The sequence below is a fragment of the Psittacula echo genome (genome assembly GCF_963264785.1).
Source record: "Psittacula echo genome assembly, chromosome: 2".
Classification (NCBI taxonomy): domain Eukaryota; kingdom Metazoa; phylum Chordata; class Aves; order Psittaciformes; family Psittacidae; genus Psittacula; species Psittacula echo.
Window position 1 is genome coordinate 50,023,155 of NC_137737.1, and position 121,133 is coordinate 50,144,287.

At 38.8% G+C, this 121,133-nt stretch overlaps 1 protein-coding gene across 1 annotated transcript; it reads left to right on the plus strand.

Annotated features, from left to right (window-relative positions):
- Positions 1-11,616: 11,616 nt before the first annotated feature.
- VIPR2 (vasoactive intestinal peptide receptor 2) lies at positions 11,617-59,262 on the plus strand (the record flags this gene model as incomplete). Its single annotated transcript, XM_080611129.1, has 13 exons — positions 11,617-11,667; positions 14,752-14,854; positions 26,898-27,005; positions 30,704-30,801; positions 43,597-43,694; positions 46,248-46,389; positions 48,879-49,029; positions 49,965-50,025; positions 51,329-51,398; positions 54,400-54,491; positions 57,678-57,807; positions 57,894-57,935; positions 59,089-59,262. The coding sequence occupies 13 exons, from the start codon at positions 11,617-11,619 to the stop codon at positions 59,260-59,262; spliced, it is 1,320 nt and encodes a 439-aa protein (XP_080467255.1).
- Between the last annotated feature and the right edge of the window lie 61,871 nt (positions 59,263-121,133).

A 121,133-nucleotide genomic window follows, 5' to 3' on the forward strand; every position in this document is an offset into this window, starting at 1 on the left:
AGGTATTTACTACTGTGTATACACTTATGCAAAATGTGTGAAAATCCTAAGAGCAAATTAAAACTAATGTTAAAAAAAAGAAAGAACTAATAGGCGGAGTTTTGATGCTGCATGCCCTTTTCCTGTGCTTTGTTTCTTTATCTTTCAGTTTCTTCTTACACATTTTGGGTAGAGCTGTAAAGGATTTAAATAAATAGGGGTTGTTTCTTCATTTGTTCATCTCCCAGGGAATTGCTTCTACTCCAGATCCTGCACAACAGCAAGTTACTGAGAATGATTCTGGGGAAGGAATTTGCCCTTTTCCTGTTAACTACCTGCAGAAGAACCTCAAAGACACACACATTTATTAAAACTTCTGGAATGTAAAACTTAACACCATCAAGACTTTCATACTAATCCAATACCTTATCTCTGACAGCAGCAAATAACATGTAGAGAAGAGTGTAAAAACAGGACAAAGGCAGTTGGTCTTCAGTAAGTATTCCCGCAGAATCCAGCAACTTGCATTTAAAGCGTTTCCCAAAACAGCAGACATCTTTGTACGTAACCCTCTGAGGGGTTTTCTGCCATTGATTTGTTCAATGTTTAACGTGTATAAACTCTCAGGAACCCCAGCATCTTATGGATAAGTGTATGCATTGTCTGCACATTCTGTGAAAAAAAGTAGCTTGGTAGTTTAATTTTATGTCCTAGCTAGTCTTTGTTGAGAGAGAGTACCAGCAATCCTTAATTATTCATCCTTATGCCACCCACACATGTCCCCTGGAATACCACTTAAAAAATTGTACAATATAAACTCACTGCCAATCTTCTGCACCACAGATTTAAGTGAGAAATTGAACACTATTGTTAGCAGCTAAGTTCTTTCACTTGAGAATTCCTTTAGGATCCTTTCGGCATACAGTCAGATCTGGAAGTTACTGTTCTTGTTGTCATTTTGTTCCATAAGTTCTACCAAAATCCTCACTACAGAGAGATTTTTTTGAAACATTGCTTATAAGCAAGGCTCTGCCAAGGTGAGCTCTCTGGACTCCTTCACTGTGATCACAGGTGCAAAGAACCCACCTTGGTTTTCTTCTGTGGCTTAGCTTTTTTTAAAATGCTGAGGTACCTTGGTCCTCTATTGGTTGTACTGACACTCCAGTAGACTTGCTGCTTCTGACGTATTTGAGAAAGACTTTACTATTGGTGCTGGTGTCATTGGGAAGTGAATCTCCTGTCCTATTCTGCTTTTCCACATGTAGTATGTGGAGTTTTATGATTTTTCGGGTTTCCCTCATTGGGCACGTTTTCAGCTTTGGAAAGGTTCTTTCTTTCTTCTTATAATCTCCCTTACCCTTCTGTTCAGTCATGCTGGATTTCTTTTGTCTCTCTAAAATGAGATGCACTTGCCCTGAACTCCTACATGTTTTCTTTAAGTAGCTTCTTTGCTCCTTCCCAGAGCTTTACTCTTTGACAATGCCTTTTATTAAGCTTCCTCTTCTGTAATTCTTCTTTCTGAAAATAAGAGGAGTGGCTTCTTGTTTATGTATCTCCTATCACAATTGAAAATGACACCAGTATCTAGACCTTACACAAGGACATCACTTATCCTTTAACTCAAGAGGCTCAAGGGGTGTCATACTCCATAGAAAGTGGCAGACTATCAAGTATCATCTTACAGACCTTTCCATACCTCATTATTCCATGAGCATTTATTGAATTTTATTATTCCATGAGCAACCACCTATTTCTTTAACTTTGTGCTACCTCCTTGAATTTGATAATTCCCTTACGCATTCTTTCTGCAGTGCCACGTCTGCATCATTCTTCCCATCAGCATTAACATAATCAATGCACTCAGCCCTTGGCAGAATGCAAAGTCTTTTGTATTTCAGAGTAGCTACAAGAAAACAGGACAATATACCATTTATTTTTGGAAACACATAATTCTTCATAAAATAACAGAAAGGCATTTAGTTTTGAGTTCAGTCAGGTAAGTGGTCTCTATGAGCAATATACTAAAAATGAGGTAGTAATGAAGTTGCTGTGGGTACTGCGGTCAAAATCATAGCCTCTGGGTATTTTGAAATCCAGATATTGACCAAAAATTGCACTCCCCAGATAAGCTAACATTATGGATTGACAAGTGGGACTTGGCAAATGAACTTAAGAACCTCTTGAGAAAAACAAATGAAATTACTACCATATGCTATCAAGCGTCCAGCCAGTACAAGGTGGCTAGACAGCAGTTCAGAAAGGCCAGATGACAAAACAATAAACAGTGAGAACACGAGCAGATGACATTTTGAAACTGAGCCCTGTAATTCATCATTATACTACAACCAAAACACAAGTCAGCAGCATAGGGTGATGACTAGGACAAAAATGCAGCAAAGACTAACAGGATGTGTGAGCTGGGAGCTCTTTCAGTAATAGAGAAGAAGTAAATTAGTAACAGCAACATGGAAGTTTTGTATTGCATGAAATCTGGTGTTAGCATTTGATCTTACAATCTTTCATGTATTCCGGTACTACTGTGGACTGAGATACTTCTAGTGAGTATATGTGGCTAGTTCAAGCATAATGTAATCTGGAGGTCATTTACTTTAGAGCAGTCCATGCAATCAAAGCTCTGTGATGAAAGCTGTTTTCAGGCAAAGAACACAAACATTAAAGGTTAGTTACCAATTGGCATATGCAAATACATTAAGAAAAAGCAGGGAAAAGTGGAACAACTAGGAAGGGAAAGCATGCACTCTCTGCACACTCTTGTTGTGCTCTATTTGGATAGAACAACATTTCAATGCAGCAAAAAGAGAAAAAAGAAGAAGTAAACCTTAAAATCTCTGCAGATAATTCTCATAATCATCTTCTAGGACATTCTGAGCTTGTTCCTTTGTTCTGGGCTCCTGTCTTGTTTTAACTGCTTTGTGCCCTGTGTCATTGCTAACTGTGGAAGGAATATGCAAAATACCATCAAATTTGGAAAAATTGACATTACATCCACTCCAGTCATTTTGCTCCAGAGTAAATCACTACATAAGATGCAAGATAATAAAGACTGAGGATCATTGTATTTCCGTAGCCTGACCTTAATATTAAATCCTATGACTGGTGAGTCAGTTTCTGTCTGGTATTTTGACATTTGCCTCTCACTAATCATTCTGCACAATTACATTAAAACCAGTATATATTAAAGCAGTGAAATCACATCTCTTATGATTAATTTCTAAGTTTCCAACCCCAAAAAAACATTGCAACTGGGATAAAGCTGAACTGGTATTTCTGTTAGGGAGACTTGGCTAACCAATTGGTGGCATATGTAGTTAGTGCATATCATTCCTCAATATGTGAGATTCCCCACACCATAACTTGAAAAAGGAGGAGTCTGTGCCATTGTTTTCCTGATTATCAGAAACCCAGCCAGCTATTTTAGGTATGAGCAGTATTTATGTGGTTTCACAGCCAAGTGCTTGTTGTATTCCCAGCTGAAGCCAATGGGATTGTTGTCATTGATCTCAAGGTGAACAGGATTGGGCCACAAATGCAGGACTAAGGCTGACAAAGCAATTTAGTTTCTCTTGAGGGTTCAATGATTTCAGTCTGAGCTTCCTCAATATTCACTTCAGCTACACAAACCCAATGACTCTCAACAACTCTAGAGAATCAGAGCAAGAGGGTTCAGAGTTAGATTCTCAAGGCTTAGCTGGCACTTGTAAAAGAATGATTCTGGAAATATGGAGCAAGATCCAACTCACAGACATATATTTTCCCAGAAAAATGTAAGCATCTAGGACCTACAGGCACTTTATTACAGCTATTGAAAGCCATAGTTGGTAATACCCATATTTTGTGTAATACCACAAGAATAAATGCACTTTCCCAGGAAGTGGGAACAGTGGGTTCCCAGGGCCACATTAGTCTGAGAGGGTTTGTACAACTGGCTGTAAAATCTGCCAGAATCTGCTCAACCATTTCTGCTCAAACGCATCCTCCATGTGTCCTCTTCAAGCTGAGCCATCATGCAGCCACGAATCTGGCTGTCATTTCCTATCCATCTATTTCTAACAACTTTCAAACCAGGTAGCTCATCTCAACCAAAAAGACAGTATCAAAGACGTTATCTCTAGAGAAAAATAAAGCACACATCTGCTCCTTTTATTTCCTTTTGTAGACAAGATGCCTGCTGACCCGAATGACTGTCTTTCCTCGTCGACTAACACTGACAGCCTGTGTTACAACTGCCCTGACTTTTCCTACTTTTTAGATGTTTTCTGTTTAACTTGAGCACCTGAAGTGGGTGGTACTGATCCTGCCTATGGAACATTCCTGTGGATTACAGTGACTTGTTTTGTCAACATGTATTTCTTTCACCCTCCTGTTACAAGGGTAATACATGTTACAAGCTTTAATAATCCGTCTCTGATTAGTGTCATTCAGATCACATTACACTAGACAATTAGGTTTCACTTACTACCTTATGCAGTTGAATTTTTCTCTTAATGGAGAGAGCAATTTTAGAGTTTTTAAAAGTTCAATTACACTGAAGTTTCTCCTTTCACATCTCCTTGGTAGACTTGAGCTAAGCAATAGAATTCAAGCCCCATATGATAACTACTCTGAAATCTCATCTTTCTTTCTAAAATTCTTCCCTTATGTAAATCCCATTAGGCTGACGGCTATTCAAAGTTTTGACAGAACAATGTTCTGAATTTCTAAAGTATGCTGAGGTTCAGTCTTCTCCCTGCAGTGTTGAAAAAAACCCCATGGTGCAAACAACATTCTAGCCTAAAGACAGAAAAATTTAACAATCAAAACAACCTCAAGCTGTAACTTAGTGTGTGACTAAGAATTCATAATATATGTACTTGGTTCTATTCCAAGATATTAAATAATGCAAAATTAGTGTTCAATCTTTTGACTATATTAATGCAATATCTCCCCCCTCTCCCTTTACCAAGAGTAGGTACTCTTTCATTTATTTCTTTATCATCCCTTAGTGCAAGCCTTAATGTTTCATTTCCCCCTGTCTCTGGAGAAGAGCCCAGTACAGGGTTCCTAATACAAATACTCCTAGATTAATAAAAAAATGAAGATCCAGGTCCAGTTTTGTAACTTGGACTAAAATCTGCTTTGTACCAAGAAAAGGTTGGACTGAACAAAAAAAATCTTCAGGAAGTAGAGCCTAGTAGTGACTTTTTTTTCCTCCTTCAGCAAAATTTACGGTTGTTTTGAAAAGCCCAAACGAAAAATTTTATCCGAAAGCTAAATATTTGTCTTTCTTCCAAAATAGTAATATTTTGAAGGAAAATAGAAATTTTTCCACAAAGATGTGCGCTTTGTATAGAAAACTACTTTTTTGTGCATAAAAAGACAAAATAACTAGCAACCAATTTTCTGTAGATCAGTGATTTTGATGGAAAAGTTTGGAAAGCCACTATTAACCACAAAGTAGGATAAGGACTTGGAAAAGACCTCTAGAAAAGCCTGGTGTAGTGTTTGCACAGAGACACAGTACAAAATCCTTTTCACTGGATGATCAAGTTCTATCTTAAAAAGCAATTTTTTTTCTTTGTCCTTACTGTTGAAATATTTGTCTGGAACATCTTCCTGATATCAGTCTACTCATTTACTTTCACTTAGCTTAATCCACCTGTTTTTCTGCCAAATTCCTTTTGTCTACGTAGTTTTTTCCTGATTATGTATTTCATCTCAGTTTACATTTTAGCAGGCTATTCAACCAAGCATTCTCTAAAATCCTTAGGTCTTCATTTATTTGCTCTGGACCTGCTGAATTCATCTTTCTTGACTGCAGACAGATAAATTTATATGCAACACTCTAGATAAGATCTGACGAGTCCTTTGCGTGTTACCTAGCCTCATTACTCTTGTAACTCTACAGCAAGTATCTCTCAGACACGTCCTAAGATCACATTTGTTTTTCACAGCTGTGTCACATTAATACTCATATTCACCACACACTGACTTGTACCCATCCCGCTATCGCCCTTTAGCTTATGCTGGAAACACTTGTTTGTTGCTCTTTAGCACATGACTTTGCACTTTGCTTTATTAAATTTTCAACTTTTTTCTAGGACTTCATTTTCAGTTGATCCAGTTCTGTAGGATATCCAGATACTGATTACTGTTGGCAACACCTTGACTCATTAGCAAATTTTGTTTTGTCAGTAATGAAAATAATTACTAAAAATAAAAAAATAGGATCCCAACCTGATTTCTGAGGAACTCTACTGCTATTTCTTTTTATCCTTGTATTTACACATCAGCATTATTTGTCAGGGTTCATTCAACCATATGTTTGCCAAACAGATTTTTCATTAAGCTCCATCATTTCAATTTTAACTAGCAATTTCTATGGCACTGTATCAAATGCTTTACTGACAGCTACCTAGAATAAATCTAATGTCTGTGCAAAAAATATTTTCTTACTTTTTCTTAGTGAAATATTGGATTAAGCTGGTATGGACTCCTCTTGATAAATACTACTTGTATTTTGGGTTTAATTTGTCTTCCATTCTGCACTTACTCTTCTCTCCTTTTCTAAAGCATTTCCTGCCATTCTATCAGTTCATTTTTTCTGCAGTTTTTGAGTTTTTCCTCTTGAGTTTTGTGGTAAAGTCTATCTTTTAAATTGTACAACCCCACTCTGCATCATCGTAACTAAACATTATAAAAACCCCTAAAACTAATGGGGAAAATTTTCTTCTCATTGTATCAGAATAAAAAATACTACACATTTTCACAATAAAAGATTTGATTTCTTCATGGCCAATAAAAGAATCAAGAATCACAAATCAAACCTGGAGCTTTGTAGCAAATCAGAGCTAAAATTACATTAGTCAAGCATTTTCCATTATGCCAGATACCCAAGTGGTTTATTTTATATCTAATTTATAAATTTAAAAGATCAGATTCTACTTCACTTATGAATAGAATGCCTATTCACTTAATGTGTTAAATAAGTATTAATGAAAGGACCTGACTATAACGGAAATAGGAAAAACAGAATACGCTGGCCAAGAAATTTGAAAGGTTTATTATACTGCAGGGGGCATCTCTCGCTGTTTTGAAATCACGAAGGAGAGAGCAGTCTTACAAATTTGAGAAAGAAAGGACAAAATTGTGTCCTTTACACTAACCTTTACAGATTACACTCTGTGTCTTTGGTGAACAACGTCCCTGTGCACATCCTGACTGACTGAAGACTTTGCAGTTACAGACATATCCTTAAACAAGCCATCTAAAAGTCCTGAGTTTAACATACCAAAAAGAAAAGTATCTTTGTTTTCATTATATTATTTTGTCTTTCTAATCTGCAGAAACATATTTTTGATCAGCCAGGCTACTTTCACATTACTGAAAGACCGCTCTGAAGAGGCTTTCATATCACTGTATTGTTGGTTAGGCATATGTGCCGTTTGGATGCATTTGGTATGCTGCTGTTGGTAAACTGACATTTCACAGACCCCTGCAACAAAAAAGTTTGTGGAGCAGTTTGAGTATCGTCACTAGAAGATATGCTCTCAGCTAAGGCGTGAAGCTACTCTTTGTGTCTAGAGATAGGAGGGCACTGTAGAGGATGCTGAAATGGAAGAGAATGAAAAAGCTGAGGTGACACTTAAGGCCAGCCTTTCCTTAGAAAACTCTCCTTCTGCATGGTATTGCTTTTTTTGTCTATAAAACAATCATCGAGTTCAAGAGGTCATATAGACATAAGACAACCCATAATGACAGCCAAAGTCTGAAATAAATAGAAGAACTTTCTGAACACCTGCTGGAGTTGCAGATAAAATACATTGATGAATTTCTTTTGTTTATTCAGAGAATCTGCATTTTACTTTCTCCTCTTACTGCAGCTACTACAACATTTGGTGCAGGAGGGTCAACCGTTGGACAGCAGCAACACTGCACTACTTCTCAAAGGACAGTGGTATAGCCGTACATCCACTGGAGCCTGTCGAAGGTCTGAATTCCCACGGTCATGAGCAGGCACATATTGTTTGCTCCACACAGGCCTGGCACCTTTCAGATTGTGCAGAAGAAAACAAAAAGCCTAACAAAATGTAGGATGAGAGTGGAGAGTGCCTCTGGGATATTTAGGAATATCTAATGAAGACTTTGTGTCTTCACTAGGTGTGAAGACTCAGGAAGAGCATCCCTTTTGGACTGAGAGTACAGCTTTTCACATACAGTGAAAGAAAAAATATCTCTGTGGTCTCAAAAGCAGGATTCCAAACATGTGAAATAGCTTGAGCAGCTCAAGAGATAGCCACCCTTTAAAGAGGCACATTGTCCAAGATGGCTTGTACACACACTTGGAGGGAAATCCTTTTAAGTTTTTCATGCAGTTCAGGTATTTCTGGCAACTGCATACTACACACTGTATAAACAATGATTGTTAGGTGACTGAACAAAGAAAGTCTCCTTTTAAACAAAGAAAGCAATGTTTTTTTAGTCTTTATACACATGACATGAAGATGATTTGTGGATAGAATACAAATTGTCAAAACATCTTGGACTCCACAAACAATTTAAATAAGGATTCAGCTCAAAGGAGATTGATGTCATTACTTCAGTATGGAAAGCCTGACCAAAATCACATCAGCTATTTTTTGCCAACAATGTGCATTAGAGGACTCTTAAAAGACAGATGGCCAGGCAGAAGGTACTTGTTCCTTATAACTCCACTGGCATTTACCTTTCCTTGGTAGGCACTCTTCCACCAGTAGAAATTGGAGCAAACCTTTTGACTCCTGCATGTGCTATGGGAGCAGACAGCTTGCAGTACCTTGGCATTGCATGCCACCATGTCCATTACCTACCGCCGAACTTCCAATTTCCATGTTTACTGCTCTCTCTGTAACAGCCAGACTCTGCTGATTCAAAATAATTTCTATTTCAATCAAAATGCATTTACTTATCTGCCACCTCTATTCTGTGAAAAGGATATGATTTTTTCTCTGTGATTGGACTTCATCTTTTTCCTCTGTGTCCATGGAGTTCTTCTGTACCTCACGGGTACCTCCACAAAATCTCTCTGTTCTTTCCTTCGGATCTGACAGACCATTCTTGGAAATGGCATCAAATCTATCCTAACTGTCTAAATGTATGTGACTCCTTGGTTCCTTCACAATGCTATCCATTCTTTGTTGCATAAGAGTATTAGTCTCATTCATATATACCTGTATGTATCAACAGTCATTTTCGCTTCATTCCTGTTCGTCTTTCCCCTCTTCATCTGCTATAAAAGGCCTCTGAACTGTGCTATGTTTAAGTTAAAAGAACTTGAACCATGTTTTCTGGGCTTCACCTACCAATAATTTGTATTCTTTTCAGCCAAAAAAACCTCTAAGAAAAAGTGTTACTATTTGATGCATCTCTCTCATCTGGTGCCTCTTTCACGTGAAAGAAGCATTGGGAATAGTGACAGAAGAAATAGTTGAGAAACATCTGATGGCTTTTCTTTTTGCCTAAAAAACTGATTCATCGAAAACAAAACATCACAAAAAACTGACCCTGGAAAATCTTCTGATAGAACATGCAAGTTGCAAAACTTCTTTGTCAGTTCTGGGGTATGCAGATTGCCTGCTACCCGAGATACCAGTCACTGTCATTCCACAGAAGGAATAATGATGACAGTTCCCCAGACTGTTTCTACACAGAACATTAACACTAATTTGTTAATTGGTTTCCCAGGCTACTCGGCTTCAACAGCCTAATGAATCATTTGCTCCAAGATTCAAACATTGGGTTTCGGTGTCTGGCAACTCTTCTGTCCTCAGCTGCTGGAGCAGACCAGCTGGTGGACAGTCTGCTGTTGTGTTTACTGCTGAGGTACCTGAAAAGCCTTGACATGTATAACTTTCACTCATGAGAATGGCTGCTCTCTGAACAGAACGCAAGTCATCACAAAGTGCAACAAATAACTTCCAAAGAGAGAGAAGACAGAAAGGGTTTTCCAAAGCCTTACAATGATAAGGCATCAGATTCCCATGAAAGATAAGATTAGAGAAATGGTTTTGAGACTGTTAGCTCGGAAAGACCTATAGCTCTTAAGAAATTGTGAGGAGCACCCCTAGACTGCATGTGTCAATAACCAGGAGTCCGAAGAGGAACCTCGGACACTGGTCTCAGGAACCAGGGTGGCTGCACTGTGCAATTCTTCGTTTCCAAGCAGTTTGACTTGAGAATCTGCCCAGGAATCTCAGAGCTAGTGGTACAGCCAGGTTCTTCTCCAACCCGGCTGTTTCAGGAGTAGGTGCAATTTGGCATTTCAGTCTACCTGCCACACACAGACTAAAGTCAATCCAAAGGGCTATTATTTTCTGAAAATATTTTTATTACTTGATCACATTCCATCCTGCAAGAATTTTTTCTTTCTACATTAAATGCTCCCCTCTGCTCTCAGCATGCAGGGTGTAACACTGCTCATTACGGTTTGTACTATTTCTTTTTAGAGATATCACATAGGTTATAAACAGGTCTTTTTTTCTCAATATCTGAAAAGAATTTCTGCAAATGCTTAAAAATATGAAAATTTTCTTGAGCTTTTTTCCTAGAAATGTCATTGGTTTGCTTACAGTTGGCTATTTGGGGTGTCATAAGGCTATTTAGGAGAGTTTAATAATGTCCACTCGGTCCCTTTTAACACATAGTACTTAAATGACAGCACGTATAAGACAGCGGAAAGACAATTCTAATTTATTCTCATTAGCATCTCAAAGCCAGCACCCTGCTTTATTTTATAACAAAAAGCATGGCTTAATATAAATGTCAATTATATATTTTATATGCCTTGTGAGGCAAAACCAAGATCCATGCCTGGTGTAAACTGCCAGGCAATAATATGGAATTTACTTAAACTGTTGGTCCTAAATCGAGACTGGGGAAAAAAGAACAGCTTGAGGGGAAGAAATATTTTGTAATACAGTTGTTGATCTACCCAGTGATTAGACTGACCCTGCCAGGAATCACTTCAATTACCCCACAGCTGTGTGTGGGTTTTCGTGTCTGCCTGGCTTGGGGGGACTGTGCTTGATCATCACAGTGCTGGCGCCGGTCCCCTGTCGGGATGGGCACTCAGGCTCCTCAGGATGTGTATACATGAGGAGAGGTGGCTTCTCCGGCACCTTGTGGCAGCCAAAGGAGGGAAAACGACCTTCTTACGCCGGGAATAGCCCGTGGCGGGAGAGCCGGGATGGGCGGGGGGCGCCCTGGACTGAGTCGTATCTCTTGGGGGGGGGGCAACCGCGCAGGGAGTGGAAGGAGGAGAATAGGACGCCGAGGAGAGGAGCTGAGGAGCGGGAGGGAAGGGAGCCGGTGTCTAGAGGAGGAGCTGAGCGCAGAGAGGCGGCGGCCGGCAGGGACTCAGTCGGGCCGGGAGCTGACGGCCGCCGGAGCGGATTGCAGGCGGCGGCCCGAGCAGGTGCGGGATCCACCTCCAGTCTCAGAGCGGCTGCTGCCGCGGGGCGGGGGTCTCGGCTCTGCGCCCCGGCAGCCGCCCCCGGGCCCTATGGTGCCGCAGAGAGACCTGGCTCCTGCTCGCTGCCTTCGGAAGGGGCCCGCCGAGCGGCGCGGGGCAGCGGAGCCCGCCAGCCCCGGCACTTGGCTGGCATGAGGAACCTGCCGGTGTTTCTCCTCTCCCTCTGCTGTAGCCTGGGGCGGGTAAGTCACGCCGCCCTTACCTCCAGCACCGGCCGCGCCGACGGGAGAAAAGTAACACGCGCCCCTTCAGACCGCGGACGGGGTGATCCTTTCGGCTCTTCCCACCGCTGAAGGTGTCAGTGCCGACCCCCCGGGTCCGGGCCGGCCGTTCCCTGACAGCTCTCCGTTACCCGGAGCGGGGTCTCAGCGGTAGCCGCAGCAGATGCGGAGACTTCGGCCTCCCCGCGCTCACTTCGGGGAGCAAGTGGCTGCTGCTGCTCGCCTCACCGGGTGTCCCGCACGGGATCTCGCTCGCGGGGAGATGGCTCCGCCGCGCCGCCGGGATTCCCAGCCCACCTCCCCTCCGGCGCTCTCGGGCGCCGGCTCCCCGGCCGCGCAGGCAGCGCCGGGCCGGACCGCAGGCGGTGGGGGTCACCGCCCCGCACCCCGGGCGATCCTCAGGGGCCGGGACGGCTCCGCCCCGGCGGGGCAACGCGGGCCGGATCCCATCCACATTCACGTACCCGGCGGAGTGGAACGGGAACGATACCGCGCTTTTCCTCGCCCAGTCACTTGTTCTCCGCAATTTCCCCCGCAGCCGGTGTCTAGCACTAGTTTGTGGAGTTTAGACAGAGCGCTGCCGCGGCACGGGCTAGAATGTCGCTGGCTACATGGCATGGGGAAAAACCCTGCGTGATTGATATATCTGTAGTGCATGCAACCGGGTAGCAACATGCAAAGCATTCAGAATATGAAAGTCTTCAAATTCAAGGCGTCTGCTTTTAACATCTTTGTATTTCTATGTGTTTCTTTAGTTGCTTGTAAAAGTATAACGTTGCTGGAAACATGGTTTATGAAAAACAAAACAGTTTGCTCTCTAAATCTTTCCAAATTTTTGTTCCTGTACATTTAAATTAACACATCATTTCTACCAAAAGCCGGGAAATGACGCTGAAGGTAAATGTAAGCAGCTTGTCAGAAGAAATGTTTTCCAGTCAAACTGCTGTTCTGGATGCCTTAAAAATTGTTAAGCTACTAAAAACACAGAGATTCCTCACTGTGTACCTTTACAGTGTGCAACACAGCACACACAGTTCTGTATTCGTTGGTTACAAAGGATTGCTTACCCTTGGTTAAGCATAGGGAAAGGTAGATGAACTCCAGCCCTGAAAGGTGTTGGCTGCCCTCAAAATCCATTTTTGGGTTCTTGATGTGTCTCAGAATGTGATCAGTGCCACATAGTCTTGAAGGCTAACTCTAGCTTGATGGAGTACATCGGCATGAGACAGGTGTATGTATTAACACAAAGTATGTTACGTTTTGGCATGAATCCCAGGTTTGAGAAGTAATGTTGTGTTATCTTAGAGTACCAACAAGTGTATGTTCTCAAAGTCACCTTTGCTGTCAGACCACTGATACTGGGAAACTTGAACTTCTTTTGGAACTATGAGAGAGAGAAGTCACTTGGCAGGCTTCTTTATTGCAGTAGCTACTTTGATCTATCCCTCATGTAGTTAACTTTTCTGTTTGCTGGACCCTACATTTCCAAGACCCAGTAATTATGATACTCTCTGATGAGGAAGAGACCTACTCTCAGTTACTAAATGTTTGCAATTTGAAAAAAAGTATTATGTGAAAGAAGAATGCAATTGAAAGCATTATGTGTACATGTGACTTGATTTTACGTGGGAGCTATCTGGAGCAGAGATAATATTTAGCAAAAATTATCGTCAGTGTAACACTGAACTTTCTATTACATGTGCTAGAAATCCTAATTGATGTTAAGGATCTGTACAAATTCACTTTTGTGAATTATAAAAATAAAAAAAAAAAAACAACCCTGAAAATACATATTTTGAATAGTCAATATAGACAAATGATGGGGGAAACGAAGGTTCTGATGCTGTAGATGAGAACGGAGAGATTTGGAGAAGAGACAGGTTTTCATGAGTTTTCATAACAGCTCCTGTTGTTACGCTTATGGCTATTACGCTGTGTTTCCAGAAGCTGCTCAAGTGGCTCCACAAGGAGTCTGCAGAATAACCAGGTCCTTGCACTAACTTTGGGTCCTGGTTAATTTTTAGTTAATTGTTACCATTTTGAAATATATTGTCTCATGAATCAGAGATTCCTAAAGAAAAGGTGAGAAAAAGTGTGAGAATCGTGGAGAGAGACCACCCTTTTCTTGGTAACTACCAGTGTGAGGATGACCAAAGTACTGCATATTCCCTGTTTTTTATTTCATTGCTAACCTCACTGTCCCTTTGGCTCCAGTGAAGTTTCCTGCTTTCCCATTTGTCATCTATTACAGTTGCTTCTCCCATGTAGTTTCTCACAGGCTGTGCATATTTCTCTTTTAGGCTTTGTTTGCCTCTCTGAATCCAGCAGACTTCAGTACAACTTCCCAGTGTGTTGTTTCTCTCCCCAATACTACTATATTTCTGTCTCTTCCTGTGGCCATAAATAAACCTTTCTGAAAACCAAAGAACTGGGGACAGGGCTATAAACAAGTAAAAGCAATAGTGCTTTCATTTTTGAAGGAGTGGGGTTTTCTTCTTGTGTAACACTTGCTTGAATCAAATAATCATGCTCTGGGGCCTTCAGGAGATAAAATATACATGGCAGAAAAGGGAAGAAAAGCAAAATTTACAATGCTAATGTGAATGCAGTTTGGTAATTTTTCATGTTCCGTGATTTGTATTAAACTTTCAGCTTCCTAACTTATTACAAAGGCAAAAAAAAAGCAAATGTATTTACTTTCCTGCTTCAGTTTAACCCAGTTTTTCTGTAGGAAAAAGTCTAAAGAAACAATACTGATGAATGTACTAGAAAGTTAAATATTTTTTTGTACGTGACAATTGGTCTTGAAATGCTACAGGAAGGAGCCAGTGAATGCTCCAGTAGGTTATTTTAACATTTTGTTTTGAAAAGTCTATGTGTGAGAAGCTAAAATGGGTAGTGACTGTATCCGTAAAACACCTAGCATATACTTGGGCAAAACCAGTGCCAGTTAAAGTTGTGGGTTTCATTACTGGTAGATGCATTCTTCATAAACCGTTTTATTTCATATTTCAAGACCCTGGCCTGTTTGTTAATTTGACACAGGTGAATGGTGTCCATCCGGAATGCAGATTTCAGCTGGAGATTCACAAGGAGGAAACAAGATGCATGGAACTTCTAAAGAATGCAAAGCCAGTAGACTACAAAGGTAAGAAAAGATAAACTGTAATGTAGAGAAGATTTTCTCCCTTGACCTTGTTTGCTGTTGCAGTTGCCATGTTTGTGCTTAGAATTTTATGTATTCTAGAATCTACGCAGGCTGTGCTTTAAACGTACATTTGGAGCAGGGGTGTCGTGAGAGGTGTGCCAGGCACTCTGCTCACACTGGGCAGAACACTACATGGGAGTATTCCCATGTTTAATCTGTTGCTGCTAGTATGTGTCCTGACTGGCACAGAGGTTGCAGGCTGGTGATGATAGGACCAGCAGAAAGAACAAGTCTGAGGAAAAGCTGAAAGACTTGGATCCAGGCATCTCTATCTGTGGTTGAAAGTAAAGGATTAGTGCTGTACTCTTGTAGTGCATTTGTTTTCATTTGTCTGAACTAGGTGATACACAGTGTATTTGTTTTTTCATGTTCAGTCTGTTTTGGATGCGCTCTGAAGATGACTATGGTACCTCAGGGACCTACCATCTGCAGTGCCCCTTGAGCATAAACATGAGTCCCAATTCACAATGCTTTCTCCACCTCTCTTCTTGATTTAAATATGTAACTCCCTCTTATGTATATTCTAATATCAATTAGTATACAGGAAAATAATGAAAAGGGTCATCAGCAGTTTGTATTTTACTATAATTTCTCTTCCTATTAATCCAGATAAGTAATCATAAAAATTATAACAGTGAATAAGTTACATGGATATCTCTCCAAGCAAAATCTTACTGGAATAAGTCAACTACATTTAGATTTTTTTATTTATGAGTGCTGAAGAGAGGCGACTGTTACATAAACAATACTAGTGTGAAGCCAGATGGAGAAATAATCGGTAGCTCAGCTTAATGAATTAAATCTTGAATTTATAAATTCACTATTTTCTATTACATGGCTTTGAAAGTCAAGCTTTCTTCAAGATCCACTTTTGTGATCCAGATGCTGAGTTCCAAGGCTATCCTTGTGATGCGCATCAGTTTTATTTTGGGTTCTCTAGAGGAAGAAAGACATTTGCTATCAATATTTTCTTCACAGCCTCTTTTCAGTGGAAGAGAGGTGCCTCCTGAAGGCAAACTGCTCTGGAAGAGCTTCATGTATTGGAAGGAGTCTGATGATGTTGATTCAGTCCTGTAGGTAGTGATAAAACAGCAGTGGAAAGATTTATACATGTAATTGAATGCCTGGCTAAAACTAAGGGTGTATTCCATTTTGTAGGATACTAGAATGAATCCCATGTGGTAATGAACCCTTAAAAACTGTGTGTTTAATCACAGAATCATAGAATAGTTAGGGTTGGAAAGGACCTTGAGATCATCTAGTTCCAACCCCCCTGCCATGGGCAGGGACACCGACACTAAACCATGTCACCCAAGGCCTCATCCAACCTGGCCTTGAACACCGCCAGGGATGGAGCATTCACAGCCTCCCTGGGCAACCCATTCCAGTGCCTCACCACCCTCTCAGTAAAGAATTTCTTCCTTATATCCAATCTAAACTTCCCCTGTTTAAGTTTGAACCCGTTACCCCTTGTGCTGTCACTGCAGTCCCTAATGAATAGTCCATCCCCAGCATCCTTGTAGGCCCCCTTCAGATGCTGGAAGACTGCTATGAGGTCTCCACGCAGCCTTCTCTTCTCCAGGCTGAACAGCCCCAACTTTCTCAGCCTGTCTCCATACGGGAGGTGCTCCAGTCCCCTGATCATCCTTGTGGCCCTCCTCTGGACTTGTTCCAACAGCTCCATGTCCTTTTTATGTTGAGGACACCAGAACTGCACACAATACTCCAAATGAGGTCTCACGAGAGCAGAGTAGAGGGGCAGGATCACCTCCTTCGACCTGCTGGTCACGCTCCTCTTGATGCAGTCCAGGATACGGTTGGCTTTCTGGGCTGCGAGCGCACACTGAAGCTGGCTCATGTTCATTTTTTCATCAACCAACACCCCCAAGTCCTTCTCCGCAGGGCTGCTCTGAATCTCTTCTCTGCCCAACCTGTAGCTGTGCCTGGGATTGCTCTAACCCAGGTGTAGGACCTTGCACTTGGCATGGTTAAACTCCATAAGGTTGGCATCGTTATAAAGGAATTCATCCTGTGCTTCACATTATAGGTACCTTTACCAAAAACCTGTTCAGAGGAGCCTATGTTAAATATATGCATCTGCATTTTCAAAAAATATGCTTTCTCTGTGTGTTCTGATTTTTCTAATAAACTTTGTATTCATACAAAGATGTAAGGAATATTTTGAACAGAGACTTGCAGATTATCACAGTGATACTCTAACTACTGATAAAGAATTACTAATGAAAATTGACAAGCTGGAGCCTAAAACTGTTAGTACATTTGAAACAATTAATTACAATAAATTCAAAAATCTTATTTCACTTTTTTCCTGTATGGGAAAGATATTATATAGCCCTTGTCATGCTTTTCTAACTTTAGTATGTTCTACCTGCCTTACAAAAGCTATTATGAAATCTAGCGACATTCCTGTCTAGCATTTGGAAATAAAGGTTTGCTGATTTTCCATTGGAGGCTTGAGCTTCTGTTATCAAAATCAGGGGAATTTTTTCATTAACTTCTTGAGCACCTGAGAAGCCTTCATTCCTCTATGTAACATACTCCAGAATTTGGCTGGCATGCACAGCTACTGAATTTTGGAGGGTCTAGGTTTTATGTAGTTTCCCCTGTGTCCTAGATGGCAATTATATATTGAATGCCTTAGGTAATACTTCTCAGCTCCCAGTTAGGGAGGCATAAAGGAAAGATTTAAAGGCAGTTGTGGTATTTTTAGTTTTATATAATAAAATGTTGCAGTTATCTTACCCGAGCTGCTTCATGACAAAGGTTGAAGAATCCCACTGAGTAGTGCACCTAAAATCACTGACTAGGAAGTCTATGAAGGATTTGCTTACTTCATAGCTTAATAAAGCAATAGTGTGTTTTGCAAGGAAACACTGTACAAATACTGTGCAACATCCTTTGAATAATGCTAAGGATATGGTAAAACCACAGACCCAGTTTGTGTAAATTCTGCTCATTTGCCAACACCAAACTGCCAGACATCTGGACCTCCTGCTTTGCACCCTTTGGGGGATTTTCAGGCATTAGCACATACTTTTCCATTAGTGAAGAGCATTACACTCCATTTAGGGAAGAAAGTCACTCTCCAAAGATCTGTGGCAGTGCCTTCCGCTCTAGTGCTCTCTAGCAAATCTAGTTGTTTATTTTATGAAGACTGCATTAGCTTCTATCTGCATTTGTTTTCTTCTTTCCTCCTATGACTTGACACCTGGGGTATGGATGCACCTTAGGTGGAAGCCTAGCTTGCTCATTTTGGGTGGCAGATTAATTTATTTCTAAATAGGTTATAATAGCTGTGGATTTTGAGGTCCATATGGAAAAATGCTAATTCATTTTTTATCTACTATCCGTGGTTCATCCTCTTATGTAAAACAGAAAGCTGCCAATAAAAGTGATAGAAAATATAAAAAATTGGCCCACTGCAAATTTCTGTCTTTATTCTGTGTTTAGAATTTTTCCTTATAAGGTAATTGACTCATTTCTGTGCACCTTTAATCTTAACGTGAAATGATATGGTAAAAAATTTCAAGACTCAGTGTACTTCACAACAGGGTTCTACAACAGAAAGTTTGAAAAATATTTAAGATAAAAAAAAGAAGTCTAGGGTTTTTTTTTTTCTTCATTTTGGCTGCACAGTTCAATCAGTCTTTTTGGCTTTTGTTTTCCAAAATGTGCTTTTGTGAGACTCATATGCCAGCTAACATTTTTAATTTTAGATGTGACATCTTAACTTTGCAGAAGGGATGTAGACGGAAAGAGAAATGGATTTGGAAAGAAGTTCATAAACCTCTCAAAGAGAGGCTTCATAATGCAGCTAGTAATGGGGAATTAAACAAGACAGGACTACTACTCATAAATTTAAAGCAAAAGGGACCAGTGTAGCTATATAGTCTGATCTCCTGAATTACACTGTAATACTGTAGTAGAATTTCATTGAGTTATTCTACCACTGAACTCACAATCTTGTGAATGAAACACAGCACATTTTCCTGTTCAGAACAGGAAGAATATTCCAATGTTGGACTCTTGGCAAGTTGTCCAAAAGTTAGTTTATCCAACTAACTTCTGCTATTAAGGTTATTTCTCCAGTAAGAAAGGTGTCTGTTTTGCATTTCCTCCCCTCCATCTCTGTGTCTCACAAAAAGACTGTGAATACAACAAAGCCAACCTGACAATCACTCTTTCCTCCATATCAGTAAATAGGAGACTTACAGAAAGCCAGATGAAGCCTTTCTTCTGCTACATAAAAGGGAATCTCCTTAAGGTTCCCCCTTTCTTAATCCTCCCAATCTCATCAGTGTCTTCCAACAGTTTTTGTTTGGTTTTGCAGCAATTTTCTCTGTAAAATGAGTCATTAGTTCAGACTACAGTGTTGCTTGAAGTTGTCTGAGGTAGCATTAAAGGTAGAATTAAATTACGTAGTGGGATCATGGAACTTCCTTTCATTCACCATCAGTAGCTCTTGACAGGTCAACTTTATCTTTCTTTTATCTGCATTGCTGCTTTTCTAGCTGTAATACAGACATTGCTACTGTTCAGATGCATTTTTATGAGGGGGCCTGAAGGGCCTGCTTTGGATGTTTGTTTATTTTTGCATCCATTAATGGAAGTGTCATTGTTAATGACACCACATAAAACTGATCATCTTTATGGTGCTGACAATGTCTGGGCTTTGTGGGAGCTATACTTGGATATTTGAGGGACAGAGGTGGAGCTGGCTCATCTTCTGAGGAGGCTGGGCACTAGGAGAGAAAGAACTGTGAGTGAAAGGAGTTGCCTACTGAAGAATAACCAACAGGAAATAAATGGTGAGGATGATCAGCCTCATTCAAAAATATCATATAATAAAGATTTCTAAGAGTGAAATAACAGAATTTTTTTAAAAGAAGCAAATTGTGGCCACAGATGCATTCTACAGTTTTGAAGGTCTGAAATTCCTACACCCTCCTTAAACATGAATAGAAATTCATCAGTATACATTAATAAGTAGCATTTAGAGCCCTGAAAAAGGAAAGTTCACAGCTGCAAGTGAATTTATTCTGGTTTTCATAAGATTCTGAAAAAAATACTGCCCTGCATAGTTTTGTGTTTGAGTACTGATAAAGACAGCTGTGGCAATGGCAGTCTACTCTCCATGACATCCAAAGTTCGAACACCACAGGGAAGCAGTTCTGAATACCAAAGCATGAAAAAACCTCCAGCTAATACAACAAAGAGCACATGGGTCAGGCATAATCTAAACTAACAGAAATATGTGGTCCCAAAACTTTATAGGGACTTCTAATATTTTGTGATAGGGATTATATGAACAGGGGATTGATGTTTATATTCTTTGAGAATGTGCAGCATGTCTAAATTAGGGCAACATGAAGATGAAGATAACTCTTATAGCTTTGACTATACATTCATTAATATCTGTTGAGTACGATAGAAATGGTGTTCTTATGGTAAGATTAGAGTGCTGTCTATACAAAACCAAATGCTTGTCTCCAAAGAACATTTTGAGTAGTTGGGAAGCAGGATTTACTTGATGCAAGATTTGGATGGATTTGGGTGTATTTTCTTTTTCAGAAGGTTTTTTCAAAGTTTTTAGACGGCAATGTCCATATTTCCTTACAGAACCCTAAAAATATCTAGTGGAAAGACATTAATCCCCTAGAAATCCCAGTAACAGTGTTTTTGCCATTCCTGGTAGTAGGACTGGCTTTTGAAAACCTATAAACTGCAAGCTGGCAGCTCCTTGTGGAAGGGCTTTGGGAGCCCCTGGGCAGGTAGGACAGGCAGGCAGAGCCCATCCCACCTGCAGCAAAGGCAGCCGGAGGGCAGCTATGGGCAGCCCTGGGCATGAGCACCTCCGTGGGTAGGGACAGCTGAGAACATCAGCCTGCAGGTGCAGGGAACCAGGGTCGGGCACATCCCTGGGATGGCCGGGCAGGGCCCCAGCAGTGGTTTGAGATGCAGACAGAAGCTGGCACAGGTACTGCTGTGACAAAGCGTGAAGTCAGGTGCACCCACCACATTGCTGAATGCCCAGACCTGAGCCCAAGTGGGATCCTGGGCAGGGGTGTGGGGCTGGTCAGGGCCATTAAGACCTATTAGTGCACTCAGGGCCCTGGCAAATGTAGGCAGCAAATAACTTCAGCAGTGCAGCTTGTAGCAACAGTATTTGTGCTACTTTCTTACTACCGCTTTAAGCAGTTCTGCTGTGTGCTTGCTTCGCTTCTCATTTGCTAGCTTGCTATCTCTCTAGCACCTCGTTTTCTGTTCTTTCTTTCTTACTACTTGTGTGAAAATGAAGAAAGACTTTCAGTCTGTATATATTCATAAATTCCCATGTGGTCTCAATTACATGCTGCAGCATTCAGACTTACATACAGTCTAGAAAACATTGCCCATAAGGGTTGAGATTGCTTCTGCTTTGTCAAGTTAAGTACACAAATCAAAACGTTTCCCTGTTTGAAAAATAAATGCTAGTCTGGCTGACAGCTTTCTGGCTGATTTTCGAAGCCCTCTCTATTTGTTTCACGTATCATGCATGCCCAGACAGTTTAAAAATGCTGAACCTCTTCTTCGAAGTGGCAACTTTTTGAATCCAAATGCAAAGTGCCACCTAGTGGTTAATATATGGATAAAATGTATATATAAACAAGACTTTCCAATCCAAACTCAGCGTTGCACATCTTTATAGATGAGGAAGCACATGTAGGTAAGCAAACTTGTTGCTCAAAGACTGGATATCAGATAGCAGGATGATGAATATGGTGGCAATACTTATGTAAGCTGAAAAATAGGAGAAACAGATGTCGTTTATGGTCTGTTGTGTTTTCTTTCGTTATGAAATATCTGCAAATAAATCACAAGAATTAAAGACCAAACATTCAAATAAAGTAAGTGATCTTATTGAAACTAGCTAAGAATAGTATCTGCAATATCATCTAGAGGAAAAGGAGGGAAGAGCAATTGAGGAGTGACACCATGGCCATACTTTGAACAAGTCGCTGAACAAAGGTTTTCTAGGAAGACTGATTGTTTCCCTGGATATGCTGTGAATGACACACCAGAGAAATAAATGATGCAAATTAAGAGATTGAAAAGTGATTGTTATATGTAAGGTGCAGGAGCATTCTTCTAGACGCCACATAAATAAGGATAAAGAACAAGGCTTTTTTGCCTTTGCTAGCTTTATTAGTAGGTAAAGAAGAAAGTAAAGAGTATAGTAGTAGAGATGTGCAGAAAAAGTTGAGGAGCTAACACAGATCAAGAGCTGGACTGGTTTTGTATATGTGCACATCAGAGTGAAAGGACAAAAACATTTAAGGCTTGAGAATTTATTTAAGAAAATGCAAACATAGAGACTAAATCCATTAATGAACATTAAAAAAAAAGGTACATTAAAATACGTTTAGGTCCTTAGAATATTTTTTTCTAATTATAAAGAAAATTGCAGATGTTCCATGAAATAGACATTGAAGTAATTAAGTTTTATTTAAAATGTGAGATATTTTCTGTATAATTATTGGTAAAATTATTACTAGAACTCAAAACCTTATTTAAAGCTAAAAATAAAACTGTTTTGTGTCTTACTTGATTAATATCCTTTGGAGGAAGTGGAAAACGGGTTTATATATGTGGGAGATGGGTAGAATTTCCAGAGAAAAAGAGCGTACATAATGATTTTATGGAATTCAGCCGTGGTGGATGACAGTCCAGAAATCCTAACACTGAATGAGTTAATGGCTGTCCAGACATTAGTAGAGGGTAAGTGAGTAGAGAGGAGAATATCAAACTTAATCAAGTTAGGTGTTCTATGTGGGGCATGAGACACATTTCACATAGCATTTATCACACTTTCATTTTCCAACAGTATAGGTACTTACAGCACTATTGGCTGCTCTGTAGACACTGGGGAGAAACAGGCAATTGTTGGGAGCAATTAATCTGGCCTGTTTTCATGTGAGGTGAATCATTCTCTGTCACACTGACAATATTGCATATGTCATTGTAAAAAGATACTATGGTGGGTAAAGAGCAGTATCTACTCGAAGACCTGTGAAACTCAACAAGGTTTCTGGTTATGCCACATGTTGAATTTCCAAGATCAGTAGAAAATTAGTTACTAGTTAAAATTAGTTACTAGTTAAAATTAGTTAAAATTTGCACAATTAAGCTCATGCTGTACAACAGAGATATGTTGCTGGGATGGAAGAGACAAATTGATGCAAGTGCATTGTATCCCACCTCTGCATAAGGGTATTTTTTGCGAAGAGAAGATGTGTAACTGCAATATTGTCAAAAATCTGTAGTAATAAGAGGAGGGTAAAATAAGGAAAGGTGTGATTTGAAAGTCCAGGAGAGCACTATTTTACTGTTCAAAAGTTGTACTTTTGACAGCCTCTAGCAGCACACCACTAACACCATCGTTTCAGCATTCAGCCCTAGACTGGTTTTCAAAAGCACACTGCAGTCATTCAGTGACTAAAAATGCCTCGAGGACATTTCAGCAGTTTTCTCAGATTTCCTGTGCCATAATAAATAAGCCTGTAAATATACATAAATTGAGGCTTAATGTTCTTCTTGAATTCTGATGACAGCCACTCAAGTTCACTGTCATGATTGTTGATGCATTCGAATGTAGTCTAGATGTAGGAAATGCATCTTTTGTATTATTTAATCTATTTGATTTAAGGAGTCTGAAAAATTATAATTCTTTCCTATGCTGTAGATGCCTGTAAAATCCTAAAATACTGAGGAAAAACTTGAGGTAAAAAAATGCATTTTTCAGAAAACACTAGTGACTTGTAATGTTTTGCATGTCAAAAACTTGTATACTGATTTCCATCTTGCAAGCTAGCTTTGAAATCTCATACTATTTATGTTGATTAATTTTAGTGGGAAAGGACTTGGACCTCAGTTTTTCTGTATATTATTTCCTGTAATCGAATCTTGAATAAGAGTTTTCTGGATTTTTTTGTAGAAAACATGCCAGTGGAGCTTTGAAGTCCATGTTGTTCAGCTGCCTTTTAGCAAAACATTAGCCCAGTCCATAGAGCAGTGTCGCAAAAATTTCTAAGGCCTGTGAAATAAAGGCCTTTTAGCTCTGACAGGCTGAGAAAGTTGGGACTGTTCATCCTGGAGAAGAGAAGACTGCATGGAGACCTCATAGCAGCCTTCCAGTGTCTGAAGGCGGCCTACAAGGACGCTGGAAAGGGACTCTTCATCAGGAACTATAGTGATAGGACAAGGGGTAATGGGGATAAACTTAAACAGGGGAAGTTTAGGTTAGATATGAGGAAGAAGTCCTTTACTGTGAGGGTGGTGAGGCGCTGGAACAGGTTACCCAAAGAAGTGGTAAATGCTCCATCCCTAGCAGTGTTGAAGGCCAGGTTGGACAGAGCCTTGGGTGACATGGTCTAGGGTGAGGAGTCCCTGCCCATGGCAGTGGGTTTGGAACCAGATGATCTTTTCAAGCCGTAACTATTCTATGATTCTATGAAATGTCTGCAGATTACTGTAGCAAATCCACCATTATACAGAGAGTATATCGAACAAAAGGGAAAATTTGTGAAAGTCATCAGCTTTCATGAGTGTCCATGAACACTTTCATGACTCATCTCTGCTCTACTTGTTACTGGAAATGGGCATGAACTAAAAAGGTCTGGAGTCACACGAGATGCTAATTATTCTTGTGTACTCTAGGGCTTGTTTATGCTGGCTCAGGCGGTACATCCATCAAAGCCAAAAGGGTTTCATTTTGTCACTAGTTCTGAGTGCTGGCAGATGAAGAAAATAGTTTCTTTTTCTTTCTGATGACACATATGTTACATTGTTGATGTTGTTTCTGGCTTAAAATCAGCTGGGAAGGAAGCGTGACCTGAATTGGCTGAGGTAAACATTCTTTTACTTTGCATAAGCCCTGGTATTTCATCATAGAGAGTTGAACTTGATTTTAATCCAGTACTGCAACTCAGGAAGCACCTAAACACTTTTAAATTCTGTTGACTTCAAAGGGTATGAAGATGACTTGCTCGAATTGCAAACCTCTCAAATTTATATGCAGATAACCAAGTAAACATCATCTGAGAAACATTGTTACCGATCATAAAAGAAAAGCTACAAGTGCTAGAAGGAAGTACAAGGCAGACATGTAAAATGGAGTGCAGATAAACTCATGAGTTAATTTGTAAATGTATGAACCATCTGTGGGGGCAGATACACTAGAAAGGATGAACTCCGCATGATCATCAGGGAAAATAGGAGTGTTTACGGATGTCAAATATATTACACTGAGTCAGTTGCTAAAAACACTCATTCAAGACATAAGTACCAGAAACCTGAAAGGAGTGAATTGTCAGTGGGAACAAGAACTTAGCCAGCTGTGGAATACAGCTAAAAAGAATGTCACTGTCACAGTTCCTTGTCCTGAGTAAGTCTCCCTTATCCTCAGGTAAGGACAAGGAACTTGCCTAGGAGGCAGAGTTACTAAAGGAACCAAGACAATTAGTCCTCTTCAGGTAACTGGAGAATTTGGCAAACTGAGGTTAGTCACAAAGCTATTGATCAAATAAGGATAGGACTGATTAAATACAAATAACAGAGTCTAGACTGTATAAAGAGGGCTCTGTGGAACTGGTTGTCGAATGCAGAATTTACCCCATAGTCCTCGTCTACTCTTCTGTTTTAATCTCCAAACCCTACTTTTTGTACAGCGCAGAGGCTGCCTCCCAGCTATTACACGTAGATGTCTTCCAAAGGAAAGCAAGGCCTATGGGAATGTTATGACACTGACTCTCCTCATGCTGCAGCCTGGACATACTCCCGGGGCAAATACAGTTGCTGGTCCTGTAATACATCCTTGTGTTTTTCCTAGTTTACGTGTACTTTGAAAGTAACTTAAACTTTGAAAGTAGGATGCTAGACACTTTATGTAAACAAAAGCTGTCCAAGTTTAATATCACTAATATGGTTTAAGACAAATACAGAACTTTAAAATATTCCTTTCCCAGCTTCATTTAACTCAGGTGGTTTGATTTTGGGCATGACCTCCCTAGCATAGAGTAAATAAATAGTGAATTGCTAATAATATAAATATTCTGAAGAATAGTTTTATATACGAATATGAGAAGTTCCTAATCCAGATTTGATGTTCCCTACTGAAAGGAACAAACTTTCCCTTATACTTTCTATAATCTTACGGAAATAATACTGGTAGGATAAAGCTTTGTTTCTCTCTTTAGCATTAATTACAAAGTTAAATTTTTGTCAGTTGCTTGATTTGAAGATAGAAATATTATAAACCCTGTTATTAGTACCACTGTGAAACATGCCTATGAAAGTTTATTACTCCCCCTCCCCTTCCTGAAATCAATGTACATAATTCTTTGTTCAAATCTCAGTTATTTAGTTTAGGAGACATGATTTTTGAAGTCCAGGCCCGTTCCAAAAATTTTCCAGTCATAGAATCATAGGAGCATAGAATGGTTAGGGTCATGATGTGCTCCTCTTGTATTCGTGATGCCGAGTCCAATGAAATTCTGAAATATTTCCTTGTGATGTTCTATCTACCTATTACTGCAGATAAAAAAAATCATTTGCACTATGACTAGGAGATTCTCAACATTTTGGAATTTTTAATAATCCATATTAATACTCAGAAGTTGGGGTTTTTACATTTTTTGCATTTTATTCCCATGGAAATGACAGTTTTAATGCAATATTTTGCAAACAATATGTTAACTCACCTAAAAATAAGCTTGTTAATCACCAGACTCCTTTATGATTCCCTTAACATTTTCAAGGAAAATACCATCTCTGCACCTTTCTTTAACAAGTCTAATCTTTCTTGAACTACTCATCCAAAGCTTCCACCAAGTCTTTATAAGGTAGATACAGTAGTGATAAGGGTTATAAGGGTGATACAGACAATACTGTGTTTTTAAGCCTATTACTGCTGGTTTTGTTTCAGGATGTGTTGGAGTTTGGGATAACATCACCTGTTGGCGTCCTGCAAAGATTGGAGAGACTGTCACTGTCCCTTGCCCAAAAGTATTTAGCCTTTTTTCTGGCAAGCCAGGTATTTTATTTTAAGGTGGCTTTTTTTTTGCTGGCTTCTCTTTGATATTTTATGACGTACTGTGCTAAAAATGTTTTATTAGCAGTTTAATGTTTTTATTTTGTTTTTAAAGAATTAAAATAACAGATTATTAATAGAGCTGTTCATGATACATCACAAAAAGACCAAATAATTGTCTTTGTAGTCTGTATGGTGTTTTTTGAATCAGATACTAAATATGTATTCTAATGTAGTGACTCTCATCAAAGCTGAAGACATTGCTTGCTCTTTTTGACCTGTTTGTGTTAATTATTAATGCAGCTGAGCCTGACTGACCTCTTTAACAGTTGTCAGCAGGTCACATGTAGTTTGTTCCTTCTGTGCTTAGGAGGGGAGCTCTGCCTTGCCTTCATGAGAATAGTGAACTAATATTAATACATAATACCTAAAAATTATCACTGTTGCAATTTAAGGTCATTATTACAGAAACCTTTTTTTTCTACTTTTTTTAGTGGAACTGAAAAGAGCTCATTAGTGTCTCAGATTGCTGAAGTATTTAACTGTTTCAAGTCTAGAATCTTCTGCATCATCTTGTCGATACATCATACTGTCATTTAATTTTCCACTTCGGCTTGTTAGTGGGGTTTTAAAAATAGATGAGGCACACATGGCATTTCACAGAGGTATCTCAAAATGCAGCAGGAAAAATCTTATCTCTGTTGCCCAGGTGAGAAACCTTTGTCATGAAGAGCTGGTGAAAGATGCAAAAATTATCACAGTGATTTAGTTTTGTCTTTGAGGTCTCTGTGGAGAGCTTTTTAACAATATTACTTTTAACATAGAGGCTAACTTGGGGTATGACTGAAATACCTTTATTCTCAAAACTGTTGATTAAGTCTTGTTCCAGTAAAAAATTAGTAACTAAAACAATGTACAGATCAGCAAAGATTTTCATTCCTGGAGCTGGTGAATCTTGGATTAGTTTACCATGGATAGTCTAAATAGTTTATAGTGGGGAATGTATGTGTAATCTTCACTAGATCTTGTGAAATCTATAAAAGTATTCAAATGACTCAGAAGAAGATAGTAAGGTGTTATCCTGAGACAAGGCACACTAAAAAAATCATCATTTTAAAATCTGAATTAAATCAACCCACTTCTATTTGCCGGAAGTTAGAGCATGTACGCTCTTTCTGGAGTTTGGACATTTGATTTAACAATTTATAGCATCTTTCAAAGCATTTTAATTTTCCTATTAAAAAAGGACAATAAATATTAATTCTGAAACCTTCACAATGCTTACAACTCAGTCTCACTTGGCCATGGTGTCGTCAAGACTGAAAAATCACTTCCTTTTTATAGTTTGCTGTAAATTTCCATATACACCTTTTTTATAGCTACCTGTTTAGTTCTTGCTTGTGGAACTAACGGAGTAGTTTTTTAGAGATACTTGTTCAATTAAGAGGATTTTTTAAATCTGGTATTTCTAAAATTTCAGAGAAGGAAGACAAGAAGCATCTTGCTTGCTTGTTTCAATTAAGATCTGAATAAGTATCTCAGAACCTTTATAATTTGATTATACTCAGGAATATATAATTAATTTATTCACTTGGGTCTTGCGGCAGGAAATTATAACAATATTGTTAAACAAGAAATCTGATTCTTTGTTTAGCCAAATTTGTGGGATGTATGTTTAGGTTTTTCAAGGTTTTAAGAGGAGCTAAGATGAGCTAGACTGCCTTATTTTTTATAGACATATTCCAAATCACAAGTAGGCTTTTAAATATCATCAATTTTTTGACGGACTTCTTAATTTAAATTGGGAATTTAGAAAAGCAGCTGTTTTCTCATCTTTAGAGCTTCTGGAGAGCTGGCTCTTAATTTCTTCTGTGATGGTCAAGGTTATAGTTTAAACATCCCACTCCATACAATAATAATAACTTTATATTAAATGACTCTTTACTGTAAAAGCAGTCCTGTTGTCCTGTAATGTTTATTCTGTATTGCACATGATGATGTAAGTATATGGGTATCAGAAAGTTATCCTGTGAATTTTTTTTTTTATGTGCGTCAAGTTGTGGGTTTAAAATGAGGTTGCCATCTGAAATACTTATTTGCATGAAACAATGGTGTAGAAATAAGCAATGTCTTCCATAGAACATTGCCTGTCTTTAAGTTAGAAGGCCTTTATAGTACTTCCAGTAGAAAATACTTCAGCATCTTGGGTACATAGTGTGTTTTTCTTGCGAAACTGGCTTTAACATAATTTGTGGTTCTGTTAACCTACTCCTCTGCTCTGCCTAGTCAGAGAATCTGGAAGTACTTTCAAAGTGAAGATTCTTCAGTGTATATAAATAGGTTACATTTTCTGTAAAAAATGCCATATCTATGCCAAATGGCAAAAGTGGTCCTGTTGTTTGAGGAGACACTGTGGTTTGAGGTCAAGGCCTTGTTATAAACTAGAAAGATTTAGTTATTAGTTGGTCAGTCATTTATTGCGTATTTACAACTTTCCACTGAAGACTTTTTACAAAGAAGAATTTCCAGTAACCGATCAGCAAAATGAAACTCACAAAGGCTTTAGTTTGGAGTGTATAGAAGCACGTTTGGTTATTCTTGGCCAAAGCTGATCTGTGACACATAAAATTGTTCTTGTGTGGTGAAAACCAGGCATCTTTAAGTCAGTTACAGACTCCAAACAAAAGCAATATGGTATTACAGATTTCAGGTATCACGGATATAGAAATTGCGCTAAGAAAGTTAAGGGCAAGTTGCATAAGATTTAACGCTGTAAGTGTAAATTATAATAATTTTAATGACTGTTCTTTATTCTGACATGGGACTCTTCAGCTTTCTCTAATGGAAACTATTCCATATTGTATGAACATTAGTTTGTATTAATTAGAGTAAGGAGCAGAATCATGGGTTACCCCACCTCATCTGAGTGACTTCATCTGGGAATAGGGTCAACTTCTCTCAGTTCCTACCAAAAAATCCTTTCTGAAATCAATAGATGCTCAAAATTCCTTTCCAACCATCCTTACACATCTCCTGTACGTTCCTTGGACATTGTTTCAGTGGTTCAGAGAATAAGAACATGAATATTTATTTCCTCGTTCTTCTAGCTATCACATAATTTGGCCTTTAAAGTGCATTACCAACTCTACCAACGTTTGCTGTAGCAGTAGTTCATCATCATGACATAAAAAAGCTTTTATCACTCTTCAGTAGATAATTTGGTGTTGCTTTCTCAGAAAAGCTTACAAAGTTGGTTAGAACAACTCTCACTTAAATTACTTTTGTATATAATTACTCTACCTACAAATTGTCCCCTTTATAGAGTCAGCTGAAAGGCTTTCCCCTGAATACTTTAGATAAAACAGCAAAATATTTAATGCTTTTGCAGCCATAACAGAAATAGGTGTTATACCAAGCAGAAGCCTCCTATCACAGCTTGGGATTACTTTTGGTTTTCTCTAATGCAAAAGGAGCTCCAAGCACGAGTAAAAGCCAAAATAATATGAGTGAATGTGGTTGAATGAATATGAATATGAATATGAATATGAGTGAACATGAATAAAGTGGCTGGTTTGCTTTAGCAGGGTTGCTCAGAAATACAGGATGTTAATGGAGAATGACAAAGTAAAGTTGTCTAAAGCTTCATTGATGAGGAGACTTTTGAATATTACTGACTTAAACTCTCAAATTTTGCTTTACAGGAAATATTAGCAAAAATTGTACAAGTAATGGGTGGTCAGATATTTTTCCTGACATCTTGAGTACTTGTGGATATAATGACTATGAAGATGATTATAAGGTAGGAAAAATACTTTTTCTATTCATGTAGGTGCTGGTGCTTAATACAGCTATCAGACATACTCTGCTTCTAAACAATTCCCATTTTCCTCTATCAGAATTAGTGAAAATCTGTAGTAAATTTTGATAGCAGTTGCCATATGCTTGGATTATGCTTGGATTGGAAATGCCATATAAGATACAATTTGAAATGTAGAATTCAGTAACTGTTTGAAGATCAAGGCTATAAACAGTTTGTAATTGCAATAATGCATCTGCATTTCTAATACTGCAGTGTTCCTTGGCTTGTGCACAGTATGATCTGCTTTGTGTTCTTTCTAGAAGATTGTTATAACAAATCCTAATACTGTACTAATCTGTTAATAATACAGGCACCACTTACGTGCTAGTATGTGTTTAAGTTATAAGTAAAGTAAAATGTATTTATGTAATTGGAATTATTGTAGATTCATATTGGACTTTAAATTACATCATCAATTAGAAGTAGCTCAAAAAGCTATCAAGATATCTGAAATACACTATAAATGGAAAAATGAATTTGTTCATTTTGGAGATACTGTATCTTTTTCTTTTTTTGAGGGAAGTACCTTTTTCCATCGCGTTTTACCTATTTCTTGGTTATTTTCCTGCTGAAGCTAACAGAGTAAGATTTTGTTTACAAGCAATCACCAGTGTCATTACTTAAATGAATATTCTTTGCCTGACTGTTCCAGTGGAACAAGACAATAGTTTTTTTCTAACCTTAAGGTTGACAAGTCAGAAAGTTGATAGAGAAGTGCTGGCTTGTCAGAAGATAAGCTGTTCCTGTGCAAATATGACTTTTTTTCATTATTAAAGGACAGACAACGATTATCAGAATAAAATCTGAAAAGGCAAACAGGAAAGCATATGTTTCAATGTGTCTCTTCATGGGAGACAATATAAAAAATACGAGTATCATTCAGTTGTGAGATGTCAGGAGGCATTTGAGGTTCTGCGTCAGCCAACTGTTACACAGAAAGATGTTCTCTTGATTTTGGACCTTAGTGCTCAGTGGTAGCACCTGAAAACAAAAAATCTTTACTCAACATATATCAGTGTAATTCATTTTTATTTGACATAGACACAAAACCGTCATGCAACAATATGCTTTGCAGATGATCAAAGTTACAGTAACTGAGGAGATTGTGATTGTATTTTAGGTAAGGTGGCAAAATACTTCTTAAGTTTTCTTCTGCATGCAGAAAAAAATGTTAAAGGAGTAGGTAGAAACTGTGGTGTCAGTTTGGTGCCTGCGTCTTCGCTGCTGAAAAAGTTTCCGTTATAGATCCAGTTAGGTATTTATTGCTGGGGGTTTTTGCTGTCTTTTAGGATATGGACTTGTGTCTTTACTTCAAAGGAGACTTATTTCTATACATGTTTTATATTTATTTTTATATATGCATGCACACAGACATATATATCTCTCCAGATATGCATCTGTTGGTGCAGTTTTGAATGTTCTAGAAAAGGTCTAAATTATAGAGATTGGTGAGCAAATACTGAATGAGCAATTTATTAATAGGTACCGAATTTTTATGCAGAAAATGCACTGAATTGAGAAAGTTTATTTAAAAATACCATAAGCATGTAATCTATTATTTTTCTGCTGAAAGAACTTGTCTGCTTCCACAGCTTGCACTGATTTTCCTCAGAGTTAAAACATCCAATTTTTATTCCATGTCAAGTGGTATATTAGCAGGTTCTATATAAAGAAACAATTTGCTTAGCATTTGAAATCAGCTATAAGTTCCTCATACACCACCTTAAACTGAATGATTTGTTTTAGGTTAGGTCTTCTGTTAGTATTCTTTTGTGCTCCTGCCTGCATTTATAGGGGACCAATTTGACAAGTATGATAGTGTCTGAACAACCTATCTTTATGTTGTTACCACATCAAATCTAAACATTTATTTATTTCCAGTGTCTTTCCTATAAGTGAAGTAGCTACTGCTAACCTTCAACATAAGGTTTCAGGTACATCTCAGTTATTCAAATGATTGTCCTTTTCTTTATGCTTCTGTTGAGCTCATGGCAGCACAATGGCAAAACATCTAGCTTGAGTCGATATGCTAGAATCACACATCAAGGTGTGTTAACCCAACCCAGGCCTCACTGCAACCTTTCCTTGATGTAATTCGACATCTTCTATCTAGACTGAACAAGCTAGAGATGTGTCCCACCTGTCTTCAGAGAGTATTAAGCTCTCTGTCAACATTATTTATATATGGGAAGTTGCCTGGGGAATGTTAAGGACTGAAATGTGTCCACTTTACTTAAAATAATGATAGGATCAGTTAATACAGTGTTGTCTAATTTTAGCATGAATTGGTCCAAGATTTATTAGATCACACAGAAACCCCAATGTATAGAAGTTACAGGCTATGTGATTTGAATGCATAGGGTTATACAAAGACAAAATCATGGAGAGAAAGATCCTCAGGACTTTTAAACGTGGTGACACTCTTGCAGCTTGTGCATAAGTAGAAGCATCATCTATGGAAGAAGTATCCCCCTGTTTGGCTGGTTTCCTGAAGCACTTACTCTTCAGAGACAACATCCCAGGTGTGCTACCCACTATGCAGTACAAATGCCTTACCCAAGACAAGTGGAGTCAAGGTAGTGAGGTCAGGACTGACAAAAGCACTGTCCTGAATGTCTGTAGCTAGCTTTAGAAAACAGATTCATTACTACTGTCTGTGAAGTGGATCATTGCACTAGACTAATGGATTGTTTGTATTGAGTCTAAATTGAATCCTTTCCTCTCAACAAAATGTAGTGCAGGGCAGCCATCTACCAATGCCTTTTCTGCGTGCCTGTAAGTCATGCTATATCTATTGACATTACTTTCTGCATTTTTCATTACTTTTTCTGTGAGATATGATTAAGAGACCAGTATTCCTTAACATAAATACAAAATCATCTTCCATTGACTTCAAATGAGAAGGACTAGGCCTGAATATAAGCTGGTATTCTCTGTTACAGACCACAGTGGGAATTCTATTTATTAATTGCAGACTGTCCAAAGATACTGCAGAATGCCAGCATGCAGTGAGAATGCTCACATTCACCGATGCACATATGCTGGTGCACGCTTACACAGGCAGCTTTGAAGGTTTGTGCATTTAGAAAGTTGTCATCTCTCCCACTGGGGCTAGGGAACTTTGAATACGAAGATATTCTTACTGACATAATTAAAATTAATGATGCTACTGTTATTAAGAGATACTTAAGGAAACACTAGTCACATGGTTTTGGGTGATGTTTAGGATTAGGCTGAATTGAAGGAGAAACATGGCAGAAAAGGGCTATAATTAATTACTTGTATAAAGATTATTAAATACCATGAGGAATACCAATTTTATTATATGTATTTTTAATAAATTCTATTTTTCTCTACACTATTCAAAAATGTGTAGAAGTGGCTCATAAAAAAGTGAATTGTCCTCGATATGTAATCCATCTCTTTATCTCAGTTTATATTTAGTCTAAGTACTACATGATTTTAGAAATGTCTACTGTGCTATTAATTTTGCAAAAGGAAAGAACTAGGGTTCTTTATTCCAGTTCTATTTGCATTTACTCCTTTCAGTGTTTCTAAAGCACTGAACTCATTTGCTAGTCCCAGTTCTGAATTTACATTGTTTGTACAGTTTAAGGTTTTCTGATAAATTCTTCTAGAATGAATATTTGGATATTATGGAGTGTGCTCTGACACATTGTCGTGGTTTAAGCCAGTCAGCAAGCCAGCCACGCAGTTTCTACTCCCCCTGCCCCCACCTCCGGAGGGATGGGGAGGAGAATGGAAAGAATGTAACTCCCACGGGTTGAGATAAGAACAGTCCAATAACTAAGGTATAACACAAACCCCTACTGCTACCAACAATAATAATAATGATAAAGGAAATAACAAGGGAAGAGAATACGATACCACTCACCGAAAACGAGCCCGACAGAGCAGAGAGCCTGCCCTTCTGGGTAACTCCCAGCTACATCCCCGGGCATGACATGCTGTGCTATGGAATACCTCTTTGGCTAGTTTGGGTCAGGTGTCCTGTCCCTGCTTCCTCCTGGCTTCCCCTCCTCCCTGGCAGAGCATGAGACTCACAAAGTCCTTGGTCAGGGTAAACATTCTGACCAGCAACTGAAAACATCGGCTTTATCAGTATTATTCCCAGGCCGAAAGTCAAAACCACAGCGCTACACCAGCTACTAAAAAGGAGAAAAAGTAACTGCTGCTGCTGAACCCAGGACACACATGTATCATGAAAATGTAAGATCATGAATTTTAATATAGTTGTAGAGTAATATCTGTGAATACTACTCTCTTACATACAGCATTTACTGTAAGGGTGGTGAGGCACTGGAATGCGTTGCCCACGGAAGTTGTGAATGCTCCATCCCTGGTGGTGTTCAAGGCCAGGTTGGACAGAGCCTTGAGTGGCATGGTTTAGTGTGGGGTGTCCCTGCCCATGGAAGGGGGGTTGGAACTTGATGATCTTAAGGTCCTTTCCAACCCTGGCTATTCTGTGATTCTATTACAGGAATATCCTAGGATATGCCTGTCACTTAGGATGATAATGATCTTAAATACTTGAGTAGTGATCAGTTATATTTCTGGTTAAATTAATAAAGAGGTATGAGTTTTTCTTTTATGTTAAGGGTGGCTTCTGGTCAATAGCAAAAGTCCTTTGGACAAAGAAGTGCACCCTGTCTAAACTTTCTTCAGAGCGTTTTGTCTTTCAGCACTGACTTACCCTTTCACCCCTAGAGGTCCTTCCAAACCAAGGCTGAGGTTGAAAGATCCACAGGGTACCTGTCAACTTTGCCCGGGAAGCTTCTGTGCTATGTCTGTTATGTAAATAAACAGAAGACTTCTGTCTCCTGAACTTGGTAAAAATAACATGAAACTAACTTTAAAGGAAACATTAGCAGAAAAAGCTGTCTGTCCTGAGAAAACAAAACACAAGCGTGCTTAAGAATTGTATTGAAGATCACACTACGTACACAAACTTGTACTAATCCTGTTTATTTTTGTGTGTGTTTTTCTGTGCCCTTTAAAAACCTGTTAACATTATGTAGCCATAGAAAAAGAAGCAGCATCTTTATAGTCCGGAAAGAAGTCTGTAAAAGTTTCTATAAAATTGCTCTGAAAATCGTAAGCTGTTGATGTCTGCTGTGCCTGACCACCGACAGGGTTTAGTTCAGTGGTTGAAATGTGAATGTTTTCCTCAAAACTTTCAAAGTGAATAGTTGGATTTCAGTTTTGGAATCAGTATTGCTCAGATAATCATGTGGATATTTTGCAGAGACCAGCTGTTCCCACTAGTGTTGCAAGGTTTGTCAGACTTGCAGAATGTCTCATGTCATTTCATATGAATGACTTGAGTCAGCTTTGAGTGCGGTTAAAAAATCTAAAGGGGTTTTGGTATTTATTCTGTTGTTCTGTTTTGCTCAATCCATACCTTCTTTGCTCTCATTTTGTTCCTGCCAATCTTGAATATTTTAATTAAGTCCAGAAGTTAAAGCTAAAGCTTTATTGAGGCCTGACAAATTACAGTTCACAGAGAATAGTAAGTAAGAAATAAGATATGACAATCTTACATAAACAACATTGATTTTTATGTGCTATCAGATTTGGTATTGGTTTGCCTGTTTCTCTTGCAGCAATACAATATAAAGAGTTTGTTTCTAAATGGTACCATGTAAAATAAAAAATAGTGACAAATATTTAATAGCTGTAGCAAAGTCAGTATTAATCTAACATAATTTCCTGGTTTTCAACTACCACAACACGATTCAGAATTTAATTATTCGTCTTTAGGGGGGTCATGTATATTAAATAAACATATAAGTTCAGAACACCATTTCCCAACTGTTTTGTAGAATCACTAGGAGTTACAGAGGTCTGACAGGCAAATTGAGCAACTTCTATGTCTTAGGTTCATACAGGAAAATTACATAGCAGTATGATTGCATCCTCTTTGATTCTGAGTCTCATAAAGTGCTTGCTGCTAAGAGACTGATTTTTTTTCTTGTTTTTGAAAATCATAATACCTAAATTTATATAATTTTGGTGTAATGGATTCAAAATGTAATAGTGTTTACTTAGCTTTGCAATAGTTTGAGAAGCAGGGTTAATTTTTGATCAGTAGAAAATTTTAAAACACTTAAGATATCTAATTATTATAATACTATGCCAGTAAAGCGGTCTGAAAGAAGGGAGTATGTTCTTTAGCCACAATATCAAGTGCAGAATAGAAAATAATTAAAAATCTGTGTCGTATGATAAAATAATTTCAACTGCATAATTATTTCTTATTTGCTACTACTTTGAACAAATTGACTCTACGTTCAGTGTTAAGGTAACGTCAAAGTACTTTGGCTGGTTAGCTGCAATCCTGACTTACACCTCCATATAGCTATTTCATGTTCACTCGTTTGGCGAAGCAGACAGATTCAGTCCTGCTGACACTGACAGCTATTGTGCTGGACTAAAAGTGCACAGGATTCTTGGTTTGATTTTAGTCAGACTGTTTGTTGTAGGGGTCATGTGTGTGTACAGAATGCCAGAAACATTATCTTAAATAATGTGGTTTTTCTGTTGGAAGACAACCTCTTCTATTCTCCCTAGAGGGACAAAGTGACGGGAATCATTTCGCTTGCAGCCTGCCTGACAGCTATTGTCAAGCTCAGAGCACATAGCTAGAGGCTAAATTAGAGCCAGTTACAGCACTATGTCTGGGCAACTGATGCTTCGTTAGAAAGTTCATGTGGGGGTTTACTTTTTTTCCTTCATTAAGAATTCTGAAATCAGATACAAATAAGACAGGTCCGGTTTCAAAAGATTCAGTCAGTGGCATATTTTTGAAATAAAATCTAGACAGATTTTTCAAGAGGGTATGGAATGGTAAAAAACAATTCAAAAAAAATAAACAAGTCAAACTTTTTCATTGGGCTTGTTTCAAACAACCCAATGCTGAAATTTGAAATAGACATCTTGGATTTCTTTGAAGTACTATCAAGTCCTTTTGCAGTATTGTCTTCTGCAAGATATGCTTTAAGAGAAAAGCACACGGTGTTTTGAACAAAAGTAGTGTCTGGAGTTCACAGCAGCAAGAATCGGAGCTGTACTCATGGCGTATTCTGTGCTCATTTTAGATCTGGTAAGAGTGACAACTCCTTTTGACCAGTGTCTCCCTTTGAATAAATATAAATTGCAACAGAAGCAATGCATTAAAAATTCACTAAGGCTCAAACTCTGGCTACCCAAAAACTTCAATCAGTTTTACTGTGTGGTTTTGAAGTAAGCTGAATTGACAAACATAGTATTTAATTTTATTTAACTTATGTTTACTTGAATTATGTTATTTTCTAACTGACTTTGAAAATATACATCATCTGAATGCATACAGAGCTGTATTTACATATTAAAGCCCCTATCTATTGTGAGAATGGTGCAGATTTCAGTGGCTCTTAGTGCATCTGTTTCTTTAATGTACTGTACTGTCCTGCACTTTATTCTAACTTAATTGTATTCATGCACTTTATTTTAACTAAACAGGAACTCTGTAATCCTGCACATGGAAAATATCTACAGGAGGGCAAAATTGCTTATCCTAAAATCAACTTTATAGAGATCTCAAAAAAAGTAATTCCACAAAAAATGGAAAAAATACTCAATTGAGTTACATAAACCAGATAAATTTCAGTGTTGTTACTCAGTGTAATGGATTCCAAGAAGAGGGGAAGTAAAAAATATATTGAGTTCAAATTGTTCTTGACATGAAACAACACAGAACATATAAGCAGAATCAAAGCTTTCCCATGGGAACATTGGTCTGACTGCGATTTTCCAGTAATGACTCTGGTCCAGAATCATTTCTATAAACATCATAGTGCATGCCATATAAAGACTGTAGTGACTGTGTATCATTAGGTCTGCAAATCAGTTGTTACTGTGTTCTTGATATCTGCTCATATAATAGGTGCTGTGTCTAAGACAGAAATGAGAGGATGAAAAGATGCAGGAGCAGCGTGATTCATTCTGAAATGAAGATGGGCAAAAATAGGGAAAAACTGAGCAAAGGCAGTGCAGACTAAACATAAATATAAATATGATATACTTGGCACCAGACAATTTATATATTTTCTAACCAAAAGTTTTCAAGGCAAGACAAAAATTAATGAGAATATACTATATCTCTTTAGATCTGGTATGCTTGAGCCTTTTAAAGGATTATTAACATCATAAAAATACAATAAATAGATGAGAATTATATTATAACACAAGTAGTGACTGTTTTATAAGCGGCAAACTTGTTGAATTGTAGATAATTGCATAAGAAGAAATGACCTGAAGAGATTTGTTCTTACCCATTCAGAGTAAAGGCTGAATGTGAATCCTTTCACCTTACGCATCAGGTTTTCTTATCTGGTGGGCACTTACTCGGCTGTGTAAGAGTAAGTGTAACATCAGACAGGTGCTGGAACAGATTTCTTGGGTCTCAGTCATGTCTATACATAAAGTCAGACACATAAAATTCTTTCCAGTTGTTTACATTCACAACATGTGTAGTATGTTTGTGTTTGTGTGTGTTCTACAGCCTGGATTAGTCACTCAGAACCATAAAGACATACACTCATAGTATAGTCTTTAAAATCCACTCTCTGCAGTAGATACAGAAACCCTTTGGTTGAATTAATAGTGAAGGATGTTATGACTCATTTTTGAGAAACAAATGTTATATTCAGTGTCAGGTAAAAGCTGAGGACTTGAGCAACAAGCTCTCAGAAATGTCAAACATGTTCAAGAATAACTTCTTTTCTGTTGTTGAAAGGAAATGTGCAAGTTGAAATTACTTCTTATAGTTGCTGGAATCTTCGATGCTTCGTGTAAATCCAGGATAAGTAGTCACTAGCAACAGAATTCTATAATCAAAATTACTGATATCTTTATTGTAAGCTAAATGTTGGGGTTTTTTTCAATTCAAATACTTTTAGGATCCCTCCATCAAAAGAACAGTATTTCTAGTACTGTCACCTTCCTAATAATTTCTGTGTATCATATGTGTGCAGAGTTCTTTGCAAAAACAAAGGAGCTCAAGGCTGTTGTGTGTTAACCCTGACAGGCAGCTCAGCCCCAGGCAGCCAATCACTCAATTCCCCACAGTAGAATGGGGGAGAGCATCAGAAGGGTAAAAGTGAGAAAACTCCTGGGTTTAGATAAAGACAGTTTAATAGGTAAAGCCAAAACTGCATGCACAAGCAAAACAAAACAAGGCATTAATTCACTGCTTCACATTGGCAAGACGGTGTTTAGCCATCTCCAGGAAAGCAGGACTCTGTCACACATAATAGTGGCTTGGCAAGACAAACACCATAATTTCAAATGTCCCTTTCCTCTTCCTTCCCCCAGCTTTTATTGCTGAGCACGATGTCATACGGTGTGGGATATTCCTTTAGTCTGTTGGGATCTGCTGTCCTGGCTATGTCCCCTATCAACTTCTTGTGCTTCCCCAGCCTCCTCACTGTTGGGGTGGGGTGAGGAGAAGAAGCGGACTTGTGTAAGCACTGCTCAGCAGTAGCTGAATCATCAGTCTGTTATCAACACTGTTTTAATCACAAATCCAGACCAGCACCCTACACAAGCTGCTGTGAAGGAAATCAACTCTATTGAAGCCAAAACCAGGGCAAAGGCCTAACCCCAGAGTCAGCAGTGAGAGAGTCAGCACAAGAGAGTTTTTTAATGAAGCAGGGAGATTACAGGAGTAAGATTAATGCCTAGCCAGAAGGAACTAATCCTAAATCTGAACACTTTTCTGTAGTATATACAGAAAAGTATATACTTGGGTCAGTTTAGTTATCTATTTAACAGCAGATGTGTTAGTTGGCATGTATCAATCTCACTTCTTCCAAGTTACATCTGCTCCTTAGGCAAACCTAGGACTGTCTTCTGAGCAGATCTTAAAATCGACTCATAGCACACTTTGGGTGCTCAATAGCAGAAAGAGACTTTACAGCTGCTTTGTGATTTCTAGCACAATAAATAAGGAAGTTGAATAGGAGGGAAGAAATCATTTCTACTGGGCACTATGAAGGGCCAGGACACAAGTTACACCAGAAGTCCTATCTTAAGTGCCTTGCTTTTGAAAGCTATTAAAAAATACAAATGACAGGAGGCCAGTGGTTACTTTAACATGGTGGGATTTGTTAAGCAACTTGGTATACTATTCCCAGGATAAGAAGATTGGAAGGGTATAAAGTTGTCCCTGTGTGCACTCTTCCCAGGTGTTGCGTGCATTGCTTTAGGATACCTGGGCAGACCCATGTTTCTGCTTTGCAGGAATATGATGTTCAACATCATAGTTACTATTAAAAGTGTATCTCTGCAAATCATTTCTTTTCCATGAAAGTGAGCAAGAAGTCTTCCACTCTGTATTTAAACAGCACAGATTTATTGCCATTATGATTTCTTTTGTAAATGACATTTATCTCCCTTAAATTTACAATATTTACGTGGTGCATGTTAAGAATTTTTGATTTAGAGGCCATTCAAGCTTCTATTTGTACACTCAGTAGAAATGTACTCGACAGAAGAGGGGTCTGCAAATGCCAAGGAGATGGTAACAAATAAAACATATTGTGGAACTGCTATGCATGACTGGTAAGCTTTACAGTGTATTTGCAACTCCTGATGTGGACAAGGTCAGGAAATAGAATTCCTTTTTTTCCAGAATGCTGTTGATGGGGAGCTGAGACTGCCAAATTGTTTAGCCATTTATCGAAGCATCCTTTATCCATAATTTTGCAGAGCAGGTCAGGTTGAATAAATGGAAGAGGGTACCCAATGTATTTGTGGTTTCTTGGTCCCATGGGCTGTTGTAATTGCTGCTGAGGTACTGCTTATCACTCTCTTACCAGCAAATTGCCTGAAGACAGGCTGATGTTACTTTTGCTATAACAGAAACCATATTAAAGCAGTGTAGGGATAGTCTGCAGTGCTTGTCTTTAGGCACAGGTTTTAGAGCTGCCCAAAAGTGAACTGAACTAGGGAGTATAATTTTGCCTTTCTAGCAGGGAATTGAAGGACAATTCTCCAGAACTGATTTTGTGTGCAATTACATCAAATTTGGGAGGAAAAAAAAAGGGGGGGGGGGGGGGCAAAAAAAGAAAATTGTATTTGGAAACAATTTTAGAAACATTATTCAAGAAATATTGGACTGCTTAAAGTCCTATTTAGTGAACACAGGATTCATATGGAAAGCCAGGATCTTTGGGGGGCATCTGTCTAAGTGCAAGTATTTGTACACTTAGGGTAGCTACACTTGAATTAGTCACTGTAGGGCCTATTTACTGTCTGTAGAAATATATCCAATGCAGTCCATGTTGACTGCTTACGTAGATACAAGATGTGCTTCCTAGAAGGTCCTATGGAGAGACCCTGCACTGCCTTACGTATTTATATTTGCAGTGTAGACACACAACACTAGCTGAAATAGAGCCTACAATTTATGCCCACAGAGAGTCCCTAGAAATGCGGTGAAGCTCTGCAGATATCTAGGTGACTCTTTATTGAGAGAAGTAAAGTAACACTTCAGGTTTTAACATTTTAAGCAGCCAGGGACACCAATTTTTTAAAAAAAATGCAATATTTTTTCAGGATTTTAAGTGAGGAACTTTCTTATGTTCATTCTAATGGTGCTGGAAACTTCATTAAGTCCATATGATATTTGCTAAGTGAATGTCCAGCTAATTTTATCATGAATCAGGATTACTAAAGTTACCTCTATGCTTGGCCTTTTAAATGCTATGAAAATAAATATATGAAGTGATTTGCTTTTCCTTTTACAATCTTAGTTTAAGTATTGCTTCCTTGATACTTTTTACAAACGCTGTTCTAGAAGGTGAGTGATATAACCATGTGCACTAAGAATTACAATTCTATCTGTTATCCATAGCACATTCTACACTGCTATTAAAAGCTTTAATTTCATAGCATAGTAAAAAAATTCACAGTTTTAATATTTTGCCTACCTTGACTGGAAAATAATGTCAGTCTAATGATGTTTTTGTAGGCATAAATGAAGAAGCAGCTTAATTCTGATAATATTTAGCATTATTTTTCATGAGGATTTAATGTAATATATAGCTGGTAAATGTACAGAGAGTTGCAGTTAATCAGTGGGCTGTGCACTTCAGTCTGCTTTTCCTCTGTTAAAAAATTTCCTTTCCAAGTTTTAGCATATAACTTTGCTAAAGAAGGTTGTTTGAGTCACCATTTAATAAAGTATTTGAACATTTATATTAGGAAATTAAGGATACTTAAGCCTGCCTTTAAAATTAAACTTATGTATAAATGCATTAGAAAGTACCCTGTGGCAGAAGGACTGAGAGAGATTCTGTCTTTCAGAGATAATACATTCCTTCAAACTGTGGCTCATTTTTCCCAGTTTCATTATGTTTATGGAAGTTGATAAATTCGATGCTTTCTGTGACTCATTGACATGGGATAATCAGCTGAAATTGTACCAGCTTGTGTGCCTAAGTTTTGAGTTACTGAGACTGAATTCTTTACTGAGGTCAATTGGCTTGAGATGTTGCATTGCTGTAATATTTTGGAATGAAGATAAAACATTCTCATCCTTTACTGTAGAGCAAAAAGTGAAAATAATGCTATTTATTTAGCCTTCGGAGCTAGTTAGTGGAAAATTACATCATTTTACAGTCAATTTTACATACCATTAAGTGGTTTCTGCATATATATTTTTCTGTGCAGGTCAACTTCTATGTAAGGGTGAAGGCAATTTATACCCTTGGACACAGCGTATCTCTGATTGCGCTTACAACAGGAAGTATAATTCTTTGCCTTTTCAGGTATGTGTTTTCATGCGTAAATACAAACAGCAATAAGACAGTTCTAACTTTGCCTGATTGCTCAGATATTTAGGAAAAGCGTCGGTTTTACACTTTCCTGCACTGAATATATGCAGGTTTTTTAATGAAAGAAAACATGTAGTAATGTGAGTTTAATTAATTGTAGGTAATGTGTTTATGACAAAGAAGTGGAAATTCTTCTTTAAGTACTACAACGTAACTTCTGCAGTCCATGAGATATTGTTTATGTACAGAACAGGTACAGCCTCAGGTCTTTGCAGTTGTTCACAATATCAGTTATAAGCACATGAAAGACACAACCATGTGGAAAGAAGAGTTGTTTCTGAAGCTTTCCGTGCAGTTGCAACATTCTGCTTCCCATTTCTTCCGAAGAATTGGCCTTGATTTTAATATTCATAGAAACATCATGTGGGTTCTTATTATTAATATCTGTAAAGGACACATTTAGAAGCATTGTAAAAGGAAAGCAGTTTATATCTGTCTAATCTTTTAACCTCAAATCAAAAACTTAAAATGTGAATATCTATAAATACCTTGCCAGACTAAGCTGACAGCATTTTTCAAGTTACTATGGTGCCTCCCCACATAATACTCTATTTACTTATTATAATTAGAGCTAATTGGTAACTTTCCAGCACAATATTTTCGTGTTGGAGGTTGCCAATTTTTCAGGCACGTTCTTCCTTCTGCAAACTTAATTTATAAACAGCAAAGCTAGCTGTTTTGATTTAGCCAAAAGAAGCTGCTTTACTCTTCTTAGAGTGCAAGGTTCTATTTCTTCATTTTGAATGTCTAAGTTTTAATATAAAGTTTTAGAAAAGCGGGAATAAAAATTATTGAAAATAAATGGTATTTTTCAGGTATTTTAAAGAGGTTAATTCGTTCCAACTCAGAGTGAAAATAAATTGCAGAACAGCATATTTCTATATAACACTGACATTCTGGGTCTTACGGTAGATTTTACTACCTTCAAGGTTACTCCTGTGTAACAAAACCTTCCAAACAAATGTCAGTTTCTCTGAGACATGTTTCTTACCAAGTAGAACGATCTGAATCTCCATCAGTTCAGTAAGATGTGCTCTCATGTGCATCAACTGTTTGTAAATGTTCTTCACATGGTAGTTATGTATCATGAGGTAGTCATATCAAAGCAATAAGCATGATAGCTTTTGTTTTATTGTTAAAGAACAGCATTTCTTTGTTATTCTGAATCATCACACATATGCCAAGTAAAAATACTTTTTTGCCCACTACCTCCAAAATGTTGGTTTGACAGCCTTGTGTATATATCCCACATTTATTATTTCAGCTATTTAACTGGATGAAGAACTAATCATCTAAATTAGTTACTCAAGAAAAACATATTCCTCCCATTTGCAGCGTACATGTATTTCTGAATTCCATAGGAGCATATGCTGCAGTCCAACATAATAGTAGTATTTCAGTTTTTCACAGAACCTGTTTCAGCAAAGGACACGCATAGCCATAGAAATAACTGGATTTTTGACAACTGCTTTAAGTTCAGTCTGGTATTATGTCCTTTGCCAAGCTGGGGGTTAGCAAGATGGATCTGTTATTTATTTCCCTACACTCCCTGTATCCTTGCTTTAATAGTTTTAGAATGGATTTTTTAGTGTTCTTTGGTAGAAATCAAAATGCAAAGAGTACTTGGAAGCTGCCAGTGCACACCACCATAACATCCTATTGCATCTTCACTCTTCCATTGCCTGCTCTTGCTAAATTGCCCTGGCTTCTGGCTTTTTTCCAGGTGCAGTTCAAGGTGCTGCTATTGACCAAAAAAACCTCTTAGAAGTTCGGCTTCTGGGGATTTGCTATTAAAAAATATATAAATAAATAAATAAAGATAAAATTCTGTTAAATGGGAAGATCTTGAAGGGAATGACTTTTAAGTGAAAAGCCCTCTATTTATGGCCTGCTTCCCCTGAGCACTTACTTGGAATGTCTGATTTGTCACTTGTTTGTCAGGCTTTCACACAGCTGCTGGACTAAAGAAGAGAGGTTTTACATCTCACTGGATAGAAAGGATAGGCGATCTAATGTTTTGAATGCATTTTTAACTGTTCCTACATACTCTCACATCATAGGATGAAAAATCATTATGTACCAAAATGCAGGAGTTAAATTAAACATCAAACCAGCAAATACAAGTGAGAGCATGTCTGAAATATATCCAGGATAACCAAAGTTTTGTTTGCAAGAGAAAAACTAGGATGAGTGCACACACAGAAGGATATAATAATCTATATTTATTGTCAGCATATTTGAAGTGTGTGAGAAATACCACTGGGATCTTTTGGTCTGATGAAAGGAGTAAGAGATACTTTATTTGTGTATTTTGGACAGCCCACAATAATGATGAGAATGGTGATAAAAGAAAATAGCAAGGCAGCACTGTCAATATGACAGAGGAAAGGGTTCACATTACTAAGAAATGACTAGAGAGTAACAGAAGTCTGTTCAAGAGCTTTCTGACTCAAAATCTAAAATGCTGGTTTTTAAATCTCTTCTTAGAAAACTTCATTGCACTCGGAACTACATCCATCTGAACCTGTTCCTCTCTTTCATTCTGAGAGCAATCTCTGTTTTAGTCAAGGATGATATTCTCTATTCCAGCTCCAACACAGCCCACTGTCCAGAGGATCAAACCTCATGGGTAATAAACCTCATTTGCTACCTGGTACAATACTGTTGTGTCACTGATTTTTTTCTGCCTGTTCCTTTTAAATGTTTAGGAATACTAATCTGACAGTGTAGACAATTCTGTAGAGAATATGACTAGCAAAATGGTCTGTTAGAAGTAGCCGGAGAAGGAAGGCTGAAACACAAGTAAGAGAAGTTACTTGCAAACATGCAAGTCCATGAAGGGACAGCACGTCATCTGCCAAAACAAATCATTACCAGTTACAGCTCAGAATAAAGATGGCCACTGTATTTATCAGCTGGGAGAGTTTAAGACAAACAGGAGTACCATCAACTGGAAATGGTTAAAGGCAGTTTTGTCTGGAAATGTTGCAGCAGCTCTGTCAGGGGTCAAGGAATTGGACAGGTGTTAATGGAGGAAGCAAAATGAGTCAGGGAATTAAATATTTGTAGGAGTTGTCTTTATTAACTTGTCTATACTTTCTGGCTATGACAGAAGTGTTGTCATCTGCATTCTTGGCAATCTGTTTACTGCATTTTCATGCACAGGGTTTAGAAAAATCTTAAGCCTTGCTGTTAAAAGACTGATACCTGTATGGTATTCTGCATTTTCTGCCTCCATTGTGTCGGTGAAAAGTGCTGTGAAGAATCTTACAAATATTGCTGAATACCTTCTGAATTTAATTTACTGCAGTTTAAGCTTGTGAGAAAAACATGGAAGGTAGATATTTCTTTATCAATGAAACCACATTGTCTCAAAGTATAAAGTTCTTAGCAGTGACTGCCAAGCTGTATGTATGAATTTGTAGTCTGGGATATTTCTAATGAGGACAAATAAGCTCTGAGTTAGTAGACCCAAGGAAGGCAAAGTAGTTGGTAGGCAGACTGCCAAGGGTAATCAAAAGTTCTTAGGTCCATGAAAGATTAGCCAATGGACTCTCAAAAAGGAAAACATTTTGATGTGCGGTTCTGGTATGTAAATCGAGAATGTAATACAGAGGAGTATTAGAATTTAAAGGAGATTACAAGAATTTTAGACTTTGGCTCCTAATCTGGTGGTAAGTAATCCTAAGCATAAAAGCAAATTTCAGTTTGCATCTTGAAATGTTTAATTTTCTCCTTGTTAAATATTCTGGCCCATTACCGGTCTGCAATGGATATCCCTTCAATGGATACAGAATCCAGAGGTAAAATTAATCTTACAGACTGAGATGACTGTTTCTCTGGGTTTATGTCTTTCTCACTGAACAGTTTATCTCATCTGCTTTAAGGCTTTCTCTGGACATGCCTGTCTCTCTTCATAAACTGATCAGAAGCAGGTTGGCTAGTTACTTTTGTAGGCAGCTAAAATTACACAGCTAAAATTAATCAAAGCCTTTGGGCTCTTACTTAGTTCACGATATAGGCATCTACACAGGCATAAATACAGGCATGTATATAACTTTAGATGCACTGAGATATCTGAGACGCCAGAAGAGGCTGATGGATACAAAGAAGTATCTCAAGGAGATCTATTCTTTCGGCTTAGCAGCTGGTGACTGGCATGTTCGAGGGCATCTCACTTTATAATAGACACCTATATTTCAAAAGAGGAATCAATCACTAAAAGAGTAAGTTACCTACTTAGGTATTTGGCATACTTGGAATTTTAATGGAAACAGTGGAGGCATTAAGGAGATTTAAAATGGGGAAAGGAGTAAAGCAGGCAGAAACTACAAGTTTTATTTAGTCCGTATTGCTTAGTGTGTTACATTCACGGTATCATCACATTTCTCAGCTTAGTCTCAGCAGAAACATTATGTTCAATTCTCACACCTCAGAGTCCTGCTGGAAAGTACAAAGTAACAGCAGCCAGCACTGTGGAACATCATCAGCACAGACATCTGAAAATTAAGTCTGAAGAGCAGCACACAGACTATAAGTATATTGGGACCTCATTTTCTGATACGTGCTTATGTGTTTTGTTAATTATGAAACATTAAAGCATTTTCTAAAGGGAAAACATAATTATTTGAAGTCCATTCAACTTTTTCTTTTAAATCTACATAGAGTATTCATCACATGAAGTTATATTTTTCACTCAATTTCCCATTTAGCCTTGAAAAATTCATAAAGCAGTTTCTTTGTTAAGTTTTACTATGTTAGGAAGCCAGCTGGTATTTTAATATATTAGCCACTTAGCAGATGATCATTTAATATAATAGCCATTCATTAACTATTGCATTTATTGATAACTGCCACCTTTTACAATATTTATGCTATGAAGTTTTCAAAATTTTTGAGTGAATTTGATATAAGAGCCATCTAAATATTTTTTATTATTCTTTGGTTTTTTATAAATACAGTCACATTTACAATTCTCAATTTGCTTGACTGAGGAAAAATATTTCTACTGGACTTGGGTTACTAGTATTATATGCCGAGTTAAGATCTATAGGCTATATAACAGAATAACACAGCATCTTACCTGCAACAACTTTGATCCCTATTTTCTTATTGCAGGTGGGCTGCAAGGCTATTTTGGTGTTTTTTCAGTATGGTGTTATGGCAAACTTTTACTGGCTCTTAGTTGAAGGACTTTACCTTCACATCCTCCTTGTGCTGATATTCTCCCCCAACAGGCATTTCACAATCTACCTGCTGATTGGATGGGGTAAGAACTGAACTATCTTCCAACTGGATTCTTTTCTCTATATGAACGTGTTAGTCAGTTCAGTATTTCATTCCAAGGTAATCACACCGTTTCTGATGGATGACTCATCAGACTCATTAGTTACTCAGTTCAGTTCCACCATAGGTTACAGCCATTGTACTGTGGGAGAGAGTGGGCACAAAACTGCAGAAGTGTAACTACCACCTTGCCCCTTGGCATAGCTCTGACCTCTGGCAAGCAGCACGATGATTAGGGCTTGTTCAGGATATAGGATGGTGCAAGGACTGCCACTTCAAAACATACCACTCAGGCTGTCCTACTTTGGGAGGAAGTAGAAAGTTTAGCTGCACAGCCACAGGCTATGCTATGACATTTGCCTTTTTGAAAAGCCCAGTAATATTGTCCAAGTGGTTTTAAATACATGTATTCCTTTCATTTCCAGAAAGAGAAATGAAATTTATATGGAGCACTTTAAAGTTTCCAGTAGTAGGTGGTCATAAAAACATTTAAGTATTGCTGGGAAATGGGAATAAACTAGTGTATGGAAATTGTTCCTTATGAAATGATTTATGCTTGGGGTTTATGTCATAGTCCTTGGAAGTATGTTTGGAACGTATAACTTGTATCTACCTCTCTGTAGGTCATTCTGACAGCTTGAAAGATGCCTAAGAAAGGCATGTTCTTTGTGTATTAGTCATTATGGCTGCATTTTTGTAAGAAAGAAACCTGCAGTCTTTGTAATACATTGCTTACATCACGTAGCATCAGATGGGCTTCTCCTTCCATTCACTAAACTGTTTACTGTGTGATGTATATTTGGGGAATAATTGGTTACTAGTAGGCTGAACTGGTTTTGGGGTTTTTTTGTTTGGTTTGTTGGTTTTGTGGACTTACATTTTTGTGATCCTCCTCTAAACCTCATTGGAATTTTCCAGGAATTCCTACCATATTCATTATTACGTGGACAGTGACACGGATTATTTTAGAGGACACTGGGTAAGTTGCGGGATAAAGAAAGCTGAAAGCCTCCAACTGCACCAATACAACCCTTGCCTTGGATATGGTGGTGTTTACTCAAAGGTAGTTTGCTGTTCTGAAGGGAACGAGCACAGAAATGGCAATAAAGGGATGGGTGTTTAGGAGCTCTTCAGCATTTTGCTTATGCTTGCTGTTTATTTGAAAAACTCTAGGGGCAGGAGAGGGAAGAGATAGGTTATGACTGATGTTGCCCCTTGAGGCCCACATTTAAAGCTATCTGCTTTGGAAGTCATAATAATACTTAAAATGGCAGTGGGGTCCTTGGGTTCCATGCTGTAATACAGTGCAGCAAGTTGCTGGGCATTCTTATTAAGTTATCTGGATAACTTAGTGTATATCTAAACTACATTCTCAGAAGTGAAGCAGTGTGATGTAAACGTGTCAGATGGACATAGTCAGGTAAAACCATGACTAACTAGAGTTAGGCATGGCTTCTGGCATGGGAAGGGGAACTGAGATGAGAATTTTGCAGGAAGAAGAGACTTCCTGCTCCTGCTGGCCCTGAGGCATGGGAGAGCATTCCTAGCTGGTGGGACAAATAATTTTCACACTCCTTTTTTCAACTTGACTAATGTTTTTCGATTGACTCTGTAATTAAAGTGAATGGTCATATCCTATATAATTTCTAAGTTTTCTTTGAAAGACCTTTATCATGTAAACTGAAGACTAACTCCTTTTTCCTTTGTCAGTATGATCACGGTTAGAGGAACTCTGAAAGATATTGCACTTGCTTAAGATTAATCTTTCAAAGCACTTATTCTGAGAGTATTTGGATGAAAAGTGCTGAGCCCACAGTGAAAATTAAATTTTCCATTTTTCAGATGAAGTTTCAGGTTCAGTCTCTCATTTTTCTAAACCAGCTCCAGCTATCTTTAACCTAAATATCCCACCAGGAATTATGTCATTTCAATTGTATCTATGTGTCAGTTGATTTAGATCTTCCTACTAGCCAGAGGCTGGTATTAAGTGCTTTTTGGAAAAGTGTCCCTACACAAAGTGAAACAGAGTTTGGTTTCCCTAAAGGCCAGTGTACTCCATGATTTTTAATGGTACAGTCTAGGGTGCCTGATGTTTTAGCTAATTAGAATACACATATTAAAGCCAGGGAAATAAAAACAGAGAAAGATTGAATGCCAAATTCTAGGATAGAACAAGCATTATTTTAGCGTGTTTTGACTTGTATATAAGAAATTCTCCTTACAGGTCTTGCTTGCCAGATGATATTAATGTCAACATCATTTTCCCTCTTTCTTTTTTATAGTTGCTGGGATACAAATGAGCATGGTGGTCCCTGGTGGGTTATACGAATACCAATTTTAATTTCTATTATAGTAAGTAAACTTTGAAGCATGAATTATAGATCAGTTCAGCATTGTGCAGTGCATGTAGCCATTATTCTTCACTGCTAGCTACAGATGGGCAAGAATTCTGTTTTAATGAAAAGAAATTGTGCTGTAGGAGAAATGTTAAACAGATGCCAAAGCCATTAAAATTTGTTGCCTTCAGAATTTATCTGCCTCCAATTAAATGAGCAGTTGCTTTTATTTGTATGTTGTTCTTTCTTTAACATCTCTCTTGTTTATGAGCTGGGGGGGGAAGCAAAAAATCTAATTATACTTCAGTGAATTGCGAATTTGATTTTGTGTGTAGACAGTCATGCATTTGAGAATCCGATATTATTGTAGCCATAAAAATAGCTATGTCTGTGTATATCTTCCTTTAATTGGTAGCCTACTGAAATATATATTGAACATGAAGTATCTGCAAAAGAATACCATTTGAGAATGCTTCTTGGGGCTTTTCTTATGTGGCTCTCATTAGAATTACTGAAGTAGCAAAATAAAATTCCTGTTCACTGTGATGATTCTTTAATTTACTTTGGGCATAATATACTCTGGTTATATGCCCATTCCTGAAAACAGTCACAGTGCAAATTAATACATTTCAGATACACTTGCTTTATTTTTAACATTTTAGTCAGAAAAAATAGGGCATTATTAGATTACACAGGATTTCAAGAGTGCACATTATGCTTGGGCTTGCATTTCAATCTGTGCCAGCTGAAAATCATTTTGAGAGAACTTACCATCTTCATCAGAGTGAATTCTACAGTGTTTAAAGAGAAAGCAGAATAGGCGTAAGTGTGAAATGACATAAGATAAGGACTCATGGAAAAGATACTTTATGATATGAAGAAATGGGCATGCAACAGAAATACACCATGAAGAGAAAAAGTGTACCTCAAAGGAGATGGAGAATGGGGTGTAGTCTAGAGTGAAGAAAATGTCCTGAGAGATGAAAGTAAAACAAACTACGTAATGTTTACACAAAGATGAAAGTCTGTTCTCTGGATGTTCAGTTTAGACAGCTGAGACTTCATGTGCCAGAAAGCAGTGCTTCTCCAAAGTCCTAGAAGTTATCAGAAGTTATCCAAGTGTTCATTGACAGACTTGAATTGCAGCTGGATCTTAGCGAAGACTGGGAAATGAGTTTTGAGCTAAGAAAATGGAGTACTGGTCAGTCAGCAAAAGTCCACTATATCATAAATGTATTTTGCAAATGACCTTTTTTGGGTTGCAGAGTGCACATGTTTAGCATATGCTGTCTCCTTGCAGATATGTTTCTTCTCTTAAACAGCATGTTTTAGGGTTGAGAACAACTAAGGATCGCCAAGTCATCATGCAGTGTGTAGTGTGTGAAGCCACTTCCTTCTCTGATTAGATGATTTTGCAGCTGCTTGATCAACTACAATTTGCATTTGGGAAGTTAAGCTGTGAAAGGGAGTTATAAAAGCAGTGATACTCACCCTTTTAAGTAATGCGCCTTGTTGGAGCATCAGACTACAACCAGCACGTTCATTGTGGCAACTTTGCACAGCATGCATTCATAGAGCAAGAGGAGCTAATGAAATGTCATGTAAAATTGGGTGAAAAACACAGCATTAATGAGAACATAATTTTTAATATACATACACCATGATAAGCTTCAACGTTTCCTGTTACCTGCTAGGAAAAATAGAAGTTGAAGATTCAAATCTTTGAGTAATAAGACCAGTGCTGCCTGTCATTCAACAAAGAAAATAGATCATTGCAAGTTCTTTGGACAGGTGTTCTGAGAGTCATGATTTTTCTCAATACAAGTGTGATGTAGCTTCCTCATACTCATTCACACAATGCCTTCAGTCTGCTCGACAGTGTAGGAAGACTGGAAGATTCAAAGAGAATGGTGACAAGGGTGACCTGCAACAACAAGTTGCTTCAGCAGTAGGAAGGACATCTGTGTAAGTAGTCAATGAGGTGAACACAGGAAAACGCTGAAAGAATCTGAATTTTGGGAAAATAAAGGAAAGCAGAACAACTAAGCTGAGAACTCTGATTGACAGTCTTATGTAATGGCATGGAAGCACACTCTGGGTGTGGCTGATACTGAAAATCTTTAAGAAGAGGAAGAAGACTGAAGAAGAGTAGAATAGAGCCTGATTGCCAGGATGATGCCATGAATATACTTTTGGAAGACAGAGGAAATCAAGCAAAGGTTTTTAAGGGACAGTGGTTTAACCACATCAGATTTAACAAGAAGTCTGCTTAGTCTTCATGCCATATTCACTCTCTTCCATTGATTTCTGTGTTAACTCCAAAATTTTCACTGCTTAGATCATCACACTTCTTGTAAGGTCATTACCAAACAGTAAACAGTGTTGTGAGAGCAAGTTCTGAGGTGACATTTCAGAGTGGACATAGCTTCAGTTCACAGAATGATAGAATAATAGAATGGTTTGGGTTGGAAGGGACTTTAAAGCTCATCCAGTTCCAATCCCCCTGCCTCCGGCCGGACACTTCCCACTAGACCAGGTTTCTCAAAACCCCATCCAGCCTGGCCTTAAACAGAAATTACTAAATGTCAAGGTGGGAGGCAACAGAAGATCAACACTGTGTACAGGGCTCACATTTTCCTTTGGGCTTCTAGTCGTGAATCCTCATGAGAATTTAGGACAATGCTTGATTGCACTAAATCATATCCAGTGTCCCATCCTGCTAGGAAACCTGCCTTCAGCTGAGATTTTGGAAGGAGAGTAATTCTGACAACTAGGGCTGTCAAAGGCTTTTGCCAGCCAGATTAGAAATGGTGGCCATGCACAGGTGAACCGAAAGTAGCAAACCTAGCAAGGCAGAAAACAGACAATAGATTTGACAGTGTAGGATTTGATGTGTTCTGGCAGGAGGCACACAACACCCACTCCTGAGTTGATATGTCTGCTTTGATAGGCATTTCTTTGTGCTGCACGTTGAGTGAGGAAGTAAGAAATCACCATTATATTTGTTTTCTTTGCAGGTGAATTTTATACTTTTCATTAGTATTATAAGAATCTTACTGCAGAAGTTACGATCTCCAGATGTTGGAGGAAATGACCAGTCACAGTACAAGTGAGTCATATTTTCAGATATTATATACAGAACCAAAATAATATCTGTAAGATTTCCTCTGTTGAAACCTGCTACCAACAATTGCTGTGATACTGTAATTACATTTAATTCAGAAATACTTTAAATGTGGTTTAATAAAGATCTTGTCACTATGCTGAAATAGAGATTTACATAATTTTGTGAAACACTAAATTCAATGAAAAATGGGCAGTTTCATGAAGACCAACAAGGCACTCTTGAATTTGATTTTAATCAATGAATGAACATGCTGATGCAAAAAATACAGAGTAATATCTTTCTTTTAATGTGTAAATATGTCAGTTCAACATAACAAAAGTTTCAAGATCTGAATCTCTTCGCTTTAACCTCCTAAAAGCATTTTTTTTTAAACTTTTCACTTCTAAAATACTTCTGTTGTAATATTTACATACATTTTAAGAGCTGGAAATAAGATACATTGTTTCCAAACAGTAAACATGAAATACAATGTTTTATGTTGATTTAAAATGACGTTATAGCAAGGACTTCTGATTTTTTACAACTTCTTTTCTGTTTAGGTTTTCTCCTTTTGTGTTTTGGTTTAAATATCAAATATTAACATTGTTTCCACAGCTTTAGAATCAAGGAATGGGGGGGCGATTTAAATACATTGCTGAAATTGGATTTGTTCTTTATTATATTCTGTATAGTTTATTGTTGTTTATTATAATAGCTGCTGGATATTGTAATTCAGAATCAAGTCTCTGTTGTATTAGGTCCTATTTTAAAGCCCAGAGTTTGACACTTTAGGATATTAATATGATATTTCAATGATAAAACCTAACACAAATGCTGAAAATTCAATCCCATGCAAGTGGCATTTGAAGATGTACTCCTGGATAACATTTTTTCTTCATTTAAAAAATACTGAATTCCTGTCTTAAAAGCATATAAAACATGGTGTGCTAGAGTAAAATATATCTTTAAATCCAAGAGAATTAGGACTTTGTGTTTTGTAAATGACATGACACATTTGATGGAAAAAATGAAGAATTCTGATGCGCCATGGAAAAGGTGACATGACTAGATTGACATGAGGCTTTGCTTCATAGAGCTGCAAGGGTCCTTTTTTCTGTTTGCTACTTGAATTAACTAAACACGTGGGAGAAACAAATCAACCTAGATGAAATTATGCAGTTGCCAGATTTTTATTTAGCACAATGACTGACCTATGGGCAGGACATCCCCTCAAATTCTTGTGACAGGAATTTTTCTGTTTCCAGCAGGTATTTATGTAGTTTATGAAAACGAGGCATTCCCTTCCTATCAGTCCCATCATTTTCCACAGTTTACTGTAGCACTTCATAGTATAAATTGTTCATTAATAGCAACCTTGTCCTTCATTATTCAGCCCTGTGAATATTTTGCTTTTAGCATTTGATTGCCTGATTAAGTTTGGATTGGATGGTCTTTAGCTGATACCCATGGGAACAGTAGATTAACCTCAAGAAATACTGCATTTACAGAGCAAATTAAAGGTCTGGAAGGCTCCTTTTTCAAAATGCAAATGTATTTTCTAAAATGCAGAGAAGAACAAGGCTAATTTTTATGTCTCTTTCCTTCTCTAAAATGGAAGTGCAGTATAGAGCAAATGACATCAGCTAAGCAAAAATTATTAAACCAAGAACTGAAAGTGAAATATGAGTCTAAAATGAATACGAATGCAAATTGCCATTTTTCTTCCCTTCCTCTGTCCACTTGCTTGTACCTGGTTCCATCCTTTTTGTTGCTCAGTTTACTTTTGCAATGAGTGAGGTTAAGTTCAAATTTAAATTCAGTTTTCCATTTCGTTTGGGAAACCAGGAAATCTGCTGCCATCCTTATCTCATCCAGTTGTTAATGAATTTCTTATGCTAAGGATATCCTATTTGTCCCACTTACTGGTAACACCTTTACATGTGAGGGTTTTACTATTCTTGAGAAACTTCGCTGTCAGAATGTATTATTTCCACATAAACAGACGCAGCCTCTGGGACATTATGAAGAAAGAAAGGCCACAAAAAATAACACATAAAAAGTAAAACTGCTTGAAATACCTTTATTTTCTGTTAAAATAGGTGAATTCACAACAGCATCCTTTCATTATTGAATCAAGTTATATTCATCAAGACAGCAGTAAATTAAGGGACTCAACTTTATAACTTTTTGAATTTTATCTGGTACCAGACACCCATAATCATGCATGACTGGCCCTGTATAATGTATAAAACCGATGTTGTTAGATTGAAGTACGTGACAGATGAGGGATAATTAGCAATTCATCATTTCAGTGGTTTCATAGGCAGTTTGTCAGGCCTGCTCTGCTTAATAATTTAAGGTTCCCCTTCCTTCAGTAGTGTCTTGTGCTAAAATGTGTTAGGTAATGGACATTAAAAATTAGCTAATGGTATATGCCCAATGCAATCACTAGAGTTACGAGATTTAGTATTTGAGGATAAATCTGAAATTGCCTATGAAAATCTCACAGTTAAGATTATTCTGGATTACATTTCCTAGGTACTGTTTGCATACCGTGTGTGTATAGTGTACAAACTAACCATTCATCTGTACATTTGAAGGAAATTAACATCAGTTAATTTCAAAAGAGAGATTTTTCTTTACTTCCAAGAGGATTTGTCAGCATGACTTTGCAGTAAGGCATTATTCCTTTCCACTCTGTACCCTTTATGCCAGGTAAAAAGTACCTTGAGATATCTACTTATGACACTTTGTTGAATAAAGCAGTGGAATAATGCAGTAGAACCCAAACTCCAAAAACCATGCTATGAAATCAGGCTGGCAACTGGATGTCTGACAGAGAGACAGAGCAGAGGGTATGTCCTAGACCCTGCTGTTGTACAGAGGGCACCTGAAAAAAGGGTTTTTTGGATTAGAGGGGCCCTGCAGCCTTTTACTGGCTTTTGGAAGAGTGAAAGTTAGCAACATCAAGTATAATATGACTTTGGAGACGTTAATTTATGAGGTTACTATGAGGTTAATTGCATAGCAAGCCTGAAAGGAAAACAGTTTGCATTAAATGACTTACTAAGACTGTTTATAAATCTGAAGCTATGTGAGGTTTATGTAAACGACATTGCATCAGGTTCTTATCGTAGTAAAACAAGAGCTTATCATTAAACTCCAGCTTTTTCTCTTTTATTTACCCAGGAGACTTGCAAAATCCACGTTGTTGCTTATTCCATTATTTGGAGTTCACTACACAGTGTTTGCTCTATTTCCTGACCGCAGTTCCAATTATTATAAAATAATCTTTGAGTTGTGTTTGGGATCTTTTCAGGTAAATTTTAAAGCTTTTATTCAAAAGGGGTTTGATTGACCTACATTGGTGCTGCCTACTAACTGAGGAACATTGTCTCTTTCCAGGGGTTGATTGTTGCAGTCCTGTATTGTTTTTTGAACAGTGAAGTAAGTCTCATCTTTCCTACTGAGGATGTTAAATATTGCTTTCAGTAAATGTATGAATACCCCTATAATTCTAATCTGATACATAAAGCTGGCTTAGATATTTGCATTCCTATTTATATAATATAAATGTGGCAGTTTCTGCACAACAGGAGAAATTAGTGAATTGGGGTGAAGAGTTAGAGCTGTTTGAAATCTAATTCCTTGCAAACCAAGGTGTTAGTAAGTGCATCTTCTGTTATTCAGCATGATCTAATTCTAGCTCTGTTACAAGCCATGTGGGTTGCGCAAGTGAGGCCCAACAAGCCTAGAAATTTATCCCGAACTTGAAGCACAATTTAGTAAGTATTTAGGGGTAATCTTCTGACAGAATCTAACCGCCAGAGTGGCAGCAAATTTTCAGAAGTGCTTAGCATGTAGCAGCTTTCTTAATCTCAACTGAGGAGGATACAAAGAGTTCCTTTTGATTTCAGCCACCTTTTAAAGTAGAATATGCCTTAAACAGTATGCCGTGTCTCATGGGAGGCATCTGCCTGAAGAAGATGCCTTGCATCAAGATTCCCTTGCACAGGGAATTGACATTCAGCTCTCCTGAGTTTTCTTCTGGTCTTTGAAATTCATGACATGCCTGATTTTGGGCTAATCATTTGATTCTAAGCTTTAAGTATATGTGATTAATAGCTAGATACCAGAAGATAATTTTGCAGCTTTTGTAATACAAAAGTGATACAAAATGGATCATGAGAGTGGCCTTGGGGCATCTCCTCACAGACAGCATAGACACGGTCTTTGCTTCAGTTTTTTAATCTTCATAAAAACTTATTTGATACTCTACAGGGAAGGGATGCCGTCCAGAGGGGCATTGACAGGTGAAGGTGGTGAGGCACTGGCACAGGTTGCCCAGAGAAGCTGTGGATGCCCCATCCCTGGTAGTGTTCAAAGCCAAGTTGGATGGGGCTTTGAGCAACCTGATCTAGTGGAAGGTGTCTCTGCCCATGGCAGTGGGGCTGGGACTAGGTGATCCTCAAAAGTCCCAACCCGAACCATTCCATGATTCTACTCCTAGAAGTCCCCATTTGACACCCAGTAAACACGGAAAAGTGCCTCCCGTAAAAAAACATTTTCAGCTCATCTTGTGCATTTTCTATTAACACAGGTGCAAGGAGAGCTGAAAAGAAAATGGCGGAGTTTATGCTGGAAGCAGACAGCGGGCAGAGATTACAGACTCCATAGCTCCTCAATTTCTCGGAATGGATCAGAAAGCATTTCTCAGCTCCACCGGAATTCAAGGGCTCACTCATTTATGCAGACAGAGACCACCATGATATAAATCAGCTAGGTCCCCCCAAACATGAGACACTGTGGGATGTATCATTCATTATGTAGCTTGATGTGATACTTTAGAAAATGTACAGTTTAGTGCTTTGCTTTTCAACATGTTGGCATGTGGGAAATTGGTTTGTACAGCCAACCAGTTAATAACAGAGACACCTGCCTCATGGATGCTTTCTGGGTTTTTTTGAATGGTGTTCGTATTAATTCTAATGTTCTCTTGCTGTTTACTAGCGATAACTGTTCAAAAACTCGTTTACTATAATGGTCCCTTTACCCTTCAACATGTCTGCCAGATAGATGTATAGTATCCTGTTCAATGTAGACTACTTTGGTGCATGCTGAAAAGGTTAAGATGGGAAGCAAGAAAATTTCTTACACTTTATTTATATTTAAGGAAACATTTATTTCCTTAAGGATTAGGAAATTCTTTCCCAATTATGGAAAACAGAATAAAAATAAAGAAATGTAAGACTATAATTAACACTAGGTGTTTAGTATGCTAATCCAGGAAATAATGAACATTATTTATACAGACACAAAAAGGCAGGCTTTTCCAAAAGAAAAACCCTGGTTAATTGTGTAATGACTTTCTACAGAGTTTGATTTCAATCCTATTGTTCCTTTCAAAAGTGCCTGATTTTATGTTTAGATGCAGAAAGTAGGGCTACCTTTGCAGTCAGAAAAGGCTACTGTAATAGTTTTGATTAAAACATCACCATTTTCCAATAGTGCTGTTGCAATGACCAGTTTTTCTCTTCTTTTTAAAATCAGAGATTTGTGTTGATCTTATATTAAGCAATTTTCTGAAGAGACGTTTTATTGCTACAGCAGTCAAGCATAGGATAAACAGCTTTGGATAGCATAGTACCCATTGAAAATATATTTTTATGTAATATTTTCATTTAAATATGTCTTTAGAACCACATACTTGGCAGCTAAACCAAGGAATATTGCAGTAAAGTTACAGCTCCCATTTAAGGAATAATGTAAAGTATTTTAGTTTAATTCTATTCTGTATTTATCTGAACTGATTTAAAATATAGCCCTGACCATGACTCCAGAAAAAAAAGAAAAAAAAATTAGAATCCCAAAAAATTACCATAAAAGGCATAAATAGAAGGAATTCTAAACAAGACCAAGCCTCTTATGTAGCCACTTTATACAAAAAACCCAAAAGACATAGAACTGACAAACTGACAGATTCTTATAAATATGCACAGGACATCTGCACTCTAAAAAGAAATAAACCAAATGATGTTTAGTTCCCATGTCATATTTAACTATGTCCAGTTTTAATAGCAAGTGGGAATAATATGTATTTGCATGAGTACCCCTGATGCATAAAAACAATTGCCCTCATACTTCTCATAACAGATTGTATGGAGCCAGCAGAACCCAAGGTTCTTGATACTGCCAGGTAAAAGGAAGAACAGCAGCAAGGGCATGTCTTGGCAGGCATGTAGTCTTGAAAATGTTACCAGTACTGGGAATATTGTTGGCAGCCGTCAAACTGTCCATACACCTCTTGGTCTGATTTAATTTAGATATTTATCAGTCAAACACTATTTATTTTAGTGGGATTACCCTGGATTAATACAAAGTCATGTCAGAGTAAAGACAGAAAAGGGTTCATGAGTACTACAGAATGAGTAACATTGTAAATGTTATATGACACCAACCTTTTTCTAGTAGATATCATTTGTGTTAAACAATGATCACTTGATTAATTGTTACTTTGCCAAATTTGACTTTAAAGAAGCTATTAATCACCTCCAGTCATTCAGAGTGTTTTTTGCTGTCACTTGGTGAAGTAACTATGAGATTCTGGAGTGGAGTAGGCTATCCAGTGACAGTCCTATGGGGACTAAAGATCTAAAGATACATACCTGTATTTAAGTATATTCCCAAATGCTTTAGACTCAGAAACCACTGCTAAACTTTATCATTTTTCCTGGATCTCCGACCACTCTTACCAACAAATTTTTAACTGTGTGTATATGAAGGCACATCAGAGCTTTGGGGGCTGCTCCTATACCTAAATTAAAGACATCTGTGCTTCTTCGTCTGAAGCGGCATTGGGACTGCTCAGCTCCCTGAGACGAGACATGTAGAATGTACTTTTTTCCCAGATTTCTTGAGTATTCAAGCATACTCATCTTTATGTTCAAAGGAAGTTCTTTGAGTGAGTTGGCACACAAACAGAATGATAGTCTAGAAATAGCGATTTCAAGCAACCAGTTCCATCAGTCTGTCTGCATGATGCATCACCAATTGTTTGTAATTCATTGTATCCTAGAGAAAACTATTTTTGTTCTAATTAGGCGAGCATGGCAAAAATTGCATTTTAATGATTTCTGGATTATAAGACAGAAAACCTTAAATAAGAAAATGCATCTTAAGTTTCAATGAAACAGCAGTTTCTTTTAACAGGACGCAGATGCATTTGAACTGGATTCTACTTTTTGCATAGGGAGTAATGACATTCAAGACAGTGAAGTTGCATCAGCCAGGGCATCACCATTCATTCTGTGTGATTTCTGTCAGCATTACCTGCTACCAGTGTCTGAGGGACACAGATTACGCTCCAGTCACTAACCATGATCAAAATCTAAGTATATAGTGAGTGCTGACTTAAATTTTCCTCTGCAGAGTCGATTTTTCTGAAGTGCTCAATAAGCTCAGGTGAAATTCATCTGCCCTGGTTTCAGTATCTAAAAGCTAAATGTCTGTCTCTGAGCTAAAGACTCTTTTTCAGTGCCTTCAATAGTCATCCTAGGGACACAGGCACTAGTTGAAGATGATTTGTCCCGTGTTCAGCTGGGCATCTAAGGTAGGTAAGCTGAAACATCCTTTTTCTCTATACTTACTATAAAATGAACCCAGCGTGGCTGGCTAGTACTTAGATTTCTTACTCTACAACTCAAATTAAGTAAGATGAATCTCTACAGAAAAGGCTGTTTGGTTATCTGGCTAATATTGCCCAGATACTCCTTTTTGAGCCAGGTAACCTATATTGGCTAAAATTATTCACTGAGAAATGTGCAGGGTGATTCAAAAGCGCAGGCAATGGAGGATTCCTCAGTTCATTTGGAAGGGCTTCCCTGTGGCTGACTGCCTTCTCTCACAAAACCAGTAGCCTTATGTTCCATTTTGGTTTGCCTGGCTTCAGCTTTCAACAGTTGTTTCTTGTTTTGGGTTAGGTGTTTCGTTTTTTGTCTTTTGCAGAGGGGCCATATGGTAAAACAAAGTGCTTTAGACTACAAAAAATTTTCCTTATGTGAAGTCTTTTGAAAATTACTCTTTAAATCACATTTTGATTTCATCTCTCAGAAACTGACAAATACTTCAAATTCTGACAGCAAGGCATTTTCTCAGATACTCTTCTTGAATCTCTTCTGTGTCCGCTCCACTCATAATGCCTTCAAAAGAAGCAAAGAAATGCACACACCACTGACCATATTTCTTACTCCCATTTGCAGCTCAGATGATCATACCTTTGAAGTCTTGGACTTCACATAGTCCTTTTCATTGACCAGGAACTGGCTAGTGTCATGCAATGGGATTATTGCTAACATGATTTTTGCCATATAAACTTATACCTTTCTGTAACATGTTGGCCTTGGTGTCTGGGTCAGGTGCATTAATGTGCTTTCCAAAATAACCTTAGGACTATGGAGAATACTCTTTTAGCCAGAGTATTGGCTTTCATGAAAGTTTAAGAATTTGACAGATATGTGAGAACTCCATGCAGTCAGTCCTGGAGTGCATGAGATTCCAACAGTTGCACCTGAACTGCATGGTGATGGGTGCTGGAGGTACCAGGCTGAGGAACTACCCAGTTTAAGCATACTCTGAAACTGTACTGTAGCAGTGGTAACTAATTGGAGGTGAAAGGCATTACAAAAAACCTTCTCCAGTCAAGTTGGAGGCAGCCTGCTTCGCTTTGTAGCATCTACTTCATGTCCTGATTCACCCCAGACAGGCTTCCCTTTGCCTTTGACATGATGAAGGGGAAAGCAACAGGCACAGACCCGCAGCAAACCAGAGAATCTGTCTGGAACAGCTTTATGAAATAAGGCATTGACAAGCAAATGTCTCACACTGCATGTGTAAGGACTGATGACTCACTTGCATTATTTGTCTCCTATTTTGTGAGTTCTAAAATCATCCTCTGTTGACTGTGAATTTGTCTATTTCAGCAAAGCAATTGTGAACAAAGTCTAAATTCACTTAATACAGATTTTTTTCAGACATTTCTAATGAAGAATCAAGCATCAAATGTGACTAAGAAAAAGGAAGAACAAGTAACCTGCAGAGAACGCTGCTATGTATATAAAGGGTATTGTCTGAGCAATTACTATCTGTGCACAGTGATACAGGAAATACTTTACTAACATAAGCACCTTTACGTTACCATGAGTGCCTATATAAGCTGCTGGCTGTCAGTACAACCCTGACATAACCAAATAGCATAAGTTAGTATGCAGTGCTATTCTGTTGATGAAAAAAAATAACAACAAAAAGGTGTTCTAACATGTATGTTACAGAGTACAACAGGATAACAGTTAAAGCAGGTTTTCTTGATATGGTTTAACCACCTTGTGTTGAACCTGGTTCCACCCAATAACAGTAGGTAGTTAAATCTAAGTCAGTAACATTTCCATTGTCAGCTAAACCAGTGATTAAAATGTCCCAACCCCTTTTATTTCTCAGAGCACTCTAGTAAGTTTATGATAACCTGCAGCTTTTTTTTTTTTTTTCCTGGTCCATTAGTATGAGTATTGCTTTGAAATCCTTTTTTCATCTTCGTCGATAACTTTTTATCTGTCAAGTATGATAAAAATTAAAGAATATGTAAATGAATGTGATTATTTTTTACAACGTGTACAGACCATGATGTTGTATAGATTAATGCATGTAAATAGATTTCATACTGTAATTCGGTGTACTTCTAGTTTTGCTCTTTTGTTCTTTTCTGTTTTCAGTTTTTAATGTCACATACCTAACAGCCTTCTCTTGAGATAAGTTATATATAAAGCTGTGAACAAATAAGTGTTTACATCTTTATGCTGTTAGTCATAATAGTAGTTAATAACACCCATAATGGACTGAAGAGGAATCAGAGAATAAAAATTTTAAAAGTTTTGCACAGAAATTCTGTTATGTTTCAAACAAACACTGAGGCTGCTCCTGCCATAGGAATGGGCACAGGGGAGAGACACACCAAGGCAAGACTGGCAGTAGTGGGTTGCTGGGGAGGCAGTGAGGGAGGTGGGCACACTTGGAGGAGGAGATGCCACCTGATGGGGCAGCATATCTCCCTGGCATCAGTACCACACAGGGATAAAGGATGGAGTGCTGTTTTGCTGTCTGTCGTGTTCCCTGCTGTATGTATCTCTATGCATCACAGAAGCTACATTACCAACAGGGGTCTTCTGACCCTCTGAGAAACCTAAGCTCTCATCCTCTCCCATCTTATGTGTGTGCCTGTATAAGTTCTGCCGATCAGTCTGAATCCTTTTGCAGTCAATTACGTGACTGCAAAGCACATCAGTGTCCTCACCCATAGGCACGTCCTCTCTCCTGATTGCTAATTGGGTAGCCCCACAACTAGATCACCTTCATGTTTGCAGGTGAGTTGCTTTAGGGCTGATGATCCCTAAAAAAATAGATCCCTTACAAAAATTCTGGATAATGTTAACACTATCAATTCTGACAAACTCCTGTAGGTAGAGTAAGGGATGATCACAGAATAAAAGCATAAATCAGTTTATTGGTAAGGGGAGAGAGTGAGGGAGCTTGTACTCAGCAAACACTTCTATTACAACTTCTGCATGGTTATGCTCAGCAGTATCAGCTGCAGTAGTCTCTTAGCTCTGTGCTTGTAGCCACTGGCCTGCAGCCAGGCTTGAATGCTGCACAATTAGTTATCTCTGATTGTACCAAGAGGCTTCTAACTGGGACTTTTGAAAAGGCAAAGAAGAATGGTGCCTGGGATGGTGAAAGAGACAGAAAGCCTGACTGCCTTCTCCTGTCTGTCAGAGAGCTGAACCAAAGAACTGCACCAGACAGCAAAAGAAAAGGTATTGCAAACTGTGTGTAAGTTTGTGTATGGATTGTAGAACAAGGTTGCTTTTATAGGCCATCTTATTTTCCCTTGCCAGTGCATAAGCCAAATCATAATCTAGCTCCCAATTCCAGTTCCATTTGCTTGTACCCAGGATGAGGTCAGCCTTTAGGTGACAGTGACAATCTAAAATGGGATTTACACAGGTCACAGGGAGGAACTGTGTGGGCCTGTGTTCAGGAAAACCCTCAATCCACATCACAAGCTGTAGTCTGCTGTAGAAAGGCAGAGTCTGGGTGTAGCTGCGCTGCAATGCTGCACTGTCAGTGGAGTTTGGGGGTGGCTTTTACTGCAGTGGCTCCATAGCAGGAAAGAAGTCATTTCACTTTACAATGAGATTGCAAAGGATTGCCAAGAAATCCTGGACACCGCAATGGTACTGAGTTAATACAAAGTTCCAAATAATCAGACCCCACATGTCCAACTGAGTAAAATAAAATGCGTTCTTTAATTAAGTTCTATTTTTTATAATTGGCTGTATTTTAATACCTTCGTATTAATACCATAGGCTGGGATATATTGTGAGCTAGTTGACATGTAATTTAGGTCGAACTATTGTATCAAACCATTTAATAAGTAAGTATATGTTGTATCAAACTAGTATAACTAGATTTTTCACATAGGAAAAATACATATTTTTCTATAGAGTATAGTCAGTGCCCTAGGATATTCAGCTAAATGTGAGTATTGGATTTGGAGGACAAAAGAAATGAAAATGAAGAGCTGTGCTTTATGTTGAAGCCCTTTTTTCTGAGCTGATGCCTTTGTAATTGAGACTGCTTCTCAACACAATCCTGTTAAGCTGTGAAATTCTCTGTTCAGAAAGGCTTTATTTAGCAATAGCCCTCAGCTGCTGCTTATCCCTGGTTTCCTGCTTACATTCTTCACCTGCTCTTAATTAGTGCCTTGGGCTTTGGCTGCCTGTCTCCATAGGATATGAAAAAATACTCTACAAATAATGAGGAAATCAGAAAGCAAGATTATAACAACATAATTAATAATGGATCCTGACTACTAGGGGACATTTTGTTATACAGAGCTGTATTCATGAGAAGCAATTTGAAAATCAAAATACAATCTAAGTAATATAGAAAATTGTGCTGTAGAGGATGATTGTGTCTTAGCCAGGTGATGAATTGGACAATTTAATCATTCCTGCACATTCTAGCTTCTGTTATTCAGGTAAGTACCCAAACCATATGGCCTATTTTAAGAAAGACTTAACTTGACCTTACTACTTAACAGTAAAAACATGAAGAAAAATACCACTTCCCTCAAATACCCAACATCTTTAAAGAATAACTTTCATTTTGCCTATAAAGACCCTAACATCCTGTTTCTTAGATTAAGACAATAAGTTATCAATTTAGACAACTGAAGGTACCATTTTGTCTTATATGGAATTAATATTGTTATTATGTTTTATTAAAAAAATCCTTTAGAAGTCCAGCATAAACATTGCTTCGGTTATAGCTCTGGTTACTTGTCCTCATGCCCCAAATATGAGCTGGCGCCTGCTCAGAAGACAGAGGCAATACTGGGGTTTTGTCATTGAGGCCCAGTTTATTTCTACCTAACTTTAAACATCTCAGTTAAGTGTTCTATTTATAAATCCTCTATCCTCTATTTGGCTGAATGTAAAGCCAAAAATGCAGCTTGAGCACTGATCCTGCCTCTGGGATATTTCATGTCCTGCCCTAATGCGGGGTTGCACTAGGGATCTGCACTAGGGATGCCTGCAAGGGACTGCAGAAAGACAGCCATGTCCCACAGTGAGTTCAGCAAGCTCTGGCAGTGCTGCTGCCATGACACACACATTTCCCTTTCATTGCAGTCTGACAGGGTTGTGCTATAGATGTGCCCAAGTTTTCCCATCTTTCAGCTGCTGATGAAATCTGAATCTTAATTTAAACCGTGTGATTACTAGTTTTATTGCCCCACTCCCATGACAGTCAGTAGGAAGACATTTACTTTACAACTGTGTCTAGCTACACTGCAGTGAAATACTGAATGAATAGCGATGCTTTGAGACAGCCTAACGAGGAAGGAGAAAGTTTTATTCAAAAGGATTAATGTTAAGTAACAACTGTTCTTGGTTGCACAAATGTTAGCAGAAGGAGTTTTTTATGGTTCTGCTATCTATGCAGATTTCCATACAAAAGTCAATATTGACTAGCATTGCATAAACTGAGGCTGGAAGTCAGGAAGTTGTTTATAATCACCAGAGGAGTGAGGTTTTAAAAAAAGCCTCATGGCATCTAAGGAAAATTCCACTTTTAGATTCCTGTTTATATGACTTAGAGGGAGTAATACTGGTATGAGTCTAAACCAGCAGGGGATTAGACCTCAGGACCTGTGCACCTACACTTCCTACACTGCCATAAGACTATGGGATCTTAACTGCATTAATATGTCAAATGTTTTGGAAAGAAATAGCAAAACTTAGAAAAAAGTTACAAACATTTCCAAATCTGAGAGTTTAAACACATAATGGAATCAGAAAAATCATTAGGTTTTGATCTCTTGTCAATTCCTACCATAAAACTCTCTATTAAGGCCATTTCAGTCATTTGTTTCAGCTTTTTATATTTATATTTAATATTCATGTTTTATATTTTTTATATTATTATTTTAATTATTATTTATATATTATTATATATAATTATATAATATAGAATATAGTGTTTATATATATTAATATATAATATAATAATATATATTATTATATAAATATTATTTATATATTATTATATTTCTATAATATTAAAATATTATATAATTATTATAATAATTTTATATATTATATTAATTTATATTATTATATTTTAATATTTCTATATTTAATCTGATATGGTTGCATTGTGCCTGGAAGAATGGAAACTGCTGTTGGTGTAGATACTTTGGAAGAAAATGTGAGTACTTTAAAGAGATTTTTAGTTTAAGTTCATCTTCTCCCTCTATTGTACTCTGTATTCATCTCTAGACTAGAAAAGTTCTTCCAATTCACATACTGATCCATGAATAGTACAACCATACTTCTATATATGTTCTCCAAATGTCTGGGCTGAATAGTTTATTTCCTCTGAGCTGTAATTATTCATCTCAGCATTTGGCAATGTTTTTGAGTGGTTTCAATTTTCCTCATGCAATGTGTCATCAGGTTTACAAAATAGTGGTTTCTTTGGACAATGTGGGTACCAAAGTATTTGGTTAGCTCATAGAGTAGAAAGGGGCTTCTGACCTTCACAATTAACTTGCAGTTAACTAGTTAACTAGTACGTTTTAAAAATTGAGATTAACTCAATGATAAATTAAAAGAAAAACATGGAGAAAAAAGATGTGAAGTTGGGGAACAAAATGGGGTCAAAAGCAGGTTCTTTGAGGAAATAAGATTTTACTTCAGGAAGGTGAAGGGTGAAGGGAAGATTAATTTGGAGGGCCCCATGTAGTGTGAGATGGGTGGAAAAGGGTTGAGGTAGGAAGTCAAGTGCTTCGCTGAAGATCCCATTTGAGTCAATCACTACTTGTCGACTATTTCATTGGGAACTACGAATGGTCTTTCAAAAAACTTTCCATTATTTATGTATGAAGCTAAACTAGAACCTAAATTATCAGAAATATTGCACTGCATATAAAACCTGAACAGTTTGCAGCTACATTATACAGTCTGAAAAGTTCAGGTATTCAGGTACAATCTACCTATCAACCGATTGTCTACATTTCTGTCCTCCTAAACAGAAATTTTATATATTTTTGGTGACATGAAGGCCTTTTTTTGGCTCTCTAATACGACAGAATGAAAACTTTTCTGAGTAAAAAACAGAATTGGGAAACAGTGATTCATCTTTAGAGATGGAAAAGGCAAAAGCCTTCACTCCACCAGACCAAGAAAGAATTCTTACACCAATAAGCAAATAAGGTAATACATCTGGGATGCATTTAATATAAATCATGATTCTTGGTCTCATTACCAAACTTAAACACTGTGGTATTAACTATGTCAGCTGATGGATTATGTTTGCTGTGATTCCCAAAGCCAAAGTCAGTAATGGAAAAATAACATTCTCTAGACTTTCATATGGCTTGAAGTATTTCCACTTTATCAGAGTTTTTTTTTTCTGGACCCAGCATGGCTTTATTCTTCCATTCTCCCAAACCAAAGCACAGTAATATTGACTTTCAGCCTTTCACTAGTGTCCAGTTCGTACCTGTTTAATTGCAAATGATTCTCTAATGGTACAATCCAAGTAGCCAGCAGGCTGCTACCTGTCAAAGCATAGCTCAAAACCAGCTAAGCAAAATGCCAGGGTTTTATAATGGCTTATTAATTTGCCTTTCAGATTTTACTTGCAAATAGTTAACATTATGTTTCTTTATTAATCCAACTTAAAGTTTGCCATCTACCTTTGTAAAGCCATAAATTTCAGACATGCAAATTCCTGCAACATAACCTATTGCATAGCCCAGCCTCAACTATATCTCTGCTGTTCCTGACATATTCGTTCAATCTGTTCTTCATATTCCTCAGCAACAGGGACAAAACAACCTTCCAAGGCAGCAATTCAATAAGGCTGTGGCTGGTAAAAGTCCTATGCTTTGTGTACAGCCCTTCCTCAAGTGGGATCCACAGATGACCTGGTATCATAACATTTTCTGGCAGGAAAATAATTGCTGCTCTAAAATTAGTCTTCTGCAATATATCTTTGTTCAGCTTCTGCAATAAAAACACAAAACCACCAAAAAACCCCAAAAGCAACAAAAAGCATCTGGATATCTGTTTACCATGAAGTTTCATGCTTTAAATATTCACATTTTCAACTACTGCTTTACTGTAGCTGCCGGGGGTGTAGAAGTGACAGCATGGTACCAGCAAGGAATATGTGCCCATCTCCTGCAAATGACCATTCTCTAATGCCCATTCAAATATTACATTTCAAGTTTTGAGCCTATATTTTAGTCCTAAAACATCAGCAGATCTTAGGGAGCTGTTCTGGGGTTTTGCTGATCATAAACAAAGTTTAGAGGAACAGTGCTTGTTCTTCCATGCTTATGCTTCATGGTTTCAATTATGTAAATTATATATGATCTTAAGAATCTGTTACTAATATTTACTCATAGCATCTGTTTGTAACTCATCTTTTGCATTTCCCCAGGATACAGTTTCTTCCTTTGCAATATTGTGAGTACTTTATGATGTTGTACATATTTCCCTTTAATTTATAGAGACATAACTTGTTTGCTGTCATTGGTCTGCACCTTATTATTGTCTCTGGATACATTTTCAGAATACAGGAGGAAAACAAGATCAGAGCTACAGCTGACATGAGACAGTCATGAGATCCCTCAGGACAGGGAACTGAAACTGGAACATTAAGCGAAAAGGGCAAGTGCTACGAGACAGTTGGAAGACAGGATCATGTCAACCTGCCGCAGGAAAGAGCCTTGAGCACCCATAACCATGGGCAGAGCCAAGGAGATATGATCAGAGCCTCCCACAGAGGGGTCTGGAACTCCCTCCTGGTGATCTTGGTGTTGACATAAATTGTCACCCCACTAGAAAAGCATAAAGGGAGGGCTTGGATCAGCTGCTCCACTGTTAAGGGATCTCTTCTGAAGGCTTTAGTTGATTTATTTCATAGGGTGATTTTAAGGGACAGTAATCTCATCTGGGGTCCTTGGACAGCAGTGGAGACAGCTCTAAACTTGCAGGATGACCTCCCACTTGTGGGTTCCAGTGGGCCTCTGGCTCCTACATCAGAAATTCTCGCTATCTTTGCTCAAGATTTCTGTTTATTATTTCAGATATCTTCTTACGAATATCTGTTTTAACTCCTGACATGGTGTTTCAAGTACTGAGGTGACTGTTAATCATGGATCTGATGTGTAGCTTGAGAATATCATGGGAGTTGCTTAAATCAAGATGGCTCTTATCATAGTTAATTACTAAGAACTATTCCATAACGCTCCCCCAACGCTGTTTTATTATTTTTTTCCCACTCCTGCCCTCCTGCAGACTGTATTTTCTAAAGCGTAACTTTCTTTTCAGCTGTGGTTGTTGTTAAGCTGACCACTGCATTTTCTAAGGACAATGTTTCTGTGCTATGTAAGACAACGCTTGCTCTGAAGTTTCTAAACTAGGACATTGCATTTCCTTATTGGCTTCTAGCCTCTGGGCTCACATATTGCTGTCTTGCTCCATGCTGCTTTGCAGCACACCAAGAGGTTTTCTTGCTGTTGTTGGTGACTGAAAGATGTTTCTTCCCCTTCCCAGCCTCTAGATAGCAATTTCCAGGCTGCTTATGCAGATGAAGAAGCTCTGATATACCACTGCTTTTTTTCAAGATTTCCATACCAGAAGAACAAAAACTTCATCACACATCAAATTTCTCAGATTTTGCTGATTCATAAACCCTGCAGATTTGCAAGAACAGATAAAATTGTAAAATATCACTAGAATGTATTTGATAAAAAAACCTTCCTTGGTTGTTTTCATTCCAATTTCAATGAAGGTGGAATTAACTTTGTGATGGTATGATGAGATTTAAGACCGCCCAAAACCACAGCTTCTCCCTGTATTCCCTTGCTTTTCTCCCTCTGTAAGGTAAGGGCAGGACCCAAAAGCCAAAATTTTCACATGCTCAAGCAAGCCAGAAATCCTCACTTTACTCAGACAGAAGTCCCCATTTTTCTGTTGCTTCTTTGTTTCCTGCTGTTGCAAGGGAACACCTTACGATACTTCTTCCAATAAGGAAAAATTTCTCCTTGAAATTGTGTAATATTGCACATTTTATGCTTCCGTTCACATATTTCTGTTTTCATCTGTCATGTCCTTTCAAAAATGGTCTAGCAAAACCTTTTGTGTCATCATGTGAATAATTTTCAAAGCACATTTTTTTGTCAGATTCAAAGCTGTCTTCTCCCTGTGAGGCTGTAAAAAGATCTAAAGATGATATTGCAGGTGGTGAAACTGGAACAAAGCTACTTAATTTGACTAATATCCCTTTCCCTAATACATAGTGTTTAGGACCTCATTGCATTCATATCGTATTCCACTCATGAATAAATCATGGCCATATTGGCAGTATTTGTGGGTTTCAGCTCACAGTATTTATTTCTGAGGGTGACATCCAGAATTTAAATAATGCAGCATGCCCATGTATTGCCAGCTCTGAGTGATTTTGTGAAAGGAGCAGCTTACTTCTGGATGGAGCTGGAAAGGGCAATTGAACTGGTTTTGTTGGAAAGGGGACAAGACCGTGATCAGGCAGTTAATTAAGCAATCAAACTGTTTTGTTTACTGTGCTGCAGGGACTGTCAGTTCACATTATTTGTTAGATCAGCTTCACTGGAGTGCAATTGAGAGCCAAGGGTTGGTTTCTGTCTCTCTCCTGCAAAACAGCAGCAGATAGCTGATGCAGAGCAATCACCTTTTCAAGTTCCTGGTCCAGCAGGCAAGGGAAGGGAACCACAGTACTTAAGCACAGACACTAGGTGCACTGCTAATCAATCTGACCTCTTTGATACTTTGGCAAAGGCATGATTCTGTCCTTGTGCATATCTATCCCAAAGGCAAATCACCCTGAAAATATGGTTATTTTTAGAGTTGAGCAATTCCTGTCTTTGCTTCGCCATCCTGCCCTGCAAATGCTGAATTTGGCGCACTGAGAGTTAGTGTAGACAAAGGAATGAGAGTGGGGAAACAGGGCCAGAGGCTGCTTAAACCAGAAAGGTCACCCTGTGCCCATGTGTGGGAATGGTATAAAATCCTACCTGTGGCCTGTCAGAGGAACTGCAAGTTGAGTAGAGTAAGAGCAATCGGAAAAGTATGAACATATGGAAATTTTAGTAGCTTCAAGAGAAAGAACTGAAGAATGAATGATGAAGAAAGAAATCAAAGAAAATAATTTTTATCAAGTGAAAGATTATACTAATATTTCATGTTAAAAATCTGCAGTGCATGAATAATTTAGACTCCTACCAAGAAGCAGAATAAGTTCCAGGTGTAGACACCCCGCTATGCAGAGTGATGAAATATAATTTATGTTAATCTTTTGCAGCTCTATTCTGTCTCACAGAAGTATGTCTAAGTGCTTGAAAAGTATCAGTTACTAAATTCTCCTGGTTTATTAGCTTGATAGAACTAATCACATTCTTCCTAGGAGGAAAACTGAATATTTCAGATATTCTTACATCATACAGGAAGTCTGTGGCAGTCCAGGATATAATCCAGACTTTCTGAATCACAGCCCTGCTATTTAGCTATGAATTCAGCTTTCTTTAGACTTGACTTGTTTTGAGTCTCATCTTGTACTCTGAAATAGCCTTCCTCCCCACCTCTCACCACTCAAAGAAAATAAGTTTTAATTAAAAAAATCCAACAAAAAATAGATTAAGTGTATGATTTTGGGGTGGATTTAGGAACTTTTGATGAAAATATGCTTGGAGACAAGCCTCAAATTTACCAGCAGACCAGCTGGCTTGACACTGATAAGGAAGTGAGAACACAGAAACTTCAAGAACAGACATTTCTGAGTTTAAAATCGGTATGTTGCAGGGTTACAATTAAGGTGTACTAAGTCGAAGCATAACACCACCTATTCCCTCTCTGGATGTCAGCAAGGTGAAATCAGGCATTTGTCTGCTGATCTCCTTTTCCAGAAATATGTGCAAGTTTGTGCTTTCTACAAAACCTTTGTGGACTGCCCTGGGCTATTCTCATGAAATCATTCTGGAGGAGATAAATAGTCACTGCAATGTGATTTTCTTCAGAGCTGAAAATTCTTGCTCTCCATTCCCTCCTTACCTGATTTCAGTGTACCAGCATGATGGAGTCTTTCAAACTCTATGTTAATCAGAGCTTTGGAAAAAAAGTAAGACCATAACATTGCAATGCATTCCATAGTCCAGACTGCAGCTACCCCAGAAGCCCCTCTATATTAAGTTTCCTGATCTTTTACTTCTACCTTACCTTTTTTTATTTTTTTTCCAAATTGTAATTGATCTAGATTATTTTCCAGTAAAGATTTATTTTGTGTCTTAAAACCCCACAAACCCCCATAAAATATGACACACTTCTTAGAATTAAAAGGTCTAGGTAGATGCATCCCAAATCCTGGCTGACTTGTACTCTTATTCTGCTCTTTTAGCACCTTTTAAAGTTAAAATTAATCTTGCTTGTGCACAGGTTACTACAGCTGTGTACAGTGTTCCACATGGAAACCCACATTTTCTCAAATCACTTCTTATTTCTACAGGAATTGCCTTATCAAACACCTCCTGGGACTGCAAGTTCTTCCTTAGAGTAGCAACAGCATTTTATAGTTAATGGTATGACTAGTACACCAGTTTTTCATTCTCTCGTTCATTCTCATGGAAACATAAAAAAAAAAAGGGGGGGGATAGAAAAGATCTCTGGATCCCTGGTCCTGTCCTTCTCTCAAAGGGAAACTGTTGCCGCCCTGGATAATGACAAATTTAGCTTTGTCTAGCCAAGCCTTGGAACCTCCAAGGATGGTACTTTGGTTCATAGCAGCAGTCCTTTGCTCCGTGGGCTTCCATCTCACGTTACATTTAATCCCATTTCTAACATTTTGATCCTCAAGTGCCATGTAACTATATTTTCTGTATGCAACAAGTTACTCTAAAAGGATGATTTTTCTTGACTTTGTGCCATCAGCAGGTTTCATTAGTAAAGCCTTACATTTATGGACCAAGGCCTTATGAATTTAATTCATGATTACTCTTAAATAAGATTAGACTCAAGACTGATTCCCGAGGAATTCATCTGATATCTCCCTTGACCCTAAATAGGATTCCTTGCCATTTCCATTTTTTTCCTACACTGCTTATACTAATCCCCATCTTCTCTACCTAGCAGACATTTTTAGACAGTCACACACCAAATGTTTCACACTAATTCAAGTAGATATATCACTCTCTTTGCCCAAGAGATCATCTGTTATCAAACAAGGATTTTGGATATTACCAGCACCTTTAGCTGTGGCAAACTCATATTTTGTTTCCTTCCATTTTCTACTTATTCCATTCCTTAAGTTACCTTTTCCTTACAAAAAAAAAGGGATGCTATGGCAATGGGAGCATTTTGCTGGAATACTTGAAGTGTGGCAATACTTCTGACCCTATGAGCTGCACACCAGATATTTCACGTGGTCAAGAGCCATGAGTAACATTCCACATATGCTAGATAACAAAAAAGAAGGGGATCTCAAAACTTATGGGAATGGGTGGGATAACAGCTTCCATGGCTTCCCCTGCTTCCATCTGATTTGAGGCTTTTCAGGGTCTTGTGATAACACCATGACTAGCCCTATTGGCTGTGGCTGGCTCATTTCCACCCGAAAACCACTGTTTATCTACCAGCCCTCCTGGCAGTCCCATAGGGCTCTTCCGGCATTCAAGCATGTTCAAATGATTTGCTGGCTGAATACGAGCTTGAGAACAGTCATCATCATTTTTGAAAGTTCAGGTTATCATTTTAAAAGTTAATTGAAATAATGTTTGAATGTCAGCTTGTCCTCCTTTTCTGCTTGCTTCAGCTGGAAAATATACAGAGCTCTACTTGTCTCTGAAGTCAACGGTATGTATAACTGAAAGTATACCTGGAAGTATGTACCTAGCATAGACAGTGCAGCCGTGCAAGGCAGAGTGGAGGGAATTGCAGGACATCACATCAGCTGGTGTCTGGGCTCATCAAGGTACCCTTTGTGCACCTCCCAGAACCAATCTTGCCTTTCTGATCTCAGTGCCTTTTTTCTGCTGGTCACAGCTGCCCAGCTCCAAGTTGTGCCAGACTGGAAGACAGTGAGAGGACTTGGCAAGCTGTTTGCGAAAGGGATGTATTCCAGCCTGAGGAAAGCAGGAGTTCATCATTAAAGACTCAGTAAATAATGTCTTGCTCATGAACAACAAAAATGGAAGTAGAATAGCTTGGAAACTCATAAGCATTTTGAAATGGCAGAAGTCATGTTACCCAGCATCTGAAATACATTTCAATTACTATAAATGTTGTGAATCAATGATCACTAACTGCATACTGGAAAGAAACTAATGATATAAAAAGTAATGGGAAAATCCAGAACTGAACATTAGTAATTTTCTTCATAAAAGCAAGTTTCCATGACTCATTCATATACTAACAATTACATGTGTTTAGAGGCTGAATTTTAAGATTAGAATAGTCAACTAAATTTAACTGTGCCATTAGCTTTACATTCTTGCAGAAAGGTTTTGCCCTAGCAATTGCAGAGAACAGCAAGGTGATTCTGAGCATAGGTTATGATAACATCCACCCATAAACTGCATTTACTGCTTATCTAAATGTGTGGATAACATTGAGGGGGTTTTCCATTCTTCTAAATATTTGCTTGCCAAGGCAATGCTGTTTAATTCACATCTCCAAAAAGCTTTAGTTTTACAGAAGCATTTTTAGTCTTTTCATAAAGATTGTTTTTATGTGCAATGTGAACTGAACTTCCCAATGTCCTGGACTGTGATGTTTAGAGATGGCCGCAGCCACACAGGCTAAATGCTGGGCATGATTATTTTCACTTTCCCAATCTTGGTTTGTGTTCACCTGTGAATAACTTCTTAGAGAATAAGAACATAAATGCCATACTGCATCAATTCAGAGATAAGCTCAGGTGATTACTCTGGCAGGAATTTGTGGATAATGCAGGGATAAATCTGATGGGAAGAAAACTATGGATAAAATGATTCTTTCCTCCTTATGTTCTCCCAATTTGTGTAGTCTAGGAATATCTTGAGTCAGAGTTACATCCAGAAACTACTTACTACTTAATAGTCACTGTTAGGTTTGTCATCCATGAATTGGACTGAGCACAATTACATCTTCTTGGCCACCACAGCATCCTCAAAGTCTGAGTACCACAATTCCACTATGCATTGTCTGAAAAAGTGATGTTTAATTTGATATCCCTTAAGTTTTATATTCTGAGAACCTAAAGCAAGGCTTCCAAAACTCAGTTTAACAGAATGACATGAAATCATGAATGACATGACAACGCTTCCCTTGTCGCCCCATTCATGAGCTGACTCTAGGGTACTTCTCTGCTGTCATTCTTCTAAATATGGAAGTAATAGAATATTGTCCTGAGTTTGGCTGAGATAGAGTTAAATTTCTTCATAGCAGCCCATAGGATGCTGGTTTGGGTTTGTGACCTAAACAGTGTTGATAAGACTGACGTTTTAACTATCGCTGAGCAGTGCTTACACAGATTCAAGGTCTTCTCTGTCCCTCACGCTGCTCCACCATTGAGCAAGCTGGGGGTGCACAAGAAGCTGGGGGGAGACACAGCCAGGACAGCTGATCCCAACTGACCCAAGGGATATTCCACTCCATATGACGTAGTGCTGAGCATATAAAGCTGAGGGAAGAAGGAGAAAGGAGTGGGGGAATTTTTGAGTGATGGCATTCTGATTGCCAAGTCACCGTTACACATAATGGAGCCCTGCTCTCCTATAGATGACTGAACACCTGCCTGCCCATGGGAAGTGGTGAACGAATTCCTTGTTTTGCTTTGCTTGTGTGCATGGCTTTGGCTTTATTTGTGAAACTGTCTTCATCTGAACCCATTAGTTTTCTCACTTCTACCCTGCTGTTTCTCTCTCCCATCCCACTGAGGGAAAGTGAGACAGCAGCTGGATGCAGCTGAGCTGCCTGTTGGGCACAACAGCTATTAACCTGTCCCAATGTGGTAAATGTTCTGTCCCTCTGATCATTATGTTCCCATTATCTCTAGCTTTGCTACATCCCTTTTCCAATAGGAATTGGAGCTGTGCAGGGTGATAAAGGAGTGGGCACACCATTGATTTCTATGATGACTTAGTAATGATTTCTCTTTGTTAAGAAATACATATTAAAGGATCTTCATGAAAGATCCTTTCTTAATATTCCCTAGGACTTTTGACCACCACTGAGCACCAAGACAGCATTTTTCAAGGAATTATCTAAAGGTATCTTTCTGAATGGCTATGGCTTATGTACATGTGCCTGTAACCATACATACGTACAGCTAGGGTTTTATTCCCCATCCGCAGTCTTTTGTCAAGAGTAGCTTTCAGAATAAAACTGACTTGAAGCAAAATGAACCTCAGGAAAGAATACATCAGAAATTTCTGAACCCGATCCACAATGCATTCAGTTTCTTCTTTTTAGAACACCCTACTTTGAAAGCCTTACAGCACAGAAGAACTATGGATTTACATGAAATATCTGAGCAGAAAAAGAATTGTTGAACATAAATCTGAATTCTATCAGCAGAATATTCTTCTCTGTAACACTTGGTCTCTCTTTTCATTACATGGCATAGTAGTATTTTGAGTTGATTGAAAAGTAATTTATAATCAGTGGAAAGCAGAGCATAAAAAGCTCAATTTAATATCCATTTCTTTCCACATCCATCTCCAGATGAACCTTTTTTTCTCATGTAGTTTTGCCCTGTCTTAGGAAATACTGCAGTTACTGTCAAGTAAAATCAAGAAACAAAAAAAGAAACCCAACAAACCAAAAGAACAATAAAACTACTTTTTGCAGCTGCAGGTTTTTGGTACGGCTGTGGTTGGAGAGCTTGTAACAGAATACTTCTTCCTTCAAAAGAAATGGTTTCAACTAAAATTTTTAAAAATAAATTCTAATTCTCAAATATTAGCCTGAAGTCCTTTTCACTAACTGCCATGATTGGAAATGGTTGAGAGATGGTGAAAGGAATTTCAGTTTATTGTGAATTATCAGAGGAGTTTATAAAATAGGAAAATGTGAACAGGTAAGTCATCTCATGGAATTAATTTTAATGAAATCAAGTAAATAAAAACAATCTACTGAGAGACTTTCGTAGAGAGACACACAGTAAATGGTTGTTAGGTGTTTTAAGCATAATAGAAATCATACTACCTTTTCCTTTAGAAATATGTAGTTGTTATTAATAACAGGTAATAACATACGGCTATGTCTTATCTTCAGGAACATCTGAGAACCTAAAGCAAGGCTTCCAAAACTCAGTTTAACTGAATGACATGAACAGCTTAAAAAATATTATGGTACATGAATGTCTGTGGTTGCTTCCCCTCTGCCAAGTCCTGATGTGCCTTGAGCAGCAGCTACCTTTGGACCCACTGAACTGCAAGAGCCAGCACTGATATGGTTGAAGAGATAACCTCTTTAATCACTGTTATTTTGACTAGCCTGTATCCATCTTGCCAAGTCCTCCCAAAGTCTGGTTTAACAATGAAAATAGTGATTTTTGCATTCTGCTTCTGTCTACACCCTTTCTTCCATGTTACAGATTCTTTTCTTGCACTTTGTTTTATCCTATATCTAATACTGATTTGTTGATCATTCCAACACACACTTCTTATAGCTATTCTGCCTTTGGCATTTTCATAATTGCAACGCACGTATAATACTTTGTAATTTCAGAACTTCTGACAACAAGCATGCAATGATGAAAAGGTCATTTTCTTCAGGAGCATTGAGGGGAAGGAATACAGACTTTAATTTCACCTTTTTATGTAGTTGGCTTAACATTTCATATAATTTTATTTTGGGATACTTCAGTCATTTGTTGCTATTATTTAACTGTTTGTTTTGACTTTGCCATTCTACCTACAATTAATTTTTAAAAAGACCTGATTTTAGTACCACACATTCAAGTGACTTTAAACTCGCTGACACAGAACATTCTATTTCTTCTTCTGTGCTTTTGCAATAAATGTTTCTCTCAAAACCCACATTTTAAGGAGATGACAGATTATCTTTTCTCTAAAGTATTCCCCAGTCCAGGGACGAGACGCATGGCATGCAGATCAGGGATTTACAGAGAAAGTGTGTCTTCCTTGCAGTCCCTGAAGTATCTTATACTTCTATCGTGGTTTAAGCCCAGGCCGTAAATCAGAGCCACGAAGTCCACTTCCCCCCCCACCTTTCTTCCCTCCGCTCCTGGAGGGACGGGGAGGAGAATCAAAAGAATGCAACTCCCACGGGTTGAGATAAGAACAGTTTAATAACTAAGGTATAACACAAACCACTACTGCTACCACTAATAGTAATAATGATAAAGGAAATAACAAGGAAGAGAATACAACCTCTCACCAACTGGTACCTCGCCCCCACCCTGCAGTCATCCAGCCCTTCCGGGAACTCTCAGTTCTACATCCTCGGCATGACGTGCTGTGCTATGGAATACCTCTTTGGCTAGTTTGGGTCAGCTGTCCTGTCCCTGCTTCCTCCCAGCTTCCCCTCCTCCCTGGCAGAGCATGAGACTCACAAAGTCCTTGGTCAGTCTAAACATCGCTGTTATCAGCTCCGTTCCCAGGCCGAAAGTCAAAAACACAGTGCTGCAACAGCTACTAAGAAGGAGAAAAAACTGACTGCTACTGCTGAACCCAGGACAACTTCATATCACGCTATTGCTGTGGAGGTGTTTTGTCATGGGGCTTATCTCGGACATAAATGATTTGCTGCTATCAATGAATCAGGGCTGTGATTTTCCCCACACTAGGTGATTTTATACTGCATTCACCATTGTGATGAAGATCCTCAAGTCCACTTTAAACTGGCAGTTTTAATTTATCTGTTAGTCACTTGACTCTCTAAGGTACTTTTTTCATTTCTATGAGATTTAGCAGTGGTTGAGTTGTGAAACATATCTGAAGGCTATAGTGATGTCTTAAATAAAATGTGGTTACCTGCAATTCCCCTGGTGCTCATAGTCTTTTTTTCATGTCTAATTCTTAAATAAAGTGTTTAAATCTCAAAAACATATAATCGAAAACCACTATTTCTCCCTACCCATCCCTGAAGCCCTGGTCTCCAGGCAGAGGGTTGGAGACCTGCAAGCTGGCATCTCCCTGTGGAGGATGGTTGGAAGTGCCTGGGCAGCCAGGAAAAGCAGGGGCTGGCAGGCAGATGCCATCTCACTCGCAGCCAGGAAAGCTGGGGGGCAGCAGGGCAGCCATGGCATCAAGTACCTCCCTGGGGACAGGGACAGCCAGGACTCTCTTTCCAGAGCAAAAGGACAGGGACACCCGCAGTCGCAGGCAGCAGCAGCAAAACCCCTGCATGGGCCTGCTCTCAGAGCCATGACAGCCTGTTTTTTTTCTGGATTTAGTGAGGATTATTCTTGAACAATTCCAGATAATAAATTTCCCTCTTAATATAAATTATTTGTAGTGTTCTTCATTAAGAACCACTCATGGCATTCAAGGCGTATTCTCAGTTGCCCATTAATCATGTATTATGCACATAGCAAGAGTTCCCTTCTGTGGGTTTGCTGCATGAAGTTTTCTATCAAAATGCAATGTGTTTGTGGACGTATTGTCAGCAGATGTTTATCTATGAATATTAGCACATGCTTACTCCAGAAGAAATCTATGAAATGCCTCATCTGCTGAGTATTTTAGTGAACTAAGTCAAGCCATAAATTGTCAAAGTAAATAAATCCATTCAGATAAATCCAAATATGCCTGCTCTGACAGTTTTTAAACAAAGCCTGTATTCATGCAGCGTCTTGCAGTCATATTTGTTGTGTACCCTTTGAAGAGCAGGTAATTAAATTGCTTCATGGATATTCTCAAAATGTGCTCAGTGAGTTTAAAACAAACCTTGGGTTTATGATCATTTCGTATCTCAGCACTAATAACATTACTGTGAGATCAAACATCAAGGGAAGAGAAGCCATAATTAATTTTTAAAAACTATTTCATTTGCCACCCAAAGAAAACAACCAGAATGTATGGATTTTTAATCTCACATTCAGTAGCTCATATGTAAACTGATGCATCCCAGCAATAAAAGTCCTAGTAAAACACAATACTTTCTAGGGACACCAGGGATAACTGATGATGATCCGTGCAACACCAGCTGAGTTGCTACAAAGCTATTTTAACTTAATTTAATGACATGATATCCCTGGTTCAGTGTATTCAGTATTCAATTAGTATTGAATTACTTCAAGTTACAAAGAAGTGCCTCAGAAGCCAAGCAGCATAAGATAATTGCCATTATGTACTGACAGGATAATCTCATTTTTTTCGTAGACCTTGACTAAGCAAATCAGTCATGTGCCTGTTCCCCGGCAAAACCTTTCTATTTGATTGAGAATCCCATACACATGAAGCATGTGCCTGAGATACAGTATGACCAGTCACCACCTGTCTTTCATGAGATTTAAATGGGCTTTGGACCAAGTCCCAGACTGCAGTGGTCTCGTTCCTTACAACACTCTCTTAACTGATAAGAACCTGAAAAGATCTTGAAATTTTATTTTATAAGAGCTAAATGACTCAACAGAGTGAAGAGAGGGCATACAACACTCCATAAGGTTAAGCATTAGTGTGCTACTTCTTGGTCCTACAAAATATTATTGTATATTGCTAAAAATATTATCTTTCATTGGTTTTATTTTCCAATTCTTTGGTACTAAGAGTAACACTCAAGAATAGGCTGAAGTGTTCTTTGGGTATAAATGTTCAGTATACATGTCACACAAGCTGTGATTTTTTCAAGTGGACTAGAGAAGTAGCTCATACTTACAATGCATACTTCTGTGTGTGCTGGAGCACAGTTTGCATATGCAAATATTCATTTGCATATTTTACATAACTCAAGGTTGAAGGTCTTTGAAAATGTCACCTTCATCAAGCCTAAAATGAAATAAGAATCAGAGAGTGCTGCTGAATGACCTCAAGAACTTTTCACTAATAGTAACTTGTGGTATTGTACTTCTACCACAGTCAAATAACAAATGCAAGAGTTATTTCCTTTGTTATTCTTCATATGAGACACATTGCTAACACAATACTGACTGTCTGTGTGAAACAAATCAAATCATTTCACACACAGCAGTCATTCAAGTGTCATTTATTTTATCTTGGTGAGAAGTACAACCCATATTCTTACACTGCTGAATTAAATTGATTTGTCCATCTTGCTGCTTTATGTTTGAGATTTTTGAAATCCACAGAGATGGATGTCTTCAGGCAAGATGTGCTGTTTAATGTTCTATAGTGAAAATAGTACTGACCTAAATGTATGTCAGCAAGAGCATAAGGAACACCATACAAAGAATATCAGAAGTTGATTTTCTCCAGATTTTGTTTAATGAGTAATTTGAAAATGTTTGATATATTGTTGGTAAAGGCTTATATGTATGTGAAATGTTCTTTAGTCAGTTCTTGACTTTTTTACGCACCCTATGAGGCTGTCTGTTAGCTCTTACTAACATCTACACTAAAGGTTTTGTATGACAGTTTTGAAGTTTTATAATTTACAGAGAAAATAGACCTTTGACATTTTTTCTGTAGAATGGGCTATAACCAAATTGGATGGGCAGTATAGTTTAATGCAATATATTTATACTCAGTATTAAATGTCTTTTGGTTAATGTGCTAACAAGAACCCCATGCAGTCTTAGGACAGTGACAGAGATAAAAAACTCATATCCATAGCAGCAATTCATGGTAACCAGTCTCTATTTCTACTTACTGTCTATTGTGAGGAAACCACATAAAAAGTTCTGCTCAGCAGGGAGGAAAGAAACTAGTATCCCACTTGCTGCTTTTATGAATAGAGAAGTGGAGTGATTGATCATTAAAGAACAAAATGTAATATATTTGGTGGGAACAATGATACTATCAACAAGAGCAACACAAAAGACACCTACACAAGTAACAAATCTGAGCTAAACAATGATGGGGATTATGACATTTAGGATAAAACCCAAGACTGAATCCCTAACAGCTTTTAAATCTGTTAATGTTTTCAGTTTTCTAACTTCTGAGTCAGTGTCTTGAAGTACAAAGAACATGTAGAACACATCAGAAACCAAACTCTCAAACATTTTCATTTTAGAAATTTATTTGCTCTTTAAAAGAGGGGATTTACCCTGCAAAGTCAGCATTCAAATTATCTTATTCATTTTGGCACTTTGCTCAGCTGTTCAGTCTTAGAAGAATATTTCAGTCATCACCATCATCATGGCTTGACTTCACGAATGAAGATTTGGGAAGGGCTTTACCCACGCTTACTACAAGAGCGCTGATGACTAAAAAGGCCAATGTGGGATAGGCAAATCTGGTTGCAAAAAGCACAGTGAAAGGTCTCCTTGGGTGGTATAGGTGGGGCATGATTCTTTCTACATTGTCTTTTCTCCTCGAGACTAATTCTGTGTGTGTTCTCAAAGGAGACAATAGCGTTATGTACGGTGTGTCTCCAAGTCTCCCGATTGGAGGCCAAGGTGGACCACTGGTGGTAGTCAATATGGCTAAGGCTGAGGTATTGTTTCAGGGAGTCCTTCTATCTCTTCTTTGGGGCACTTCTCTTGCGGTAACCAGCAGCGAGTTCACTGTAAAAGTTCACTGAAAAACACAATCTTAGGGAGGTGGTGATCCTTCATCCTAGAGATGTGTCCTACCCAGCGCAGCTGCAATTTCAGCAATAAGGCCTCGATACTGGTGACCCCTGCCTGTTCAAGGACAGTAATATTTGACACATAGTCAGTCCAATGGATGTTTAGAATTGTACGGAGGCAGCGCTGATGGAAGCGTTTGAGGAGTCGCAGTTGATGGCGGTAGATAACCCATGATTCAGACCCATATAAAAGAGTAGACAGTACAATAGCTCTATAGCCACTAATCTTTGTACTTTTCTTCAGGTGTTTATTGCACCAGACTCTTTTATGGAGTTTTCCAAAGGCTCTATACTCCTTTGCTATTCTGTTGTCTATCTCTTTGTCAATCGTGGCATCTGAGGAAATAATGCTTCCCAGATAGCTGAACTGCTGAACTGACTTAAGCTCTGACTCGCCAATGGTAATGTGGGGATGACAATAATCTTCTTGTGGTGTGGGTTGGTAGAGAACTTCTGTCTTCTTCAAGCTGATTTCCAGTCCAAAAAGCTCAGTCGCCTCCACAAAGCAAGATGTCAAGTGCTGCAGAGCAGCTTCTGTATGGGCAACAAGGGCGGCATCATCAGCAAAAAGCAGTTCATGGACAAGATGATTTAGGTCATGCTGAAGCAGATTGTGAATAAAGTTGGCATGAGAACGCAATCTTGTTTCACACCACTGGCTATTGGGAAGGGTTCAGAGAGTGCCTCACCATATCTGACTTGGCCTTGCTGATCCTCATGTAACAGAATAATCATTTTGAAGAACTTGGGGGGACAACCTAATCGTTTCAAGGTCAGCCACAGGCCTTCTCTGCTCACAGTGTCAAAAGCTTTGGTGAGGTCAACGAAAGTTATATAGAGTCCCTTATTCTGTTCTCTACACTTTTCTTGCAGTTGTCTGAGAACAAATACCATGTCTGTGGTACTTCTATTAGCTCTAAAACTATACTGACTTTCAGGCAGAAGTTCTTCTGTGATAGTGGGTACTAATCTGTTCAAAAGTATTCTTGCAAGAATTTTTCCAGCAATGGAGAGCAGAGTTATACCTCGGTAGCTTGAGCAGTCTGACTTTACACCTTTTTTCTTATACAGAGTGATGAAGATTGTGTCATGAAAATCTGATGGCAGTTTACCTTGTTCCCAACAGTGCACAGCTAGCTTGTGAAATTTAGCATGAAGTGCTTGGCCTCCATGCTTCCAGATTTGGGGTGGGATTCCGTCGACCCCAGCTGCCTTGCTTGTTTTCACCTGCTGTATAGCCTTAAGAGTCTCTCCCATGGTAGGGGCTATATCCAATTCATTTTTCACCAGATGTTGTAAAATGTGTTGGATTGCTTCGCCTTGGACTACACGGTTAGCACTAAAGAATGTTTGAAAATGTTCAGACCAATGATTCAGGATGGAGATTTTATCTGTAAGAAGCGTTTGGCCATCTGCACTAAGTAAGAGGCTTTCAACCTGAAATGTGGGTCCCTACACTGCTTTCAGGGCCTCATAGAATCCTCTGTGGTCACCCAAATCTGCACATAATTGAGTCTTTTGTGCTAGGCTGAGCCACCACTTGTTCTGGATGTCTTGAAGTTTCTGTTGGAGTTTACTACATGCAAGACGAAAGGCTGCTTTTCTTACATGGCAAAATGGCTGAGTGAGGTGTGCTTGATGGGCAGATCTCTTCTTTGTCAGCAATTCCTGGACCTCCTGATTGTTATCGTCAAACCAGTCTTCGTTTTTCTTTAAGGAAAACCCAAATGATTCTATGGAGGACTGCAGGATGCTGTTTTTAATATGCTGCCAAAGGGCTTCAGGAGAAGAATCTGTAAGGTGGTCTTCAAGCCTAGTTTGAAGGTTAGCCTGAAAGCTGTCCCTCACTGCAGCTATTTGAAGACTATTAACATTGAGCCTCCTCCTTGGAATGCCGCCCCTCTTAGGTTTGGGCTTGAAGTGGAGGTTAAGTTTGCAACGCACAAGGCAGTGGTCTGTTTGACATTCTGCACTAGGCATCACTCGGGTGTGATAGACATTGCGAACATTTATCTGGCGCACTAAGACATAATCAATAAGGTGCCAATGTTTAGATTGAGGATGCATCCAGGTTGTCTTCAGGCTGTCTTTCTGCTGGAAAATAGTGTTGGTGATGGTAAGCTGCTGCTGTGCACAAAACTCTAGCAAGAGGCGACCATTATCACTGCAGCTACCAACACCATGCTTGCCTAGTACTCCTTTCCAGGCTTCAAAGTTCTTACCTACTCGGGCATTGAAGTCACCAAGAATTATGATCTTATCTTCTATAGGAACCTTTTGAGTGAGGCGACGCAGGTCAGAGTAGAATTTGTCTTTTTCTGCAGGGTCAGCTTGCAGAGTTGGAGCATATATGCTGGAAAGAACAACATGTTGCTTATTGTGTAGTGGAAGACGTAAGGAGACAATATGATCGGAATGACCTATCGCAAATTTTCAAGTTTAGAGATGATGGAGTTTTTAATCATGAAGCCAACTCCAGAAAGATGACTTTCAGTTTTGGATTTGCCTGACCAGTAGAGTGTATAGCCGGCACCATGCTCTTTAAAGCTACCTTCCTCATGAAGGCAAACTTCACTGAGAGCAGCAATATCGATGCTGAGTCATGACAGTTCATAGGCAATTAGAGCAGAACGGTGCTATTTGCTCTTTAAAAGAGGGGATTTACCCTGCAAAGTCAGTGTTCAAATTATCTTATTAATTTTGTCACTTTACTCAGCTGTTCAGTCTTAGAAGCATATTTCAATACCATACTGTTAACATGTCTTTTGGTTTTGTCTTTTCATTACTTCTTTGCATTAGAGTATTCTATGATTATTTCTATATCAGTTTCAGACCAAGCACACAAAACCCACAAGCAATTACACATGAAGCAGAAGACATGCCAAGATGGTAACTTCCAGTGCAAGAACCCAGTTTGTTAATTTAGTTCTTTAGGTTGAAATCATGAAGATAGGCCAATGCTCCCTTATTCTTTAACCTGAACTGGAGACTGGGAGTGAATCACCTTCTGAAAAGCTGCTTTCAAATAGCCATCTATATAGAGGAACAGGCTTCTTTTCTCATTTTCTGCAAAGGAATTTTCTTATATCCTTTTGCAAGGCAGAAAGGCTAACAGAGAAAATAAGATGGAAAATAATATTTTAAAAGTTATGGGGGGTCCAGTCCTGACTCCCACTGCCGTTCATGTTTTTGTACTAGAGACCATTGACTAAAATACAGAGGTGATTGGGTGGCCCCATAGTCCAAGCCTCTACTCGCAAAAAGACTGCTCATCAACAAGCAGCACTTTGCTTCAATTTTGTGGCTCTCCATTTCACTCTAACATCTTAGCTTCACTAGGAAGGATGAAGGGCTGCCACATTTTATAATCTGGGTTTAGTCTTTAAGCAAGAGAATGATAGCACTTACGTACATGACTAAATTGTCTAAATAATTGTTTAATTAAAATCAAGTCAGTGCTGTGCAAAATATGTTCCCAGTGTTGCACAGTTACAGTTCCTTCTGTAGTTGGCCAGGGACAGGAATAACAGGACAACTGTGACTCTAGGGCTGACACCTTTATGTTGTCCTCATGAAAACAGGAATCCCTGGAAGCCTATTTTTCTTCATAGGGCATCATAGATCTTCAAAGAAATTCTGTATTTATCAATACACATTGGACTAATTTTCATCCTCCAATTTTACTGGGTTCTTTTACACTCAGGACCACCTCATCATTAAGCAATGACATCTCCAGTTGGATAGAATAAGTCACAGGGTTTAGAGCAGGTACTAGCTTGACACATTTCCTTCCTTTCCTAGAAACCTTTGGCTTTGGAGTCTGATGGAAGACATCAGAGATAGGTACCTGCTCACTGTACTGCATGCTTAAGAGATTAGTTTAAATTCTAGAAGTCTGGGAACTGGTCATGTGATCTATCTGAAAAGTGTCAGTAAATTTACAATGGAACAGACATATCTCACTTGTAATATTCTCTGGGAAAGCACTCCAAAGAGCTAATTCCTGGAAGAAGATTATGAAGACACAGGCGATAAATCTAGCTAATGTTTATAAAATATGTAGAGTTTCGAAACTACTGAATAAAATATGCTCATAGAAAATCAAGCAGAAAGAAGACCTTTTGTTCTTGGCATTTAGTTTGTTTGGCAGTCCAAATGAAATGTGGGGTGAGGGGCACTCCCACTATACCAAGGGCAAAAGGCAAATATTTCACTAGTGTAGGAGTGGGCTGTCCGCATTCATGTCTAAGGTATACAGCAAGAAGATGGAGTGAATAATTGTTGTTTCTTCTGAGGCCCATTGCAGTTCTTACTGGTCCTGAATAGTTCATTAGGTTCCAGGTCCTTTCTGAAGATGTATATATTCCTAAAGGTTTTCCTTTAATGAATGTTCAGAGCAAAATTTTGCTCTGTCTTGTGCATCTTTATGTCCAGTTGACTGAGAGGTCACTCTCTGCTCATGGGCAATTGCAAATTGAGACATAGCAAATCCAAAAGGAGCGAGAGATCACTAAAAGGTGCTGCCCAATGAACCAAGGCTTACTGTGGATCAGACGAGTGACAAAACAGTATTTCGTCCATTTTGTCCAAAATAGTCATACTAGATGTACGGGACTGGTCCACTATGTCCATGACTGTAAAAGAGTGGTCATGGGAATGCTTTTCATTACATCTTCTCATAAAGATCTTTTTTCTGAAGATCTTTAATCTGTTGCTGACTCTTAGGCTGTCTAGGCAGTGATTAGCTTTCAAATTCACTGTTTCACCATATTGTTTTGATAGGGTTTTATTTGTTTTTTAACTGTAAAAATCTTTATGCTTCTTAATAAACTGAAAATAAAGATTTATTTTGGTCACTACCAGACAGGTCATGTCTCCTGGTGAGAAGTTCTGGTTTCTCAGCAATGTTGTTCAAGCCATTTGGCAAGGAGTCTGATGACTGTGACCCTGGAGAGACATAAATCTGTTATCAGATGTTAGTGGACGACTGGGACCCCAGAGAAAAACCCCATCCTTCCAGATACATAGGTATCACTGATGACAGAAAGACTCTTCAGAGAAGAGGGCATTGCCCACTAAATCACAAAAAAAAAAAAAAAAAAAAAAAAGTCTGATGGAATGTTAAACGTGCAACATAACATCAATGACTATGTTGCAGTGGACTCCAATCTGCATCACTCCAAACCCTGCCACATTTTTTCCTCAAGAATGCCCAAGAGCCAACTCATGTGCTCTACCTTATTGGGACACTCCACACTGTGTTGTATCCCATAGGGATAGGATAAAGTCAGTTACACATCAAGGCCATGCACATTTCTGTGTGTTGAAGTACAGTATCAGTATCTCAAATATAATTGCCATAAGCAGATACAGAAATAGCTCCTGATGCAGAATGCTGTTCTACTTTTATTTATATGCATATATATATATTCACAATATAAACAAATACACTTCCTTTAACAACAGAAAACACCTACACGCAGCAGATGGTTTCTTCATTTTTAAAAAATATATATTTAAATAAATAGTAAAGGCTCTTGAGTCATTTTTTCAAGATAAAAAACAAAAGTTGCAAGATTGTCTCAATTAATGGAAATATTAATAAAATAATGCAGCATCTTTAATAGCACAAAAAATTGAATCTAATAATTGGTTGTAATTAAATGAAGGGCCACATAGGAGATTTTATCTTGGAAATGACTTTTTACATATCTATTTTACAAGATAGAGTAAGTCAAGAAATCAAAAGAAAGAGAAACTCGGTACACAGCTCACAATTCAAGAATGTTTTCAGCAGTAATCAGTGATAAATGTTTCTTCAGAGATATCTATCACGGCAGGAGGGAAAAACATCTAATGAAATATATGCTGCTGTACAGAATATTAACAAGTGAGTGAATTCATTGAGTAGAGAACACACCAGATGCAAAAATGAATCAGCATACAGATACATCTACACCATGATATTAGCATTAGCATATATATATATAAAAAGATAACTTCTCAAAAAAAAAGAAAAAAAAAAAAAAGCCCGCAAAGATTAATAGGAAATTTGTTCTAGTTCTTGATGTTCTAATGCCTTGTTAATTTTTTTTTTTAATCTTAATTTTTCCTACTTAATTTGACTGAGTTTGTAAATAAATCACAGAATCATGGAACCCCCAGCCTTCTGTAAGAAACCTCAAGAAACCAACTGACTTGCAACCTCTGTCCTCAAGAATCAGCTTAATCTAAACCACTGCTTCAGCACTGTTGCACTATGAAGACTGAAGGACCTCTTCTGATAGACCTTGCTATTTCTGAAGCATATTGCCTTATGTAAACTAGAACTCTTCCGTTAACAGGAATTCTTAGTCACTGGGGCAACATGCTCAGCAGCGTTTTTCTTTTTATTCTGAAGCATTCAGTATCTTTCAGGCTATTAGTCCCCTGATGATAAACTATTTTCTGCTGCAATGGACATAACAGTTTACACTGAGAAATTATATTTTGCCATTAAATTACATTTAGGGAGTCCAGCATACAGTTCATTTATACTTCATTCTGAATTTTTACAGAAATAGCACGTGGCAACTGCAATAGAGGAGATGAAAACCCTGTTTTAAATCATGCCATGTTGTCATCCCATAATATTTCCCAGGACACCACAGTTCTGCTCACTTTTTAAAATCTCACTAGAAGAGGGAAAAAGGGAACAAACGATAGGCTCTTAAATTTCTCTCCTCTTAATTACTTTCACTGACATTTACATGGCAATACTTTTACTATATATCAGTTTCCTAAATACGGGACTGTTTGAGAAAATGACTTAAAATAATCCTTAGGTCATTATCACCATTCAGAGAGAAAGCATTTAAAATGTCATTGCGCCCCTTATCCCATAAATAAAGCACTCAAAACCAGTACAGTTTTATGAGGGCCAAGCAGTATTTTGCAGTTAATATGCTTTTCTGACAATGAAATATAAAAGGACAGCCCTACTACAGTCAGACAAAGCCTCATGTTTTATGTTCTGTATCACTGCCATAGTTTGACTATTCTCTAATTTAAACTAAACTAGTCAGTGCCTTCTTAATGGATTGTTATACTTCACAGCTTGCTCTTGGATGTAACAAATATGTCGTATATCTCCAACAGCACTTCAAGACAAACTACACTTCCATGCAGTCTTAAAGAGTACATGGCTCTGTAGACACGAGCTGAGGACATGCTTTCTCTTTTTGTTTGCTTAACTTAGTTTTGAGGATTTCCCTGCAGATTTAGAGCTCAGCTGGTCAGTATCACCAACTTTCCCACTGGCTTCTCCTCTGCACTGAAGATGCTCCATGCATCTGCTGTCTCATGTTTGTGTAGAGATTATATTTGCATTTCACAGTGATTGCCTAGTCAGCTCCATTGGGTAACATTTACTGTCATTTCAAGTAATATTTAATACTAATTTCTGCATTGTGCTCTTCCTCTTTCTGTTGTATATTTATTTAAAAAGAGAATATAAGAAATAACACTCATCTGGGGAGAGCACAGCTTCCAACATTTTTCATGGATGATGGTAGAAAGCAAAGTGAAATTTACATTTGTGTGTTTGGCCTACCGGAAAGAGCATAAAGACACATCTGCTTTTCTCATGACAGCAAAGTCAATTTCAGTAGGCTGTATACCCAGCCGCTGACTGTTCGCACTGCTGCTCCCACATGCAGGGCCTGAGCTGGGATTACCTTACTCCTCACCCAGGGTCACCCTCTCTGATTGGAAACTCAGCTGTGAGCCTCTCCTCCCAGCTCTGAGTGCAAAAGCCCAACCTGACAAACTTAACACCTGCAGAAGTATCCCTGTGAGTGCACTGGAGCTCTGGCAATCTGAACCTGAATGTGTTCACATGCTAATGGTGTGAACAGTAAAGACTACAGACCTGGGCTACAGACCAGGTCTGAACATACATTTAACTGAGGGTGTAAGTATGTGGGAGAGGAAGAGGAGCAGAGTCTGGTCTGAGTAAGTTTGAACACGATGTCAGCACGATTAGGGCAATTTAGAATGAGAAAACACTACAGAAATCTTTTTGAGAGATGGAGTTATCCTCATTTCCCTCACAAGTTTTGTTTCCTCTTCACCTTCTGAGGTGATAATTACTTGGGATAGCTAACAGAAGTTGAGCACTGTTTTTTTTTAGATGGAGATTTCTGAGGAAAGTAGCTGCATCAATCCTAACAGCACACTCCAGTGTCATTAAGGACAACCAGCTCAGCAAGAAATGACTGTTCTGCATACAGCAAATCTTCCATTTCCTTTGTTATCCAGACAGCTTTTTTCCACTGTGGCCAAGGACTATGTGTTCAGCTATGAGCACACAATACAGGCCTGCAGGAAGGGGAAGATGCATAATTTATGTCGTGAGCCAGCACAGTGTCTTGCACACTTTAAAACAAGCACTTCCTATTTCATGACTTCGGCCAATTCCACAGCTGGAGAGGGTTTCTGTTCCATTGCACATAAGCCTGCTTTGCATATTTCAAAGTCTTATTCCTATAGCAGAATTTCTTTACTTAAGGGGAAATGAAAATTTCCTTCATGCTATCAGTAATGTCAAGCTAAATGTCTTTTAACATAGCTGCAGAGAATAAGTGCTAGCTCAGATAGGGAAGGATATACCTCTTGTTCCAAGTAAAATTCTAATTATCAGAGAAATTCTGCCCTCATCTTCAATAGCAGTTAATCTTTGGGAGAACATAAACATTTGATTTTCTTTGTTGCTCTGTTATACTGGGTGTTACTTCAGTCCCCAGCTATGGTACTTGTAACCCTTCTTTGCTGCCCAGTGAATATAGTAAAGATGTGAGCCTCATCACACAGGGGAAGACATTCAGATATTAAAATGCAGACACACTGCATCTCAATCTGTCTTTCCAGGGCTGTGATACCTCAAAGATGCTGTCAGTATCTAGGCCAGAAAATAGAATCAAGAATCATAGAATAATTAGAGTTGGAAAGGACCTTAAGATCATCTAGTTCCAACCCTCCTGCCATGGGCAGGGACACCTCACACTAAACCATGCCACCCAAGGGTTTGTCCAACCTGGCCTTGAACACTGTCAGGGATGGAGCATTCACAACTTCCCTGGGAAACCCATTCCAGTGCCTCACCACCCTCACAGTAAAGAATTTCTTCCTTAGATCCGATCTAAACTTCCCCTGTTTAAGTTTTAACCCATTGCCCCTTGTCCTGTCACTACAGTCCCTGATGAAGAGTCCATCCCCAGCATCCTTGTAGGCCCCCTTCCAGATACTGGAAGGCTGCTATGAGGTCTCCACGCAGCCTTCTCTTCTCCAGGCTGAACAGCCCCAACTTTCTCAGCCTGTCTTCATACGGGAGGTGCTCCAGTCCCCTGATCATCCTTGTGGCCCTCCTCTGGACTTGTTCCAACAGTTCCATGTCCTTCTTATGTTGAGGACACCAGAACTGCACACAATACTCCAAGTGAGTTCTCACGAGAGCAGAGTAGAGGGGCAGGATCACCTCCTTCGACCTGCTGGTCACACTCCTCTTGATGCAGCCCAGGATACAGTTGGCTTTCTGGGCTGCAAGCACACACTGAAGCCAGATCATGTTCATTTTCTCTTCGACCAACACCCCCAAGTCCTTCTCTGCAGGGCTGCTCTGAATCTCTTCTCTGCCCAACCTGTAGCTGTGCCTGGGATTGCTCCAACCCAGGTGTAGGACCTTGCACTTGGCATGGTTAAACTTCATAAGGTTGGCATCAGCCCACCTCACAAGCGTGTCGAGGTCCCTCTGGATGGCATTCCTTCCCTCCAGCGTATCAACCGAACCACACAGCTTGGTGTCATCAGCAAACTTGCTGAGGGCGCACTCAATCCCACTGTCCATGTCACTGACAAAGATGTTGAACAAGACCGGTCCCAACACTGATCCCTGAGGGACACCACTCATTACTGGTCTCCAGCTGGACATTGAGCCATTGACCACAACTCTTTGTGTGCAGCCATCCAGCCAGTTCTTTATCCACGTAGTGGTCCACCCATCAAATTGATGTCTCTCCAATTTAGAGACAAGGATGTCGTGTGGGACAGTGTCGAACGCTTTGCACAAGTCCAGGGAGATGATGTCAACTGCTCTGCCCCTGTCCATCAGTTCCGTAGCCCCATCATAGAAGGCCACCAAATTGGTCAGGCAGTATTTCCCCTTAGTGAAGCCATGCTGGCTGGCACCAACCACCTCCTTGTTTTTCATGTGCCTTAGCATGCCTTTCAGGAGAATCTGCTCCAAGAGTTTGCTAGGCACAGAGGTGAGACTGACTGGTCTGTAGTTCCCCGGGTCATCCATTTTCCCCTTCTTGAAAATGGGGGTTATATTTCCCTTTTTCCAGTCGTTGGGAACTTCACCTGACTGCCATGATTTTTCAAATATGATGGCCAGTGGCATAGCAACTTCATTCGCCAGCTCCTTCAGGACCCACGGATGCATTTCATCAGGTCCCATGGACTTGTGTACGTTTAGGTTTTCAAGATGGTCTCGAACTAGATCCTCTCCTACAGTGGGCCTAGGGTCCTCATTCTCACAGTCCCTGCGTCCGCCTTGCAAGACTTGGGTGGTGCTGTCAGAGTCTTTGCCAGTGAAGACCGAGGCAAAGAAGTCATTAAGAACCTCAGCCTTCTCCAAATCCTAGGTAGCCAGTTCTCCAGATAGCTTCTAGAAGGGGCCTGAGTTGTCCCTAGTCTGTCTTTTACTCGCTACGTACCTATAGAATCCCTTCCTGTTATCTTTCACATCCCTAGCCAAGTTTAATTCTAACTGGGCCTTAGCCTTCCTAACCTGGTCCCTAGCTTCCTGGACAACATCCCTTTATTCTTCCCAGGCTGCCTGTCTTTGCTTCCACCTTTTATAAGCCTCTTTTTCCCCTTGAATTTTCCTGAGCAGCTCCTTATCCATCCAATGAGGTCTCCTGGCTCCCCTGCTGCACTTTCTTCTAGTTGGGATGCAACACTCCTGAGCTTGTAGCAGGTGATTCTTGAATATCAACCACCAGTCTTCGGTTGCCAGCATAACTGAAAGATTGGTCCTTTTTCCTCAGCAGGAGCCAAATTACAGCACCCAAACTGATGCCATGGAAATTTCTTGCTGGACGGGAACAGTAAGAAGACAGAGAAAAAACAGGATAATTATTTTATGAATTGTCTTTTAAGAAATAATCTATTAAGTGATGCTATATTACTGGCAGTGGGTCAGTCCGTGACAGATTTGCTTTGCTCTGTACTCAGTAAGAATTGTGATAGGAATAGTTAATGGCATTTTGAAATCTATTTTCAGTGCAAGTCATTCTACATTTTTATTCTCTTTATAAAGCTTAATTTATTTAATGGAGTGTTGTTGCTGTAATGCAGCATTTTGCTCTGGACATTTCACTTAATGTTCTAGACAAATGAGAAACTTAAAGGAGAGAAATAAAATAAAAAACTTTTAAAACCCTCAGCCTCTTAGAAAAAGTTGAAAGAATTATCTTTATTCTAGACTAAAGAAGTGTCACAGAAACATTATAATAGTCTTCATATACACGCAAGGATTGTTACAGAGTAAAATAATCCATGTTTTTCCATTTCTGCCAATGTAGACCACGATAGAATCAACTTCATTTGCAGGCAGAGGAATCTGGGTTGGTAAAGCATGCGTGCTGTAGGAATTGATAATTCCTACAGTAGATGACCAAGGGAGATGAAAGAATCTTCAACATGAAAATATACATTGAGATTTATGACTTGGATTATACACTATATATGCATGTCTTAGACATATACCTGCTAAAGATGTGCTGTGGTCTTACAGATGCAGAATAGGGTGATGAAACAGCAGGCCTTTCCCAATCCTCTTTTTCATAATTTATTTAAATTTCTAACAGGTAATCTTAAAACAGATTCCAGCATCATCAGCCATTAGAAAGGCACATAAATCATAATAAATCTTCTAGAGATTTCTAGCTTTCACTAACAGTATCAATGTCTAGATAGATGCTGAGTGACCAAGAAATTGGCTTGCTGGTTTTTTTAAGCAACACAAAGGCACGGAAAGGTTGTTCATGCTACACCTCTCATAACATTTACACTAATCTAATTACTCTAATTAGGGATGATGGAAAGGTCAAGAAGGGAAGGTTGCTTTTCCTAGGCTGAAAGGACTGACTCATCCCTTGGTTTCCCAGCTACAAACTGAGACAGCAATGGGCATGTCAGAGTAGAAAATAACCACTTGAGTAACACCTTCTCTCTAACTCATGCCAGGTTATCTCAGAAAGTTCAAACTGAAATCTTACAACCATTGAATCTGATGGGAATTTTTCCACTAGCTTCAGCAGAAACAAGGTTTTCCTCTCACATCTGGGCTGAATACCGTCCAGAATGGGGGATGTTTAGCTGCAAACTGTCTTGCAATAATTCCATCACTTTCCGCTGTGGGAACACAAACTTGCTTTAAACTAAATGAATCTCTGGAGTCTGTAAAAGCTCATTTGACCAGACACGACAGCTGTGAAGTACTTTCAATGCTTGAGATAGACAATACTGAGCCTGTACACTGTACCATCAAGTTCTTGTTTTGAATGTAACCAAGCTGTCAACTTTTGTAGGCAGTGGCTGCAGAAAGTCTGTGGGAGCTAAAAAGCACTAGAGATCCTCCTTAGCTCACTTGCTGGCCCCTAACATGCTTATTAAAATTACACATCAGCTCCATGCAGGTTTACATACTTCTCTCAAACCCTCTCGTTTCCTAGTACCTGCAGCTCCCCACTGTGGGATCATCCTGCCAAATGTCCCAACCTGGATCTCATCCACCCCATATACAGCAAAGACTCATCCACTAAAATAGTAATACAATGAACCACACCTACCACAACCACACACCTACCACCACCACACACCTATCTTCCTTACATATGTGAAATAAGGATTCATGCATGAGACAGAGGTATTCTTCGTCTCATATAAGCTTGTTTGATTGATCCTCAATGAAGAACATGCCGCCTGGTACAAAGTATGCCACTGGCCTTCAATTCTTTACATGGCAGTCTTTTCAGGATTTCACCCAGGATTTTCCTTTCTTACCAATTCCAGATAATCTCAGAGCTTGGAAACAAGTGTGATTTCCAAAATGTGCAGCTTAATCAAACTGCTTTTGAGACTAGAGAAATACCATGGTATTCACCTCACTGACTTTCTGACTTTCTTAAACCTTCATAAAGGATCTGACATCAGAAGACATTAATTCCCTTCAGTCACGTTCAACCAGTCCAGTAACTGCTGTCATCTCCAGTAAGTACCTACAGACTTTTCTTTTACAGTTCTATACAGCATGGTATAAGAGGGAATATGTGAAAAGATTATTCCTTACTCTAAGACTCCCAAGACGCTGTGAAGTGCTCAGAAGGCAGACTAACATTGTATTTTGCTTCCAACATTCTCAGGAATATTTTAATTACTTATTTTCACATTTAAGCTTTCTATTGCCTATACCTATCCTAACCATAATCTCTTCTATGCTATTTGAACTCTTGATTTCTGCCTAAACTGGTATGTCTGCATGCAGGGATATAAACCTTAATCACTCTAACCTTCCTTTCCATTACTTATCATTTTGTGTTAAGAGGTTCATGGCCACTGAATTCTTCTTTTGAATAGTTTTCCTTAAATTCTACTTCTCCTATGATTAGTACAGACAACTTACAAAAGTTATATAGATGGAGTCGCCATATGTTATTTATAAATTGCTGTTCTAATAGTTTGAGGTACAGACATTGTTGATGAGGTACGAGATGCGATTTTTATAATTAAATATTATAAATCTTCACAGGTCAGCTTGACAAAATAGTGGCTTACTGATGGAAATCACTAAAAAGAAGTACTTGAAATCAAGTGAAGCAAATTAAGATAAAACTGTAAACAGCAGTTTGATGGATAAAAATAACTGTCCAGGGCTCTAGTAGATATGCCAATAGTAGAACAAAGTAGGAGGAGAAGAAACTAAGCCAAATCAATAGGAAAGTATTGCTGCTGATGCTAGTTAGCAACAATAGATGTAAGAAAACTTGATAAAGGTCTTTTGAAAATAGCCAGCCACTACAATAGTACAGAAAGGTTTTTTCATTTTAAAAGTGGTTACTGCACTTTTGAATTATGGAAGAATGAAAAAAATTCTAAAGAAATATTTTTCAGGACACATATGAATGATGAGGTCACCTGGTTTTAACTAAAAACTGGGAAGCCCAGAGAAGATGCAAACCCACACAACCAAAATTTAAGCTAGCCTACCCATCCCTTTCTTGTAAAAAGTAAAAAATGAAGCAGTAAGATGAAAAGTTACTGAGTCTGCACACCCCACTTTTATATTTCTGTGCCTGACCTTTCTGCATTTTCCTCTGGGATGTCCTGTAATTGTTGGAAACTGAACTACCACTGCTTGGTGCTGCTCCATCTCCACAGACCTGCTGAGCTAGCACTTGCTATTTGCTTACCTTAGCTACAAAGTAAAGAGAGTTAGCTTAAACCACCTGATTTGTCTCAGCATCTTTGGGAAAGTCCAAAAGTCAGTAAATAATCAGTTACAGAAACTGAAATTTGCTTTGCTGCTTGCAGCAGAGGATGAAATGTGAATAGTTCCTCTGATACAAGGACTGTCCACATGCTCAGCATTTACGACTTCTCATAGTTGTTTGAAAAGAGGCAGATGCTTACACTATTTTTCATATGTGAGCTCCTTTGTTTTTAACCCTGAGTATGGCCCATCTACAAGAGTTAAGCAGCACTGTTTCTCCTAGGAATAGTCCACACAAACTGCCACCATGGCTACCTACACTAAGATAATGAAAGAAAGCTTATTAGAAGACTTTAGCATGAGCAAGACTATGCGTAGTTAACTAGTCTGTTCTGTAATGCTGAAACACAACCAATTTTGCACCAGAAATGTGGTCTCCTTTCTGCTCATGCAAACTATATGCTGGTTCACATTCAGGCTCTTCTCTGGCACAGGTCAGATAGCTCGAAGCAGGGAAATGCAGCTGGGATGGGAGGCTGGACCTTTCAGAGATTTTTACTTTACATGTAGGACCAGTGACCAATGTACAAAAGCAGCTATACTCTCTTGAGCAGAGAAAAGGACCAAAGCCACCTGGCAGAGATTTGGAGCTCTGCAGAGATTCAGTTCTTAAATAGGGGAGAACATGCAATGATTCAGCCAGACACTGCAGCACTGTCCTGGGTTCAGCAGCAGCAGTCATTTTTTCTTCTTCTTAGTAGCTGTTGCAGCGCTGTGTTTTTGGCTTTCGGCCTGGGAACGGAGCTGATAACACAGATGTTTAGACTGACCAAGGACTTTGTGAGTCTCATGCTCTGCCAGGGAGGAGGAGAAGCCGGGAGGAAGCGGGGACAGGACAGCTGACCCAAACTAGCCAAAGAGGTATTCCATACCACAGCACGTCATGCCGAGGAGGTAGAACTGAGAGTCCCCGGAAGGGCTGGATGACTGCAGGGTGGGGGTGAGGTACCGGTTGGTGAGCAGTTGTATTCTCTTCCTTGTTATTTCCTTTATCATTATTACTATTAGTGGTAGCAGTAGTGATTTGTGTTATACCTTAGTTACTAAACTGTTCTTCTCTCAACCCGTGGGAGTTGTATTCTTTTGATTCTCCTCCCCGTCCCTCCAGGAGTGGGGGGAAGAAAGGTGTGGGGGGGGGGGAAGTAGACTGCGTGGCTCTAATTTACAGCCGGGGCTTAAACCACGACAAGCACATACTTGCTTTGAAGTGAAAGCTTAAACCTACTCTTAGCCAACAAAGTTTAATTTTACCAAGGGTTTGGTGAATCTTTACCTGAATTAACGTCAGAGAAAACTTGCCTCTGAGGTCTCAGAAGTTGGAGAAAAATGTATTCTCCTTTCCTTCTGCCCAATTTTTGTGCAGATTAATTCACTGCACTTTAAAAAAGTGATTGAAGCATTGCACAGAGCAAACCTAGCCAGGCACAGTTGTGACAACCTACCACTAATATGCAAACATTCATGATTTAGCTATTTTTCAAATTCTGCCTATGATCAATAATTGTTACCAACCACAAAAACACCCACACCTGAAATGGTATTTATTCCCATCTTGGCATTTGCACAGTGAACTTCATTGTACATATGTATGCGTGTGTTGTGTGCAAATTGTACACAGAACTGACAGCCACAGCACACAGAACTTAATTCACTCCTGGAGTATGCAATGATTTCATTCTTAATAGCTTGAACTTTTTCAGTTTTTCTTTCTCCTATAATATCATCACTCTCCAAAGGCAGCTGGTGGGATTATAAACTTTGTTTGTGTGTTTGGTCTTCTGTTCTGCCACAAGAACCCAGACCAGCACATGCCAGTTACCCGCTCCCAGGAGTCTGTGAGCTGGAGGAAGACAGCAGGCAGAAGTTCAAACACCAGAAAGAAGCAAGAGCACCATACTGTGCTCTTAACAAGTGTCAAAAGACATTGAAAAGAATACTTCATTCCAGCTTGTACTGCAGGGTGGTGGAAAGCAATGAGCTGAAAACAAGTGGGCTGACCTATGCGTTATTTTTTGCAGGGGGAAGAATTTCAGCACTCAGCAACATATCATGCAGTGGTTCTGGGTGATAAGTGGGTGCAGCACCATCATGGCCAAGAGGGATGGTGGTGACATGAGCAAAATCATTTCATTCATGACTTCAGTCTACCAGCGAGAGCTGTTCCAGAGACGAGCAAATGGCACGCTCACTGGCAGCAAATCGTGTACATGCAAGCAGAACTTACTCTGCTTAACCCCACTTCCCCAAAGGAAAAAAGCATTTCGAGTTTCAATGCACCTGAATTCAGAGCCACAGATGAGTATCTTAGATGACCAGGATTTGGATGTGAGAAGTGAGATTAGCTGAGTTTAGCCACCACACTTTAAAAGTGACCTCCTTTCCTGTGCTTAGCTCCTCTGTCACCAGTGACCAAGTCAGGTCCTGCCTCTCACAATCCTTTATCCCTTGGGCAAAAGTTTCAGAGGAATACATCAAGTAACAAACTCACTGACAGAAATCTCAACTAATGCTGAAGAAAACCTCTGCAATTTGACTTCAAATGATACCTACAAATATCAGAGGTTTTTCCAACACTACTTACCTGGTGTGCGGCATTCATAGCAAAACTGGGAGAAAACCAAACAAACAAAAAAACAAGAAACCACCTTCCTTTTTTGGCCATCTGTCAGAAATCTTGTGCCAAAATTGGTCTGAATTTGAGGTGATTCCTACTTGCTGACAGCTTTGTGAGATAAAGGGTACATTAAACTCAGTGCTGCAACCATATCTTTATTTTCTCTCCATGTTGATGCTCCCTTAGTGGGACTGTTATCAGCTCCACTATCCAGCCTGTCCAAACCTGCTAAGTAGCATTTTGGCAATTTAGGGCCACACCCGCATTTTTCTTTGTGTCATCTTGGCATTTTGGTTTCCACAAAGGTATTGAAAAATGAAATAAATGTAATTTGTTAATAAAAGGTTGTCCATACTTATCAGAGCTTCACAAATGCAACCTGGCTTCTAGAGAGGGGACATCTGAGACAGAAAGCGAGCAAGCTTTTGATAGTCAGCAGGGAGATGTGAAAGGCCAAGATGAAAGAACAGCAGAATAGCCTTCTTCTGTGTGCACCAAGATGAGCTGCAGCTTCAACACACTGCCAGCTCTTGGGGGCCAGGGGCTGCTCTCCCAACTGCTCAGCCAAAATGAGCCTTTCACCTCCCAAATCCAACAGAAACACCAGACACTTTGCAAGGATCATAAGCTAAAAAGGGACTATCTTGAATAGCCCAGCAAAACTGCTACTGCCTTTAACCCTCCAGACCCATCTGGAGACCTGCACATAGCTGTAAATAACACCTTTGCTGCTGGAAAAAGTGCTGGAGGAGTCACCACCAGTCAGATTCAACATACAGTAGCATGGCAGCAGTGTAGAGCCCTCATCTGGGACTCACATCTTACATGGACTGAGAACAAGGCAGTTTTTCAGCTTATACCTAGCAGCATTTGCATGAACACAATTATCGTTAGAAATGCTCATAAAGAAACTGGCTCATTATTAAAAATAAAAGACATAAATTAAAAATAGCTAAAGCATTTCTATTTAAAAAATATTTGAAACAGCATTTTCCAAACAGCTAAAATTCTCCTAAGTCCCGATTCTTTCCTATTCTATCCTAGATGACAGACAAATGGTACTTAATTTGCTCTATTTAGTTATTTGGAGGAGCAGTGCATCAAAAAGTGTATGCATTATAAAGCAAACAGAAATTTTTATCAAAATGCCAGCAACATATATTTTAGAATAATACCATTAAATTATTACCATTTTTGCATGCATTTTTTTCAATTATAGCAATATTTTCAGACTCAGCCCATCTAATAATGCCATAACAAGCATTCATTTCTGGGTTTGGATTCTTCTTGGCATACAATGTCTCCCCTCTGGTTAAGATGCTCAGAGGAAAGTCCTGTACACCTCAGTGTACACCTCAGTCCTTGATACACAGATACAAGAGGCTGGTGCAAGGATGACGGGTAAAGAAGAGATCTCAAAATTCAGCTCTTCTAAGTAATGCCATAAATCAAATGCTATTTCTTTCATATTTTAGCACTGCTTTGTTTGCAGGAGGGTGAGGGGTGTGCAGTGTCACCCTACCAAGCTTCGGGCCAAAGTGACTGCAGCCACTGGTGCTCTGCTGGTGCCAGGTGCACAACACGATTGCTGCGATTCCTTCTCTTAGAAAACCTGCAATTATAAACTCCTTGTTTCAAACGCCAGGCAGCTTTCACCAAGAGAGAGGAGCAGCCAAAACATAACACGGCAACATTCCAGGTGCAAAAGTAAGTTTAACTAAAAGATTTGAAAGTGACACGTGAAGAGAAACCAGAAGGAGTGATTTGTACAAGTCCAGTAAAAATACCATTAGGTGTTGGTGTTGGTACCTTGATGGGTCTGCACACTTCTTGTGATCTTCTAAGCACTGGTGGCATTTTTAAAGTCGCACTGAATTCCCTGAAATGCTTTAGAAATTCCCATCTGCTTTCACATACCCACCTCTTGCGCTTACCTGTGCTCAACTAAAACGCTTTCTTTGCCTCTCTCCAATTTATCTAGATTGTTTCAGTCCCAAGGTCATCAAATGAAAGATGGTTGCCGGGGTGAGCAGCTCCAGAGCGGAGCCTTCAGCACCAGAGCGAGGGAACTCCCCGCGTCCAGCTGTCTCAGCTCTGAGCGGAGAGATCAACCGACGGGGCGTCAAGCCCTCACCCGGCCTTGCCCAGGAGCCAGCAGCTCTGCGCAGGCGAGCAGGGACTCAGAGGGGGCGGTGCCAGGAGGAACGGCCCCGCCCTGAGTGGGTAAAACTCGGTCCTGGGAGCGAGCGCTCGCTTCAGGGCCAGGATCTGCTCTGGGAGCTCTGCTCTGGGTGCCCCGATGGTGGCAACGTCGGCACCAGACAGAGCCGATGAGGGGGGAGGCTGCAGCGCGCAGCTCGGGGTGCAGAAAGTGCCTGCACCGGTCTCTTGAGGCGAGGGCGCACAATGGGCAGGGCTGCCCTCGGTGCGCCCGGGTGGAAGCCCTCCTGCAGCAGGAGCTGAGCTGCGGAACACTGTCAGTAGCTGAGAGGTGCCAGGGAAGCTGAGAGGGAGCTCTTGCTAAAACAGAAGTGGGTGGCAATAATCCAACCAAGTCACTGCAGGAGGCACCGCAGGAGCTGGCACCCATCTACCAGAGCACGGCTCCTCTGCCAGCAGAGGAGGCCTCTCCGCCCTTCCGAAACACCTCCATTTGAAAAACACATTAATGTGTACTGTCAACCAGCTTCCTTCCTCCTCAAGATCAGCTGGCACAGTATTGAAAATATTTTGAGGTATTTTCATCATAACAACAGTTTAATTACTTCAGCCATTTTGATTTGTCAGTTTCAGCTCTCCATTATTGTAGTTATTCATGACAGTGACATAACTTTTGGAGATAAAAGGTTCTCAATCACAGTTTATTAGGCAGGTACGTGCAATCAAATAGTAGCAGTCATCAGAAAAAATGAAGCACAAAGACTGCCTGACTTGGAATGCAAATGAAGCAAGCCACACGTATGAAATACAGGCACTGTCATATCAGACCACAAAATAGCCCCTCTCTCCACCTGGGCCTGCTGTTTCTTCCTCAGTGCTCAACCTGCAGGGGCTGGGAGGAGGAAAGCATCCATCTCAGGGAAGTTTGCCTGCACGCACTCTTTCCATGTGTGTTCTCTGATGATTGAACCATTGCTGGCTTCAGAAGCTAAGGACAGGTTTAGCTGTGAGTGCAGATAAGGGATAAAAGTATTCTTCAGCAATCTTGAAGTTAAAAGCAGGTCACGAGTACCTGGATAAGCCAGACCTCTTGCATTGAATAGGTGATGTCCGTTTCTTTGCTGAACATTCCCTCCTGACCCTGCCACGTGTGTACAGGGAAGCCCTGCTCTTCAGCTTCCTTTGAGCTACCTCCCTTTGCTCCTTCTTGACTCCTTTCCAGGCACTCGCTGTGCACAGACTCAGACTCTTATACCTTTGCAATATCTTGAGCCCGAGAAACTGCCCTCAACCCATAAGGACACACACGCCATGTTATGCACTTTTCCACATCTCCAGCTTTCTCTTCATTGCAGAGTTCAATTAATCTTTCCAGGAAACCTAATAGCTGGGACATAGACGCACAAGCTGCTTTTAGGAAGGATTGTTAATTAGGCTTCCTTTTTTGTTGATATCACAAGAAATTAATTGGACCCAAGCACACACCATGTGCTGGTTCTGATTTTAATTTATTTTGTGCCTGTCATGACTCAGGCTTTCCTGTGAAGTTTCATGTTCCCCTAGCCCCTCATTGAACTTGTTCCTTATGGCTTTTACTAAAATATTTATCTTCCTCAACTCATGTCAGTTTTCTTTGACTGCTGCTGTCACAGAATCATAGAATCACCTAGGTTGGAAAAGACCTTTAAGATCATCAGTCCAACTGTTACCCCAGGACCATGTCATTGAGGACCTCATATCCATCTCCTCATAAAGACTATCCATTGCTCTTTGATTATGGCTTTTCCTCTCTCCCATGGAGAGAAAACTGAAGCGATTACCTCACTTTGGCTGCTCTCTTTGCCCAAATAAACCTCCTCAAGGAAAATTAAATGAAAATGCCTGTGGCTGTCCCTGAAAATCCTGCAGGGATACAGAAGAAAGAATAGCAAGGGAATTGGGGTCTAATTCATACCAAAGGTATTTCCACCCCCTCCTCGGAAAGGGCATTAGCCTGCAAACCCCCACATCCCTTCCAGCAGCACAGACATGAAAGCAACACTAGCACAGACCATCATCCAAGGATGCCCAGGTGGGTGATGTAATAGCAGTGGATACTTTCATGCCAATTGAGTAGAAAAAGGTCAGTAAGATCTGCAGTACTGATAAGCCATTGCTTTGTGGCTCTTGATTACATTTTCACAGCTATCCCAATACTTTTGATCTATTAGCATTTCAATAGGTGGAAATTATGCAAACACAAGTAAATTCACAGGCATTAGGCAGGACTTTTTTTATCTGCACAATGTTATAGAACTAGCCCTTAATCCTGACAATATCTATGTGATGTCCATAACATACGTATCTTCTTACGCTGTAGGACTGAGCTGGCAACAGCCAGTCTTTTGTATGAGGTACCTGTACCTTCCTATTTCCATTCAAGCTTGAAGTATCACAGCAGGAGCTTTCCTTTGGTAGAGCAGCACTCCATGCCAGCCTTCACTCAGTGCTGCTGGACATTACCTAGGAGAAAATGAACAGTATATTGTGAACTTCAAACAAGAGTCATGTTCAAGCTTTGTGCAATGGCTCAAATGAAGAAGGCTACCATCATTTTTAGCCTATAGCTAAAGTTTCAGGCATGAGACACAGCTAAACCATAACAGAACTGAGGTGGAACATGGTGCTTGCTCCAAAGCTGGGTGCTTGTGAGATTGTGTGGATGCCTGAAAGTTACATACCAATGACCTCAGGGCAGGGCAAAAAGGCACTTAGGGCGCTAAAAGGTCAGCAAAGCCTGTGTGATATCAAACCCCAAGTGGGATAAAGATGGGACGTGGATTCCAAATCTTTTTTCTCCTAACATTTAGTAGGACTGGCTCTGTCTCTGGTTCCTAATTCATTGCAATAAGTAAATCAGTGTCAAAGCTGAAACTCAAAGAAATGAAATATCATGTGTGCTTTGCACAGCAAAAAAGCTCTGTTTCTGCTCCAACTCGCCTGCTTTCCTCATCAGCTTGTTACATGAGGATTGCACTCTGTCATTCATCCTTCTATTATCACTGCTTATTTCAAGATAAACAAGTGCCACTTTGATGAATGGTACAATCCTTGTCTTCATTAATTTTCTCACCACTGCCAACTGAATGTATCAGACAGACTGTTACAGAGCTATCATTAATGAAACTCTTCTATTAAGCTTTTCTTCAGCACTTGGCATAAATCTTTGTAGCCAGTGTTTCTAGACTGAGCTCTAATAAAATGCTGGAGATCTCAAGGTTTTGCAAATGCTGTCTCTGCCAGAGGTTACTTTGCTTTTAGGAGCTAATTCTCTTTAAGAATAAAAAAGTATTTTACCACCTGATTTCAGGCAGATGTGAGCAGCTACCACCCTCTTCTTACTGGAAGTGAATCAGAGCATGTCTCATAGTAATTGCCGTGTCCCCCTGGCCGGCATGTATTATTAGTTAAATTATATCAGTGCTAAGAAGACTTTGAGAAATTGTGGTCAGGAATGAGAAAGTTACAGAAAACTGAAAATATCAAAGAATTATTGGGCATGAACAATAATTAGAATCATTCTAATTATTCTAATACTTCTAATACTTATTATTCTAATTATTCTAATAATTCTAATACTTAGAAAACTCTTGGTTTGCTAGTGATTCACAGTGAGTCTCACATGTTAATTTACAGTTGGGCACTGGAAAATACTGACTGCAGGTTATGGAATTCAGCAGCAGGCTGAAAGTACCAGCTTTTCATCAGTGTGAAAAACCCAGAAATTGGTATGTACCATTTGCAAATCAGAATGGCAAGTTCAGAAAGGGATTATTTTATTTCTTCCTTTTTATGTTGTCAGAAAGTATTTACCTCACAAATGTTGCATCATCCAAATTCTCAGGAACGCTTTCCCTCTTTTTGCACAACTTAATTTATTTACCTATTTCTTCTCATTAAGGTCAAAGTAGTGGGAATTGAAATAAACAAAATCCAAAATAGTGAGAGGATAGATTATTGCCACTGTAGCTGTACGGAAGAAGAGGACAGATGGTATCTTGGAGGGTAGTTGGCCTCATGCAGACAGACTGACTGTGAGGATGCTTGGAGGATGCTGTGGAAAGATAACTGCTGGGTTTGGGGCCAGCCTCGCAGGCAGGAGGGTGGTACACAACATGCTGGTGCAAGGAGGTGGCTGAGGGAGTGAAGGTGTGAGGAAGCCAAAAAAGGAGGCAAAACTATTAGTGCAAACAAAGAAAGTTGATGTCCTGTTGAGAGAATAGTAGACACCAGCCCATAAGGGTATGCTGAGGAATTAGACAGAAGAGCTTAATCCTGGCAGGCCCAGCACCCAGCCCCTGTCAGAGCTTGTATACTGTCAAGGCCACCAACAATCACAGGTCCTGATCTGTCAGTGCCTCACACCTTCTCTTGTCCCTTGCATTCGTGAAGAACTAGAGGAAGAGAGACTGGTAGAATTTTATGCTTATTTTCTACCTATTTGTAGTTATTTTAGACTTATTTTCCACAGATGCAATACATAAATTTCCAGTTGCAGCAGCATAGCACTATTGCTGTAACACCTGTGCTTAATTATTTTTACAGGCTCAAAACTGAACGGTCATTATGTAAAACTGGATTCAATCAGCAGGGATGACTGCACTGTTCTATATAAAGTCTTTTAAGGCAGCTGTTTCCGTGGTGTTTAAGCATTAAATACAGTGAGTAAGATTCCAGCAGCTGCTTGCAAGGCTGCTGGGCAGTCACTGCACTTAGGAGTTAAAAACATATAAGGACTTCCATTCAGATGATGCTCAAAACTTTATAGGATAAATGGAAAACAAATGCTAGTAAATCTATGAGGTTTTTATGCATGATCCAGCGCTACAGTCTGTTTAGTCTATGTGTACATCAAAACACATTTCACTAAACTCCAAAACCCTCTCTTGGCAACTTTCTGAATTTGGATACCTTTGCCTATCCTTGAAGAATAAAGTATTTCCCCTCTCTTACCATCCTTCTGTTATGTTTTCATTCTATGCTAGAAGCATTTTTTAACAAAAAGTTAAGTGATGTTATTGCTACTATTGCAAACTGATGCATGTGCTACAATGCAAACAGCCTGTGGGATAATCACTGTGCTTCTGACAACATTTTAAAGCGTCACAGTGATTGTTAATTAGGCCATTATGGATGTTCAAGTTTTTAAAATGTATTGATTTAAATTATGTATGTTAATGCACCTATCAACATTACAAATGTAGTTTGCAGCAAACTACTTATAATATATGAATGATAAGCCATAAATAATAACTATGGCTGTAAATTAAATTACTTGATTATGCTGCGAAGATGCACTCTAATTTGGAACAGAAAATTACTTTGAAGTGATTTCAGCGGCTGATAATGCTTTCAGAGTAGCAGAGCTTTATGAGCCGTAGTCTTCTTTAAGTCAAGCATCAAACTTTCTGATGGATTTTGCCCACTAACCTGGTTTGTTTGATATTGCTGTGCCCTGAATGCAATAGATGTGATAGACTGACAAAATAATGAGTGAAGACATTTGTTAACCAAAATATGGAAGCACTTTAAATCAAAGACATAAATGCTTTTCTGATAGAAAGTGAACAACCTCAGGCTGGGTACCAGTGAAAGCTAAGCTCTTATAAGGGCCTTAATTTTGAGAGATAGCAGAGACTCATTGTCTTTAAAGCAGTTACAGATACCTTGGAATTTTTAGTATGCACCCTGTTACCCCCCGTGTATTATTAAAAAACCCCAAACAACTAACATCTATAGTAGAATATAATGTAAGGCTCTGAAATACAAACTGAGAAGAAATGCAGTGCTTAAGCACTACTCTCATCATGCCTCACATTGCTGGTATAGTATATTATATTATAAATATTAATTAATTAATATTAAAAATAAATCTAAATATTAGATTCAGGATTAATTTCAGTAGATAGAATAACCAGAAGTAACTTACCAGACATGGACTTCTGTACCCAAAAACTGCTTTGATAGTTTGCATGTGCCTAAATGGAAAGGGATGAGGTTGTGGGAAAGTACTGGAGAGCTTGTATTCAAGGAGCAGTGAGCCTTTACTGTATATCCCAAGTGAAGTACGGCACCTGCCTTAAAATCAGAGATAAAACTCAGGGATTGTTAAGGCACTTGGTAACTGCTCAAGGCTTACCTGGAGCTCAGGGCAGTGGTAGCACTGCTGTATGTCCATAAAGAGACTCCTCAAAACTTCTTAGCCCTAAGGACTCCCTAGATACTTGCCTGGGGCATGTAGATCCTTTGGGGATTGTTACACAGTGTGATATTTTTTTTTGTAAATTTGTAAAGGCTTCTCCTTTAGAGTCACCATTAACACACACTAGTTAAGGGCAAAACAGCAGTGGTTCATCTGGGCTGGATGAGCAGTCATATTTCTCATTACAAAGTGGCAACGAAGAGACCCTAATAAAATGTAAAAACAATCCCACTTTAAGAACTTTGGATATTTCAGCTGTTGGGTGCATTTATTTTTTTCTAATCCGTTTTCTCTAAATATCCCAGCTATTACAGCTGGGGTTTGGAGTCCACCTTTTCCTTCTGAATTCTGTCACTAGATCTGAACTTTTGCATTTGTCACTCTGAAGCCAATTACTAGGCACTTTGTATATGGGCTGGGTTTTTTTTTCTCCTTTAATCAATGCAAATGCTGGAAGATAGTGTGATCATGCATCATATGATGTTGAAGTATTCAACAGTGTTTCAAGTAAATGGGTCTTCTTGTCTGATCTCTCAGCCTTATACTATAAATCATTCAGCAGCCAGATTCGGATTTTTAATTATATTTTGATTTCTCCCTGCGAGATCCGGTTGGGCAACACTGGTTCTCCAAAGGAACATAACATATCAGAAATTTGGAAAGTTTCATCAGTTAACCATTTGTGGGTTCTAGTTTGGGCTGTTAAGAGAATATGGGCAAGATGCAGAAACATCTGGTGTGAGAGGAAGAAATGAGCAGCATAAACTTATCCTCTCCATATAGCACTGGCTTGCCTTCCTGCTCCTTCCTCCTCACCAGCATGTGGGTGAGGTCCCCAGCTTCATGCGATTTCTCCTTCAGTGACAGGTCCTCGGGGTTTTTCTATCCCACGGGAAGGAGGATAAGGAACAGAAAGTCTCTACGATCCTGATTCCCTTCTACAGCAACATGGCCTACCTCCGGCCATGCCATATAGAAGTTTTGGTGTTCAGCTTTACTATGAGATGAAAGAGATTGAAGAGGCAGAACAGATGGCTTAGGATGCGAACTGTGGGTGCATCCCTGTTATACCTTTGGGGTCTTCATCTGTGTTCTCAGCAGCCATTGCAATTATATCAATCACAGACATCAATGGCCTGAGCAGTCAACCTGGTGTCCTGAGATTCCCCTCAAAAAGTAAGAGCATTTCAGGTTGTGCTTTCAGAGGAGTTTTGCCACATTGTTGAAGAGGTGTTCAGTCTCAATATTTCCAAGGTGTAGCCCACAGGTCACTGTTTGAAGTGTTTCCCAGTGTGATTCTAATGCAAAGACCCCAAATCTGTGCTCATTTTTTATTCTGCTTCTGGGACATTGTAGCACCACTTTCCTCCTCTGTCATGCCCTGCAAAATCCATGCTTTTTAATGCAGTCTGTCAGACTAGTGATGGGGGTGAGGAAAATAAATATTTCAAATCTAAATTCACACGAAAGAAGACATTTATGAAATATATGTACCAACTAATTCTGCCTTGCTCTTTCATTTCCTATGAATCATGTCACTTTTACAAGAAATTTTCGTGGCCATTCTTTAAGATCAAACATTGAGATCCCCTGAGAGAAAATGTTCTAAGTCTCCTTCAGCTACTGAATCACGCAAGTTATAGAAATACTGTAAATGACTTTAATATCAAGACCCAGATCTGCACAAGCCTGACACTGCAGATTTTTGTTATGTCAGCTGTCAGCTTTTTAGAGCCCCTACAATTTGCTATATATACCTATAGAGCCTGGCCTTGGGGACGGTATCGGCTTCAGCACAATCTCCCTGAAAGGCAGAGCAGTGAACAGTTGCATAGTCCTTTCTGAGGAAGTACCAATTGCTCCACAGTGCAATATCACATATTTGTCTCTAAGAAATGCATTGCAAAGAAACTACTAAAACCATGTTTCAGAAGCTTTGGTTTGAGCAGCTTTCCATGATGAAATTTTTATTTTGGTACTAGCGTCTTGCCTCTGCTATTTGAGCTCTGGAGATAAATTATGTTGTTATAATGAAACCTCTAGTCTGTCAGACTGGTGATGGGATCGGGAAAGTAGATTTCAGATCCATGTTGATATAGATGAAGACATTTATGAGATTTACAGTGACTAATATTGCCTAAGTCTCTCTTTCATTTGAATCATGTCAATCTTACTGTGCCACAAAAAGCTCCAAGAAATGTCATGGAGGAACATTTTTCTCCATCTTTGAAATGCATCACCCTAATGTCCGTCATCTTGGAAGATTTCAGGAACCTAAGAAAACACTGACTCCTAAATCTACCTTGTTTTGCTGTCATGCGTAAGTGACACTTCTTGCCTAGCAGAGATACCAATAGTGCCTGTCCCCTGCCCAGAATTGAAGTGCCTTGCGTAAGTACAGGCTTGGCTGCAGGAGGAGGTAATGGCCACACAGCAGGCAGTACCTGTGTTTATAAAGCAGCTTTTAAATCTAAATCTAAGCAGCTTTGTAATCTGAATTCAGTCTCTGAATTACCTAAATCTAGATATCAGGTGTATAAGTTTTAGATACAGAAAAATATGTATACACATTTATATTATTTAATTTGCATGTATATTTTAAACTTCCATTGACTGATATTTCACATATTCCTTTCTTGTGTCAATAATCTAGAAATGTATTTTAAAGGGAGTTTTAAAAGCAAGGTAACTATACTTTTTCTTTGGTTCTGTCTTACGACTTAAATGATGTCACTGTTCTCTGTGACCTTGTGACTTCAAAGATCAGTATTGATAAATACTGATCAACAAATTGTGGTTTTTTTTTCCTACAATTCCTTACAAACTGATTAAGAGACAGTTTAATTCAATAGCTGTCAGGAGCTAATGTGTTACACCTTGACTCATGCTGATTTCCACCTGAAAAGATTAAAAATTATGGATCAAACAAATATTGTTTATATTAAAATGATGCCTACTGAGGCAAAATTAGAAAAGGAGAATTATCATAGAATCATAGAATAGTTAGGGTTGGAAAGGACCTTAAGATCATCTAGTTCCAACCCCTGCCATGGGCAGGGACACCTCATACTAAACCATGCCACCCAAGGCTCTGTCCAACCTCGGACAATTATTGTCTTCTATGAAGTCAAAGATAATATGTTTTTTTCTAAATAATCACAACTTTCCCACTATATTATGTGGAGGACTTATTCCCCACACAAACTCTACCTAGCCCCCTATAACTAGCTCAGTCTTGAATATCTATTTGGTTTTATTTTTGCACTTTGAAATGGAACATGTCTTTGGAGACACTGAAATCTGAAACACTAAAAGGACACACACACTTATTGTTGTCAAAATGGTAAATCTTTCTAATGGTCAGTCAAGCAGTCAGCACCTAAGACAAAGATAGTCCATCCTTTAATAGATGAGGCTTGTTGGATACATGTACAGCTATGCCAAAGGACCATTAGGAGTCACAATCACCAGAACCTGGAGTTTATCTGTCCCTGAGGTGTGTGTACATTTGGATCCTGTAACTTAGAGTTCACCAGCCCAAAGCTTCCACTGGATCACAGGACATTTGTTCTTTGCCAGGTTCTTTTGTAAGAATGGCAACCCCTCCACTTGCTTCAGCAGTTCTGTGTCCTGCCCAGCTGCAACATTCATTCCTTTCCACTCTGTTTTTGAAATCTTCAAGCTCTAATGGTAATCTACCTTTTATGTTTCTCTAGGGGGGGTCAAACTGGTTGACATATCACATCACTAGCTTTATAATATGCCAAAATATGGATTCCTTATTTTAAAAAGTGATCACTTTAAGAGTAATGACGTATTCCATTACTGACCTTTACTGGATTCAAATAGGCTACTTCTGCATTGTGCAAAGGCTGAAGCTCCCACGTTCTGCTGGAGGCTAATTTCAACATACATCTACTTTCCTTATCTAAACAAGTGTCCTTTGAGTAGGGTTTGACACTATTTACTAGTATTTCCAAGTGAGACTATTACAAAAAACATCTTTGTAGTTGAAAGTGAGATAATATTTGAGCCTAAATTGTGTTCTAAATGCAGCTCACCTCAATAGAGATGTATGATGAATTTTATCTGTGAGGAGTCATGAACAGAGATAGTATGGGAAATAATAATTTCCCTATTTATTTCCCAGCTAAAGTTTCCCTTTTCAGATAATACAACACCTAGGGCATAGTTAATGAACTAATCAGCCAGAAGGCTTAAATCAGAAGTATCTGTTTTCACAGTGCAACTATTCGATGAAATATATTGCCACAAAATTTTTGGAGGCCAAAATAAAAATAGGTTTTAAAAGCTATTTGGTGAATTAATGGGAAAAAAATGCCTCTCTTTCTTTGTCTTAAACACTGCTATCTGCTACCATCTGAGTCAGAAAATTCCTATGCCACAGATTGCCAGAAGCTTGGAAGACATAGCATACTTGGAAGAAAAGTGTCATTGCATGCTTCCTCTATTTCTTTCTTCAGCATTTGCTGTTGGCCAATGTGGATGGGGTGTGATTGACCTGTTGTCTGAATATGGCTATTTGCGTGTATGGATAGATTTTTTAGAAAGACCTTAAACTTCAAGGATCAGTAAAGACACAAAATAAGTGAAGTTTCTAAAGACATGGATGCAAGGATATAAAATGTAGTAGATTGCGAAATCCTTATCTTTTTCAAATACGAAGACAATGCAAATTGAAGTTTAAACAAATGTAAAATACTCTTAATGTCTTTGAGGATTGTGGATAAGTAGTTTTCAGTCATATCTGCACAGCACAGACCTCATGTGGCCTTGACAATTGGTAATGTATTTGCTTAATGAATTGACCTTGCTGTACTGTCAAAATTCTAAGTACTGAGCAAGTAAACTAAAAGCCTAAGGAAACTTGGGGAATCCACAGCAATGTACTGTCTTTATGTAACCTAAATCCTATGTTCCAACTCTGACAACCCCAGTGAAGGAATTTCGTTATACTCAATGTGTATTTCACCATTTTGGATTAATTAATCTTTAAATTAGGCCATTTGACACTGTCTTATAACATGAAAAATACTTGGATATCTAAAATAACCCCAGTAATCATTAATTTCCTAAATGAAGGTTAGAAGGGCAGTTTCAGATCCATTTTTTTCTTTAGCCTTCTATTCTGGTATTCATCAGCCTGTCCTTTGGCTCAACTGCATGGGCATTAAGAGTATCGTGTTACCATTGCAAGTAAATGCAGCAATCAGAAAAAAATCCTTTCCACCTGCATCACATAAGCTCTATGAGACAAAGACTCTTTTCTTGGTCACTTATTTCAACAGCATCAGCTTGATTGCCAATGGTTGTTAAAAACTAGATGAGAAAGTTTAATAATTTTTTTCTCTTAATTCTTTGCCCTTAAAATACAGCATTTGAAATCTGCACTACTGAGCGCAGTCATGGTGCTTCACATCTTTATGCAAGTCACTGTAAGGGTTCACTGGTTTACTATTTAGAAATGATAGCAAATATCAGATTATGGACTATCCATTCTCTAAGCCTGTGTGCCTGGTTTCAGCTGGAATAGAGTGAATTTTCTTCCTAGTAGCTGATGCAGTGCTGTGTTTGAGCTGTAGTCTGAGGATAATGCTGATAACACGCTGATATTTTAGTTGCTCAGTAGCACTTACCCTGGTCAAGGACTTTTAAGTTTCTTACGCTTCTGGCACTGAGGAGGGGCAAAAGAAGACATGAAGGAGGAGAAACAAGACATCTGACAACTGAACTAGCTGCTCAGAGACTGGGTAGACATTGGTCACTGTGTTGCGAGCAATTTACTGTTCATCACTGGAGGTGGTTTGTGTGTTGTTTTTAGTTTTGTTTTTTTTTTATTCCCCAGAGTTTTCTTTCTTTCTCACTTTTTGTTACCTACTAATAAATTACAGTTATTATTAGTAGTATTATATTTTACTTTATTTCAATTATTAAACTGTTCTTATCTCAACCCACAGGTTTTACCTATTTGTGATTCTCCTTCCCATCCCACTGGGAAGGGGACTGAGCAGCTCTGTGGTGCTTAGTTGCTGGCTGAGTTTAAACCACGACACTCTAGAAGAGTTTCTCCATGTTTTTAAATAACTCTATTTTACTCAGCTCTCCATTCTTCTGTCTCCAAGAAGAACCAAGTGGATTAAAAATGTGTCTTTTAAAACACGTGTCTAATCAGCTGCTGTATTATGTCTTTGTTTTTCTACAACAGAGAGAAAAAACATTGCAGTTTGAGTGAAAAGCAAGTTATGAAGTCCCTGATGTGCAACAACTGTGGTCTAGACAAGTTGAATGGTTTTGCCTGGTCACTAGACAGATAACATAAAGGAGGAATAGCAGTGAAATTATCAGCTAGTGAAGCAGAACTCCTGGCTAAGAGGAAAGACCTCTTAAATAACACTGTAGTCACCTCAAGGCTTGACTAAAAAGACTAATTCTAACTACTTCTTCTAACTATATTAAACCTATTCAGAAGCAACAGATTGTCTGACCTGTGCACGGGATTAGTTTCCACTGAAGCTGCTGTATTTTAGACTCCTAAAAGCAAAACCCACTTGACATCTGGGAGAAAAGGGCAACAAATATATTACAAAATTTAATGAATCCAATAGAAGTAAGAGTTCAACTGAAGGTGAAGAATAATCATTCTATAAATGTCAATGTGTAGTATAGGCTATTTCAGTATTACTTTCCTCCTGCTTTTACTAGGGTATTATTGCTGTTTTCAGTTGGGTTCCACCAGTGTAAAACTGGAAAACAGCGCACTTAGGCTGCTTTAATGTATAATAGGATATAAATTATTTGGAGCTGAAATTCCATCAGTTTAATGGCAGAGTGTCAAACAATTTAAGCTCCATCTATGAAAAATATAGATTTTTTTCTAACTATGTAGAAGTGTTAGTGCTTTTATTCAAGTCTGTATGTGATACTACATCAATAACCAGTATGAAGAAAGAAGCACGATTTTCCTTGTGCTCAAAATCAAGCCCATCAACGCTACCAAACAGCTGAACTCTGGTACTCCATAAATCTGGTCTGACGCCTTCATGCCAGCCTAAGGCCAGTTTAACTCAGGACCACATTGCACTAAGCCACTGAGACAGATAAACCATTGTTTGTGAAGAAAATGTGTTTCTGATTACAAATGGAAAACGTTTACACAATGCAGCTCCTGCGGGGTCTGAACCAGTATGGTCACAGAGGACAAGGCAGCAGAAATAAACCTGTATTTGACATGTTCCCATAGAAAGGCTGAATGAATCACAGCGTTTGTATGGAAAAGCTGTGGAAAGTACTGCAAGAAGGAAGGAAGCATCTCCATTCACCCAGCCACATTCAACAGCTATTTTCATAATTGCATTTGCTGGCTTCTTTAAAAATAGCTAATACTGGACATGGCTGATCTAAATAAGAAATTACTATTTTAACCACTAAGAGTATATGTAAACATTTTCCCCTTCATCCTAAGCTTTTGCAAAACAATCAGAAGTGTAATTTTGATAACTGATATGACTGTCTTTTGCTTGACTTGGTTTGTTGGCACTCTACTTCCACCTCTAAGGTTGTGTGGGACATAACCATTCCTGTGTCAAGTAAACTTTGCTTTGGTTTTAACAGCTTAAAATAACAGGAAATGCTGTGAACTTCACTACAACTGCTGAAGTCTCAGACACTGATAACGTATTTTTCTTTCCCTTCATAAAGAGGACATGGTGACACAGTAAGGATGTCTTCAGTTTCTCTCCACAGCAGCAAGAAGATATCTTATTTATTCAGTTTCAGTGTGGACTGAATAATGTTGAGCTTCCAGGACTGAGCAGCCCATACCTCTTTACTGTTCATGCCAATGATTGTCACGGGAGAGGTGAGTGGAAGAACTCGCCATCATGCTAAGAGACTTTGAGTAAAAAACCAGTCTGAAATATAATCCATACATAAATAGCTCCAGGGGGATATTTTATGTAGCATTAAAAAAAGGAAAAGGATAATTAATTCCACATGCTACTCATTTTTCAGAGAGTGGCACCCAAATCACCACGTCGTATGTTGTAACACCAAGATGTAAGTCTTTCTGTAGCAGTTTGAATAATGCAAGAGGCCTACATAAGAAATTAGGGTAAGAGATTTTCTATTGACAGACTTTCTGAAACCTTCAGGAACTGCTAGAAAAAGAGAAGTTGACTGATTTTTTTCAAGTGGAGCTGTAAATGGCATTGCTAACTTCCTTCTCACAGATCAGGCTCAGAAACACATGGACAAACAAATATTTGTCTCTAAACAGAGTCCTGGTAAGCCTGATTGGAAGTTAAGCTAGCAATGAAAATATGGCTCATGAGCCCTTTTCTTGTCCCAGTGTCTTCATAGCATTCCCTGGTTTGCATGCCACCAAGCATGCCACTGATGGCCTAATTTTGGTAACCTCCTAAGTAAATTTTACATAAGCTTGTTCCCACAATCTGTGTAACTCAATGACACTTTACTATTTGCTTTAGTCCAGCCAATTTCTACACCTAGAACAGATCTAGATGGATTTTCCAACTCCTTGGGAAAAAAAAAATCCACCTGCCTTCGAAATTAACAGCTATTTTTATGACTCAAATGTGTTCTGCTAAAAATATTCCAGCTAGTAGAATATTCCCTCATTGCTATGGAAGCTACAGTGCTTCTGTATCCTTCAACATGTCCTAACTAAATGACAGCTATAATTAATTAGGGCAAAACTGCATTGGGTAGGATGGTCACTTTCAGTACAATTAAAAAGAAATGCTCTGGTACAAAAGAAGAGTTCTCCCAAGCTCTACTGCAAAGACAGCCTGACAGGTTAATAAAACCATTTCTAAACACTTGTAAGAAATCAGCCGTCCGATTCAAAAATTCTGTTCCTCAGTTAACTTATTATTCAGCTACTGAAAACTTCAGCTTCCCATCTGTTAGACAACAAAATCCAATGAAAACAATATTAATATTAATGTTCTAAACAGAAAAGGCTTTCAAAGCGTTCATAAAGTGGAAAAAAAAAGCAGAAGTATATCCAAAACTTTCTGGTGTTTTGCATATTTAAAATTTTTCAGCGTAGCTGCTAGGATTCATTGGCTTAAGAGCAAGAGGTTATATTTTATAAAAGTTACTAATATGGGTGGATAGTGATATAACTTTCATATAATTCGAATGGTAAGTCTGTACTATATGGGTCAGTTAATTTTAACTACAGTTCATACTGTTAAGAATGCACATTCCAAAATTGCCCACAAGTGGGACAAAAATATTTACTGTGGCTGTTTTAAATGTTTCATGCTGGTAGTGCTTACGTCCTGTATAAAGATCACTCAATAGAATGTGTGTGCATATGCATGCATATGAGAGCTACCAGTCAAAATGATATGGATATGAAAATACTTTGGAATTCACAGGTGAACTTTTTTTCTTCCATATACAGGGTCTCATTTTTTATTAATCATTTTGTTCCTTATGAAACACATGTAAAATCCAATATCTTACATTAATAATATAAACTGGACAATCATTTGATGGAAATTTACATCAACATAGTTGATGGAAAATTACTTTGTTTGAAACAATTTTGTAAGTCCTTATGCATGGAATGGTGTCCTTGTATTGCAGCCTACCAATACTACTCATTTTTCTGATCATATACAAGCTCAAAATGGTTACACAAATACATCCAACTGTAGGGCGCCACTCTAACAGTCTGCATTTACCCAGGGAAAGAACACAGAGAGGAACAGCAGCTTCTCATATTCTCATAAGAGCAACCGTCAGCCCAGGTTATGTTTATATTAGTACATCAGTTTGCAGTTTAAGAGAGAAAACCTATCCTTGAGGCAAGAAACACAGGCCCAGTGCCAGAACTGACTTATACTTAGCTCTCCAGGCAGTACAAGCATAACTGGGCCTAAAATACTTGGATTTTGAATTCAAGCACACCTATCAACAGCAGCTCAATAGTAGTAATAGGTACTTCAAGGTAACAACAGCTACTTCTAGGTGAAGGTGGACGCTATTTTTAACATTTCACATATTGGAAAAACCCCACAACACAGAGCACAAGGCAGAAAAACCCCAACCCTTTGTTTAGAGTTTCCATATAAGGAAGTGGGTGTAGTAAGAAAATTCAAGATGGCAAATGTTGAAAGTGATGAAATTATAATAAGAAATTTCTTTCAGAAAACTACTATAATCTAAAAGCTTAATTTTGATCTTATATTGCAGGGAGGCAGTGGTGGAGTATGCCTCTCAGAGAGAAAGAGTGTGGGACTTGGGTTTGGCTTTTTTACTATGAGTCTCAGAAGTGATGCTCTGCTACCTTACTGTGAAAAGTACCTGCCATTTCTTTTCTATCTGGATTACTAAAGATATTCTAATTTAACTTGCAGTGTGCATTATTACCATATAAACCCAACAGTGAAGATGAAGGGAGACATTTGTGTTTATACCCATGAAAAACAAAAGTCTACGGCAGACCAGGGAACTAGGATCTGTGCCTCTGACAGTTCATCGGGCTCTCTGGATTGCAGACGCTGCTTCTGAGGTGTACAACAGCTTCACTCCTGAAGCGGTGCCTGTTGTTTATGTAAGGCACTCATTTTTTACTGCTGTGACTTGGCACCATCATGTGGCCACTTTGAGTTTGCTCAACTGAAGTAACAATTTA